At 41.9% G+C, this 130,475-nt stretch overlaps 6 protein-coding genes across 19 annotated transcripts; 5 read left to right on the plus strand and 1 right to left on the minus strand.

Annotated features, from left to right (window-relative positions):
- Positions 1–2,623: 2,623 nt before the first annotated feature.
- On the plus strand, positions 2,624–9,734 carry ncaph2 (non-SMC condensin II complex, subunit H2). 2 transcript variants are annotated; one of them, XM_063460352.1, is made up of 20 exons: positions 2,624–2,706; positions 3,472–3,584; positions 4,026–4,127; positions 4,203–4,264; positions 4,342–4,420; positions 5,361–5,417; positions 5,499–5,578; positions 5,666–5,817; positions 5,954–6,087; positions 6,185–6,268; positions 6,500–6,563; positions 6,638–6,739; positions 6,831–6,875; positions 6,981–7,051; positions 7,196–7,307; positions 7,394–7,486; positions 7,588–7,637; positions 7,838–7,939; positions 8,029–8,178; positions 9,609–9,734. In XM_063460352.1, exons 2-20 carry the CDS (start codon positions 3,477–3,479, stop codon positions 9,729–9,731), a joined length of 1,770 nt encoding a protein of 589 aa, XP_063316422.1. In that variant the 5' UTR covers positions 2,624–2,706; positions 3,472–3,476; the 3' UTR covers positions 9,732–9,734. The 2 variants fall into 2 exon arrangements, with proteins under 2 accessions (XP_063316422.1, XP_063316423.1); XM_063460353.1 differs by having other exon boundaries at positions 7,591–7,637.
- An 838-nt stretch (positions 9,735–10,572) lies between these two features.
- On the minus strand, positions 10,573–12,058 carry LOC134615739 (protein SCO2 homolog, mitochondrial). Of its 4 annotated transcripts, none has more exons than XM_063460355.1 (2): positions 11,975–12,058; positions 10,573–11,394 (listed from the first exon to the last, which is right to left on the minus strand). In XM_063460355.1, the coding sequence occupies exon 2, from the start codon at positions 11,380–11,382 to the stop codon at positions 10,573–10,575; it is 810 nt and encodes a 269-aa protein (XP_063316425.1). In that variant the 5' UTR covers positions 11,383–11,394; positions 11,975–12,058. The 4 variants fall into 4 exon arrangements, with proteins under 4 accessions (XP_063316425.1, XP_063316424.1, XP_063316427.1 ...); XM_063460354.1 differs by having other exon boundaries at positions 11,967–12,054; XM_063460357.1 differs by having other exon boundaries at positions 10,573–11,391; positions 11,975–12,044.
- Positions 12,059–16,030: 3,972 nt separating this feature from the next.
- Positions 16,031–37,702, plus strand: LOC134647104 (coiled-coil domain-containing protein 136-like). 2 transcript variants are annotated; one of them, XM_063501260.1, is made up of 10 exons: positions 16,031–16,153; positions 18,164–18,363; positions 19,210–19,506; positions 19,905–19,979; positions 21,088–21,381; positions 21,651–21,768; positions 27,557–27,758; positions 28,187–28,321; positions 30,935–31,049; positions 32,603–32,703. In XM_063501260.1, exons 2-9 carry the CDS (start codon positions 18,312–18,314, stop codon positions 31,037–31,039), a joined length of 1,278 nt encoding a protein of 425 aa, XP_063357330.1. In that variant the 5' UTR covers positions 16,031–16,153; positions 18,164–18,311; the 3' UTR covers positions 31,040–31,049; positions 32,603–32,703. The 2 variants fall into 2 exon arrangements, with proteins under 2 accessions (XP_063357330.1, XP_063357331.1); XM_063501261.1 differs by lacking the exon at positions 30,935–31,049 and having other exon boundaries at positions 32,603–37,702.
- Positions 37,703–41,085: 3,383 nt separating this feature from the next.
- Positions 41,086–96,893, plus strand: LOC134616050 (filamin-C-like). Of its 5 annotated transcripts, XM_063460821.1 has the most exons (49): positions 41,086–41,989; positions 56,305–56,553; positions 58,571–58,668; positions 60,234–60,384; positions 60,919–61,037; positions 61,124–61,201; positions 61,862–62,024; positions 62,329–62,529; positions 63,780–63,902; positions 65,682–65,819; positions 66,122–66,248; positions 66,505–66,641; positions 67,130–67,323; positions 67,404–67,517; positions 67,610–67,753; positions 67,934–68,057; positions 68,359–68,519; positions 68,616–68,706; positions 69,610–69,779; positions 69,865–69,982; positions 70,929–71,191; positions 72,922–73,519; positions 74,983–75,156; positions 76,107–76,269; positions 76,370–76,530; positions 76,642–76,809; positions 77,046–77,169; positions 77,249–77,405; positions 79,376–79,565; positions 79,663–79,686; positions 80,806–81,053; positions 82,078–82,170; positions 83,081–83,180; positions 83,609–83,749; positions 83,909–84,037; positions 84,230–84,403; positions 86,539–86,700; positions 87,470–87,673; positions 87,760–87,912; positions 88,185–88,307; positions 88,443–88,700; positions 91,171–91,440; positions 91,780–91,917; positions 92,765–92,880; positions 93,503–93,635; positions 94,042–94,218; positions 94,299–94,517; positions 94,826–95,032; positions 95,122–96,893. In XM_063460821.1, the coding sequence occupies exons 1-49, from the start codon at positions 41,608–41,610 to the stop codon at positions 95,307–95,309; spliced, it is 8,337 nt and encodes a 2,778-aa protein (XP_063316891.1). In that variant the 5' UTR covers positions 41,086–41,607; the 3' UTR covers positions 95,310–96,893. The 5 variants fall into 5 exon arrangements, with proteins under 5 accessions (XP_063316891.1, XP_063316895.1, XP_063316892.1 ...); XM_063460825.1 differs by lacking the exon at positions 88,443–88,700; XM_063460822.1 differs by lacking the exon at positions 82,078–82,170.
- Positions 96,894–102,327: 5,434 nt separating this feature from the next.
- On the plus strand, positions 102,328–111,577 carry socs2 (suppressor of cytokine signaling 2). Of its 5 annotated transcripts, none has more exons than XM_063500651.1 (4): positions 102,328–102,773; positions 104,096–104,280; positions 105,508–105,718; positions 106,461–111,577. In XM_063500651.1, exons 3-4 carry the CDS (start codon positions 105,592–105,594, stop codon positions 106,940–106,942), a joined length of 609 nt encoding a protein of 202 aa, XP_063356721.1. In that variant the 5' UTR covers positions 102,328–102,773; positions 104,096–104,280; positions 105,508–105,591; the 3' UTR covers positions 106,943–111,577. The 5 variants fall into 5 exon arrangements, with proteins under 5 accessions (XP_063356721.1, XP_063356720.1, XP_063356719.1 ...); XM_063500650.1 differs by having other exon boundaries at positions 104,231–104,280; XM_063500649.1 differs by lacking the exon at positions 104,096–104,280 and having other exon boundaries at positions 102,328–102,822.
- Positions 111,578–112,727: 1,150 nt separating this feature from the next.
- Positions 112,728–118,635, plus strand: cradd (CASP2 and RIPK1 domain containing adaptor with death domain). Its single transcript, XM_063501298.1, has 2 exons — positions 112,728–113,145; positions 117,536–118,635. Exons 1-2 carry the CDS (start codon positions 112,848–112,850, stop codon positions 117,838–117,840), a joined length of 603 nt encoding a protein of 200 aa, XP_063357368.1. The 5' UTR covers positions 112,728–112,847; the 3' UTR covers positions 117,841–118,635.
- Positions 118,636–130,475: the final 11,840 nt, after the last annotated feature.

Genomic DNA, 130,475 nt, shown 5'->3' on the forward strand with positions numbered 1-130,475 from the left:
TGGCATGCAGCTGCTGGCATCTCAGTAATCTGTTGGTGCTCCAGTGGAAGAGATAAATGATGAAGAGAAGCGCAGTGCGATGGGGATGGGGTGTTGCTGGGAAACCGCTGCGTGCATTGTTTTCTCTGAGTTTATCGGAGGATTATTCTTCATAATCACATGTGGCCAGATGTTTTCCAGAAGTGTTCTTCCTGGGCCGTGACGACGTTTCTCCGCCAGTCTGCATCCTTTGTCGTCTCGTCTCTGTTGGGAAAGTAAAACAGTGGGACTCCCGAGCAGCATGTACACCTCTGAGGAGGAAAGACAAGGAGGAGGAGGAGGGCGTCGTCTCCTGGATTAGAAATCCGGCTGCTTGAATTAGGAGTGTTAAATTTAGCTCCTGCTGCCCCGTCATCCTCCTCTCAGAGGCATTAATTACAGCTGTCCTCTCAGACTAATAATACTCACTAATGCTGCTGCAGGACGAAGAGGAGGCTTCCTGAGGCCCATCATCATCATCATCATCATTATTGCTTCTTAATGACATCACCTGCTGTTTTTGTAAATAAAGTTTTATTAAATCACAACAAAAAACTGGTTTCATGTGTGGAGGAAAAGTTACAAACACATGCATACACACACACACACACACACACACACACACACATACTAAGGACGCCCTGAAATCAGATCTGTGTGCAGAGGAAATCTCATCATGTTTCCATCTGCAGATATGATTTGTGATGGTCAGAGTTCAGACAGCGGTGTGCTTCCGATGATGTCACGGCACACAGCAGCATGGCTCCGCTCACTGCTTGTTTTGTTTCATGCCCAGGTAACCAACATTTGAACTCAGGTGGAACCAAGAAAACCACATTTTTATGTGTCCTTCACATGGCTTTGATTGTCTGCATGAGGGCTTTTATTCTGAAAGTTGGCCAGATGCTCGATACTCTTCCTGCCCTCCTCACCTGTTGGTGGATTGCGAGTGTGGTCTGGAGCAGGAATTTCAGGCTCAGAGGAGAGCAGAGACCTCCCTCAGTGCACTTCCTGCTCCACAGGGGGCGTTCTCAAGGGGCAGACTTGTTCATGGGTCGTGTCCAAATTCATGGGCTGCATCCTCCTGAGGACCCGGCCTTCGCGGTCTACGTGGGCCGGGTCCTCAGAAGGTCGGGTAGGCTGGAAGTAAACGGCTGTGGAATTGGACGGTCTAGCCTTCAGATTTGCTTCACCGCTGTCTCTGTGGAGTTTAATAAACTCGGCCGTCTGCTCCTTGCTATCTAAAATATAACAGGACACTGGTGTCAATTCTCGACCATCTCACACTTCTGTTTAATCAGTTTTCTGTTTGACGTTTATTCAGCTGTGTGAAAAACACCCGGAGGATTAATAAAGTTTTATTTTATCTAATCTAATCTAATAACTTTAATCTCAGCCAAACTGATTTACTCACGAACAAATAAAACACTGAAAAAGCCAAACAATAACATTTTTACATTATCTAAGTGACTTATATATTACATTTAACCTGAGTAGCGAAAGTCCGCGGTGATCTGAAAATGATGTGCCGGGAGTTTGCCGTTCTCGGCGGCTCCAGTGACCCTCGAGCTCCCGGCTAGCTATCGAGTGGGTGGGTAACAGACGTCTCTGAAAACGTCAGAGCACTTTTGCAAATATGTGATATCTTGATTAACCGAGCAGATATTTGAAGTTTACACAGCCTGAAAATATGTTAAAAGTTTATTTTGTGACCCAGAAAGAGTAATAAGAGTAATATGAAAAAATTAGTAGTGGCCGCCATTGTTTAAAACTGGAATTGGCTGGGGCGCACTATGAATTCTGGGATATGGTGGGCCACAAAGGATACACCCGACCCATCCTTCAAATTCGGGGAAAAGGAGGACGCATTTGTCGGCTGCATTCAGAGGAGTCTGAATGCAGACAGCCTTCGTGGCGTCGCTGTGACGTAATCGGCCTACAAATGCGTCCTCAGGAGGATGCAGTCCAGGAATTTGGACACGACCATGGTGTTCGCACTGAGCACCAGAAGAGTGAGATGAGGAAGAGTGCACACATTCACGACAGTATTATGACTTCTCACTTCATGGTTTTATTTTTTCTAAAAGATTATCCAAACAGCTTGTGATCATTTTTTACTGATTACTTCATTCATTAACTATTTTGGTTTTTGTTGTTGTTTTGTTGCTTAGGATTCTTTAACCTTTACCCCTACACCAGTCGTGTAGCACAGGGTTTTATTTAACTTGTTATCGTGTATAAACAAAAATAAAACAGGGGCTTTAAATATTCTGTGATATTACAAAATAAGTCCAATGAATGAATATGGCTTTAGCCTGATATTTGCAGATATAAATATGAAATATGGAGTCCAAATTCTCACTATTTGACTTGGCTTTGATCTTGCGCTGTTTTGCGCATGTCAAATCATCTGTATTTGTTATAAACGGATCCCAAGGTGCAGGCAGCAGGGCGCCCAGTTTCTTTAAACCAATGACTGTAGAAGTTTTCTACAGTCATTGCTTTAAACTGCAACGCTGCCATCTAGCGGCCGGCAGCCTGTATCACACCATGGCAGCGCCAGGGGGCAGCACGCGGAGCTGCTACACAGACCAGAGCAGCGAAGAAGAAATTTAACGCGGGTACTTTGAGTGTTGTGCTAACGGCTACAAACAGTTAGCCCCGGTGTAGCTGGGCTCAGGTTTTTCGGTAAGTTTCTCTCTGATTTTACTCCTTAAACACCGTCGCTGCTTCATGTTAGCGACACCTGCTTATTCTCAGGTATTTCTCTTATTAAAAAATGACCAAGCTGAGCAGTTAAATGAGCCAAGTGTTCAAGCTTTGACAGCTGCAGTCGCTTAGACGCTCCGCCACATTGCGTTGATAAATCTGACATTTCTGAGTTTCATTCGGATTGATGTAAACATCGACCTCACAGAGGATTAATTAACACGGTTTACTAAACAGTGGAATGTCCCGGTATATTCGGCGTTAGATTGAGAATAAGTTAATTTGTTAAGTTTATCTTTTAATCACAGGTTTAGCTACAGCGATTAAAATAATCACATTTTTGAAGGTACTTTGGTTTGATTTCGTTCTCGCTGATCTTAGTATTTGCCGCTTTAGCTCGTAGCAATTATCACGCTATTTAATATAATTCACAGCAGCGATAACGCAGTTTTGTTTGATTTTGAGGACAGGTGAATGCAAAGAGTTCACCATGAAAACTGATAATCGATACTTAAATCGATACAGTCCAGCTGTAGCTGTGCGCTCTGATCAACATTACAGGCTTTTATGAATCTACTATTATATCAAATTTGGGCTGAATGAAAGTAATCTTTGCTTGAGTTTTAAATGAGAAAGCGTTCCATCTGCAACTCAGAGCATTGCAGAGAAACGAGCTGCTTAAAGACGGAGTGATGTTTGAGACCCCGCAGGATTCACAGCCTGTTCTGGTTCTACCTGTTTCAGGTGAGATGGAGTCCGCAGAGAGCCGATATGCTCACCTGCTCCAGCCGATCCGAGAGCTCACAAAGAACTGGGAGATCGACCTGGCGTCAGAGCTAAACGACTACTTAGATGAGGTAATTTATTTATACCACAGAGGCTCTTACTTTGATAGCTTTCGTTCTCCATACAAACTGACACGAGACAGCAATATTCTTCTGCATCAAACATGTGGTCCGTGCCCCAGAACAGGCTCACCTACAGGGTCAGTCTGGCTCCCTGGGTGTCTTTGTAAAGAGTAAAAGCAGCACGGAGAGGGTGTCAGTTTTAGCAGTAAGCTCTGCAGTACTTCTAATGCAGACAGAAGAAGACAGAGCTGTAATTAGAAGGTAACAACCGCCTTTCAGACAAATTGCTCTGGGTCAGTTTATTGTTGAGATCATTCACAAAGGGCTGGTCCGGCAGCTTCAGGTGATCCACAGAGACACAAACGAGGATCCAGGTGGTATTTCAGTCAGTCACAGCCTAATGGAGTGAAGCTGAGCTCCGCCCAGTAACATCTGTCTGTGTGTCTGCAGCTGGATGACATGTGTATCACCTTCGATGGTGGGAAAACCAGGCTGAACTTCGCAGAGGCTGCGCTGCTCATCCAGGGCTCCGCCTGCATCTACAGCAAGAAGGTGAGCCACACACAAGTCACATGACCTCGCCCAGTCTGTGATGGAGTCATGTGACGGCATCTGCGTCTGTTTCAGGTGGAGCTGCTGCACAGCCTGGTGTTCCAGACTCTGGAGTACATCAACGACAAGAACAAGAAGTAGGCGTGACTCCGCCCACATGCTGGTTTGATTTCCTGCTGCAGGTTCACACATTATCTTTGTGCTCTCCCGACAGACGCAACAAGCAGGCAACAGAGTCTCAGGAGGGTGACGGCAGAGCAGTGAGCAGTCATGATGCTGACAACTTGGAGGAGGTAAAAAAAAAAAAAGACCAGGCAGCTTTTATTAAAGGTGGTTCTTTACCTGAGAGCAAACTTCCAGAGTCACATTTTGTCCCTGATTCGATTTTCAGCTTTCATGATGCTTCATTCATTTAAACACACTGGCGATAAAGTGCTTTGAGAGCTGGATGTTAGACTCAAAAATAAACCGCACCAAGGAAAAGAAGTATAAAATGTTTCTGTTCTAAAAATTCAAAACTGATACCTGACATTTTTATAGACTTCAAAGAAAGTCTATGAAACATGTTTTCAGAGGGGATTTAAAGGAAGCACCTGACTCTGTGAGCCTGATGTCATTAGCCAGCTTGCTCCAGAGCCAAGGCCTTCTTTAACCCTCAGAGACTGCAGAGTGAGCCGAGCTGTAGAAACAGTCCGGTCCTGGAGCAGACAGGAAGTCAGGGTCAGCTGGAACTGAAGCGTCTGAGGTCACTGAGTGTGAAGCTGTTTGGGTGAAAATGTGGCGTCTGTGCTCAAGAATATAAACGGCAAGTTACAGGGGACCTGGAGCCAAGCCCTGAGGAGTTTCAGAATGAAAGCAGGCACAGGGTCAAGGTTTTACTGTTACAGCCATTCTCTAACGACGCTCACAGGGCATTCTGGGGAACGTAGCCACTTCATTCAGTCACTGACCATATCATATTAAAAAAATTAGAACCTTAAATTTAAAACATTCTTTATCGTGATCATTAATTATTTTTTAATTATTTATTATTAATGATCTAGATTTTTCAGTTTCAACCTTTAAACATAAAAAATAAAATAAACTTTGACCTCAGATGTTCACAGAAATTCTTTTTAAATCTGTATCGTGTCATTTTTGCCTTTTTATTTTTCCTCCTTTTTTGTAACTCTTTATCCTGTCAAAGTCAGGTGTGCTCGGGTGTAAATGAGTAACATCGTTTGTGTCCTTCAGTTTTCTGCGTTGGACCTGGAAGTGTCGGACCGATCTGAGAGGTCTGACTCCAACACGGTGAGTTTGATTCTCTGAGGTCAGTTTACCTGCAGCTCGTTCTGGCCTCTGACCTCTGCCTGTGACCTCTGACCTATGCAGACTGTGGACGTGCCGCCTCTTCCTCCGGAGTCTCTGATTGCACCTGAAACCCAAGAGAAAAAGAAACTGCCCCTCATCAGGTCAGTGATCTCGCACAGCAACTAATTGAGAGCTAAGCCCCGCTCCCCGATGATGAGGTCTCACCTGGTTCTGTGCCTGTGTGTCAGTGTGAAAGGTGAGATCCTGTGCAGTCAGAGGGACTTCAGGATCAACCTGTTCGTCCCAGGTGAGGGCGACATGATCCTGCTCACATTCAGATCAGTTGCTTCCACTTCCCTGCCTCACAGTGACTCCGCTCAACTAGAGACCCAGCCCCCAGGTACACCTCACCTCACCTGTTCAGTCCTTCATGACACATTTCCTCCTGCTTTTCTCCCTTTTTTTTTTTTTTTTTTTCTTCTTGACTTTCACTACTTTGGTTTCTGATTTTTTTACTTTTGACCTTCATGGCTCAGATGCTGTGGTTCCAGTGGATGTTGAAATGGGCAGAGCTGATGCTGTGGAGGGTGGAGGCGATGCAGCAGACGATTTCCTCCCCTTAGAGTTGGACAACATGGAGCAGGAGGAGGAGCATGTGGACCGATTGCAGGTGGAGGAGATTTCACCTGTTAGAATCACAGAACAGTTTCAGCCACCACCTCTTCTTCTTCTCCTTGTGTAACTTCGGTGTCGTTGGTGTGTTTCAGGCTCCGAGTGATGGTCGAATGATCCGAGAGAGGCAACAGCTGGAAGCCAACAAACCGAGGAGAGAGGAGCCGATTCCTCCTGCTGTATGTTAATCTGCTTTAATCCCCCAGATTGCAGATCAGTGTTCGCCACAGGAGCGTTTATTTTCCTCTAGTCAAAAATCTCACACACTTAAAGCACAACAGTACTTTTATTTTGAAAAAATGAGTTTTCATAAAGCTCTGTTCCTCATTTTGTTTTTTAACTAGATTCATTAAATTTTACCTTTTTACTACAACTTCATTATGAAACGTCTTTTTTTTTTTTTCCTTCAGGTGAATGTTTGGGCGTTCCATGACCCATATGCCATGCTTGAGGAGGACAAACCGCTGAAACCAGGTAACCATGGGGACTGCGTGGCGTGTTTCAGTATTCAGTCTGCTGGCGCTTACAGAGTTTTGTGTCTTCTGCAGGGAAGTGCTACAGAGTTCCCGACGGGCTGGACGACTGCGGGAAGAGGAAAAGGAAACGAGCCGCTTTCCTTCGGGACTTCAGGAGCTGGTTCAGAGGAACCTGTAAGAACAAACTGCTTGGAGCACTCATGTTCTTCCTGTGGACCCATTATCTGTGAACATGTCACTTCCTTTTTGTGTTTGTTTGTTTCAGTTGACCCTCCAGAGCACAAGTTGAAAAATGGACCCACATTTACAGGTAACAATAGGCTGAAAACTTTTCTGTGTCCAGAAAAAGACTTTTAATCCAAAGAGTTGAATTTATACTTCCTGTTAAATGATCCTGAGACTTCCTGTTTTTCAGACTTCAACTACATCTACCTGAGCACGATCAAAGACAAACTCAAAAATCAGAAGAGGATCAACAGAAGAGCCGTAAGACGCACACATCATCATCCATGCTGACATCACAGTGATGTCAGCAGTGACATCAGCTGCGGTTCAGGTCGTTTTACCAGGGTCAAACTGTGTTATCGTCAGATTATGACTCATTACTATCACATTTGTTATGTCACTCAGGGCGTGATGATGTCTGACGAGGAGCTGAAGAGGACCTTCCTACAGCCAGAGGGGGTGGGGCCTGGTCAACTGGGGGAGGAGCCTGTGGAAGACTTGAGACAGGACCTGCTGGGTAACAGTCTTAGTGCTGGTCTGAGTTCAGGGTCATAAAAGCTGTTTGAGTGTGTTTGCGTTAAAGCCTGACATGTCTGTCTGAAGGTGGGGATGATGACGCCTCGGACAACGAGCACGACGCCTTTCCCGATGACGTCCCAGCCGAGTTTCTGGGTGGACCGGAGCACATTTTACCTGGTAAAATGCTTCAGATTCAGACTGAAGCTGATCGATCAGTTCAGTATCGACACAGGCACAGTGCAACGTGTGTAATGATCTGATGCTGTTTGTGTCCGCAGAAGCTCACCGAGATGAACTGAGTTACGAGGATCTGGTGAAGCTGCGAGTGGTCAGTGATCAATATTATTATCTTCAGTAATGTTCAGTACATTCTGATCAATCATACTTGGAGCCTGTAAGGTTTGTTCCTACTGCTAGAAGCTACCCATGATCAGAAAAATCAAACTACTTATAAATCCGTCATGAAGAAGGTGAAGCTTTTATTTTGAATAGCAGGAAGTTGATTAACCCTTTGTGTGTGGGATTTAGGAGCAGCTAGTGGTAAACAGTCGTGGTTACACTCAGGAGACAGCGCTGTCTCGGAGGGTCAAAGACTGGGAGGAGAAGATCCGTCCTGAGTTGGCACTGCAGGTAAAACCTGCTGAGCCCTGTCCAGTAAATTAACCCAACTTCTGACTCAAACCCCTTCTGACTCTAAACCTAGCCTCTCCATTTTCCAGGAGCAACGCCCAGCATTTGACATCCATGATTACGGAGACCGCATCGTGAGAGCGCTGAGCGGCGTTGGATGCCGCAGAACGTTTGCAGCCCTCGTTCATGGTCTAGACAACTTTGAAGCCTCAAAGTACCTGCTGGCCTCCCTGCAGCTGGTAAAACATCTGCACAGACATCAACGATCAACCAATAACAGCACAGAGATCACACACATCAGACCACACTTACTTTAATGATCTGAGCACGCTGAAATCCAAAGGAGGCATTTTGCGCGTTTTGTGACTAGTTTTGCCCAAACAATAAGCGTCACCTGCTTCAGTCAGGGATGTCATCAAATGATGATGAATTCTCTAAAAAGCATAAACAGTAAACTGCAGCATTGATACGTTAATCTGGTGTCGTAGTTACGGCTCTGCACTCACACAGTTCGGTACAAGGATGAGCGCAGCGCTGCAGATGTTTAACATTCTGTTGCTGAATGTTTCCTGATGAGGTCATCCCATCGAACTGAATAAAACAACATGTTTGGTCCAATTAGTGTCAGGAGCTTTTACCATGGGACCACACAAAATGGCCAGGCTTTATACAGAAGTAGATGATGTCACCATGTCCATCTTTTATATACAGTCTGTGTTTAGACCCACTATAGCATTAGCACTGGGTATCGTCACTGATTTCTATAACTGATTGGATTCAATTTAGACTCAGAAATATTTTAATTCTGATATTTTATCAGTACATATACATATTTATGCATATTTATATCTATGTATAAAAACAAAGCTAAGACTTGTGAGAATTCATCAGAGGTGGTCTCTGAATACACAGAGAGGCAGCTGTGCAGGAAGTGTGATTTTTATTGTCCTGGGCGCAAAAGAGGGAATTCATGACAATGTTTTACAAACAGAGCATAGTTTGGATCTTCTTTTGCTGCTGGTTTAATGAATTTTGGTCAGAGAGTGATGAAACCTGCAGCTTCAGAACTTGTGAGATGTCAGCTTTCAGCAACGACAGCATGTCCGCATATGTGCCTTTTACCTGCTCTCATTTGCTGTTTTAACTGTTTGGCAGTGGTTGAAATAGTTTCGTGAGCTTTAACCTGAGATTCTGGTGTTTCTGGCAAAATACATTTATATTTAAAAATCGATTCAGAAATTAATGGATTGATACACTATTCAAATTGAAATCAATTTAAATAGGATAATTGATTTTTTTTTTTAAACCCACCCCTGTCGAGCATAGCTGTGTTCATTCCAGTGAACAGCAAGGTGTGTGTTTAGGGGTTTTACTGTGAAAAAGGTAAGGACAGGAAACTGGATCAGTCTGATGGTTTTATTCTGAAGTTTTATTTTGAAAATCCTCCATGACAGAAGTGGTGCTTTTATTTCTTTAAATCCTCTGAGCTGGTTAAAGACAGATGAGAGTCTGATGAGCTCGCTGATCAATAACAGAACAGCTGTCTTATCACTTTATTGATCAGTGACACCGTCAGAAGGTTTAAAGTCTGTTCTGATGAGTCTTCACTTCCTGTCGATGGATGGCTGCAGCTGATTGGTTGCTGATCGTGACTCTCTACTTCCTGCAGGCAAACGACTACACTGTGGAGATCGACAGTTGTGCCGGTTTGGAGGGAAGTTTGGACACAATGGCTCTGACTCTACTGAGCATGCACAGAGCAACGGACAGATTTGACACGCTGAAGGCCTGAATGCAGCACAAGCCGCTCTGACATCATCATGTAACGTTTAATCGATGATCAATGTTATTGAGTTTTTGTAATAAAATGTTTGTCACTCTGTCTGCACTCTCTGTGTCTGTGGGGAAAATCTGATGGTAACAAGAAGCCAAAAAACAAAAACGCACGCCCTTCTGACGAGAACCTGTCTGTCACTCACGCTTCATTAAAGTCCGCCATAATATAACTTGTTTCCACAGCAACATCACAGCTGATCACAGCTTCCATGTGACCAGCATCATTACAAGATCTGCCCTATCGCTGACCTGTTCACAGGAATCGGCGAGGTCCTCACACCCTGAGGCCAATCTGACCTTTAACTCTGAAAACTGACACTTTCTCAGAGAGCATGTCCCACTGCCATTTATGTGACAGACTGGAGGAAATGCCCGAGCATGCACTTCTTCCAGCTGTAAACACACTTCATCCACACTGAGCAAGAGAGAAGTAAACTTAACCCGATAAACATCTCAGCTCCACATGGAAGCAGTCAGATTGTTTCACTTGTCTGGGGAACAGGAAGTCTGTCCAGGTGTCACCAGAGGAACACCTTAAACAGGAAATCTGTGTGTGTTCCTCTCCTGACACCTGGCCACACACACACACTGAAACCATCAGGCTGAGATAGGAAGTGAGAGCATGCTCTCGGGATTTTCACATTGTTATTATGGACAAACTTTCACTTCAAACATGTTTACAGTTCTGTGTTACCATGGAGAAGTGTCCCGTTTTAGGACAGGAAGCAGTTTATCCTCCAGCTGTGAGTGGGGTCATTATGAAAACAGTCTGTAATTGGTTGCTATATAGCCGGCGCTCACAGCGTGGCATAGTTTTTGATGTGTTTGCGGACGCTGTCGGCAATCTGCTCAGCGCTCTTCATCCTGTTGTAGTAGTCGAGAAAGAGGCCGTCAGGGCTGACAAGGTAGATGAGGATGGTGTGGTCCACGATGTAGTCGCCGTCCTCGTCTTTGGGCCCGGCGCTGGCGTACACTCTGTAGTCCCGCCCTGCGTGCTTCACCTCCTCGACCGTCCCCGTCAGCCCGATCAGCCGGGGATGGAAGTCTTTAACGTACCGGGCAAGCGCCGCCTCGTTGTCCCGCTCTGGGTCTACAGTGATAAAAAGGGGCTGCACCGGCGGCAGTGAGGCGTCGCGGTCCAGAGTCGCCACGACGGTGCTTAGCTTTTCCAGCTCTTCGGGGCAGATGTCAGGGCAGTGCGTGAAGCCAAAGTACAGCAGCACCCAGTTGCCCAGGAAGTCCCTCTTCGTCCGGCGGCACCCCGTGTGGTCCATGAGGTTGAAGGTGCCCTGCCCCAGCGCCACCTGCCGCAGCTGCTCCACCCGCTGCTGCCGCAGCTTCTGCTGCTTCTCTGAGTGCACAAACCACCACACACCCAGCAACCCGCCGCCAAACAACAGCGTAACCAGCAGCCGAGTCCGCAGCTTCATTTTAGCCGCTACTGACGGCGACGAGTCCCGATCACCAGAGAGGAAGCGAGCCTGAGGGAGCCTGTCCTGCGGTGCTAGCCGCCACCTCGAACTCAGCACCGCCGAAGACACAAACGTCCTCCGGAGGAGTGCCGCTCCTCCTCGCAGGTCACCCATGATGCACCACAGCCCCAACATCTCCAACACCTGCTATAAGACAGGAAGACCAGATTATTTTATCATATTATTTATTCTGATCATTAATCTGTCAAATTATTGATTATAAAACATGTTTCACTTGTGTCTCTTAAACTTTAGATCCGCTTATTTTATTTGAAGTCTGACTTCAGAAACACACTGAAACGTTAAGCTCAAAACATTATTTTAGTTTTAAAAACTTACAAAAAATAAAATCCAAATATTCGATACAACTTCGATATTTGTGAAGTTAAACCCACGTGACACCGCCTTACCTAGACCCCAGACCTTCAGTAACTCTCAGGTGAGTTTATGTCCTCAACTGTTACTGACCATGTCACGACGCCGTTACGTCACAGGAGAAATGACGATAAACACACTCAACCCCCCCCCCCCCACACACACACACACACACACACAGCTGATGTCAGGACAGTGTTACAGGGTTTCCTGGTGACTGAAGGTTAAGGAGCACGCGGTTAGCCAAAAGTTAACTGAGTGTCGGCTCGGGATAATGCTAATGCACGAGCTGCTTTAGCCTCTTGAATTCAGCGAGTTCCGGTAAAAACGAGGCGCGGACTCACCTGTTTACCTTTTAGACCCCACACTAATGTGACCGGCTCCTGCCACACGTTCACCGGACACTCCTCCTGCTGCTGCTGCTGCTTCTTCTTCTTCTTCTATGGTGGTTTACCGCAAACATCGAGATGCAGTGCCGCCACCTGCTGGAGTGACGAAGCAGGACTCCTAAAGCTACACCTTCTTCTTCTTCTATATAGGGTTTACTGGCGGTTGGCAAACAGCAAAATGGTGCATTACCGCCACCAACTGGTGTGGAGTGTGGACCGAAATGACAAAAAAAATAAAAATATTCAAAGCCTCTCGAACAAATGGGTCTGCCTTAAAAACCAAAATACAACCTGATAACTTTCACTTATAGAGTTCGTGCGAAACAAATCAATCAAGTCCAACTTCACTTCCATATCGTCCAGCTTTTTGATCAGTTGTCTCCTTTCAATGTCATACTTCTGACAATTCAATAAAACATGTTCTATTGTTTCCTGTTCCCTACTGCAGTCACACTCCCCTGTACAGTGTTTACCTATTAAAAACAATGTGCTATTTAAACCAGCGTGTCCGAATCTCAGTCGAGATATAATCGTCTCCTCTCTCCTGTTTCGGCCTGTACTTCTCATTTCCCCCACCTTCCTTTGGATTTTATAAAACCATCGCCCTTTCCTCTCTTCCTCCCATTGCTTTTGCCACCTTTCCTTCATTTTGTATCGTATTCTACTCTTGAGCTCCGTCCTACTCACACTAATAACCACATCTACCATCGGTCTCCTTGTTGCTTCTTTTGCCGTCCTATCTGCCATTTCATTTCCTTTAACTCCATGATGCGCTGGTACCCATAAGAATGTGACCATAAGCCCCATCATAACAATTCTGAATAATGTTTGCTGGATCTCTATCAGAATGTCAGGTCTGCATGCTGAGTGGCTGTCTTGCAGACTGGCCAGTGAAGAGCTCGAGTCTGAACATATCACAGATCTTAGTGGTTTTGTTTCTTCAATCCACTGGACTGCTAACAATATTGAAACCATTTCACCTGTGTACACTGATAAACCATCACTGATCCTTTTCCCTACCTTGATATTAAATTCAGGAACTATAAATGCTATCCCACTTTGGTTGGCTGTATTCTTTGATGCATCTGTGTAGATTTTGACATAACTATAATACTGAGTAATATATTCCTGTGCTGTATGTGAATTTAAAATAAAACCCCTCTCCTTGTTCTTTTTGTTTAACAATGTGAAATCTACTACTGCATCAGGGAGCATCCATGGTGGTATTGTAGGCAGTGGTACTGTTTGGCTTATGTTGATCTTGTCCAGATTAAGGTCAGCTGCTTTCTGTCCCACTGTCCACCCAAAGCTCTTCAATTCCGTTTTCTCTTTTTCCCAGCATGGTTTAAAGCTACACCTGCACTTGTCTCCACCTTTAATGAATCAGCTCTGACAACACACCTGAGGTTTTATTCGCGTAACAGCAAAACAGGAGCCAATCAGTGACGAGGAAAGGAAAGGACAGGAACTCCACATGATAGAGATGTAAAAGACACACCTGGTGACAGGTAATCTCCACAACAGCCTCTCTTCATTCCTTCATCATGTTTGTGTAAAATGTCTTTCATGTCATTATCAGCTGTAAGACTGACTTCTTCCTCTGGATGGCGCCGTCCTACAACTGCAGGTGCGCTCCACTTTAATCAAACAAACACCTGCACGTTCATGTTATCAGGAAATCATACAAATTCACAACTAACATAATTTATTACAGCTCCTGCAGTCAGAGCAGCTTTCGGGTAACCTGAGCTCAGAGTTCAGAACTTCACCTGAACGATGAGAACGGGGGAAAAAAAAATCAAGAATTGAAACTCATCAGGTAAAAATACTCATGTTTCCGTGATTTCACCTCTAAATTAAATCAGAACGAGCGCTCAGAGGGGATTCTGACTGATCATTCAGGTTTTAACTCGTTTTTTAGGATTTAATCTAAGAAGCTGAAAATCATGGTTCACGTGCGTCCTCTAACCGTCCGTCTCGCGCAGCTCAGCTTCTTCTCTGCTGCGTCGCTCCATGTTTCTTTAATGAGCTCTAAGGGCAGCACAAACCGGCTGAAGCACCACTGAAGAAGGAACCAGGTCACATCGCAGCGCAAACACACAGCATGCACAGTGCACAGCTGATTTTCCTGTTGTTATTATTATTATTATTATTATTATTATTATTATTATTATTATTATTATTATTTCCAGGTGCTGCAGTGGTTAGCACCGTTTCCTCACAGGACAAAGCCTCCAGTTTGGGGCCTCCTGATTGGCCGGTTCTTCCTGTGCCTGCCTGTGTTCCTTCCTTTGTCCAATGACGTGAGTTTCAGGTCACCTGTGATTCTGACAGTGACGTGAGGGCTGAAAGCCAGTTTAAAGAGTCCAACTGAGTGATTTAGAGCCTTTACATAACTCTGCAGTGCTGAGCACACACATCATCTCTCACTGTGTTCACGTCCTGTTTGCACGTCCACACTAACACAGCCCGTCTACAAACGTCTTTGAGCTTCAGACAGAAGCAGAGACTCAGACAGCAGAGACGGTTTAATCTTTTGCTCCCCACCAAGTTTCAGAGTCTTCAGAGCCATCGTTTAAATGTAGAGTTTCAGATCTACAGTCACAAACTTTCATGCAGTTTCTAATAATAATGTGCTCAGTTCGAGCCAAAACATCAGGCTGCAGATGCCGTTTTTTCTACTCTGGGATATCTGTGATGTCACACAGAGGGGGCGTCTTTGTCAGACCCATTAGCTTGTCTCTATTCCGCTCTCGAGGTTCTAACTCCTCATCAGGACTTATTTATTTTCAGATTTACAGTTTGTTTTCTCAACCTTCACAGCTGCGAGAGGAAGCCAGGCAAGGGGCAGCCAATCAGAGAAAAGCTGCTTTCATGCAGTGGTTCTTCTGAAGGTGGTCCTGCAGTGGTCACATCCTACACCTTTTACCCTTCATCACCATAACAGTTTTTTTTTTAAAAAAATACTAATTTGTTTATTTCTATTTATTTCACTTAGTTTGACTCCACCCACCACCTGCAGAGGCCACCAGGGGGCTCAAGAACTGCTGGTTTTAAGGCAGGAGGTCCCAAACACACTATTATTATTATTATTATTATTATTATTATTATTATTATTATTATTATTATCATCATCATCAAGAGTTGCTGTTGTGTCGTTATGAAGTGAAAGCTCATCTGTGCTGTATCCCGTTTGCTGGATGCGGGTTCAGCGAGGCTGTCAGTCACAGAGCTGCTCTCAGAGGCTCTGGGAAAACTCTGAAACTGGGAATGAGCGGACTGGAAACCTCTTCACTGTAGATGTCAGTGATTCTGGTCTCTGTCTCTGTGGGGATTTTGAGCCTTCAGGTGGAGTTTTGGTTTTAACCCTGCAGCTTCCTGGACCTTTGGGAGGTCGGTGCTCAGCTTTCATTTCCCTCCTCTCTCATCTTTGTGGCCTTTAATGTTATCCAGCCTGGATTTGTGTTGCCTAGCAACAGAAGTGAGCGAGTTTGCAGCGTTTCCGTTTTTACCGGCGGTCGACTGAGAGCCAACGAGTCCTGCAGAGCGTCTGTGTCACCTTGTGTTAAATCTCTCCTGCAGGTGTGACCCAGAGACTTTCAGCTGAGACTAAAACCACAGTGAAGCTTTCACATGGTGCAGATGTCTCGCCTCTGTCTCCATTTCTGACTATTTGTGTCTCTTTTTCCATGTGATTCTATTCTTAGTTTTAATGGGGAATTTTTTTTTTCTGTATCAAGACTGAAATAAAATCAGTGTTTGTCATTATTGTGTCGTTTTGCTTCACATGGCTTTGTTAGAGTTGAACACTGTTTCTGTCTGACCACTTGGTGAATCATAACCTGGGCCACTGAAATGTGATCCTTGTTATGTCTGCAACTGCAGCCACTCACACGTCTTCAGTTTCACTGACTGCAGATCAGAGGCAGGAATGGGTTAATAAATGACGTCATGCAGGCTGATTGTGCATTCACATCATGGCCTCTGTCCGTCTGTAGCATGTAGTGACGTCACTCTGCATCACGCTGAGCGAGCAGCTGAGGAGGAAATATAGGACAACAGGAGGAGGAAGAGGAGGAGGAGGTCTGCAGCAAAGCCTGAAACCACAGAGAGTGGTTCAGAGACGAGCAGATCTGCATCAGGTACGTCTTCATCCTGCATGTGTGTGTTGTGTTTGAGCAGCAGAAAAAGGTCGTGCCACAGCCTGTTAGCTGATTCTAAAGGAAGAGTTCAGCATTTTAAAACTGCAATGAGGCAGGGAGAGGATGTTCCAGCAGAAAATCCAAGGAATTACATTTAAACTTTTCCTTTATGAAGGCACAATGACAGGGAAACAGGAGGATTTCAGGCTTTATGGTCACAGTGCAAGCTCAACGAAATGACACAGACGAATGAATGAGGACTTTAATATCAGCAGCAGGACAGCACATACAGAGCACATATAGAGGGTGATGACATGGTGGTATTAATGTGTAATAGTGAGGATAAGATTGTAATTCAGCTCATGTCAGAGCTGCTCTCAGTGTAAAACCTTCAACATGAGGAGTCTCCGCAGATATATCAGATTAACATTGCTGAAGCTGCTCCCGTTTGTGCCTCAGTGTTCATGTTTGAGTTTCCCTGTCAGCTGGGAACTCTGAGGTGTTAAAGCTAATCGATGCTTCTGTATCATCACCGTGTTCTCATCAGTCTTTTTGTTCTTCTTGATCGTGCTGTGTCTGTTTTTCTTGTCTTTTGTGTGTTTTGTAGAAACCTGGCATCAGACAGAAATGTGTGCTGGTCCCTTTAAACTATCCCTGAACGGCTGCACTTACATGCAGAATGCATGAGTACTTGCAGTGTGACTGAAGGTTTCAAGTTAGCTTTACATCCTTTCAATCGGGAAATGTGATGTGTGTTCTCGTCAGCGCTTCGTCCCTGAAAATATTTACAGTCAGAGTGTTTTAAAATCTCAGCAGAGGAGCAGTTTGACATTCAGGTTTAAGTCATGAAATCAGGTGGATTGTTTCCTCTGAAGGGTTTAAACTTTAAATAAATATAATCTGAATACCAAGCTCCAGGTAAACACAGCCACAGCCTTAAATCTGACAGCCTTTCCCAACCAACCAGTCTCTGGAGACCAACAAACCTCTCTAAACGATCATCAAAGGCCACACTGATGAAGAACAAGCACTGCACAGAACAGTAAAACACATTCCAAGATTAATAAATGAAGCTAGCGCTGAAGCTCCAAACTAGCAGTTCTTCTAGTTTCCACTAGAGGCTCCAGGAGTGAGCCAGGCCCAATAGACTTCCTTGTTAAAATAAACATGTTTACAGTCTGAGATGGGATAGAAACTGGTTTGTGCGCTGTACATAATTTCCCACTTCCTGAAACTTGTATTAAACTTCTGTTACATCATAAAGATAAGTAAAATGAAGTAAAAGACAGGAATGGGAAGAATAAGAGTGTCTCTACATGCAGATGACATAGATTTATAAGCTGGAAAAGAAGGAGACTGCAAAAGTTTATCTGGGGTTCATATCAAATATAACGACTGTATGGGGGAAAAATGTTTTTATAAGTCATATGTTTAATTTTACTAACAGGCCATCCAAGAAGTCTGAGCTCCAGTTTTGGTAACCAGTGAAATTCTAGGATTTTGATTGGATGTTACTGCACAGGTATTTGTTCTGAAAACAAAACACAGCACCTCAGAGGTCAAAATGCTAAAACTGATGGCACAAAGCAAACAGCCGATAGCCCTCTTTTATTTACAGTCTGCTAAAGGTTAGCACTTTATTCGTAGGTAACATACCAGCAAACTGAGAGTTAAGGGATTCAGTGGTCTAGGTGATCTCTGTGGTCAATTCTTATTTCAGTCATTTGTCATGAAGAGCGGTCCCAATTTATAACTGTATAGATGACACCAGCCGCCCATGGTTGCTGTTGATTGGTTCTTGTGGCAGTGGTGTCCGCAGAGTGATGCTGTGTTTGCTCCCCTCTCACTGAGGCTATGCGGGTTGGTGGTTAAAAGGCAGCAGAGCTGCAGAGTGAGACATGTGGAGATAGAGTGTGTGTTTGAGGCCCGCACGCTGCCCGCCTCCTCGTGATGCAGTATCTGTCGCAGCTCTCACCGCCTCTCCCTCCTCCCCCTGTGTTTCCCTCCCAGCTCCAGAAGGATGAAAGGGCTGCAGCGGCTCTCTCTACCCGGAGCGTGAGGACCCTTCCTGGGCTCCATCTGCCTCATTCTCTCCCCTCCTCACCCTTCTGGAGCTCTGGGCCCCCATCTCTATAGCTTCCCGTCAATCAGAGGAAACATGGATGCCTTCCGGCTGCCGCCTGTCATCGAGGAGGTCCTCGACCCATCCGGTCAGTCACTGTGTGTGCGTGTGTCTGTGTGAAGGGATAAGCATCAGAGTCCTCATTTTTAGTCCCATTTATTTGACCTTACATTTATTTTATCTTCACCTTGTTAATTATGTTCAGCACTTCCTGTTTCACATAAAAAGCATCATAGAGGCTAGAACAAGGTGTAGACATTTCAGATGTGTCAGAGGTGCAGACTGAGGGGCACGCTGGAATTCAAATTATTACTTTTGATTTAAGAGAAACACATTCTCCGTTATATGAAATATTATTTGGTAGAATTATCTTATTTTATGGGATTTTAACTCTTTTGTTGTTTTTATGCTGATGGTACACACATTTAAAGGTGTTTTGCTGCCAGGTGAAGTCAGGTATATTCAGTTGTTTGCCTTTTCCCTGCCCCTCACTTTAAATGATTTGCTGTTAATGATGCACCAGGTTAAATAAAGGTTAAATCCAGCAGATGTCTCTGCAGCACAGCACACACAAAAAATTGGACATTGAGTAAATTTAGAGGATTTTAAAGTATTTAAAACAAGGATATTTGATAAAACTGTTTAACCTGCTTGAAAAGAATAATTTACATTAAAGCCACCAAACCTCAGACAGTTTCAGTATTTATCTCCCACTAAAATAAAGGATATGACTTTCAGTGACAAACAAGAAGAAACCTGGTTTATTAAGAAGAGCCCTGGTGGTCAAGTAAAGAAGTGCATCATGGTTTTATAATCTTTTAAAATAAATATTGTTTTATTTGGAAACTCCTACAAAATAAGAGAAGTGTATTTTCATCTCTCTTTGTTAAAAATCCTCCTCTGCCTCTTCATTGTCTCCTTCCTCTCTGAGCAGATGAGCTCTGTGAGCTGAAGGAGGAGAAGCCCATCATGCTGGCAGATACCCTCACAGCCAAAGAGAGGGAGTCCCTTGAGGAGAAGGAGGAGACAGGGGGTGAAGGAGAGAAGGGGCAGGAGGAGGAGGAGAAAGAGGTGAAGGAAGAGAAGTCTGAGGATGAGGAGGAAGGCAGCGATAAAGGTAAAGAAGAGGAGCTGGAGGAGCTGAAGGCTCAGGTGTTGCAGCTGCTGCTGGAGCTGGAGGAGACACGGGAGGTGTCTCAGAGACATGAGGAGAGCTTCATGGAGCTGCAGGGTGAGGAGACGTCACTTTGCTTCATATTCATGGTTGTTACTGCTCCTGCATCTCCTGATATGCAGGAGGACAATCAAAACTGCTCCCAACAAACATAGAGGTTTACATTAGCTCTGTAACTTGCACTATTTTATCAACCGATTCACACTATAACCAGGGTTTGCCTCTTATCTGTATTTACTTTTATTCAATTTAATAACGGTACAGTACTCTGTTTTTGGTAACCATTGTCCTTGATGTAAATATGTAAAAATTGTGTATGTTTCTGTTCTGTGTCTTGTGTACTGTTTGTTTGTATATGTGTCTTTCTTGCTGCTGTTACACCCAAATTTCCCCATGTGGGACAATTAAAGGATTATTCTATTCTATTCTATTCTATATCATTTCTCCTTTCAAAGGTCTGTTAGAGGAGGAGCGGCTGGCCAGCGCCCACCAGGCCGAGAGCTTCACCCGGCAGATCCAAAGGCTGCAAGGTGCGCTCCTTCACCTCACTGATTCTGACACTCTGACAGTATGACACTCTGATTCTCTGATTCTCTGATTCTCTGATTCTCTGATTCTCTGACACTGACTCACAGACTCTGACTCTCCGAGACTCTGACACTCTGAGACTGTGAGTCTGACTCACTGTCTCTGACTCAATGGCTCTCTCTGACTCACTGACACTGACTCACTGACTGACTCTCTCTGGCTCTTTGACACTTTGACTCTCTGACTCTCTGACACTGACTCTCTGATCTCTGAGAACTCTCTGAGACACTGACACTCTGAGACTCTGACTCACTGACTCTCTGATCTCTGAGACACTGACACTCTGAGACACTGACACTCTGAGACTCTGACTCACTGACTCTCTCTGGCTTTCTGACTCGCTGTGACTTTCTGATCTCTCTGACTGTCTCTGACTATGACCCTCCGACTCTTTCTGACTCTGATTTTCTGATGCTCCCTGACTCTCTCTTGCTCTCTGACACTTTGACTCTCTGACACTCTGACTCAGACTGACTTTCTGAGACACTGACTCTCTGAGACACTGACTCTCTCTGGCTCTCTGATTCACTGTGACTTTCTTGATCTCTGACTCTCTCTGCTACTAACTCTCTGACTGTCTATGAATCTGACTCTCTGACACTCTGAAACAGATTCTCTGACTCTCTGAGACTGTGACTCTGACTCCCTGACTCAGACTGACTCTCTGAGACACTGACTCTCTGACACACAGACTCTGACCTCTGACTCTCTTATTCACTGATACTTACATACTGACTCTCTGACTCTGACTCTCTGAGACTGTGACTCTGACTCACTGACTCTGACTCTCTGTCTCTCTCTCTGAGACTCTGACTCACTGACTCTGATTCTCTCGGACTCTGACTCTTGGACTCACTGACACTGACTCTCTGACTTTGACTCTCTCTGACTCTCTGAGGCTATGACTCTGACTCTCTGTCTCAGACTGACTCTCTGATTCTGACTCTCTGAGACTCTGACTCACTGACTCTGACTCGCTAACTCTCTGAGACTCTGAAACTTTGATTTTGACTCTTACTCTAATTCTCTCACTCTGTCTGACTCATTCAGCCCAGCTGCGTTCAGTCCAGGAGGAGATGGACAGTCTGGAGGAGGAGAAGGAAAGCGAGCTGGAGGAGGTGCAGCAGGAGCTACGCTCAGCTCAAGAGGAGGTGCTAATGCTGCAGCAGGCAGCCGAGGAGGCAGCAGCAGAGAGAGAGAATGACATTGCCTCCCTTCAGGAAGAGCTATGCCGTCTGAGGGCGGAGCTACAGCGTCTGCACGCCACAACAGCCGAGTACGAACTTGAGGTGACAACACTGAGAGCCGAGCTGAGCATGAAGAGCCACAGTACACTGACACAGGGTAACTGCAACTAAACACAGTAACTATAACTCTAAGTAATATTAACCTGCATTATCTAAGGTTTAGTACCAGTAACTGTAACTAAGTAGGAGAACTGTAAATAACAGATGGGACCTTTATCACCTGAGATGAAGGAAACAAAGTGAACAAACATCTGATGCACCAATAATGCAGAGATGTAATAACATGTTTGTTTCTTCATTAGAATCAATAAGACAATTATTAGTCAGTTGATCAATACTGATATCAGTCTTTGTCTATTGATACAGGTGAGGTCACTCAGCTGCAGGACGAGTTCAACTCTCTGACAGACCAACGTCAGAATCTGACTAGTGACAACAAACAGCTGAACAACAAGGTGGAGGAACTGCAGCAACAACAAGACGCGTGAGTGACCTGAGCAGCTTCAGTCAAAACATCCACCTACACCTGACACACAAAATTCTTCAAGCTTGGGTTTTCTACCAGAGGCTTTTCTTGTGTGGTAGACCCCACCCTCTGTGGATCTTGTGCTCAGAGCTTGTCTGATCATTTCCTAATAATATTTAAATTTACAATAATGAATTACACGGCAGTGGGGAATAGATTTCATCACACCAGATGTCTTTCTGAAAGCACTGTAACTAAGTTCAAGGTCTTGTTAATAATTTTACTTCTTCACTGTGTACGACTGCACAATGTGGCTCCTCTGAACAAGAAAGCCTCAGATCAGAAGAACTTGACTCCCTGGTATAACTCTTAAACACAAACCTTAAAGATAAATTGTAAGCTGGAGAGGAAATGGCATATCACAAATTTAGAAGTTAATTATTTAGCCTGGAAAAATAGGCTAATAGGCTTTATTGTTGTTTATTGTTTTGAAAATGTCCCCCGTAAAGCTAGAACGTCTCACTATTCATCATTGTTTTAAGAAAATAAGAATAACCCCAGGTTTCTCTAAAGCACTATAGCCAGGCTGACAAAAGGTTACAAATTATGTTGTTATGGCCTCTGACGGTGGACTTAACTCTGTGCTGGTCCTGCTAGACCACAGTGCAGCGTTCGATAGTGTTGACCATAATATTTTATTATAGCGATTAGAACTTGATGTAAGTGTTACAAGTACTGCACTGCAGTGGTTTTAATCATATCTATCTAATGGACTCCAATTTGTTCATGTAAATGGAGAGTCCTCTTTACACACTAAGGTTGATTATGGAGTTCCACAGGGTTCTGTGCTAGGACCAATTCTATTTACATTATACATACTTCCTTTTGGCAGTATCACCAGAAGGTATAGCATACATTTTCACAGCTATGCAGATGACACCCAACTTTATCTATCCATGAAGCCAGATAACACACCAATTAGTTAAACTGCAGCAATGTCCTAAAGACACAAAAGCCTGGATAACCACTAATTTAACGCTTGTAAATTTAGATAAAACTGAGGTTATTGTACTCTGCCCTGAAAATCTTATAAATATGGTATATAACCAGATTCTTACTCTGGATGGCATTATCTTGGCCTCCAGTGACACTGTGAATCTTGGAGTCATTTTTGACCAGGATATGTCCTTCAGTGCGTATATTAAATAGATACAGATGTGGACAAAATTCTTGGTATCCTTCAGTCAATAAAAGAAAATCTCACAATGGTCACAGAAATAACTTTAATCTGACAAAAGTAATAATAAATAAAAATTCTATAAATGTTAGCCGATGAAAGTCAGACATTGCTTTTCAACCATGCTTCAATAGAATTATTTAAAAAATAAATGCATGAAACAGGCCTGGACAAAAATGATGGTACCCCTAGAAAAGAATGGAGATAATGTGACCAAAGGGACATGTTAATCCAAGGTGTGTCCACTAATTAGCATCAGGGGTGTCTACACTCTTGTAATCAGTCAGTGGGCCTATATATAGGGCTCCAGGTAATCACTGTGTTGTTTGGTGACATGGTGTGTACCACACTAAACATGGATCAGAGGAAGTGAAGGAAAGAGTTGTCTCAGGAGATTAGAAAGAAAATCATAGACAAGCATGTTAAAGGTAAAGGCTATAAGACCCTCTCCAAGCAGCTAGATTTTCCTGTGACAACAGTTGCACATATTATTCTGAAATTTAAGATCCATGGGACAGTAGCCAACCTCCCTGTACGTAGCCGCAGGAGGAAAATTGATGACAAATCAAAGAGACGGACAATTCGAATGGTAACAAAAGAGCCCAGAAAGTCTTCTAAAGAGATCCAAGGGTGAACTTCATGCTCAAGGAACATCAGTGTCAGATCGCACCATCCGTCATTGTTTGAGCCAAAGTGGACTACATGAGAGACAACCAAGGAGGACACCACTATTGAAAACAAATCATAAAAAAGCCAGACTGGAATACGCCAAACTACATGTTGACAAGCCACAAAGCTTCTGGGAGAATGTCCTATGAACAGATGAGACAAAAATTGAACTTTTTGCCAAGGCACATCAGCTCTATGTTCAAAGACAGAAAAATTAAGCATATCTAGAAAAGAACACTGTCCCTACTGTGAAACATGGAGGAGGCTTTGTTATGTTCTGGGGCTCCTTTGCTGCATCTGGCACACAGTGTATTATATCTGTGCAGGGTACAATGGAATCTCGAGATTGTCAGAAAGCTTGTTCTCAGTCGCAGTCATGGGTCTTGCAACAGGACAATGACCCAAAACACACAGCTAAAAACACCCAAGAATGGCTAAGAGGAAAACATTGGACTATTTTAAAGTGGCCTTCTATGAGCTCTGACCTCAATCCTATAGAGCATCTTGGGAAGGAGCTGAAACAGGCTGTCTGGAAAAGGCGCCCTTGAAAAAGGAAACAACTGAGGCAGTTTGCTAATGAGGAGTGGGCCATAATACCTGCTGAGAGGTGCCGAAGTCTCATTGACAGTTACAGGAATGTTTTGATTGCAGTGATTGCCTCAAAAGGTTGTGCAACAAAATATTAAGTTGTGGGTACCATCATTTTTGTCCAGGCCTGTTCCATGCATTTATTTTTTAAATAATTCTATTGAAGCATAGCTGAAAAGCAATGTCTGACTTTCATCGGTTAACATTTATAGAATTTTTATTTATTATTACTTTTGTCAGATTAAAGTAATTTCTGTGACCATTATGAGGTTTTCTTTCATTGACTGAAGGGTACCAACAATTTTGTCCACGTCTTTTCCATTTCCGCAATATCTCTAAAGTTAGAAATATCCTGTCTCAGAGTGATGCTAAAAAACTAGCTTTGCGTTTATTACTTCTAGGCTGGACTACTATAATTTGTTATTATTAGGTTGTTCTAAACACTCCCTGAAAAGCCTTTAGTTAATCCAAAATGCTGCAGCAAGAGTACTGACAGGGACTGAATTGGATTCAATTCATTTCAATTCAATTCAATTCAAGTACGGTGGTTAGCCTCACAGCAAGAAGGTCCTGAATTCAATTCCACCATCAGGCCAGGGTCTTTCTGTGTGGAGTGTGCATGTTCTCCCCGTGTGTTCGCTCCGGGTACTCCAGCTTCCTCCCACAGTCCAAAGACATGCAGAGAAGAAGCTGAAGGAGCGCCTGGCAGCACAAACGAACCAGCTGCTAGTTGACGAGAGACACCCAAAATGGCTAACCGAAGGCTGGACAGTCCTGATCCTCAAGGACCCCCAGAAGGGACCGGTCCCATCCAACTACCGACCAATAACCTGCCTCAGTACCAGGCATCATAGCAGCTAAGATGAACAGGCACATGGCTCCATACATGAGCGGGGCACAGAAAGGGATGGGCAAGAATACCAGAGGTGCAAAACACCAGCTACTGGTAGACCGAGCAAACAGCAAAGACTGCAAGACTAGACTCACCAACCTGTGCATTGACTGGATTGCTTACAAGAAGGCCTATGACTCAATGCCCCACACCTGGATCTTGGAATGCCTAGAACTATACAAGATCAGCAGGACCCTAAGAGCATTCATCAGGAACTCAGTGGGGATGTGGCGGACAACAGTAGAGGCCAACCTCAAGCTCATAGCACAAGTCACCATCAAGTGCAGGATCTACCAAGGAGATGCTCTGTCCCCACTGCTGTTCTGCATAGGCCTTAACCCCCTCAGTGAGATCATTGACAAGACTGGTGTTGCAGGCATGGCCCTTTAAGGGCGAAGCCTGATGGGAAATGTATTCCGGGCGGTGAAGGGATGTGTGGGACTGCCCTCTTGTTGTGGTTGTGTGTGTGGAGCGAGAGAGAGAAGAAAAGGGGGGGAAATAATGAGTAGCCACAGAAGAAACGGAAAGAAAAGTATTAAAAGGAATATAATAACTCCCACGGCAGCCAGAGGTGTGTCGGCGATGCTCATTGTGAGTAAACTGTTACAGCCCACTGTACACGGTGTTCGCGCCTTGGAGGAAAATAAAGTTCCGGTGAAGCAGTTTTCCTACCCCTCCTTCTGTCTTTTTACTAGCGGAGTTGACCTGTACAGTAAGCTAGTTACCGGCTACGAGCCAGTCACAGAACCTGAAGTAACAGCCAGAGGTCTCCTTATTACGGTTCGGGGCCGCGGACCTGGCGAGGTAACACTGGCTACGGATACCAACTACGGAATGGAGCAGTTGTCAGCCACCTTCTGTACATGGATGACATCAAACTGTATGCCAAGAGTGAATGAGACATAGATTCACTGATCCACACCACCAGGATATACAGCAATGACATCGGAATGTCATTTGGACTAGAGAAATGTAGTTGGATGATAACAAAGAGAGGGAAGGTAGTCAGAACTGAGGAGATCAAACTACCAAAAGGCAACATTGCAGACATAGAGGGCAGCTACAAGTACCTGGGGATCCCACGGGCAAATGGGACCAATGAAGAGGCCGCTAGAAAAGCTGCAACCACCAAGTACCTGCAGAGGGTCAGGCAAGTCCTGAGTAGTGAGCTGAACGGTAAGAACAAGATCCGGGCTATCAGCACCTACGCCCTGTCCGTGATCAGGTACCCTGCTAGCATAATAACCTGGCCAAAGGAGGTGATAGAAGCCACTGACATCAGAACAAGGAAGCTCCTGACCATGCATGGAGGGTTTCACCCCAAATCCAGCACCCTGAGGCTGTACACTAAGCGGAAGGAAGGAGGCTGGGGACTGGTGAGTGTCAGCACCACAGTCCAGGATGAGACAAGAAACATCCACGAATACATCACGAAGATGGCCCCAACTGACCGAGTGCTCAGTGAAAACCTCAGGCAGCAGAAACCCAAGAATGAGGAGGAAGAGGAGGAACCATCACGGAAGGACAGGACCCTACACAGTATGTACCACTGGCAGATAGCAGAGGTGGCTGATATCCAGAAATCCTACCAGTGGCTGGACAAAGCTGGACTGAAAGACAGCACAGAGGCACTAATCATGGCAGCACAGGATCAAGATCTGAGCACAAGACCCACAGAGGCTAGGGTCTATCACACCAGGCAAGACCCCAGGTGCAGGCTATGTAAAGATGCCACTGAGACAATCCAGCACATAACAGCAGGGTGTAAAATGCTAGCAGGCAGGGCATACATGGAACGCCATAACCACGTGGCTGGCATAGTATACAGAAACATCTGTGCCGAATACGGCCTGGAAGTCCCAAGGTCAAAATGGGAGACGCCCCTTAGTGTGGTGGAGAATGACCGAGCTAAGATCCTGAGGAACTTCCAGATACAGACTGACAAAATGGTGGTGGCTAACCAACCGGACATAGTGGTGGTAGACAAACAGAAGAAGACGGCCGTAGTGATAGACGTAGCGGTTCCGAATGGCAGCAACATCAGGAAGGAACACGAGAAGCTCTAGAAATACCAAGGGCTCAGAGAAGAGTTTGAGAAAATGTGAAGGGTGAAGGTAACGGTGGTCCCAGTGGTAATCGGAGCACTAGGTGCGGTGACTCCCAAACTAGGTGTGTAGCTCCAGCAGATCCCAGGAACAACATCGGAGATCTCTGTCCAGAAGAGCGCAGTCCTAGGAAGAGCTAAGATACTGCGCAGGACCCTCAAACTCCCAGGCCTCTGGTAGAGGACCTGAGCTTGAAGGACAGACCGCTCGCCCCTGCGAGCGGAAATTTTTTTTTTTTTTTAGGGTGTTTGTATATATCTCACTTTGTCTCCTGAAGCTGCTGTTCCAACAGATCTTCTGTCTGATGGCAAATAGGTGTGATGACGTGTATCTGGCAGTCAGAGTGGAGGGCAGTACTGAACATGAAAAGGACAACCAGGTGAAGGCGGACTCTTACATCACGGTGTTCCAGTCCAGACCTGAGCAGAAAGACTCATCTGATATACAGGAGGAGATCAGCATCCTGAAGGTCAAACTGAGACAAGCTGAGGAGACAGCGCAGAAGGTCCAGAGAGAGGTGAGAGGTGACTGCTGTTTATGAGCTAAAACATCTGGATGTTTACTATAGATGGACATCATATTTGGTCAGTTTAATCCAAAGACTGTTGATATCTTGAATTGCAAAGCTTTTGATTTTACCTTTAATAGTCATCTGTAGCAGCATGGCAAATTTAGCATTTCAACATTAAAAAACAGGTAGTTGTAACTCGAATAGAATAGAATAGAATAGAATAGAATAGAATAGAATAGAATAGAAACATGCTTTACTGTCATGGTACATGTTTAATGAAATTGTGGGAAATTGTTGCCAGTATGGAATCAGCATCTTCCAATAGTCTTCAGGTTTACAGACCAAAAAGGTCCTGACCTGCCCATAGTATCTTTGTCTCTTATATAAATATCTGTTATTGATTTGTTGTTGTGTTTCAACTGTCCTTCCTTCAGTGTGAAGGTTTGAAAGGTGAGCTGGCCGAGCTTCAGCAGCTGTATGACTGCAGCCAGCGGGAGCGAGCGGCACTTGAACAGGAGCTGCAGCGCTGCAAGGCTGAGCTGCAAAAACTGGTGGGCAGGAAGTCACAGGTGAGAGGTCACAGGTAAAAGCCTCAGGTGCTTAGTGAAGTTGGGTATGTTACACTGTTAAAATGTTTCAGTACTGATAGATTATTTGGTCTCAGGTAACCATGCCTGACAGAGATTAGGGTTAAAACTCCCTCCCTCTGGAGAGGAAAGGGTGAGGTTTAGATTAACATAGCAGAACATTTTCAGGTAAGTGTTTAGAGAAAAAAAATCTGGTCCGTGCTCTGTCACATGACGCCTCTCTGTCTGTACTGTGTGCATGTTGGCCGGTAACAGCTAAGCCCAAACGCTCTCTGGATCATTTTGCTTTCAGCTCTGCTCCTGTGGCCGGTTTCTGACAGTTTTTCTGTGAGCTTCTAAATGTCTGTCGCTTCAGGGCACGTTGTCTTTTGTCTGGTCTTTCGCCTATATCGCACAGCCCTTGAAAATGAATTTCATACAAAAACAAAGAACACTGACATTTACAGCTCATCTGATATGGAACATCTCCTGCAAGACAGACCAGTGCAAACAGTTTGGGACTCTTTACTTTAACATCAGTAAATCAATTCTTCCCGGAGACTCCAAAACTTGAACAAATAAATTCCCCAGTTAGGTGACTCAGTATTGATCAACTGTCAGTTTTTCACACCTTATGACTCAAATTGACTTGAGGTTTCACTAGGTAGGATGTGAAATTCAACTGATTTTCATTTTTCATAATGTCAAATGGATTAAAGAGACTAGAAACTCTAACAACCAAATGCTGCTCCCCCCCAAGGAGCAGCATTTGGTGACAGTGAGGAGCAAAACTCCCTTCTAACAGGAAAAAACCTCCAGCATAACCAGGATCAGAGAGGGGCAAGCCATCTAGTCTGATGTAGTTCCACAAAAGAGGGGCCTTAAAGATGAAGGCTCTGCCTCCCATTCTACTTTTAAATACTCTACGAACCACAAGTAAGCCTGCAGTCTGAGAGCAAAGTGCTCTAACGGGGTGATATGGTACTATGAGGTTATTAAAATAAGATGGGGCCTGATTATTTAAGAGCTTAAATGTGAAGAGCAGGATTTTAAATTCTGGATTCTTAACAGGGAGTCATTGAAGAGAAGCCAAAATAGAGATGTATGCTCTCTTTCCTGTCAGTACTGTTGCTGCAGAATTTGGGTTCAACTGAAAGATTTTCAGGAAGTTCTTAGGGCATACAAATAACAAATTGCAGCAGTTCAACCTAGAAGTAATAAATACAATAACTAGTTTTTAGCATCACTCTGAGACAGGATATTTCTAATTTTAGAGATATTGCGGAAATGGAAGACAGCAGTCCCACATATCTATTTAATATGCACATTGAAGGACATATCCTGGTCAAAAATGACTCCAAGATTTCTCACAGTGTTACTGGAGGCCAAGGTAATGCCAACTAGAGTAAGAATCTGGTTATATACCATATTTCTAAGGTTTTCAGGGCAGAGTACACTAACCTCAGTTTTATCTAAATTTATAACCATTAAATTAGTGGTTATCCAGGCTTTTATATTTTTAAGACATTAATGTAGTTTTACTAATTGTTCTGTCTTATCTAGTTTCATGGACAGTTAAACTGGTATGGATTTTTGCATACCAGTGAAAATCATAATCCTTTGTCCGTGACAGCACTCAAGACCTGCTGTTTGACTTCACCCTTATCTGGATCTCCAGCCATGCTTTCAACACTCCTACTTGTAATTTGAACTGTAAACTGTAAAATTAAAAACTAAGTTTGGTTTTCTAAGACTTGCTGAGGAACTTTCCTGACTTGAGCATTTGCATTCACTAGTGCTGACATGAGGTTTGACTCAGAACTTGTTGTGGCACTTGCCTTTCTTTTCTTTGGAGTTGACTTTGTAAACAGTGACCTGGTCCCCAATCCACTCCTCTTCATCAGATTATTCATTCAATTTCTTATCCACCATGCAGCACTGCAGGGGTGTCATTATTTTGATAGTAGCAGCCTTTAGTACCTCCTTCCCTTGGCAAAAATTAAATGGGATTTTTTCATGGGCCTCCAGAAAATATCACTTTGTGAAATATAAACATTTTAGGATGAATTTAGGATCTTTCCACCTAGTGAGATATAAACTCACTCGTGAGAATACTAACGCTAGGCTAACAAACTTGTTAGGAAACACATCAACTTTTAAGATGGCTCTCTACAGCCAAAGCTGACCTGGTAGTTAAACTCTTACCCAAAAGCCCCTGCAGGGCTGCTGATGCTTCAGATTTGATCTCCAAAAGTCTTGAAATGACAAGATGCTGATGTTTTAATGTTAAAGACTTAAAACAAAACAAAACAAAAAAACCTCACCATCTTGTCTTTAATTTTTCAGTTTCCTCACTTCATTTCCATTTTTTTTGTCTGATTGCCGTCTCTTCTGTTTCACATGAAATTTACACGAGAAACTGAAAAATTCTCTGAAAATTTGATGAGTTTTGATGATCGACCTGCCTGCCTATCAGTCATTTCACATCAGATCACTCGTTTTCATTTGCTCCCTGCTTGCCGTTCGCCCTCACGCCCTCTGACTTTATTATTCTGATTATTTCATTTTCTCCTCTCTCCATACTCCCCACACTCCTACCTTCTGTCTTCTTCCCAGAACTGCACTCGCCAGTCTGAGCCCCCTGTTCTCTCCATCCCCTTCATAGGAATGATTGTAATAGTGGCCTTGATTTGGTGCTGGTGGGAGGAGCTGGCGTCTTAGATGGGACCAGGTATGGCCATGACCTTCTTTCTCTACCAGGCGCTTTGAAGAAAAACTGCCTCTGCATTTGTTTCCACAAATGAAGAAACAATTGCTTCAGATGAACCCCTCTGTCATTTAAAGAGTTTAAAAGTGGAAACCTCTGCCACCATGACTTCCCGATCTCTGTTCAAATCCAGGTTTTACTTGTTTGTTTGAACTGTAGTAGTACATCAGCCGTGCCGGGTGTTCCATCCTCCATCATCCATGATTTTACATGCTCATGTCCCGACTGATTTAATGCTGGGCTCAGTTTGTTTTGTCAGGTTGCTTGAGTTTCTGTGAAGCAAATCAAATATGAAGGAAGGTTGGTGGTTCAATCCGCGTCTGCTTTCTGTATGCCAAATATCTTTGGGCAAGATACTAACCCCAAGTTGCTCTCCGATGCGTCCATCAAATTATGAATCCGTGTTAATGTTAGATAGAAAACACTTGCATAGAAAGAAGTGCTTGTGCGAATGGGTGTGAATGTGTGAATGAGCTAAGTTGTGCAAAGTTGCACTTTGAGTGCTCAGAGTAGAAAAGCACTGTATAAGAACCGGTCCATTTACCATCTGTCCATCAAAGAGTCCATAATAATGTAATCTTTACACTTTAATTCTTAGATTAATGTCAGAATTCTGAGAAAAAAGTCAGAATTCTGACTTTAATCTCAGAATTCTGACTTTTTTCTCAGAATTCTGGAAAACAAGAAAGAAAAAGATGTTCCCACTCTTTTTTTTCCCCAGTGGCCCTAATCCTCTTCCGTACTTTTATCTTTTATATCTTTTTAAAGAAAATCTATTTCTTTATTTATCTTTTTTGTATTTTCTTTATCACCGAGAGCACCACTGTAATTTTTGTTATGTTCTAGCAGCATAAAGCCAGTAAAGAAAATCTTGAATCAGAAGAGTCTTTGCTTGTGACACAGCACGGACTTTTTCTGTAAGATTAAATATTTTCAGTTTATGTATTTTTGCATCTTAGCATTGACTCTGTTTGTAATTGTGAGGCACAAAAAATGTCCTTCACCTTTCGCCTAAACACAGCCATACAGAGGTAGTTAGAAAAATACTGAATGACCTGCCACTTACTCTTCATTTGTGACCAGTACGAATGGATTCGCAGAACATCTAAAAGTTCCCAAACATCTTAGAGGTTCCACACTAAAACTTTGCTTATGGTCATATTCAGTATTTTTTGTTGTCAATTTGTGTGGGTTCTTTGCATATGTGTTTAGAATATGCAGAGGTTGAAGAGGCTCTGCTTCAGGGGCCACCTGATTTCTTCAGCCCTCTGGACCAGATCCTACAAGCACATTCAGAATGTGGTGGGTGGTCAGAATGTAGTCCTCTTTTATAAAAAGCATTGTCCCCTTTTTTATAGACGTTTCCATTATTTGGTACATCCAAATGGAAAAGAACTGCAAAGTCAAAATAAAGTATCAAACTCCATTTAAAGTTTCCAAAATATCCAGCATGTGGCTAAAACCTAATGTGCTTATAAATAAATTTTATTCTAACCTGTCTTGTCGTCTCCCGGCAGCGCGACTGTGAAGGCTGGAACCTGGCAGTGGTGGCAGTCGCCGTGGCAGCCATTGCTGTTCTGGTTGTCCCTAGTTTCACCAGGGCTTGAGGAGTACACAGGAAGCGACCTCACGGTGAACTGTAGGATTGTGGGATTGCCGTCATCCATCCAGTGCTGCCCTCATACATGTGACCATCCTGATGTCTGCTTGTTGCATCTCCACGACACTTTGACCCAAACGCCACAGACGTCAGTGAGTGCTGGAGGGGAAAGCAATAGGAATTCCCGACATCGTCTACTATGATTCTTTACTCTTCCTGCAGGTCAGCTCTGCGCAGATGGTCAAGCGGTTGATTTATTGATTACTCACCATCACAGTTCAAGAGTTGAACAGAATATCTCATTTTGTTGTATCTTCCAGAAGTACCAGAAGTAGCTTGTCATGAGGTTCGTGAAGACAGTGGACTAAGTTTCACTTTCGTGTTAGTGGATGCTACATATATTTAAAAAAAAAATGTCTCTACATTCAGTGTTAAAATGGAAAATATAAACTCATGGGGTGAAATGATCTAATTAACTTACTGATAAAACATGCTTACTTACTTGAATAGTTTTGGTGATTATTCATTAAAATTAGATTTGATCAAACAGCAGTCCAAAACAAAAGGGTCATTAATTTAAAGACAACACTCTGAAAAAGTAGCACATTTTTACTTTAAAAATGACTTGAGTTATTATATTTTCCTTCAGCTTTAAAATGATTTGCCTTATTTCTGTCCTGGTGACTTTAACGAGTACTTTGCACTTACTGATAAAGGAGAAAACAGTAGCAGATAAAACTTGATTGTTAAGTGTTTCAAATACTTCCTTCCTTCTTAATGTTGTACATCATCTGATCATGTATTTGTCAGAAACTTAACGCTGATTAACTTTAATCAGCGTTAAGTTTCAGCAGGTCTGGTTTGTAGCATGAAACATCGGGATTAGCTTTATTTTACCTTCCTCACTTCTTATAAATCCGTTTACATGTCTGGATTTCTGTTTTTCAAATGTGTAGTATGACTATCTATAAAAGTAAAATAGCACTTTAAAAAAATATATTTCCTAAAGCTCATTTCTAAAGAGAGATAATTTCTGTGGACTGATTACACTGTGTTTAAATTCAGATTGTGCCAGAGTTGTTTTCATTTTGCACAGTTAGGTGTAGCAGATGGTTTTCATTGATTTATTTATTGATTTATTTTTGAACAGACACTTTCCTCCTTCTCTGAAATAATGCTAGGGGGATTTTTTGTTGTTAATTTGTAGAAAATTTGATTAAAATCAAAACACAGCAAATGCTGGTGTTACTTAACATGCAAATTTCAGATTTGTGTATGCAGATGACACTTTTCTTTATTTTTAAGAAGAGCAGAGTTTGATCAAAACGTAATGAACTGAAAACTATAATGATTAAACAGCAAATTAAGTTTTTACTAAAAAAGTCCAAATTTTATGTATGCAGATGATACATTATTTTACATCTAACGGTTGAGCACAATGCAGCAAAATGAATTTCATGAAAATTTGATTAATTGAAAAATGATAGAAGTTAAGCTCATATACAGTCCTAATCAAATAAGGGCACTGGGCGATATCTATTTACAAATAATAATGGAGGAGGACCAGAAATGATGTCATGTAGTGGAACACCTTTCACTAAATTCAAAATGACAGTGATAAGGACACAAAGTTTTATTTAGATTCCAACAGTGAATATTTCAGGGTATGTGGAACACCACAAGACGTTGTTTTGTTTTGTTTATTTTTTTCTTCTGTAGAAAATAAAAACTGGGATGGATCTTGTCTGAAAGGGGCGGCAAAAATTTAGCATTTAATATAAAACCCCAAAGAGAAGTCTACATCTGCATTTTGGTTGATCAAACTTCTCAGATGCCTCAGATCATCCTTCTGAATAAACACTTTTTTCTGTAAGCTTTTGAATCTTTTTACTACCCAAATACATCTCTTTTTTGCTTTTGCACATAGACACATTTCAAACTTTATGGTTCCTAAGTTATGTTTACATTTAAATGGAGACCAAATAATCCTAGAAAATAAGAATAAGCTGTTCAGATGACTGTGATCCCTTTCAGGGTGGAACCAGGTACTTCTGTCAAACTTGTTTCAGTAAGATAACAACTAGCTCAGACATTCCAGTTTATTTACAACATATGGCACTGCAAATGAAGATTGAACTATGACACGTGTACTTGACTGAAGATATTAAAAGCATTAATTTGATAAAGCAGGGCTTTAACAAACTGTGGGAATTTAAAATGAATAAAGGCTTATTAATTAATTTAAGATTATTTAAATTAATTAATAATTAAATCCGAAGTTTGATCAGGCTATTATACTGTATTGTTTAAAACAACTAGTAGCATGTGCTGTTAGGAGCTCCTATAAACATTTTGCATGACAAACACGTGTAGCCTACTTTAAAGACACTTGCTGAAGGAAAAACATATTTTACACATTTAACTGATGTTGTGAAGTTTTCTTAGTAATATGTGTAGGTCAGCTCCCAGCAGAAAAAAAAAACCAATAATATATATGAAAAGTTAGTCACGATAAAGACTTAATTGCCACACAACTTTCACGTGGTAACTTTTTTTAATGTACTTATTTATTCAAATTAAAGGTATGAAAGCCCATTACTGCCAGAAAAGGGAAACCAGTTAGGAACAAAACATTATTATCTCATTAATGTCACTAGCTAAGTCAACATTAATTAGATAATAAGACAGATGTTGAGTTGCACATTATTTAATCATTTTGATCAGTGAGTTTCAACTAATTTTATAGTGATATTTTAGAACATAAAATACTAATAGTTATAACCTATATTTGACCTGCTAGTGTTTTTGGTATTTCCTGGGCTTGAATCTGGTTTTGTGTTGTATCAGGGCTCTCACTGTCTTTAGTGTTGTCTTTGTTGGTCTTGTGTTAAAAATGTGTCTGAAAATATGTAATTTATTTGAGACTTCCACAACCTTACCTGGCACTGAATCAATTCCTCCAGAATGTTTTTAAATCTGTGTTTTACTGTGAATACAAACTCGATACTATTTTTTTATCATTATGTCAGTAAAATTACAAAAATCTTCCTAAAAGCTGCATGCCGGTGTTCCTCTGTACCGTTTTGGTATCTTTGCTTTGATCAGTGCTTTGTTCTGATTTTTCTTCCACTTAGTTTCTTCTTTGTTCTGTTTTAAAGTGCATAATTTTCCTACAGCTTCTGTGATAATAAGTATGTGATAGTTCGTCAGATGTTTGCAAATCTAGCATTAAGAAGAGTCTGGGGGTGGACTGATTATTGGTTTCCTGATACATTAATATACAGCAGCACAACTCAGACTGTTTGTCCATTATGCAGAAATCACATCTGAATTTATAGAACAATTTAAAAAACTTTCTTTCATCTATTGTGTGAATATGGATTTACTTTGAAAACTTCTCAAACATCTGAGTTTCCTGTTAGGCCACCAAATCTCCTCTGATGGTTCTCGTATGTCTGTGTTGGAGTTATCTTGACAAAAGTCACAATAATATAATCAAAATACGAAATGTGTCAGTTTATCTGCTGGGTTTCTGCCACAGTAACTTGCACTTGATATCAATTTCTGGAGGTCTGTGATAGTTTTTATGTACTTCTGAAAACAGAACAAGTACTTATCTGATCCTTTTGTTGTTCTCTTTTCACAAAATGAAAATGTAAAAGTGAAAAGGCGTGTTTTGTTTTATCAGTGATATCCTGAATCCGTCCATCCTTAGCACAGTCCTGACAAACGTTAGCTCCCAGTAGGTATCTCCATCCTGCATGTTAGGTTTAGAGGAATAGTGACTTTGCATGAAATTAGAAGAGTAGATGTAGCCGCTGTAGCAGCTTCAGCCAAGCTGTAGCATGAGCGCTAAAATCCAATTCTTCCATTAGCCGATGCAGACTGTGTTATTAGCCAATTGTTTTTATGGTGGATTTTAGTTTCATCTGGGTTTAACCAAGCTGAGCATGAACACTGGAACCATGGGAGCACCTGAACATCTACATGATGGTTTACATTAAGTTTATGTGGCACACAGCTAAAGACATCGTTATCATTGAACTAGTTTAACTTATAGAACTACAAACAGTTTAACCCAACATGTTTTCCTGCTGGTTTCTAACTGGTGCTGTGTCGCGCAGCTGTGTCTAATAGAAATAGCAGTTTATTATAGTTATCTATCAGTAGCAGCTAGTTCAGCCTAATTTAGCACAAGTCCGTGTAGCTGCTGAAATACTGGCATGTTTTATTAGCTAAGTGATATTTTTGTTGTTATTAACCACTGCAGGCATTACGCTAGTTTCTTCTAGTACTGACAGGTATTGTTGTAGTTTTTTGTAACTGGTGTTTATAAAATTAGCTTAGCCTAGCTTAACATATGTTAGCCAGCATAACTAAAGATAGCATGCTAAATGTTTTTCCATATTTTGGGATTTATTTGGTAGTTAGCAATAGATGTATTCAACATCATGCTAGTTGGTATAAAAATGAATGTTATGGTTTGTTGTTTTGTTTTGTTTTGTTTTGTTTTGTTTTGGGGGTGGGACAAGTGTTCATATGTTTAAACGTGATTAGCCAAGCTCAGCGTTGATTAGGATGACACATAGGGGGAAACTGCCAATGAGATTAAAAAAAAATACAGAAGAAACTGATAGCTATCAGTTTGCCCCTGAGTTCCAGCCTTTTTGCAAAGCTAGGTTCATCCTGGATGTGTACTTAGACAACGGTGAAAATGAACCATCAGAAAAGATTTTAAAATGTCTGACTGTTTAAACTCCTCAGATTTCACTGCTGATTGTGCGTCAGGTGTTACTGTCAAGTATCAGGTGTGCTGTATGAACTCTGCTTCTACTTTGGCGTCCTGAATCTCAGCCGCAAAAAAGCGGAACGTCACTGTCATCTGGCTGCTGTTTCTCTTCTTTGTTTTTGATCTCTGTTCTTGATGTTTTTGCACTATGCTAACATCTGTCTGGGACTGTATTTTATGTTTGGTTTGGTAAATGATCTAATACAAATAAACATAGTTTTCCTTGTCTTTCATGTGTTCAGCATTATGGTATATTTTCAGAATTACTGGTAAAAACAACCTTGAGACATTACATGCACCTGTTTCAACCATGCAATTATCTATTCAACCAATCACATGGCAGCAACTTATTGCTTTTAGGTATGTAGACATCATGACAATGACCTGCTGAAGTGCTTGGTTGTTGGTGCTAGAGAGGCTGGTCTAAACTTGAAGCGACTGGACTCCAGCAGCAGAAGACCTCACATGTACCACTTTTGTTCACTAATAACAGGAGGCTACAGAGAGGCTACAGTTTACACAGACTCACAAAAACTGGACAACAGAAGACAAAAAAACGTTTCCTGGTCTGATGATGATTCCTGCTAGTACAATCAGATGGTAAGTTTAGAGTTTGGTGAAAACAGCCATTATGAAGTCATTTATCCAGTAGCGGTTTTAGATACGGGCGACCCGGGCGGTTGCCCGGGGCGGCATCGTGGTGGGGGGCGGCATCACGGGCATGGGCAAAAAAAAAATTGCTCGTACTCATGCTGCCCCGACATCATGCCAGCGCATATTGGGAATGGCATAGGCACTGATCGGTTTTCTATCGCCCATTTGCTGGGAGTAAGGGCGCCCTCCGTTTGCGAGGTGCGCCTGCTGCTTGCGGCACAGGGAGGAGAGGGCGGCGACGGGGGATTCTCTGGCTGGCTGGAGCAGCATCTAATAACCAACTCGCAAAATAAAACAAAATAAAAACAAACCAACAACACGAAAACAGCAGACATCATGATACAGACTTATAATTTGCACCGATGTTTTTTCAAACGTCTATACGCGAAAAGTGAGCGCGAGAGCCCTCGGTGCGCCTGCTCGCTGCTGAAGTCAAAGTAAACTTTATTGTCATCTCCGCTACATACAGTCCAGTATATAGAGAGACGAGACGACGAGGCTCCAGTTACAGCAGTGCAAGTAAACAAACAATAAATATAAGAAGAGTAAGAAAATAAATATACACTTTAGGACCAGGGGTAAAGGGATCAATAACAATTTAAAATGTATATTTTATATTTTGTTGATTTAAAGTCTCACACACAACCCGTTTTTAAAGTTTAAAAAAAAGAGAAAAGAAGAGGAGGAGTGTAGCGACTTCCACAGTTGCTAGAGGCCGGGGATTGAGCCTGCCTATTTGCCTGACGCGCTGTCAACTGTACGCAATAATGCGAGAGGTGGAATTGCTTGCTTGTTTATTAAAGTGCTTGAAAAGTTTACAGAGCAATGTGATCGGCTCGCGATTCAAACTCTTAAAACATCACAGCTCTGCGGTCAACAAAAACTACAGCTACCCAGCCCTCCTCTCTGTCAAAATCAAACCAGTGAAAGACAGACTGACAACGCCCTCTTAATGTCACCGCTAGCACCCACGTGACTCCCGTTACACATCACCATAGCAACCAAACAAATGAAAACCCAGTGATCATTAAAATTCAATACATTTAATTCTGGCTCCTACAAGGAGAAACGAGCAAAAGATACAGATAAGCAAATGTGTCACTGGATAATGGCAGGTCATGTATCCTAAAACATTAAGAATCAGAATACTTTCTTAATCCCTAAGGAAATTATGTTGGTTACAGTTCCTCCAAGAAGAAATGGTAAAAATAGTAACAGTAAGAGACTAAACTCCAAACAATATATACAATAATATAATATTAATTAGTCAGTGTCAATTGTTGATTTGTCCTGTTCCCATTGTATGACGAATTATGATGTCTGTTTGGTAGCCGTTTGCATACTATGCATACTCTCTCTCTCTTCATATATAGGGTCATATATGTGTGTGTGCGTCCGTGTGTGTGTGGGGGGGGGGGAGGGGGGGGGGGGGGGGCGGCAGAGGGCGTGTTCGCCCGGGGCGCCAAACAGGCTAGGACCGCCACTGCATTTATCAATCCTGCCTTGTACCAGTATTTCAGGCTGCTGGTGGTGTGATGGTGTGAAGGATTTTATTGACCCACTTTTGTCACCTGAGCAACACAGTTTACAGTTTAAATACAGCATCGTAGCTGAGTATTGTTGCTGACCATGTCCATCCCTTTATGGCCATAGTATACCATGTTCTAATGCTCTATCTACTCTGTCATCTGATGCTGTGTCAGTTTCTGCTGTGAAGCCTTGTGTCACCATCATAGTTGTGGCAGCTGTGTGGTGGATCAAACCAAACCAAACCAAACCAAAAGGTCCCATTAGAGCCAGAAAAGATCACAAAACCAGGAATGATTTAGGGCGGGGCTACCTAGTGGTCAAAAAGTTGCTTCATGGTGACATCATGATGGCTACTTCCATCTTCTTTATTCAGTTCATGGTGAAGAAAAAAAAGAGTAGGAATCAGGAGTGAAGTCATGACCGTAATAAGTGGTGATAACTCTGGTAAACTGTCTGCTCTGAGAGGATGATGAGTGTATCACGGCGGCACTCGCTGTTAAATTTAGTTTGGCTCCATATTTACACTTTAGATGTGAGCTGCTGTTTTCCTCTCGTGATATCTGAGCTGGACGCAGATATTTTCAGACTCACGGTGAGTCTGTATTCCTGTCTTGTGTTTTTATAGTAAGTCTCTGAATGTGACACACAGGAAATACGCCTGATGCCACACATTTTAACTCAAAACACTACTTTCATGTTTTCACACACATGTTCAACGAGCCCACGATTCCACAGCATGAATGCAATGAGCCACTGTGCCACTTCTCACCTTTTTAATCCACTCAACCCACTAGAATCATCACTGTGGACATTTTTTGTGTATAAAGACTATAGACTATGCACAGCCACAGCGAGCACATTTTAGGCTGATGTTCAACACAGTTGGAATAAAACCAGCAGCTCTTATAAAGCTGTAACTGCACACATCTGTATGTGATTATTGCAGAACTGATCTTGGGTTTCACTCTGGGTCAAGTTCAGCTTGTTTCACGTAGAAGCAGACTGTGCTCAGCAGGGGGCGCTGCTGTTTACGTCAATAAATCTCTTCAGTTTGTTTTATTCTTCAGAAAACCTCAATTAAACGTAGCATGAAATTTTTCTTCCTCTCTCGCTTGCTTCAGTTTGCCGCGCCTCCATTTGGCAGCCAATGGAATTGCAAGAAGCAGCAGCACCTCATTCAATTAACTGTAAACACCTAACTTCCATTGTAGTTACCATTAATTGTCATTAATCATTATCACAGAGTCTATTGTATTTTTAGATATGATATATATTTCCAAACTGAAGTAAACTTTGATGTTGTTTATTTCTGCTTTGTTGTTTAAATGTCATGCAGTGATTTGATTGGCTGCCTGATGGTGATGTCATGTCCCTCCTCAGGGTGTCTCTCCAGGTTTGAGGACTCTAAAAATACCCGGAGGTGTCAGAGCGGCTGTGGAGCCCCGGGTCCGGCTGTCGGTGTGGGGTAGATGGGGGTGTCCTGGTTGGGGGTGTCCAGCGTGTCTCCACCCCCCTGCTCCGCGCCCGACCAATGATCTGCGGTCTCGGTGTCCTGCGGCTCGGAGGATGCCCTGGCCGCAGTAGTATATGGTCATGGCAGGGGCATTCCTGGGAGTCCTGCGCAGTGACGCCGAGCCTTTAAACCTCGCTTCACGCTCCCGCAGCTGCACAGCCCCACTCTGTCCACGACGCCACCCGCGCGTGACCACAGCCAAGCCAGCCAGAGGACAAAAGCAGACTATTCTTCACTCTTCCTCCTGAGCCTCCTCTTTCTCTGAGAGTGTGAGCCCGCAGGAGTGACCTCGGGTCTGCATGCGCGCCTCTTTACGCACAGCTCCGTGAAGCTCCCTCCCCGCGCGCTGGGCACTGCCCCTCCGCTTCCACTGCCCCGTTTCTCTTTTTTTTCTGCCTTTCCTTCTCTTCCCACTGCGCTCGGTGCTATAAAAGGCATGTCCATGATGAGCAACAACAGCTACTTGGAGCCCCAGCAGTTCTACCAGAGCACCGCGGACATCGGCGAGGAGGAGGAGGAGGAGGAGATGCCGGCCACCGAGAAGGACCTGGCCGAAGACGCCCCGTGGAAGAAGATCCAGCAGAACACCTTCACCAGGTGGTGCAACGAGCACCTGAAGGTGATCAACAAACGCATCAACGACCTGCAGAAGGACCTGAGCGATGGGCTAAAGTTAATAGGGCTGCTGGAGGTGCTGAGCCAGAAAAAGATGTACCGGAAGTACCACAGCAGACCCAACTTCAGGCAGATGAAGCTGGAGAATGTGTCCGTGGCGCTGGAGTTCCTGGAAAGGGAGCACATCAAGTTGGTCTCCATCGGTGAGTGCGTAAAACCGAGACAGAGGCGCGTTTGGAGGGTTTTTACGCAAAGTTTACGCACGGTGTGTGTGTGTGTGTGTGTGTGTGTGTGTGTGTGTGTGTGTGTGTGTGTGTGTGTGTGTGTGCGAGACCTGGAAACACAGTCAGCCCAACTGCTGGTTTCTTTCATAAAAGGGTTTTTTACAAAGGAAATCACGTGTGTCATCGGTTTGTGACTGACAGGTGACAGGTGTGGCTCACAGGTGTGTGGAGATCCAGGTGTTCACAGCTGTTCAGTGCGTACAGTTTCATCAGTGGATTCATTCAAAGAGTTTCTTATTTTTAAGTATAAAAAGTCAGAATTATTAAAGCCTGCTTTTAAATTTCACCCAGGTACAGAGTGTGTGATTTTTGCAAAGGTCTCGGGAGGGCTCAGAGAAACTTGAACCCTTCAAGAAATCCAAAAGTGTTTGGAACCCTCCAGAAGGACGTAAATCGGACTGCAGATGTCTTGGAGTGGATGTGAATGATGAGTGGCCAAAGTGTTGCAGGGTTTTATAAATCCTGAAGAAGTACAACTTTAACGCTCAGTCTGCAGACATGAAGTCTTAGTACAGCATTAGAGCATTACTTAGTACAACATTAAAAAACTAGTATAGATGAAGTTAAATGCACTAATATGACTAAAGGACAGTATTTGCAGACACAGTGTGTTTGTGTTGCTGAATCCATTGTGCAGTGGTGTGTTGGAGTCTGTGTGCCATGGTTTTCAGTGTTTATGTGAAGGTTTAGTTGTTAACAGACTCCTGTTGAGAGCAATTGTTCCCACTTCAGTCTGTCTGTAACTGTGCAGGACACAAAGACTAAGCAGGCTTACCTTCATTAAATAAAACATAGGTAGTAACAGTAATAATAACTTTGTTCATATAGCATGATTTTTAAAAAAAAAACAAAGACAGATGATCAAAAACATAAATAGCAAAATCAAAGAGAGAGCCTGAAATAAAAGAAGATAAACGAGAGGGAGGAAAAATCCACACACTGAAGAAAAACTCACAGGCATCAATTCTTCTTACTTTCATGAGCAGATGTGCAAAACTAAATAGCATCTACTACAACGGAGACCAGTCGTCCTGTAACTGTGCGTTGTACGGGAGACAAATGAGATGTCTGCCTCAGCCCATGAGGCGCTGCACACTCAGAGTAAACGAGTCACTGTAACTCTCTTTAATTGAGTCTAATTACGGTTTTTTTAAGGCAATAAGTTTGTCACATGTGTGACATGACTTCACTCAGGTCACCAGGTTCACACTTTTATACTGGATTTAAATATCAGGATTAAACTGGGTTTAGACTGAGCTTGTCACAGTAACCGTCAGCTGGAAATCAATGCTTTAATTAAAGAAAATCACTTTTTGTAATTATGTCACATTTATTATAATAACTTCAGGAAAAACATGTTTCATTTTCATTCATTGAGCAGTTTTAAGTTTCGGGCTTTTGAATGTTTCTTGTATCGGATTAACAGAAAATACCCAGCTGTGTATTTAACTTGTGGACATCTGTCATATATTCATGGAAATAATATTAAAATATTTAAAGAAAAATACTGACATCACTAACGAGACATGGTGGTTAAGGCTAAAGGTGAAAGTTTTCCTCTGTCCAGCTGTGCGCTCAGCTCTGGAGATAAGTTTGTTTTCATGTGTTGTAGTTTTACTTTTGTTGAGGGTCTAACAGGACAAATTGAAGCTTGAGCTGCTGTTGTGAGTCTGCAGCTGATGGGGGGGCTGTTAGGGGGCTGCGAGGCCTGGAGGGTGCAGTTACTTGTTGGGGTTTAGGGGGTGGAGGGGGTGGAGGAGCGGTGTGAGTAGGAGTTGATTGATAGCAGCACAGCTGAGCTCTGCTGTCCCTCAGCCAACAGCTGCTGAAAATAGACCCAGAGAATGCAGGGCCTCGCTAACCTGCTGAGGGGCCCGGGGGCAGAGACATGCTGAGGGCTCCTCAGGACCCCCTTATACAGGGCAACATTTAATTAAACTTTATTAATAAAATGCATATGCTTTTCTATTATTTTATAATAATTATATATTTATATATAATTATATATAAAACGTCATTATAACCAACCACAGCTGACAGGCTTCATAAGAGGCCTGGCCTGGAGACAGCCACTTAATAATGTTTTAGCACTACTAGTGAGGCCAACAGGAACTCATCATCGGTTAGCTAATATATGTGAGTTGCTTGTTGTGTCTGATACACAGACATTTGATGTGTGACAGGATGTGATCTGTAACCTGATTGGCTTGTTTCCAAACCTGAGGGGTGGGTGTATAAATGGTTAATGTGGTGTTTGTGTAGCTGAGGCTGCTGAGCTGAACTGCGCGTGTTCTCTAACCTGGATTCTTTCAGCCAAACTTCATTCAAATATCGGCTAATTTTACCTCCATGCCTCTCTGGCTGTGTCTCTGTAATGGTTGCCATGTGTTGCAGCAGTCAGCACACAGGAATGTTAAACTGAGGCCAGGATACCCCGCCCCTCCCTCCCCTCATAGTAACTCACTACACGCTGCTGATTTCTGAGCCATGTTTCACATTAACTTCCTGTTACAGCTGAGGATATCCTACCTGACTGTGAGGTCACAGGTTAGACTGTACCTGTGCAGCGTTTATGTGAAAACTGTGATACCGAGTCTGTGTGTTGGCAGCAATTCAGAGGTCAAAGGTCAGGGTGGAATAGGAGACGAAGAGAGGTTCAATGTGGGGATGGTCGTCTGTGGGAGAGGAAGTGTGAGTGTGGTATTGCCTCTCTTTTTAGGAAGTACTGGGAGCTTCACTTTCTCACACTGTCGGCTTCATTAGGACCAAAATAACGAAGTCGAGTTTGAGCCTTTCTTTAAAACCTCATTCATACCCATCTGCGGGTGTGGGGGTGACCTCCTGCTGTCCCGAACCTTCAACCAGGATATAATAGTGAGAGTAAAAAGTCATACTAAAGAAAAACTCAAAGCTCCCAGCGGGACTCGAACCATGACCTCCAAACAAGGGCTCCTTCCAAGCTCCTGATGAGGACGTCACAGGCTGTTATATAGGACAGCGGTCCCCAACCTTTTTTGCGCCACGGACCGGTTTATGCCTGACAATATTTTCACAGACCGGCCTTTAAGGTGTCGCAGATAAATACAACAAAATAAAACTAGTACCGGTACCGAAAAAAGAAGATTTATTCATAACACACGTGAAAAGACCCAGGAAAACCGAGTTAACGATAAAAATGATAACAAAATAACGCTGAAAACCGATAAAAACCCTGAAAACCATACATTTCACACCTGAGTCTCAACTCTCGCGGCCCGGTACCAAACGACTCATGGACCGGTACCGGTCCGAGGCCCGGGGGTTGGGGACCGCTGATATAGGACACCCTCGTACTGTCCTGATCCTCCCTGCTGAACACTTCCTGTCAGGCACCGGCAAACACGAAACTAATGAGGAGGCTGTGATCATGCCCCGTTTGGACTTTTATGTTTGCACTTTTTTCTTTTGTTATGAGCTTGTTGGGTTTAGATGGTTTAAACTGCACCAGTAACCCACCTCTTTGAAGCTATGGTGTGTTTGCACCTTCCTTCTCTCAGAGCTCCTGGAAACCTTGGAATCACTCTGTTATGAGTCAGCGGGACAGCTTTCATTAACGATGGCTCAGCATCTCTAAGTATCACTGAGGCAGCGTGACAACAGCTGAATGCTGGAAACTACATCAAGGGTCCAGCTTAACCAGATTAAAGTGAGCGTGTTTGGTCATTTCCAGATGTGTGAGCTCATTTAAGCCACTGTTGGAGACAGATGTTTCAGTGCTGGGCGTCTACATGCTAGTTGGTCTTTGTTCCCTCTGAGCCTCACTGGGTATTTGTGAAGTTTGAGAGGAACAGCTGCACAAACAGCAGAAATCACCTCAAAACAGTTTAAACTAACTGAGGGTGATATGGGGGAGTAGGAGCCCATTACCAGATGAGCTAATGAGCAAAACTGGCGATGGTGGGGAGGAAGAACACCCTTTAAACTGGAAAACAGGAGGAGGATCAAGGAGGAGTACCTAACACTAAGATCAGCATTTCAAATGGACTGCAGGGAAAGAATGAGATTTTTCAAAGCCTCGGACTTCCCCTGTGTGTGTGTGTGTGTGTGTGTGTGTGTGTGTGTGTGTGTGTGTGTGTGTGTGTGTGTGTGTGTTTGAGAGAGAAAGAGAAGAGAGAGATCTGGTGTGATCTGCTGACTGTCACACTGTAGCCTCTGCAGTAACGTCCAGTTTGAGTCTGAACAACAAAGATTCACTTTAGTTACTGCCCCCCCACCCAGACAGAGACCAACCACATGACAAGAGGGTGAGAGTGTGTGTGTGTTTGTGTGTGTGTGTGTGTGTGTGTCAGCTGTCGCCACAGCTGTTGTGAAGCATTTGAATCAGCAGCCGGAGCCTGAGCACATCGAGGGGAATGATGTGTTCAGGCTCTGGCTGACAGAGTTATTATAAGTTATTGATTAGTGTGTGGTGTGTTGTGTGTGTGTGTGTGTGTGTGTGTGTGTGTGTGTGTGTGTGTGTGTGTGTGTGTGTGTGTGTGTGTGTGTGTGTGTGTGTGTGTGTGTGTACGGGTTCGTACTATCCTGGTGGGGACCAAAATCTGACTTTTACTATCCTGGTGGGGACTTTCTGCACCGTGGGAACCAAAATCCAGGTCCCCTCGGGGTTGAAAGCAATTTTCACACTCAAAATGCGGTTTTACTGTCAGGGTTACAATTAGGTTATGGTTAGGTTTAGGGTAAGGGTTAGGGTTAGGCATTCATTTTTAATGGTTAGGGTTAGGGTAAGGGGCTAGGGAAAGCATTATGTCAATGGGATGTCCCCACGAGGATAGCAAACCAGACATGTGTGTGTGTGTGTGTGTGTGTGTGTGTGCAAGATCTGGGGTATCTAACAATATCTAACAGTGGTACATTGGCTTTGCAGAGCTACATCCCTAAAAAATCAGACAGACTGAGAAAAGTTCCACGCTGGAGAGATTTGATCTCTCGGCTGGTTTGTGAACGCCTCCATGCTCATTGTCGTTGGAGGAGGAGGCTGGGCTTCTCTGCTTAGACTGCTGCCACTAGGATAAGAGAATAAGATGGAGATATATATATATATGTGTGTGTGTGTGTGTGTGTACATATACATACATATGTATATGTACATATATGTAGTAATGTGAAAAAATGCTTTAAACAAAAAATGATTTCAGAAATATGAATGATTGTTTATTGGCCCCAAATGTAGCCAAGCCAAAGTCATTAAGAATTATCTTAAGTGTAAAGAAGAACAAGAAGTACTGGAAGTAATGGCATGGCCCCCACAGAGCCCTGATCTCAACGTCATCGAGTGTGTCTGGGATTACATGAAGAGACAGAAGGATGTGAGGAAGCCAACATCCACAGAAGATCTGTGGTCAGTTCTCCAAGATGTTTGGAACAACCTACTAGCCAGGTTCCTTTAAAAACTGTTTGCAAGTGTACCTAGAAGAATTGATGCTGTTATGAAGCCAAAGCGTGGTCACACCAAATACTGATTTGATTTAGATTTCTCTTTTGTTCATTCACTGCGTTTTGTTGATTGGTGAAAATAAATGATTAACACTTCCTTTTCTGAAAGCATTTTTTCTCACCTGCCTAAAACATTTGCATAGTACTGTATCTATATCTATATGTGGAGATAGATTTTTTTTTTATGGGGGGGGCGTTAAAGGCCGCAGTGATGGCCGCTGTGAACTAGCTGCATTTTTAAATGCTTGTTCATATAAAAACTGAAGTGAACATATTTAAATATCTGACACGGCAGCAGTGTGTGGATCATGTGATGAGAATACTTCCTGGTCTCTATGTTCTTGTTTCTTTTCCCATCACAGTCTCTGTGAAACTCTCATCTCCGTTCTTCCTCCTGATCACCTCTCAGATCAGCACATCTCTCTTTGACCCACCTGTTTCTTTTGACCCTCACCTGCGCTGTAATCCAGTGGGGGGGGGGGGTAAAGTTGTGGAATCTCACATGAAATCACAGCTTTATTCATATCAGCTTGAAACAGCCTCTGAGCGTCTCACATGTCAGGTTTCTCTGGGTGGTGTTGTCAGACGGCAGGCGCCTTGATGAGGATGACACCGGAGCGTCACTGCTACACGAGGATATACCTCACATCTATCACGCCATCTGACAAACGGATCCCGGCTCCTGCCAAGTGTCCCTGCTGAGGGACACCTCCCTGTGGAGCCAGGGACACTTGGCAGGATTTCGGGTGCCTGAAGTTTGTCTGTCAGGGTGAGATGTTAAGCTGTGTTATTGGAACTCTGATATATATCTGTTTTTTGTCTTCATACTCCTCTCAGTCTGTTCAACTGTTTGTTTCCTGTTTTACTTCGATAGTTTTGTCTGGTGTCTTATATTAATTTTGACTTCCTGTCTATCCCTCCTCGCCTCGTTTAACCAGAACTCTGAGGTACATTTAGTCCTTTGTTTGCTGCTCATATGTGGGTGTTTTCGGTATCTAAGCTCCTCGTGCCTGGCGCTGGCTGCACTTGTTTCACGGCTCATCCAAAAGTCTTCTTCAGTCGTGACAGATGAGGGGGAGTCAGTGGTATTTAACTTGGAGGCGGATGACACCAGCCATCAACCAGCGGTTGATGGCTGGTGTCATATGCCACTACCTTTGTACAGTGATGGTGCTTCAGGTCTTCAGCAGCTCAGAGAACCAAGCAGGACCCTGAGATGTAAATGTTACTGTTCCTGGATCAAGCTCTCCTCACTGAGGAGGACGGAGGCCTGAACATCATGCGCGACGTGTACAGCCTGGAAATCCAGTAGATCTTTGCTCTAGGTCTGGTGGGTGATCAGCTCCCTCCTGACTGACCTGCTTGTTTCTAGCAGAGCATTTGAAGTGTCCAGGTAACTGCTTTGACCTCCTTTATTCAAGGAAGCGTTCAGAGGAAGTGAATGTGTTAAACTACTGATAGATTACATGTTTGTGCGCTGAATACTGCAGTAATAACACATATTTCTCACACCTGGGCATGCTTTGAGGTACAAAGCTGATGGAGGGATAAAAGTTCATTGTACACCTGCTGTCACTGTGTGGACTCTGAGGGGGTAACACCAGATCAGCACACTCAGAAATCCTAACCAGCTGCTGGCCCGATCAGCAGACTTTGGTCTTTTATAGCTCACAGGTGTGTGTGTGTGTGTGTGTGTGTGTGTGTGTGTGTGTGTGTGTGTGTGTGTGTGTGTGTGTGTGTGTGTGTGTGTGTGTGTGCGTGTGTGTGTGTGTGTGTGTCTTTAAATAGTTGTGGTCTTTGTGAAGTCTCCCAGGATAAACAACAACATCTCATTTACTCAGCTGCCGTCCATCTGCTCAGACAGAAATCAGGTTTGAGCTTCCAGCGAAGTTCAGGAGCAGCTGATCAGTGACTGAATGAGCTCTATCTTCGCTCCATCCAGCAGGTGCTCGGGGTGGATGTTTGTGTGACAGCAGGCTGTTGTTCTGTTTCTTCTTGTAAACTTCAGCTTCAGGAAGAGCTTTTACAAAAGTGACCCACTCAAAGGCAGTCCAAAAATATTTTTTCAGGCTTTTATTTTGGAAAAACACTCCTTCCTGTAGTGTTTAAAATGCTTCACGAGTAAAATCAGACTGCGAATTGCTTAAATGCACTAAAAAGTGTAAAATCTACTTTATGTTATGTTAAATTCAGCTTCCTGCAGTCAGAGTTCACCTCATGTTCATTTCTTTCCCCGACACTAAACGACCTACATATACTTTCCTGCTCTGCTCACATCCAGCTGCCTGTTTTCGTACTGTGCCAGGGCAGCTTTGCATGATTCACAGTTCAAAATGTTATAATAGTGCTTCTTTATCTGATCCTGCGCGTCGGTGCAGCCCGTCAGTTCATACTCTGTCTGAAACAAACTTTTTTAGCTCTTGTCACTTTAAAGCTAACCTTCTTCTGATTGGCCAGTTTCTGGAAGCGTGCTGAGGGACACTACCCAGTAACTGTGAACAGCACTGCCTGATTTTGTTTTTCTTTTTTTGGTATCAGCCTGAGTCAAGATGACGTGGTGATGGTCGTGAAAAGCAATTTGTAATCTGAGAGTGTTTGAAGCTTTGTTGATATTCACTGTGAAAAATACACAGAGCCTTTAAAAGTCCCTTTTCTCAGTTTGAATGTTGAAGATTGAGGTTTTCTTTGTTTCGTCTGCCTTCGTATTGCAGGCATGACCTCGCTTTGACCTCTGTGTGACTGCAGCTCAGCAGATAGTAGAAATCCTCCCACACAGACGTGAACATCAGCGTACCAGCCTGCGCCTTGGACGGGTGCTCACACAAACTATCTGCACTCCATCAGTCTGTCACGACCTCATTTGTCCTTTTAAAGCACCTTCAGTTTACTGAGGTCACACTGTGAGGGCTCAGAGGAAGCCTGGCCTCAGACTGTCTGACACCAGTCTGATTCCAGTTAAACCAGTGATGGAGACATTCAGACTTTCTCCTGATCTTGGATTGTTGAACTCTCCTTTTTCAAATTCAGCTTGACAGGAATCAGATGAAGGGATCAGTAACTTTCACTCTTCAGAGAGGAAGAGGACGCGGTGATGTCAGGCTGGTGGTTAAACCACCTGTAAAAGCAGACTGTGGACATAGGTGAGTCCAAGCGTAGGTGATCTTCCTCTCATAGTCACAGAGCGGAGTTTACAGCAGTGACTCTATTCTCAGGGCTGCGTTTTAAAAACGTGCTGATAAAGAGCGACAGCAGACTGGACGCCATGTCAGCAGGTAGCCGGAGGATTGGCTGGCAACTTGTTTTAACTTCCTGTTGTTGGACTCCTGCAGAGCTCAGACCCTCCTCTTTAATTCTTTCCCTACATCGTCATCCTCGTTCTTTGCTTTTTCCACCCTCCCTCCATGTCTTCCTCTCTCCGCTCTGCAGCTCATAAAGCCTTTCTTTCTAAATGTCACATTACACAGCTTCTCCGTCACCCTCGGGCCTGTTCTGGAGGAGGAGGAGGTGATGGAGGAGGTGACGGGGGGGCTGTTTTCCTCTCACGCTGCAGGCTTTCTATCAGGACTCCATTGTTTCTCTGTGGCCTGTTTGTTTGGTAACCAATGACGACCGGCAAGCGTGGCTGTCGGACATTAACGAACAGATGAGTTGTTGTGCGGCTGGCAGAGTCCTGATTTTAGAGCCTTTAGGGGTTTTTACAGAAAACTCATCTCAACTCAGCTTCTGTTTACAGGACGCGGCGCTCAGAGCACGTGTAGCTCAAACCCACCTTCTCCAAATTATAAATCACTTTTTTTGAACACACGTTCACATTTTCCAGAAAGCCTTCCAGCCACAGGAAATAAGAATCAGTGGTGACGATCATGTCTGAATATGAGCCGATATTCATTTCTGTGCTTCACCATAAACTATTTAAATGATCGCAGAATAAACTGTGTTTATCAGGCAGGGAAGTCCAGGCCAGCTGCTGCAGCAGCTCCTGTTTCCTGGGGAAAGATTACAGCGACACTCCAAACACATTTCCTCTGTGGGCACCGGACCGGGCTAATCTCTGGGCTCCGAGTTTCCTGAGGGGTGAAGAAAGGTCATCTGAGCTCAGAGAAGGAAAATATGATTTAATGACTGGGAACACATGCAGTGGTGTTTCCATCACCTCAGAGAACATCACACTGAGATTTATTTCCTTCAGGCTTAACCTTAAACTAACCTTAATCTCACTTTAAAATAACATTAATCCCAGGAGACACAGAACAATTTATCTGCCTTACAGAGGCTGCTGTGGTTTCAGACATGCAGAGTTGTGTTTCAGTCATTTCCAGCAGGAAGATATTAAAGAAAATTTATTTTCATTAGACTTGACTTAATGTCAGTTTAAACCTTAATATAAGTTAATATAAAATATCTTTATTTGTGTTATCTATTTATTTGTGCAGAGTCAGGACCTTATATTGAGTTTTTTTCTGAATACTTTTTACTTTTACTCCTCACATTTTTAAACAAATATCTGTACTTTCTACTCCTTAAATTTCCGAAGCAACCACAACCACAACCACTGCAGGTGTCCATAAGCTGTGTGTTTGTGGTACTTCAGCATCTAGCTACAGAAGAGGAGCAAGCATGAAGGGAGTAACGTTTTTTTAGTCTCAGGTAATTTGAAATGCAGCATTTCTATCACCTCAACAAACATCTGCGAACACACCAACTCTTTGTGTGCAGTTTGTCTCACAGTGTGTTGCTAGCTAAAGGTCCAGCTGCTGTATTTCACAGGGAGAGAAAAGAAAAAGAGCTAACTACACTCAGAGATGGAGAAAGATAAGAAAGAGGACAGGAAAGGAAGAAGTGAGCTTAGATTTAAAAGGACGGCTCATTTAAAGTTTACATGTAAGTCTTCTTTTTTTAAATCAGATATTAGGTCTGTACATGTGAAATTATGTTTTTTCATATTGTGAAACATGCTGCTAAACAAACTGAGGCAGACAAACTGTGTTATTTAAAGTCTGCATGAAAATCCTCTGCAGGTTAGTGCAGGATAAACAGGTTAGTTTTCTGCACTGTGATGGATTTAAAGTAGGGGTGGGAATTTAACACGTTAATTACTATTCTTTTCTTCTTTTTTTTTTGAACAAATAACACATTCAAAAAAATAATGCATATACTATATACTGAATACATTGACGCACACATCAGAGCGACTGTGCTTGACCCATGCTTTAAGTGTCTTGCAAGGGGAGAGCGAAAAGAGGTTTGGACCAGCCTTGAGGCCCTGCTGCAGGAACAGTGTAAAGATGCCACCACAAAGGAGCCAGCAAAGACAAAGAGCCTCCTCCTCTCTTCATTGTCTTCAGATTCTGATTCAGATGAGGAAGCCCTGTGTAACAAGGCCCTGAGTTTGTACAGAGCAGAATCCACCATCAGCAAGACAGACTGCCCGCTGCAGTGGTGGTCCAGTCGAGCAGGGACCCACCCACAGCTGTCTGTCCTGGCCTGCAAGTATTTGATTAGTCCTGCCACTTCTGTCAGATGTGAGAGACTGTTCTCAGTTGGAGGTCACACAGTAACAAAAAAGAGAGCTGCCTTGAGCTCGGAAAATGTGAACAGACTAGTTTGTCTAAGTAACTGGCTGAAAGAGACGGACAGTAAATAACCATGGAGGTATTGTGAGTCCAATGGGTTTGTTATTTTTTGCACTAAAATGTTCAATGATCACACTGTTTTACCCTAATGTACAAAATAATTTTGGCTAAGGTTACTCAGAGTTTAAAGGTGAAGCTGTTGAAATAACCTTTTATGTTTCTGCCTTATCTTTTTTAAGAAGAAAACCTGCACTTTATGTTGAAATTTTTATTATTATTATTTGAAGACAATACAATTTTGAAAATGTACTTAAAATGGCACTTTATCTTTAAGTCTGCCCAATTTTGAGCAGCGATGTTAGGTTTCTCTGTTGTGGATTGAGTTTTAAATGCTTTTTTTTCTTCCAGAAATTAAAAGAGGTTGAGTTTACAATACATGTCCATGTCTATTATTTGATTCTGTCACTCACTAAAACCCTTTTCAATTAAAAAAAAAAAAAAAAAAAGCACTCTTGGACAAATTTTCTTGTGTAATTAAATGCGATTATTCGAGATTAATTAGTTATAAAGTCGCTAATTAATTAGATAATTTTTTTATTTGAGTCCCACCTGTAATTTAAGGTAATGACAGTGTGTGACTGGTGCACAGTGGCTGTGGTTTCATGGTCAGAGTAACTTTACATCAAGTGTAGCAGAGAATCATTCACTGAATTCCACCTTCATACCAACTTTTGCACTCAGTAGAAATCGTCATATCGTCGTCACTCCCCCCCCCCCCCCCCCCCCCCCCCAAACACACACACACACACACACCTGAATCCACTTGAACCCCTGACTGTACACATTTCCTTTTTAGCCTTTTTAGAGGTAAGTTCACCCTCTACAATGCAGGCAACAGAAATATAGATATTTTTTATTTTCTTTCTTTTTCTTCAGGTTCAAGCTGAAAATAATTAGGATTAAAAAAAGTTAGATTAAAGTTTGTATTCCCATCTACTGATATTATTTTATCATTATGTTAATATAGCACAAGGGTCAGTTATCATTGCGCAAGACATAGAGATGTCTTCCAAAGATCTGCTTATACTTTCTTACTTTTTTACTTTTAATTGAGTATAGAAGTAAAGTTAAATCAGTACTTCACCTTTTTGTGGAGTGTTTCTAACAGTAGTACCCGTACTTCTGCTTAAGTGCAGAATGTCTTTACTTTTGCCAACTCTGGTCAGAGGCCTTAAAAAGATCACTTGTGACCTTTACTAAAGCTGTTTCTGTGCTGCTATGAGCTCTGAAACCTGACTGAAACTCTTTGAATAAGCCATTCCTCTCCAGATGATCTGTTAGCTGTTTGACAACTACTCTTTCAAGAATTTTTGAGATAAAAGGAAGGTTGGAGGCCTGTAATTAGCTAATACAGCTGATCCAAGTGATGGCTTTTTAAGTAAAGGTTTAAACACTGCCAGCTTGAAGGCCTGTGGTACACAGCCGATTATTAGAGATAGGTCGATCATATTTAAGATTGAAGCATTAATTAATGGCAGGACTTCTTTGAGCAGTCTTGTAGGAATGGGGTCTAAAAGACACGTTGATGGTTTGGAGAAGTAATTGAAGTTACCTCAGAAAGATTGATTGGCGTAAAAGACTCTAAATAAATAGTGTTACATCTGTGCGAGGATTACGAATATTTCTTTCTCTAATAGTTAAAATTTTATTTGTGAAGAAGTTCATGAAGTCATTACTAGTTGGTCTTTAGTTTGGTTTTGTCTGTTTGGGAGCTGACACAGGCGATGGGGCTTTGGGGGGATAACAGGAGAGAAGCTGCAGAGAGGCGTGCAAGACTGCAACTCTGCTTCCTGGTCGAAACTCTGGATAGTCACGTTTTGGGGGTTTTAATAAATTTGGCCAGATTTCTAGAAATGAAAGCTGCTCCATCCAATGTGGGACGGATACCATCTCTCCTAACAAGACCAGGTTTCCCTCAGAAAGTTACCCAATTATCTACAAAGCCCACATCATCAAAATAAGCTGGCAGGCAGTGTTCGTGTTGCTTGTATGTGCGTGGTAATGTGAAGTTAAAGGCGCTGAAAGCAGCCAAAGCGTGAGTGAAACTCCAGCTGTGTGTTTAGAAGTTGGTTTCCTCGCCTCCTGATTGGGTAGGCCTTCAGAAATTTTAACAACACTCAGGGGGAAACACAAGGTTTTCTGCTGTTTTAAAGATGACACGTTCACATGCCAAGCTGACCTCAATATAGAAAGAAAGCAAATTCACCTGAGAATTCAGGTGTGTGACAGAAAACAACAGCAGTGTTCAGCACAGCAGGAGAAATGTGTCTGAGGGTGTCCTCCATCAGATTCCTGTTAATGTGTGTGTGTGTGTGTGTGCGCGCATGTGTTTCCTATTTAAACTGACCTCATTCCTCAGAGCGGGGGCTGCATGACATCATGCTGCTCGCTGCTGTCGATGGATGAAACTTTTCTGCACGATGACAGAAAAAAATACGTCTCCTGATGTCTGAAAGATAAACAGAGAGCAGACGTGAACTTTTATTTTGGCACTCTTTGGCAGAACAGGAAACTGGGTCACGAAATGTTGGAAATCAAATTCAGCTGAACGTGACTTTAAATTAATCAAAACCAGCTGTTAACATCTGTTCACTGATGCTCCACACGTCACAGAATCAAAATACCACAACAGCACACGTAAAAGTATAAAAATATAATCATCTATAGTCATGATACAAAGAAAGTTATAAACAACCTCATATGAAAACTACCATGACACATTACACCGTGTCTTTATTTAATTAATGAAACTAAGTCCATCTCATATTTCAGCAGCAGTAAGTTGCACTGATGGTTCCTGTGTGACTTCATCAGTCCGTCTCATCTCTGCGGGGGATTTTTAGTCCACTCTTCTTCACAGCCATGCTTTAGTTCATTGAGGTTTGCAGCATTCATTCATGCACAGCTCTCTGAGCTCTGCAGCCCTTCTAAACAGCCATGCCTGTTAGTCTTTTTCTAATTGTGCTGTCATGAACTTTGACTTTTAACCTGCTAACTGATGCTTGTAGAGTCTGAGATGTAGTTCTTGGTTTTGTTGCTCAGTCTGACCTCAGGGTGGATTTGCTAGGCCGCTCGCTCCTGGAAAGACTGTCACATTAAAACACCTGAATGACTCTGTATTTATTTCAGACTCCAAAGCCATCGTGGATGGGAATCTGAAGCTGATCCTGGGTCTGATCTGGACCCTGATTCTCCACTACTCCATCTCCATGCCCATGTGGGAGGACGAGGATGACGAAGACGCCAAGAAACTGACTCCTAAACAGCGTCTGCTGGGCTGGATCCAGAACAAGGTGCCCCAGCTCCCCATCACCAACTTCCACCGAGACTGGAGGGATGGCAAGGCGCTGGGAGCTCTGGTGGACAACTGCGCCCCCGGTAGGGTCCCGCCAACACTGCACACAGTGTGCAGAGACACTGATGTTTAAGTTAAAAATGATCAGTAAAAGTAGTTAAAATGTCTCTTTAAGACAGGAAGCTGACTGAGTTTGGTTTTCTTTAAAGCGTTCCTGTGATTTAAAGAAAAGCGCCTGCTGTTTTCCTGGAAGCTGAGGAAAGCTTCCAGGAAAATATAGACGTTTTCAAATAAAAACTTTCCCTGAAGCCGTCAAACTGTCAGTTAAAGTGAACATGTGCTTAAATAATCTGTGAGCTGATGTGAAGCAGCTGCTAAATCTAAACTATCGATTTGTTCCTGTGTCAAAGTTTTCTCCAGAAAACCTGATATTTAACTTCCTGTATCGATGTCTGGAGGGTTTCGTCATCGGCTGAGTGCTTCGCTCTGGCTTCATTCAGCTGCTCTTAAAGCTGCTCTTTGACATTTTACCAAGCAGGCCCACCAGACTCAAAGACAGGAGACGAAGAACCAAAAGAAAGTATAGTCCTGGAACTGATCCAGCCCCGCTAACCTGGAGTCAGGCTGTAAAAATGTCCTGACTTTGCAGGAAAAGTTGAGATCTTCACATGGAAGTTAGTACAGCACACTTGGGGGAGGAGGAGTTAATCCTCTTATCAGCTTCAGGCTCAGAGTGTTTCTGTGTTTCTGCTTCATGTCAGCAGCTTCAGGAAACCAGCAGCAGCTGAAATCTGCAGTTTCTGCTCTGATCCTCATCAGAGAGCAGCGAAGGACAAATATGTATAACTCATCAGCTTTAACGTTCAGCTAATTTTGAGTTTTTCAGTCCAGGGTGAGGTGTGCCGGATATTTTCTGATCTCATTTTTGAGTTTGTGAAGCTTATTATGCAGCCAGAGGCTCGTTACCTTTGTGGAAATATGTTCAAGTAATTTATGAGGACAAAGTGTGCGTGCTCAGGGCTGATTACAAGAAACTGGCTGAACATATTGTTCCATATTTTTTGTTTTCATCATCATTTCTCTCTGATTAAGGCCTAACAAAAGAATCCTCCTGTTTTATGTTTAATAACAGTCACATATTTTATTCATGTTTTCTGCTCCAGTTTCATAAATGCTTTTTCTTTTTTCTCTTTCATCATTGGAAACTTTTATCTTTAATATTTCCGTATAACAGACCTGCATTAACTAACTGCAACACCTCCTCCATTTCCAGTTTATAGTCAGCACTAAACTGTGAAAATACTTACAAATAATTCTAAGTGCATTAAAATAGAAATGTTGAGAAGATCTTGTTACTTTGACTCTGTAAGTCTGACCCTCGACGAGGTTTGATGATGTGCGTCTGCTGCCTCTGTTTGTATGTAAAACCAAAAAGAACTGAAACGAGCAAACCGGCTCAATCAAAATAAAACCTAAAACCTGTAATAACTAAACCTACAGTTTAATTATAAAGCTGGTTTCTCCTAGATTACAAAGTAAACCCGTTCATCCATTTATAAATCTGTAAAACATAATTACAACAAATTTTAGACATTTGTTTGTTTTCTCAAGAATATTCTGTAATTTCGCAGTGAAGCATATGCGAGTTGGAGAAAATTGTGCACATGAAACAGAAGTAGTCAAAGTGTCTTTTAATTATAAAGTACTCTGTAACTTGGAAGTATGTTTGAAGTAGTCAAAGTCCTTAAAGAGCCCATATCACATATTTTTATGTTCATAATTTAATATGTGGCATAAATCAAATATGTAAAGTTTTTTTTCATGTTTGTTTGATATTAACTCCCAAACTTTGTCTGTTATGGAAATGAACTCATGTCAGACATGTTCTGAGTTTCTAAAGCTTGAACAAAAAGGAACTCGCTACACAAATCTGGGAAAAATAAATCTTATTTTGAAATATTTTCTCTGCAAACTGTTAAGCAGGAGCTCATCAGATGTTTTGCAGCAGAGGCGACTCAGACTGCTCAGACTGAACGCCGTCCTGCAGGACAGACTAGTCTCCTGTATATAATGAAACCTCTCTGTCTGTGCTGCCTTCAGGTCTGTGTCCCGACTGGGAAACATGGGATCCCAGTCAGCCAGTGGAGAACGCCCGGGAAGCCATGCAACAGGCTGACGATTGGCTGGGAGTGCCACAGGTAACACCTACCTGCGCACGGACTGCAACACATTCAGTGTCTGTTCTCTGAGCATCTTCTTACTGATTAATAAGAAAATCAGAGCCAAAATCTAGGAAACAGCTACAAAATAAAAGCCTCTGCTTCACTGAACATGGAAGAATCAGGGATAAGTTGACCTGTATGCTGTTTTTATCTGCCGGTGAGCTTTGTGGTTCCTTTGAATTCACTCTCAGAGGATATATTTGTTACGATTAAATTGAACTTCAGAAATAGCAGTCGTGGTTGAGCCATGATCCATGTGGATGATTCACACGCTCGACTCTATTTTCAGCCTGCAGAGATGTGATCAGGCTGTAGTTTAAATTAGCAGCAGAGCAGATGAGTCAAAGCGATTGTTCACTCAGTAGTCTGAGGCACGAAGTCAGAGTCTGTGTCTGAGTTCAGCTGCTGCCTAATTTCTGCAGGTCGGAGGTGAATTTAAGCCTCTCTAATTTCCCAGAAAGTCTAATCCTAAAATTCAACTGCCAGAGTCGTTTAAATGAGAAGCGCAGAAATTTTTTAGCCAGAACTTGTAAAGACAGGAATAATGTATAAACCTTTTCACAAGAAATTAGAGGGAAATCATTTGATAAGGAGAGCTTAAGTGGAAAAAACACATAACGATGACAATAATGATAAAACTCTCCTCCAGCTTTTTGCACTGTTCTCAGGTTGATTCAGGCTGTTTTCCTCTGAGATTTCAGACGTCTTCTCACTCTCCTTTGCTGAGCAAGCAGCTGTTTACCATTTCACCGACCCCTCATGTGTTCTGTTCCTTTGTTATTTGTGTCATTAGAAAAACAGATTTTCTGATCAGATGAAACCATTCATTTTGATTTCCCTCCATTTTCCCCTCCATGGAGGATTTTGGACTTGACTCACTTGATCGCTTATGAACTCACTTCGGCTGTTAGAGTTTAGAGACGTCTTTATCAAGGCCATCTGATGTGTTTCTGGCAAAATGAAATAGTTTTTAAGTTTCCAGCTGTTATTTTTTTAAATAAGTATTTGCAGCTGGAAATGTATTGATTGTAACAGGTTTACTGACATGTTCACAAGCTCATCAGCTAATTTATGTCCTACCACTCTGAGGTTCACGAGAAAGAGCAGGGCATCCCCTAATCAGAAGGTCGGTGGTTCGATCCTCAGTGCCTCTATTGTGTGTGTATGTGTGTTTCTGGGTTAGTTAAAAAATGCTTAAAGAAGGAAATTATTATAACTTGTTGTGAAAAGTGCTTTGAATGCTGAGTTAGAGTAGAACACTGCTATAAAAGGACCAGTCCATTTAACATAGTTCCAACTTAAAAGCAAATCAAAGAAATAAAACTGCAACTAAATCGGGAGATGTTAAGCATAATATGAGAAAACAAAGTTCCTTGAAGGTTTTAAACTTTTGAAGAAATCGTCAGTAAATGGAAAACTTACCTTACCAGTCATACAGGAGAACAGTTAGCAAGGACATGTAGTTCCAGTTCAATAAAGCTTGAGTGTGTTGCTGCTATATGTTGAGCTGATGCGTTTTTCGTCTTGTCCTTCCTCTCCAGGTGATTGCTCCTGAGGAGATCGTCGATCCTAACGTGGATGAGCACTCTGTGATGACCTACCTGTCTCAGTTCCCTAAAGCCAAACTGAAGCCCGGTGCCCCCTTGAGGGCCAAATCACTACACCCCAAGAGGGCTAAGGCCTACGGACCAGGTGAGTGGAAAATGCACAGGAACAAAGTTCATTAATCAAACTTCAAGTTTTATCAAGGTTTTAGAAAAATTTCTGGTAGAATCAACTCATTCGGATTGTACAAAAAATGTATTGTAATACCTCAAAATTCCATCAATCATCATTTAGATATTTGTCTCATTACTCAAAACAAAGTAGCAATCTGAGGATGTCTTTGGGCTTATTTAACTACTTTTTATGTTTCATAGATGAAACACTGAAGTGGAAAAAGATCATTGCTAAATTTCCAGAAGATTAAAACTGAAATCATGCTCAAATAGCAATTTTATTTGTACTGTTAGCTGAGTTTTCTAAATATTTTATCGACATCAGCACATTACGGCCCTAAATCCAGAAACAGTCAACTTTATTGTAGCTTCTGTTATTAACACGGGAATACCACATCTGAAAAACTATGTCACCATTTATGTAGTTCGATGCTATCGGAGGACTTTCACAAACATTTCCATTCATTACTTCAAACAATAAAGTTACGTGTGATCGCTGTGTTTGCAGGTATCGAGGCTCGAGGTAACATGGTTCTGAAACCAGCAGAGTTCCTGGTGGAGACGGTGGAGGCTGGACTGGGAGAAGTTCTAGTTTATGTGGAGGATCCAGAGGGACACACAGAAGAGGTGCAAACACACCCTCACATTAATTTAAAAGGACGCAAAAGTTAAATATAACTGAAATTATGCTGCATCATTTCTGTCTCCATCAGGCCCGAGTCATCCCCAACAACGACAAGAACCGAACCTACTCTGTGGTCTACCTGCCCAAAGTGGAGGGGCTTCATAAAGTAAGAAGCTCTCACTGTACAGCTGAAAGAAGTACAGTGGTTCTTATGTTATTGATCAGAAATACAGGGCCATGGTTCCCAACGTTCTTCATCTGATGGACCTGCACAGCCTATAACATGGATCCAGAACCCTTCATGTTTGAAGGGGAACCCATTTAAATTGGACAAGGATGACTTTACCATTTAAGATAAGATAAGATAAGATAAGATAAATACAAATACAAATACAAATAAATGTCATCATCCACAATCATTAGCATAACAGTTCAATGACTCATCAATAACTGCATACTCTTTCACCATTAATTATCACTTTTAATCATGTATGCATATCTGTTTGCTACCATTTATCAGTTCCTTTTATTAACTGGTGATGTCTGCTCAATTTTGGTCTCTGTAATTTTTTTGATGTTTATGTTTGAGCTAATCTTTCTGCAGAAGAACTCCCTGAGATGCTTATACCCTGATTGGGGAATACTGAACCAATGATATGTATAACTCACATGGATTATGTGTGGATAAAGGAGCTGTTTCTTGTGTTGCCCTTTTGACAGGGTCTGAATGTTTCCTGGTTCCTTAGTCTTAGCTCTTGTTTAGTTCATGGACACACAAATTTATGTTTGTGAACCTAACAGGCCTTTGCGGTCCTCTTCCTCTCAGGTAAAGGTGTTGTTTGCTGGTCAGGACATCGACAGAAGTCCCTTCATTGTAAATGTTTCAAAAGCCATGGGCGACCCAACCAGAGTTCAGGCCCGCGGGCTGGGACTGCAGCCAATGGGAAATGTGGCCAACAAACCTACATACTTTGATATTTACACTGCAGGTAAGTCTCATTGTATTGTTAGTTTGTCTGAGCTACATTCCCTTAATAAAAGAAAATTTAAAAAAAAGTTTTTCTTCCATCATTACTCTTGAAAGAACAAATGAAAGCCAAAATTATGCACAAAAGCATTTTGCGTGATCAGTGGCAGTCTCTCGGAGGGACTCTGACTCTATATTTCCATTAGCTCTGGGTATCCACAGCTATATTTCCTGCAGATGACCTTCATTGTCTGATACTGTTCCAGTGACTGTCACATTCCTCCTCCATTGTTTAAAGGTCTTGTTATTCTCTGTCTGTACACCAGGAGCGGGTGCTGGAGATGTGGGTGTCATCATTGTGGACTCAAATGGCCGCAGGGATACAGTGGAGATTGTCCTGGAGAACAGAGGCGACAGTGTATTTCGGTGCACCTATGTCCCTGTCCTGGAGGGACCTCACGTCGTCTGTGTGACTTTTGCTGGGCAGCAGATTCCCAGAAGTCCTTTCACTGTCCACATCTCCGAAGGTGGGCTTCTAACATTTACTTTATGCCTACAACACTACAAACTGACCTTTCTAACTCTTTCCTGCATTCTAGGTACTAGGCAGTTCCTTCAGTGATTTAAAATTAAAACCAGAATTTTTCCTAAAGCATGTCCTATCTTATATGTAATTCTTTATATCTGCAGATATATTTTTATTTCATTCATTTAATATAGTCAACTTAAATATTTACAATATTTATTTTAAACATTTAACTGACCCTGCCTCTTATTGTAATACATTCACCAGCAGAGATCTCTGATCAGCATGCGTGTAACATTAAACTTTTTTAAACGATTTTGTAACAGGAACCTATGGTATCGTCTAAGTCCAGGTCTTCTGAGATTGTCTGTACTTCCTTTATGGTTCACTCTATGGACTTTCATGTTTTTAGGCTGTGGTGTTAGATCACCTCCAGTTTGCTGGAACAGGATATGGATATTTATATGGACTGTATTATGTCTGACTTGGCTGTTCTTGATCTGGGATTTGGCTACTTTTGGTTAGGACTTGTAAGTCATGTTTGGAGTGTTCCTAATTTGTCTTAACTTAGAGCCTAAATTTAGGGTATTATTGGCAACTTGGTCTTGTCTTGTAATTTGTTGCAGAAGTAGCCTTGGGATGTCATGTTGGATTAAACTAATTTGGAATTAGATGAGGGTTTTTTTTCAATATTGAACTTAAGAATCGCCTGTGATTTCCAAGGATTTAAGACATAAATCAGGACCGTGTTGATCCGGGACACTGGGTTTGGGAATAGCTTGCCTTAATTTGAAGTCTAACTTGACTTATCTTTGAAAATGGGACTAGCCTGATTCAACTGACTTGAGAAAATTCCAGTGACTTGAGACTAACTTTGCAGAATTAATGCAGAATTAAACTTTATCCCAGCTATCTAAGGGTTTGATTTATGTTGGTTAGGTGGTTAGGTCTGGGCTAGTTTGTTTTGGGTTGACTGGATTTCCTATGTTTTATTTAGCATTGGTTTGTTGGTTGTGTTTGGTTTGTTTTAGTTTTGTTTGGATTGATTTGGTTGGTTTGCTTTATTTTAGTTCATTTGGGTTGGGTTATTTTGGGTTTGCTTAGTTTTAGTTTGGTTTGGTTTGGGTTGGGTTGATTTGGTTGAATTTGGAGAGTTCGTCTTGCTTCGGTGACGCTGCCCTTTTTCCAATCTGGGTTCTGTCCTCCTTGTGCCGATGTACAAATGCATCATACTGTTATTCCCTCCTTCAGTTTCACAGAGTGTCCCTCCTCCTGGGTCTCCAGTGCAGATTGTACCTCAGTCCATACGCACCCCACCTGCTGACAAGACCAGGAGAGCTCCTCCTCCAACACCACCCAAACCCAGGCGACCAAGTTAGTACAGGCCATTGACAGGATGCGACTGGAGCCTGCCTGCGCTAGCCTGGTTTTTTCGACTCAAACTGTCTTCACTTTGGCCCCATATGGATGGGGGTTCCCTGCCTTACAGCATGTCCTGGCACTGCTTCATCCTGAGCAGCTTGTTCTTTTTCTGCGCCTCAGAAACTGAATGTGGTAGTCTAAAGCCCTCTCTGAATGGCATCAGAAATAATTAGGAATTATTTAAGTTCATCCTTATTTTGTCATTATTATTTTATTACACTTTATTTCTGTCGAAGTTCAAGCTTAAATAGTTTACATGTGGGTTGGTTGTGGTGCTCTGGGATGCATTTTGTCAAAACTATCCTGAGAACGTGTTGTTAGGTCAGTAGGTTGATAAAAGCAGCAAAGAAAGCAATTCCAAGTAACTCAAAGTGCCTCATGCAATGAGAATTTTGGAGCTAAGCTATTTACTGCTCAGTTTTTTCGTTATTGTTTTTGTTTTTGTTTTTAGCTCCATTGCCCACAGATTCAACTGCGTCAGCAAAAATCCAGAATATTCTCCTGAGTGGGTTAGTATGTGTGGTGGGTCACTTCTTGTAAACATTTGGAGACTTTTGTTTGGTTTAGATGGTTAACAAAAAACTCTACAAGAACCGTTGAAGGCTGGAAAACGACACTGACAAAGTAGCCCAGCTCAGATTTTCTTGGTATCACTTTTAATTTTAAGAAATTTTGTAGAGTTGAACAGGGTTCAACTGTATAAGGAAGTATTAAGAAAAAGTGTGTTATGAAAAAGATCAAAATCTGGGTTGTTTTATTGGTTTGAATCTGTAATTTGAATAACAACTAAACAGAATAAGAAGTGTTAATAACATCTTAGCAAAACAACAAAATTAACCACTTTAAAATAAAGTGGTTAGCAAGTGACGTCACATAATTATATATAATCAGAGAAGAGGCTTAAATGTCCGAGTGATCTTCTACTCATTCCTCCCCAACATCATCATCAACCCTGCCTGTTCTTCCTCACGTCGCCTTCAGTAACTCTTCCTTCTGCAGCTAACTGACGCTCTATCCTCTTGAGTGCATCGTGTTCTCAAATCTGATGCTTCAAACTTAAGTTTAAGTTTAAAGAACATGTCGGTCTGTAGCAAGTTTTTCCTTCTGTTTGCTATTAAGTTTGTGTGTATTTGGTATTTTTCTTGAATCTGCAGCTCTGAATTCTGATTTCATCACGTCTTCCTCTTTGCTGCTTTTCCCTTTCAGTCTCAGCAAACTGCTTTTTATGGTGCTGATCAGCTGACTAATGAGAAACTCGTGCTGCTCTGTGTGTGTGTGTGTGTGTGTGTGTGTGTGTGTGTGTGTGTGTGTGTGTGTGTGTGTGTGTGTGTGTGTGTGTGTGTGTGTGTTGTTAGTATATTTTAGTTAGAATCACTGTGTACTGTTGTACACACAGTAATCATTTGAGTTTAATCAGCTGTGCACTGATCAGTTTGAGAGAGTAAATGAGTAACCTGTGAGGTTAACTATTAATTTCTGAGACCAAATTAACTCCAACTCAACCTCCTGATCTTAGAATCCTCCTTCATAGCTCCTCCATGACAGCAGCAGACTTTATGGCTTCAGCTGGAGGAGGCAGTTGGACAGATAAGACAGATCCTGATGATTCTCCAGGAGGTTCAGTGTAGGATTACATAGGAAGTATGAAACAGGCTCTGTGTGTTTGTGTGAGTTTCATTATCATTTGAACGTCGTTTCCCAGTCTAACCTCCATCTGACTGGTCCTTGCAGCCTGTAACCCAAACGCCTGCAGAGCGTCTGGCAGAGGTCTGCAGCCGAAGGGTCTGAGAGTGAAAGAAGTGGCAGATTTCAGAGTTTACACCAAAGGAGCCGGCAGCGGGGAGATCAAAGTCACCGTTAAAGGACCAAGTAAGACACCAAGACTCACCAACCCACGAGATTCACCGACTGGAGCTAATTTTTGGTCAGATTACATCAAACACATTTTAATACAGAACACTGACTATATCTGATATTTGTGAGATTTTTAATGATGGATTCAGCACAGTCAAACCTTTCCAGAATATCCAAAAAGAGGTTTCTCCTGTGTATGTACATTTGTGAGTGTGTTTTACAAAAAAAATTTATTTTTGGTAATTAGCTTTATTTTCATTTGAAATTTAGCTCAGTAAAGGTGGACTGATTGTGGATTATGGTTTTTTTTAATCCAGAGGGCCTGGAGGAGCCTGTGAAGGTGCTTGAGATGGAAAATGGCCTGTATGAGTGTAATTATTACCCCGTCATGGCAGGAAAGTACATCGTAACTGTCACTTGGGGCGGACACAGCATCCCTCGCAGGTGAGGTTGATGGAGTGATTATACATAATATTACATTTTGGGGAGTTAACAGTGTTCTTACAGCTGTGCATTATGTCACATATAGTAACAAATGCATGCATTGTAATCATTTGGCCATGTGATGCCATATAAAACTAAAGATATTGAGGATCCAAGATTGAACCCTGGGGTACTCCAGTGACTTGTGTGCATGTATGTAAAAAAAAATTTATCTTAAGTAAAGATAAAAACTAATCAATTTGTTCTGTTTTTCCAGCCCATTTGAAGTTTATGTCAGTGAGGAGGCAGGGCTTCAGAAAGTGAGAGCCTGGGGTCCAGGTCTGGAGACCGGTATGGTGGGGAAGAGTGCTGACTTTGTGGTGGAGGCCATTGGAACTGAAGTGGGAACTCTCGGTTAGTTACAATAATATAAAGATGGGACTCAGGAAAACGTTAAGGTGCTGACTTATGGTCAAAAGTAATCCACAGTACTTCAACATCTTGTTGAAAAAATATTGTTAAATTTAATGAGGATGTAACATTTCTGCTGCATCTATCAAACGAAACGAGACCAATCGTATTACAGGAAATCTAACACCTCATATGTTTCAGTAAACAGCTACCAAACAGAACTCCACATCTTTTATTTGCTTAAATGGTCATGGAATAACAACCTGCAGACCTACTCCTTATCAACAGTCTGGTTACTTTTGAGCATCTAAAACAGGGCATTGTGTGTAAGATGTTTGCCACTGTCCAAAAGCCTCTGGATCTGATGGTATATACTGCTATTTCTGTGAATATTTGTGTGTCATGTAAAGTATTGAACTCCATGGGCAGATCCCATTGTTTTCACATTCATCACTGATAGGCAGTGTTTAAATAACAGCGTCTATGTGTAGGTTTCTCTATCGAGGGGCCCTCCCAGGCTAAGATTGAGTGTGATGATAAAGGCGATGGATCATGTGATGTTCGATACTGGCCGACTGAACCAGGCGACTATGCCGTCCATGTTATTTGTGATGACGAGGACATCAAGGACAGTCCCTTCATGGCCCACATCCTCCCTGGTGCCAGTGTCATCTTCCCTGAGAAGGTCAGATCACAGCCTTGTTGAGTTTCAAACATTTTCCTGCATGTTTAATTTTTAAACATGTGATGTGTTTACTTCCTCAGGTGAAATGTTATGGTCCAGGTCTGGAGCCTTTGGGCTGCATTGTTAACAAACCTGCTGATTTCACCATTGATACCCATGGAGCTGGCAGAGGAGAGCTGAAGCTCTATGCTCAGGTGAGGATTCAGAGGCAGCCTCTCCGTAATGTTTTAATAACACATTAACATCTTTTCAAAATCACACCAGTGTAAATCTGTTTGTGTTGTAGGATTCAGATGGTTTCCCCATTGACGTCCAGATCACAGATAATGGAGACAGCACCTACTTCTGTGTTTACATTCCCACAAAACCCATCAAACACACCATTATCATCACCTGGGGTGAAGTCAACGTCCCCAACAGCCCGTTCAGGGTATAAAACCAACACCAAATATACTCTCACATTAAAGTCAAAAGTTAAAATTTTCCTTAAAAGCATGGATGTTTATATTCCATGATTTATTCCATATTTCAGCTTTTGCATTTATTTGTTAGAGTCTAGATAGAAGCCCAGTTTATTGTTGCTAACAATGATGGTGATGTTGTGAATAAGGTGACTATCGGAGAGGGCAGCCATCCAGAGAATGTGAAAGTTTACGGTCCAGGTGTGGAGAAGACAGGACTGAAGGCCAACGAGCCGACTTACTTCACTGTGGACTGCAGTGAAGCCGGACAGGGTGAGACCTGTTTCATGTCTTATGTCCTCTTTTCATGTCCCGCCACCACAATGCACGACACATAGGAGATTATTTTGTCTTTCTGATCGTTGAGCTTGATCTCCAATGAATGACTTTAACTCAGATTCAGACCAGCTGTGCAGCACGCAAAGGCGAACATGCTGTAATGCCAAGTTTTGTTTTTATGAGTGTAATTAGAAAGAAATTAAATAGTACAGGAATACTGCTACATGATGTTTGCATATTACTGCAGAAATGACCTCGAATCTCTGTAATAGAGTTAATTATTATTTCCTTCCAGGTGATGTCAGCATTGGCATCAAGTGCGCTCCAGGTGTAGTCGGACCTGCCGAGGCCGACATCGACTTTGACATCATCAAGAACGACAACGACACATTCACAGTGAAGTACATGCCTCCGGGTCCCGGACAGTACACCATCATGGTGCTGTTCGCTGATCAGGTAAATGAGGGGTCAACAGTTGGATCAAATCTTAAATACACATCTATGTTAAAACTGAATTTAAGAAAAACATCTCACACTTATTGTGTAAAACAGGAAATCCCTATTAGCCCCTTCAGAATAAAGGTGGATCCTTCCCATGATGCAGCCAAAGTCAGGGCAGAGGGACCTGGACTCAACAGGACAGGTGAGCTGAGTTTTATCACATTTGCGACCAATACAACACAAAAATCAGATACAAAACTGTGGAAGAGTTACTAATCACGTCCACATACAGGGGTCCATGAAGAGACCTGGTAATTAGTAAACCAGAGCTCAGACTTCTTGGACGGTCTCTTAGTACAGTAATCACACAGCAGCCATTTTATTGGTTGGATGATGTCATATAACCCAGACCAGAAGCTGCTGCTGGCCTTCTACTGCTCCTCAGTGGAGAGCGTGCTCTCTTCCTCCCTGGTACGCAGGGGCCACAACTGAGTACAGGAAGGCTGAGTACAAAAAGTCACTGGCTGCCCCCACCCCTGTCCACCCATCCACCAATCTGAGCAATGGTCTGAGTAACCCTCATCACTCAGGCCACTCACACACAGAAACTGTTCAGACCAAGTCTTTTTGCACTACTTCCAAGCACTTTGTTCTCTAATTTGTGCCTTTCTCTTATTTTATATATTACCCTCTTGATTGTATATATTTTTCTGTTTTCTATTGATTCCAGCTGCCTACTATTTATAATTTATTCTGGCACAACTAGGGTGGAGCACCCACAGTTTTGATTTATATGTACAATGACAATAAAGGGCTATTCTATTCTATTCTTCTAATAGTACAAACTTTAAATAATCTAAAGAGACTGTATCAGACTGTAAACATCTATAGCTGTTGTAAAGTTTTAATCTTTAATAAGTCTGTTAGGACTGGCTCACTGCTGGAGCCCCTGTTCCCATCAGGGGAACAGCAGGTTTTAGCTTGTTATCTGTATTAAATTAGGTAAAGTAAAATTTTATTTATATAGCACCTTTCTAGACAGAGAATCACAAAGTGTTGCACATAGAAGAACCTTATTAATAAAGTTTCTGTCTGAACTTTGCAGGGGTGGAGGTGGGTAAGCCCACCCACTTCACCATTTATACAAAGGGAGCTGGTAAAGCCAAACCTGAGGTCCACTTCACCGGAGCAGCTAAAGGTGATGCCGTTCGAGACTTTGAGATCATCGACAACCATGACTACTCTTACACTGTCCGCTACACAGCGGTGCAGCAGGTAACACACCAACTTCACACGTGTGATGGATTACCTGTGAGGTGACTGATGGACATAAGTTAAGCACTGCTTGTGTTTCTCTCAGGGGAGCATGTCCATCATTGTGTGTCATGGAGGAGACCCCATCCCAAAAAGTCCATTCACCATCATTGTGGCCCCCCCACTGGACCTCAACAAGGTCAAAGTTCAGGGACTGAACAACAGTAAGTCTGTGAGGAAAAAAATGGAACATTTATCATACAGAAGCAAAGTGCTTCCATACGGAGCCCTGATCAGGTTTCATGACGCAGCAGATGAAGCACAGAATGCGTGTTTCCAGCTAAATTCCTGGAATCATTCATCACAAATTCCTAAATACAAGCTGCTGTTTAGCTTTAGATTACAGGATATTTCCATAGAGCATCCTGCACAGTTTGGTACTAATTATAATAAGTGAGGTGGAGAGTAAATGATGGATTAGATGAGTAAACAAAAGAATCCAAGAGTTCCTCTGAAAGACAATCACAACCCCTTCATGGGGATCCTTAATGACTCTGAGCTGCTGGTCATTCAAGCTCTGTTTCATTAAATTTAATCTAACTGATGTGTAATTCTGCTCTGCAGTGGAAATTTCTCTTCTTTCTGAATCATTTAACATAAAACAAGCTTGAACTGCTTAGACCGCTTTTCCATTTCATTTATAATCGGTATCAAAGGATTCCAACAGAAATATCCCTTAATGTGCAGCTGAACACATGCCAGCATTTCCCAAAAGTTAGCTTTTCATCTTTACGTCTAAAGCTGCATCCACACAGGAAGCAATTCACATGGTGACAGGAAAATCAATGACATTCAATGATCTCACACTTGACATGGGTGGGTCCTAACATAAACGTTTCTCAACTTTAAGGAGAGCAATTAAAGTGATTGCTAATTAGCTCAGGATACTGGTGAATGACATATGACTGGCTAGTAAATACATTAGAATGTTACCTAGGTAACTGGAGCCTGGTAGTGGCCAACCGTCAGGTTGAAAGCAATGCACGGTGAGTGAATTGTCCTCTGTGCGGGTACAGCTTAAAAAGATGTTCAGACTTCACTGTTATCAACATCCTAAACCCCAAACCCCTGTTCCTGCTGACCATCCTGCTGTTTCTGTGCACTAATCAGAAGTAGACGTTGGGAAGGATCAGGAGTTCTCCATCTGTACTCGAGGTGCTGGAGGTCAGGGCAAACTGGACGTGAAGATCACCTCCCCTTCGCGTCGACCAATCCCCTGCAAGGTGGAGTCGGGCACAGCCAATGAGGTTCATATAGTGAAATACATTCCTCCTGAGGAAGGACCATACAGAGTGGACATCAGCTACGATGGGAACCCTGTCCCGGGAAGTCCATTCACTGTGGAGGGCATCATGCCCCCTGACCCTTCAAAGGTGAGTTAAGATCACAACAACCCACACTGATAGAATTTTAATATTTGTCAGAATAAGTAAAGACATGTGGTTATCCTAATTGGGCTTTCATCAAGTCGGCAAAGATGCACAGAAAAAAGTATCAGACACCAACTAGGAAGGATCAGAAAGACAAACGCAACAATATTGTCATTCCCTATGTAGCCGTTTTTTGGAAAAACTCAGGAGAGTTTTCTCCAAGGATGACATCCCAATGTACTTCAGACCCACTCACTTAGACAAAAACTGGTTCATCCCAAAGACAAAACTCCTAAACACAAACTTAACAACGCAGTGCATGCTGTACAGTGTAGCGAGGAATGCCCAGACCTCTACACAGCCACTTCATAAATGCATGGCACAACATAGAAGAGCCACCTCGACGGGAAAAGACTCGGCTGTCCATCTGCATCTAAAGGACAAAGATGCCAATGTTCACATTTTGGAAGAGGAAGACAGATGGTTTGAAAGATGAGTGAAAGAAGCCATCTATGTCCATTGTGAACAACCATCTTTGAACAGAGGCGGTGGCTTACGACACCAACTGTCTGCCATCTATAATCCAGTTTTGAGATCCCTTCCCAGATGTCTTAACGCCCACTCACATCCTGGGCAATTTGACCTCAGTAAATCACATGATAGGGTGGGGCTAGGTTTCACAATGGCTTGGCTGATTGTGACCCACACCCATTTTCACACCTTGGCTCATGTGATTAGGTAGAGGATCATTAAGGGGGTCCATGACCCTCATGGGGACAAACACATAGGGCTTAAAATCTGGGACTCTCCACCAGTTGCTCTTAGAACTGATGAAGCTTCTCGGATGAGAGGTGAGATGTCTTCAAGGAAACTTAAAGAAATCCAGATGCTTTTCTTTCCAAGCTCCTTAGACTACAATGACCTGGATGACTGAGAACCTTCACAGATTTGTATTCAAAGATTTTCAAGCAATTTATCTTTAATCACTCACTAAGTTCCTGCATGTCATTGGATAAAATAATTATTTGATCCCCAAGCAAACATGACTTAGTACTTGGTTGAGAAATCCTTGGCAGCTCTTACGACAAGGGAGGGATTTTGGCCCACTTTGGCTGTTACTTTGTTTACCTTGGCAGTATGTTTTGGGTCAATGTCATGACGGAAGACCCATCCAAGACTCACATTCAGTGTTCTGGCTGAGTTAAAGTGGTTCTCGTTGAAAGATTTTACGGTACATTGCCCCATCCATGGTGACCTTTGGGTCATACTCAGTTTTAATCTTCCTCCAATTATGGTGGGTTGAGTTGATACCAGAAAACTCGAGTTTGGTTCCACCTGTCCACAGTGCTTTCTCCCATGCCTTCTCTGAATTATTTAGATGTTCACTGGCAAACCTAAGACAGGCCTGAACATGTGTCTTCTAAGACTTTCTTGATCCCAGTAACATACAAATAATGTTCTTTCCTTGTCCTGGTAAGCCTTTTTTTTTTATTCCAGTAGTCTTTTCTTAACCTGAGTAAACTTTTTTCAAACTAAGCAAAATGAGTATACTTGTGTAAATCTTTACTTGTGTGAATGTTTTTCAGGCCTACCAGTTTAGTAATCCATGGATGTTCAGTCGATCATCTGTGCTGATTCTGCTGCAAACCTCAGACTTAAAGCTAATGTCTTCTGCTAACCAGCATTAATAAGTATTCCTTGTGTCTCCTTTGGTTTTGCCATTTACTTTCCAGGTGCGAGCCTACGGTCCAGGCCTTCAGGGTGGTGTGGTAGGCAAACCAGCCCCCTTTGCCATTGACACAAAGGGTGCTGGTACTGGTGGTCTGGGTCTGACGGTGGAGGGGCCGTGTGAGGCCAAGATTGAATGCCAGGACAATGGTGATGGATCCTGCTCTGTGTCCTACCTGCCGACTGAGCCTGGTGAATACGCCATCAACATCCTGTTTGCAGACCAGCACATCCCCGGTTCCCCCTTCAAGGCTGTGGTCCAGTCAGTGTTTGACCCCAGCAAGGTGACAGCCAGCGGCCCCGGGCTGGAGCAAGGCAAGGTCAACGAGGCTGGAACCTTCACGGTGGACTGCTCCAAAGCCGGAGAGGATGAGCTCACCATCGAGATCATCTCTGACTCTGGGGCCAAAGCTGAAGTTCACATTCAGAACAACAGTGATGGGACCTACTCCATCACATATATACCCCAGTGCCACGGCATGTACACCATCACCATTAAATATGGAGGACACATGGTGCCAAAGTTCCCCATTCGCTTGCAGGTGGACCCAGTTGTTGACACCAGCGGGGTGAAGGTCTATGGACCAGGAGTGGAACCCAGAGGTGAGCACTTAAAGATGTTTTAATGCCCAGTTAAAAGAAGGATGTCTGAGGTTTGTATACTTTAATCAAACACAAATGTAAAACAATATCTGGTCATCAAATTTGCTCATCGATTTTGTGCTCTAAACACGACAGAAAACTCAGTAGATTTTGCACACATGTGAGAAGCTGTGAAAATGTACTGATTTTATTAGCTGTGAACATGCAGGGGTGCAAAATGCTTCCACAGAACCCCCTGCAAAATTTTAGTGACGTAATTCCACTGCCATGTTTCATGTATGTGTATAAAATATGATACACGCACCTGATATAAAAACATGTCCAGAAACGCCCCTGACCCTAACAGGAAGTCTGCCACTAAAGATGCAGGGGTTTTGGCTCCTCTATGTTATGGGGTACACATTACCTTCTATTTTCCTTAATAAACCATAGGAGAGCCTTTAACTTGTTCTCAGCCCTAATTAGCCTATCCGTCTCAGTGATTAGAGTTTCCAAACTCTCTGCTGTTCTGAGGTCTGTTTTTACGACGACAGGACTGTTTCCAGTGTGATCTGGTTTAGGCTCGGCTCTCTGTGGTTGGTTCATTGGCCTCCTGGACGCCACCAGACTCCATTATCACAGTTAATAAACTCCCAACAGCACATTTAATTTGTATGTTGTTCTTTTTTTAATTATTACGTTTTTCTTTCCGTATTTCGATTGCAGTCTTTATTAAATTGAGATTAAAATAAAACCAATAAAAGAGCACTGAAGTCATAAAGTCTTATAATGAGAACAAATGGGAGAAGTTGCTGAATGCTCACATTACTAATTTAATCAATAAACAAGAGCAAAGAAGAAATGAGTGCTTGTTGCATTACTCTGATGGATTTATCCTGAAACAACCTTTGGTCCTGATCTAAGTCATGCTGTGAAAGTTTAAATATGAGGCTGGAAAGTGATAGAACGTCATACCTCTAACAGAGCCACGGCATCCAAAATGAACTTGTTGTTCTATTCAATCAGACCTGAAAGCAGCGACTGAGAAAGTTTGCTGAGCTCAGACTTTTATCCAATCAGACTTCACTGGAGTCGCCCCCTGCTGGAAATGACAGAAAATGCAGCACCAGAAGCTAAAGTCCATCTTTTGTAATAACGATGATCTGTGTTAATGATACACGTTTTCTATCATGTTTTTTTTTTTTTTTTTAATTTATGTGACTGGAACCACAAAAATATAAATTAAGTGATTATTATGGCTGATTGTTTTTAGACTGAACATGAATTCTGTAGCACTTTAAATAATCTGTTCAATATGACTGTATTCAGTGAAATATTTCAAATATTATACTTTCTTTGGATATGATTATAAGTGATGAGTCGTTGTCTGCATCTTGATAAAAAATGGGATGTTATATTTCATGGAGACGTTGACTAACTTTCTTCTCTACTTTTGTGTCTTCGTGCTGCTTTCCTCTCTGCAGGCGTCCTGAGGGAAGTAACCACTCATTTCATCGTGGACGCTCGAGCTCACTACAAGAGCGGTGGCAGCCATATCAAAACCTCGATCTCAAATCCGTCAGGTGCCAACACAGACGCCTACGTCACCGACAAGGGAGATGGGACATACAAAGTCGAGTACACACCGTACGAGGACGGTAAGCCTCAGACCTTCCTCCTGGCGCTGTGTGTTGTTTGTGAGCCTGGCTGCAGATCGTCAGCAGAGACAGAGGACGGGCAGGACGACGGTCTGCTGCTGGTTTGTGGGTGTTTTTCCACTGCAACACCTCCTAATTGTGAAATAAAATTCCATTTGGCTTTCATAAGGCTTGTTTTCCCTCGCCAGCCATGAAGGACTGTTGGCTGAACTGCAGTCAGTCTGTGTACAGAGGGGTTAGCAGCAATCAACATCCAGGGCATAATTACCATTCCAGAGCAAATATATCTGATTTAATATTTAAGTGCCTGAAGCTCAGACAAATATCTGCTGCTCAAAGCTTAACCCTGCATGTGCTACTGTTATAGTCAGTTATGGTAATGTACTGAACATCAGTTACAATGATTGGATTCTGGTCCTTTAACCTCTCAGTGAGGAGCGGGTTTGGACCAAGGGTATTTATAGCTGCAGTCTGTCGGCGCTCAGCAGATGGTTTTCCACTGATAGTGAAGTGTGACATGTTAGAGTCCATTGCATTGTGGGAAAGAAATACTCAGTCAGACTGGAATTTTAATGGAAAGTGATTCTTTGTCTGGTTTACTCCTACTCTGCCTGAGAGGTTGCTGGTTAAAAACTGAACTGTGGGGTAAAAAAATGAGTGACCATTAAATGTTCGGGTTCCTTTGAAACAACACACTCAACAGCTGAAGACGGATAAATAAATAAATGTGTAAAAAGCATTTAATTTGTATTTCTTCGTATACAAGTTTAAGAGAACAAACAAATTACAGAGCAATGAGGAGGTTACTATTCAGTGAAAAAACTATGATATCAACTTATTGTAGATACTGACATCTACACAACAGATCACTGCAGAATGGTTTCACCCACATTATCTTGACTCTATCCATTAAAATACTCAGTTTTATAATGGACTATTGTTTGCTGAAGGTTTGCATCTGATTGAAGTTCTTTTGGATGACGTCTCGGTGCCAAAGAGTCCGTTCAGGGTGTCCGTGAGCGAGGGTTGTGATCCCAGTCGAGTCCGAGCCTACGGTCCAGGTTTGGAGGAAGGGCTGGTGAACAAACCAAACCGATTCACTGTTGAGACCAGGTATCGTCATTCTGTTTTTAAATCCAGAATAGATTTTGTAGCATCCATAGATCTCTGTTTAAACATCCTAAACTTCGTTTTTGTTTCATTGGTGCCTCAGAGGTGCTGGCACTGGGGGACTTGGCCTGGCCATTGAGGGTCCATCAGAGGCAAAAATGTCATGTAAGGACAACAAAGATGGCAGCTGCAGTGTGGAGTATATCCCCTTCACGCCTGGAGAATATGATGTCAATATCACCTTTGGAGGCTTACCGATCCCAGGTGAAGGTCACTTAACCGTGTAGAGTATGGTTTGGATATAACTGACTCTGCGCTTTTCTAAGGTAAAGATATCTGCAATCAAGAGCGTCTATTACGTCACTTGTCTTTCAGGGAGTCCATTCCGGGTCCCAGTGCGAGAGCTGGTTGATCCCAGTATGGTGAGGTGTTCAGGTCCTGGCCTTGGAAGTGGAGTCCGGGCTCATGTTCCTCAGACTTTTACTGTAGACAGCAGCAAGGCAGGGGTGGCTCCCCTGTCAGTTCAGCTATATGGACCAACAGGTAAGATTACAAAGACTTATTAACCTCATAACATTGCCCAGGCCATTGGTAACCAGAAAAGCTGTTCCAGAAAAGCTGTACCACCTTATACCCGTGGGACTTCCAGTCAGACCAACTCATTATCAAGCTGGAGTTAAATCTTTCTCTAGTAGTATTGTCATGAAACTCTCCCATTAGCTTTAATCAACTGATATCACCTCATTGTGGCCTTGTCCTGTGCTCTGTTTTGTCTTCAGGTGTAGCTGAGCCACTCAACATCACAGATAATGGTGATGGTACTCACACGGTCAACTATACTCCTGCCAACGATGGCCCATATACGGTGTGCGTAAAGTATGCCGACCAGGAAGTGCCCCGGAGGTTGGTATTGAAGAGAAGCGTGTACAAGAAAGTTCTGGTCATTCAGGTTCAGATTTAACCTTTCTAACTGTCTCTTCAGTCCTTTTAAAATCAAGACGTTACCGGCTCATGATGCTAGCAAAGTTCGAGCCAGCGGTCCCGGTCTGAATGCATCTGGGGTTCCAGCCAGCCTGCCAGTGGAGTTCACCATTGATGCCAGAGATGCTGGAGAAGGACTGCTCACCGTCCAGATTCTGGTGAGTCTCCTGTCCTGAAATCATCATTGTGCTGCCCGGTCAGTGTTTGGCAGGGAGGTGTCTGTCGTGTCTTGTTGCTCTTCTGTGAACTGTTTCTGACTCACCCCGATTCAAACGCAGACCGGCGGGCTTGTTGCTGTCACTGCAGGGTCCAGACGGCTGCAGTCGCGAGGCTTCATTGTTTGTGGAAGACTGGGGCAGGAGGGTGTGGGAGACTCACATAGTAAAGAAAACCATCCCCTTCAGTATTCTTAGGAGAGGCTCTGTAAGCCCTGCACTCTCTCCCTTCACCTCCCTCCCCCTTTACCTGTCTCATGTCCACCCCCAACCCACCTGTTCTCCCCCGCTGACTGCCTCCTCATTGTGTAGCCTTTGGCTGTTTTCACCGCTCTTATATTCTGCATAAGATCTAAAGTGTGAACATTCCCTGTGTAGATCCTGTGACGCTAATAACATCCATGAAACTGATTATCAGTTTCATGGATGTTATTAAAAACTGAGACTCAAAGAAAGAAAGCTACACATGGTTAAGCTCTTATAATCAACTCCTTAATATGGAATCTTATCTGTTACACTTAAATGGAAATCTTATAATGGAAGAACTGTAAGGATAAAATAAGAGTGAGAGAACCAATTTCAGCCCTTTCCCTTAGCAGTTCACATCTGACCTGGCAGATGGTAGGATGTTAGGTAAATGTTCTTAGTTAAAGCCTTTTAAACAAAGCTCATAGTTTCCTGTGTTAGAGTCCAAGTACTTGAAATATCGCTTTGAATGTATCTTAAATCAACAACAGATTCAAAAAGATTATCTGCTGGAATGTTAGAAGCAAATTTTCATTGGCAGCACTTTGCTTGGCTTCCACCCCTCTGTGGTCTGCACGTGCACTGACTCCATTCAGTTTGTTTAACGAGTTAACAGACATATTTGATTTTGAGTTGTTAACTAACCAGAGTTTTTGGTAAACCTGCTTCCATTCAATGATCCATCCATCCACTTGTCTGACCTGTCATTGCTGCAGTGAATAGTTAGATCCTGTGAGAACACTTGTGGACGTGACAAGCCCACTGCTCTCAAACCATCAGCGGCCATCAGGTCTACGATAGTGTTCATAATGCTGTAACCGTTAATCTTTCTGATACACACTTTAGTTTTTCACATGGATATAAGCTGCAGATGCCTGCTTCCACACACCAGGGGGCGCTGCTGCACAGGGAGGTTAAATCAGATTTTTTTTTATTTTTTTTTTTGCGCCTGTTTTTACATTAAACTGCTCATCGCTGACACAGTGAAAAGTTTTAGATCCAGAAGTCTGAATTTCGTGTTGGTTGTTTGATCTCTAACATATTTATTTATCCAGAAAATCTATTTGTCTTCTTCTTCTGTGCAAGATACAGAAACCGGGTATTACCATTACTGCAATGAGAAGTATATTCTACTTTGTACAAGAGCAAGGGGAGGATGAGCAGTGCCAGAGCCCTACAGAATGACCTGCAGCAGGCTACTGGTGTGAATGTCTCCGACCAAACAATCCATTGATTGCATTTATGCATCACAATGATTTCTAAAAATCATCAAAAGAAGCTGGAAATTATCAATAGAGACCAAAACAGTTTCTGCATCAGGTTGTAAAGATGTTTATTTCTAATGTAAGGTTTTAACTTGTGAGTCTGTGGGGACTGATGCACTGCTGGAGCCTCTGCTGGACATCAGAGGAACTGCAGGTTTGGAGCTTCAGTGTTGCTTACACCCTGCAGTTCAGTTTGTTTGTGTCCACACATGAAGAAATGAGCCTCAGTCTGGTGACCAAGAAGATCTCTGCTCTCCGAAAAATAAAATTAATTTGACTTCATATTACTTTTCCCTTTTCTTACTATCGATGGCAGATGGTAGGAGACCAGTGATGGGCAGTGGGACCTATTTATGTTTTCTGTACCCCAAACATGACTAACTTCTTGTCTGTACGCTCCAGGATCCAGAGGGAAAACCCAAGAAGGCAACCATTCGAGACAACAGAGACGGGACGTACACAGTGTCCTACGTGCCGGACATGGCGGGTCGCTACACCATCACCATCAAATACGGAGGAGATGAGATCCCGTACTCACCTTACCGGATCCACGCCCTGCCCACCGGAGATGCCAGCAAGTGTCTGGTCACAGGTTAGGCTCCACCCATCAGCGCTGAAACTTAAACTTAAACTTAAACTTTATCACTGGAAGCTTAGCAGCATCACTGATTGTAGTTGTTTTCCTACAGTGTCGATCGGAGGACACGGACTCGGTGAGTGGCCTCAACTTTCTTAGACTCACTGAACGCCAACAGATAAACAGCGTTTCAGTTTTGCATAAAAAAGCAGCTGCTTATCTAACCAACCAGCAACTACACATATATACTGAATGGTGGATATTTAAAATGAACACTGATTCATTGAGTTTAATGTTTTCTCAAAATTTGGTTCTGCATTGTGACTGGAAACCAGCTCATTTTTTGGGGGGGTAGTTTCCTTTAAAAGGTATAAAGATACCATTCCTAGTAGTAAAGGTCACCTCAGAAGTTATTATTTTTAATAATAACAATATAAAATTAGCTGGAAGCTGTTATATATGGAAGGAATAATAAAATAAGAAGCTAAATATGCAGTGATTTCTGTTCTCAGAGGCCAGAAGATGGGCTGGGAGTTTCTCTGAGCTTTCAGAATGAGTGATGGGAAATGTCATTCGCTAAGCAATGGCAAAAATAAATCCCAGTACGCGCTGGGAACTGGACATCTGTCAGTGCAGCTTGAAGCTACTTAAAGATGTTTTGGTGGGTAGGGTGGAGAATTAAAAATGCTTGGAGGTCACTGGATAAACTCTGTGGCCTCCAGATGAGACCAAAACTATCTGTGGCATTTCTGCACTCATATTTCCTGTCATCTATATTTGACATATGTGTAACTACCCACAATTACTGTCACTGTATTTGTCCAGTCAGTCTGTCTGGAAAACAGAAGGAAATCCAAGATTTATTATAAGTATGTTTTGCACTTTAAACCCACCCAAACAAAATAAAACACACTCAGTGCAAACTGAAATAAATGACAAAAACTTTAATTTATTGTTTTATTTAAGGGTTTCTATTGTGCAATAAACACATTGATAATAAACACAATAGAGATTAACAACCCACACTCTAACAGCTCATTGAGCAGCACTCACTCTGAGGCTGGGTACACCACAGTTATCAGAACCTTTTTCATATAATCAGTGCTCACGATCACTCTTAGAGCTTCCCCTAAACAACTCAGCATCATTCTAAACATTTAACCTGTCTGGTATTAGTGTATGCTTTCTTTCATTAACATTAATAACTTCTGAAATCACTGCTTTGACTCTGTTGGTTCCACAAACGTCTTGTCAGGTTCAGGAATTGGACCAACCATCCAGATCGGAGAGGAAACAGTCATCACCGTGGATGCAAAGGCTGCAGGGAAAGGTAAAGTCACCTGTAAGGTGTCAACACCGGACGGAGCGGAGCTGGATGTGGACGTAGTGGAGAACGCAGATGGGACGTTCGATATTTATTACACGGCTCCAGAGCCAGGGAAGTACGTCATCACCATCCGCTTTGGAGGGGAACACATTCCCAACAGCCCCTTCCATGTCGTGGTGAGTCACCACCCTGAAAACACCATAATTTGGGCTTGGCTGATTTCAGTTTGGGACTGAGTTGGGGTCAGGTGGTTAGGTTAGCTTTGTTTTGCTTTGAGTGGTTCTGGCCTGTTATAGTTGGTTTTATGGGGTTGGATTTGGGGTAGTTTAGTTGGGGTTTAGTTTAGGTTGGGTTAGGATTTTTTTTTTTTGGTTCAGAGTGGTTTTGTTTGAAATTTGTTGGCATGAGTTTGGTTTGGTTTTGGTCTGGTTTTTGTTTAGGGTTACATAGTTAGGTTTGATTTGGGATGGTTTGAACTGGTTTGGGGCAGTTTGGTGTTTGTTGGGGTTGGTTTGGGGATAGTTTAAGTTGGGGTTTTTGGATTGGGTTTTGTTTGGTTTGAAGGTCAGTCCTTCCAAGTCTTCTTCATGTAAATACCAAAGTAGTTTTACGCCTCCAACTATCTCAACCCATCTGAATCTATCAGATTTGGAGCCACTGGAGATCGATTAGCTAATGGCTCATTTATTTAACACTCTGTATAACTGTTTGTCTTTCACAACTGATCTTGGGATTTTTTTCATGAATATTAGTTGTCACTATGAAAAAACAAATATTTAAATTATTTAGTTGACCCCCAAACAAAACAAACTCCTTGAATAAAACTGTGAAACTGTGAATTCTTTATAGCATTGACACAATGGAGAAATCTCCAGTTTAAGGAAAATAAATGTATTATTATTTATTATTTTGTTCATCTTTTTTGTTTTTTTTATTTTTGCGGCTGTTTTTGTATTTTTTTGTATCTTATGTATGTATTTGTTTTATGTCTCCTTTTTGATTTAATTTTAAGTTGCAGTCTATTTTATCCTTAATTTTTCTGTGACTGTTTGTTTTATTTTTGTTTATTTGTTGTATTGTTCCATATTTTAATTATGTTTCAGATTTATTTCCTGAAACTGTGGAAAATTGTTGCGTTTTTCGGTGTGTTTGTTTCTGGTTTGCTTGTGTTTGTAATGCCTGCACCTTGTTCCTCGTCAGGCAAGTGATACCATCCCAATAATAGAGGAACCATGTGACAAGCTTCAGTTACAGCAGCCCTACTCTCCCTATGCGGCCTTCTCCCCTCAATGGGTATCAGCATTACCTCCACACCTGCTGTTTATCTGCCGCTGCGTCTCCTCTTCATAAAAACCGTCATCTGTTCCTCGCTTTGCCCTCCATCACTGCAGCGTTTCCTGTCCCACAGTCGATACCGACCCACATTCACTTATTGATTGATCTCTGGCTCAGCATGAGGCTGCATGTTTAATCTGCATGATCATCATCTCCTGCTGGGAGGGCAGCTGGGGGCTACTCTTATTAACACTACCCTCTGATTTTTACCCTCTGACTGGCTGATATCAGAGACAATTCAGCGTGTCAACTTTTCTTCAACATCTGGAGAGCAGCTGATCCAGATGTTCTGACAATGTGATGATTTTAGAGAAATAGTTTCAAGACAGATTTGATTTTTTTTGTATTTTTTCAGAGAATTGTGTATTTTCTTAAAATTATAATTTATTTTATTTTTATACTTTTATAATTTTTTCATATTATTTTTTAGTATGACATTATTTTAATTTTTAAATTTTGTTTTATTGCTTTATTCTATTTTTCATTAAATGTATTTAATTATCATTTTTTGAGCGGCTTTATGGTTTCGTTATAGCTTTCAGAGCTGTTGTCTCTATTTCATTTTGCTTCTTTATATCAAAATGCTTAGATAGGTTAATATTTCTTATATTAACCTATATAATATTATTTTCTTATTATCTCAGAGACTGTGCAGCAGTCATTTGTTCCAGTTCAGTTCTGATCGTTAGAAGCTCCCTTCCTTTCCCTGCTCTTAAACCAGTGTTACCTAAACTGGACCAGTCAGATGTCTCTGTCAGCCTCTCTGCAGCCCTGCTGTGCTTCCTCTGCCTCTCCCCTCTCTCTGGATGAAATCCCAGAGTTCCTAGTATGGTGCCACTAACGCCCCTCCCCTCTTGCTCTGGTTCAGGCCACCGATGATCCCATCAGCCCTGTGGACGGGCTGGAGCCGATGCTCCGTCCCTTCAGTCTGGTCATTCCCTTTACGGTGCAGAAAGGAGAGATCACAGGTAGGGCGTCTTTATTTCTAATGGTAGTGTTTATGCAGAAGCTGCGTTCATGTTAATTTTGTTTTGTTTTGTTTTTTGGGGCATTTTAGCCATTATTGGACAGAGACAGTGTAGACAGACAGGAAAGCGGGTCAGACTCCAATCTGCTCTCTTCTGTGTGGCCATGCCGCACATGGTCGCCTGCTCATGTTCAGTTGGCACCCCAGTAAATGCTGTTTCTTAGCTTTGACATATCATTTCTAACCAGGTGACTTTGCATCAAAGGATGCACTTGAAGCATTACTAGAGGCTGATAACTTACATAGTATTTTAATCTAATTTAAAAAATCTAATGAATTTTAACCTTTTGGTTATTGTGATTAGAATGGTTTCAGTCTAAACATGAAATTAGTCAGAATAACTGAACTTGTGTGTGTTTTATCCTCCAGGTGAAGTCCACATGCCTTCTGGCCGAACGGCCCGACCTCACATCACCGACAACAAGGACGGGACAGTTACTGTGAAGTACTCGCCGACTGAACGAGGCCTCCATGAGATGGACATCAAATACGATGGCAACCACATCCCAGGTGATCCCTCCTCAGTGAATATGTGTTCTGTTTCTGAGGCTCACATTCTTTCGTCTTCAGCAGTGTTATCAGCAAACAGACTGACTTTCAACCTTTAATGTGAAAATCATTAAACATCACATTAACACACAGGTTCTCTGTGTGCTCTCTCTGTTACAGGAAGTCCACTCCAGTTCTATGTTGATGCTATTAACAGTGGTCATGTGACAGCATACGGTCCCGGCCTGAGCCACGGCACCATGAACCGACCAGCCACTTTCACTATAGTTACAAAAGATGCTGGAGAAGGTATCCCTCATATGTACACTAGTAGATATAAGAGCTGTTTAAAGTGTGAGCCCAGTTCTTCTCGGGCACATAGACTGTGTTTATGACTGTATCTTTTATCTGAAATATGAAATGTGCATTTAATCAGAAGAAGAAGACACCATGTGAAACTGAAGATAAGAAAGGCAGTAAGTGTTCCCACTCTTTCTACAGGAGGTTTGTCTCTGGCGGTTGAAGGTCCATCCAAAGCAGAGATCAGCTGTAAAGACAACAAGGACGGGACGTGCACAGTGTCCTACCTGCCCACCGCACCTGGAGACTACAACATCATTGTCAAGTTTGATGACAAACACATCCCTGGCAGCCCCTTCACCGCCAAGATTACTGGTAAAAAATTCTCTCTCCTCGGGAAAGTCGGGCTTTTATCCAGACAGTTCCGTTTTAAGCAACACTTTTTAAATGATTGTTCATCAAAAAGCAGCTATGAGGTTGTGCATTTTTCAGATGATTTTAACAAAAGATGTAATTTGAATTTAATGTGTAATTTTTCAGAACTACCTCCAAAAATGTAGAAAATCTTCTTTTAGGAAAACTAACATGCGTAGCTTGAATATCTTCACAATAAACACCTTTCAGTACCTTCAAAACACATTAATTATGAAGCACGTGCAGAAAAAGATAGATATTAACTGTGTACTTGGTCACATGTGGATTGCCTTTAGTTGATTTCTAACTCTGTACGCAGACAACACTCTGCTCTATCTTCCTGTGGGACACCAAATATACAAAACCCTTTCCAATCAAAGCAGATATAAATGATCAGATTTTTCTTCAGCTAAATTCAGAAAATAAATTATCCAACATTTTTATCTTCAGTATTCATCAGTCATTTACTCCTGTATAAAGTTTCACTTTAACACCTTTAAAATGTTCTGGAAAGTTTCTCTTTGTTTTGTCAAACCATGACGTGGCATGTGTTCTTCTTTTGGTTGTCTAACTTCTTGTAATCATCCTTCCTTGTCATTATAATATTTCCTAATTACATTATTTAACCTCTTGACCTTCACTGACTCATTGTTAACCTGTCTGTGTCACGATCTGGGAGGCAGATCATCAGGAGATGCAGGATGTGGACCCAAACGCAAGCACTGACAATGGCGTAGCTGTGAGAAAGTTTATTAATAACGAAAGGGGAAAATACAAACCAAAGCAGGGTATCGCAGGGAACTACACTAACAAAACCTGAACTGGGAAGAGCTACGAAATAATAATACAAGAAATAAAAACCTGTGACTAGAAACCTGAAAACATGGAGAGACACCTGGAGAAATACAGGGGAAGACACGCAGACAAACCAGCAACTAACAGAGGGAAACACAAGGCTTAAATAGACAGACAGATAACGAGGGAATGAGACACAGAAGGAGAACACAGCTGGGAGTAATCAGACATGACAAGACCAAGGGGAAGCAAAACTCAATACATTGACATAGGACGCAGACTTTCAAAGTAAAACAGGAAACATAACAGACACGGACTTAACAAGGTGAGGCAGCAACCATGGAACACAGAAACCAAAAGACTAGAAAAGATAAACAATGACAAAATCAAAGTTCAATAGTAATACAGAAAACACTGGGTCACAGACCCAGGACAGTGACAGTCTAGGTTTTTATTTAATTGTTCCTCCAAGTCTTGGCCATCAAGGAACAGAAAAAGTATCTATATATGAATTATATCTATCATTATATCTATATTTACACATAGATTATTCCTGTCTTTTTTCTTTTTTCTGTGGTACGTGTATACAAGTGCTGAGGCAGAGTGGGGGTAATGATGAATATCATGAATCAGTAGAGTGCTGAGCATATGGGGTAGGGATTAATCAGCGTGTACATACTTTTTCCTGCTCCATTTTGGACTTGATGATTAAGTGGTTTATTTCATCTCACTGAGATTTTCTTTATTTATTGTATTTTTTTGTGTACATATGTGTATGTATGTATATGGTTTTTGTTTTATATGTCAGACATAAAAGCTTATCATCACCATCATAATCAAAAGATTCAAAAGATTCAAAGATTTTCTGCTTAGGTGGTCCAAACTCTGGCCTCATGTGGGCTGGCACTGAGCTGTAAATGTTGATTTAGTCTGCATTTGGAGAGCACATTCCCCTGCCAAGACACCCCCTCACCTTTTAAATTTCCCGAGCTCCTTCTCATCATGCTTTCAGTGTAATTTTTTAAAATTAGTCACGATAGTTGTTCAGTAAGCAGCACCTGTTACCCACGGTACGTCCATCACATGCCCAATCATTAGCTTTATTTCTGTTTTCAAATTGATGCCAGTTTAGTTTGTTGTTTTAGTTTATTTATGTCATTGCACGTTGTTTCATTTGTGTCGGTGCTGGCTTGTCTGTGGGTGCTCTAACCTGCATGAAAAGCTGCAGTATGAGTAAAGTTTGGCTGATTGAACTAAGCTGGTTTTCACTATTACTTTGTCTTCTCACATTTGATCTCCAGGTGACGACTCTATGAGAACATCCCAGCTTAACGTTGGCACAGCAACAGATGTTTCCTTAAAGATTATGGAGACGGACCTGAGCAGCCTGACCGCGACGATCAGATCTCCGTCAGGAAACGAGGAGCCCTGCCTGCTGAAGAGGCTGCCCAACAGACATATCGGTCCGTTTCTATTCTTCACTGCTTCTCAGTCACCCTTTGGCAAAAAGTGGACCAAAACCAAACAACACAGAATCTTTATTATTATCCAGATTTCATCAAATATTTGGTTTTCTAAATATTACATTCTTCAAATTATTACCCAGTCAACAAAGCTAGCTGTCCATCACTAATTGATCGGTGATAAAATTACCTTATTGTCCCTAAATAATAATAATGTCTTTATTAGGACTTGAAAGGGAAAACCTTCAGGTCCTGAAGGTCTGAAGCAGGCCAGCTCTGAGACTTTGGTTCATGTTTTTGGAGGTGACACAGGTGTGGGGATCAGAATATCGCCACAGTCAGCAAACACTCAGTTTTTACATCTTTCTGGGTTGAATACTAGCTTAGTGTTGGCATGCTGTCTGTGCAGATGTTAGCAAAGAGGTGAATTTGTGTTATCAGCATATAATGCAGTTGTGTCTATCCTGGATGCAGTTTGCACTTTACCATTGCGTTCTCGTCCTTTTGTGCAATAAAAATAAAAGTCCACATCCACACTGGAAACTGCCCAACTATTTTCCTCCTCTGACACACAAACTGAAATCAGCAGATTGTAGCGTGCAAAAACCGATAAGCGGGATAGATAGGTAGGCAGACGATTCAAAGGAACTGAACTACTCGGATCTCAATTCCCATTCCTACACGGGCGTGTGATTTTTCTACAGTAAAAAAAATTCGCACAGCTGTACAAGAGACTCCACGTTTCTGATGACATGTCTCTTTCCTGCAGGAATATCCTTCACACCAAAGGAAGTTGGTGAACACGTGGTCAGTGTGAAGAAGAACGGGAAGCATGTGACCAATAGTCCGTTTAAGATCATGGTGGGTCAGTCGGAGATCGGAGATGCCAGCAAGGTGAAGGTTTACGGTCAGGGGCTGGTGGAGGGACACGTGTTCGAGGTGGCCGAGTTCATTGTGGACACAAGGAATGCAGGCGAGGATTCAACCTTCATCCACACAATCAGAGCGCTGAAGCTCAGGAGTTCAGATTCTAACCCTCGATGTCTGTGTTTGTGGCAGGTTATGGAGGTCTGGGTCTGTCCATCGAGGGTCCCAGTAAGGTGGACATCAACTGTGAGGACGTGGAGGACGGGACGTGTAAAGTCACCTACTGTCCCACAGAACCAGGAAACTACATCATCAACATCAAGTTCGCCGACCAGCATGTGCCAGGTACGAAAAATTATTCCAAGTTTGAGTTGAGGCAAATTAGTTTGTAGAAAGAGAACGTACCACTGCAGATGGTATAAAAGATGAATGCAGATGCCTGAAGTAGTTCTTGGTTGAATCACAAGTACAAAACATTTTCTGTAACTACCATAAAGAATTAGATAGGTCATCAGTTCAGATCCGATGATCTAGGTGTTGATCTGATGCTCTGGACAAAGCATGAGGGTCTCAGAGTTTCGGCTTTCAGTTGTGTGTTGTGATGTTTGTGTGAACAGGAAGTCCGTTCACGGTGAAGGTGTTTGGTGAAGGTCGGATGAAAGAGAGCATCACCCGGAAACGTCAGGCACCCTCCATTGCCACCGTGGGCAGCACGTGTGACCTCAACCTCAAAATACCAGGTGAGCTGTGATATCTGCCTCCTCCTCATCCTCCTCCTGTCGGCTCCTGTCCTCCCTGCTTCCTTCTCTTCACCTCCTCGTCTTTGTCCACTATTTTCTCCTCCTCCTCCTTCCTGCTTCTCCTCTGGGTCGCAGGAAACTGGTTTCAGATGGTTTCGGCTCAGGAGCGTTTGACCCGGACGTTCACCCGCAGCAGCCACACCTACACCCGGACCGAGCGGACGGAGATCAGCAAAACCCGAGCTGGAGAGACCAAGAGGGAGGTGCGGGTGGAGGAGAGCACGCAGGTCGGAGGAGATCCCTTTAGAGACGTATTTGGAGATTTTCTAGGGCGAGAGAGTCTTAGTGGCTTCGGCGGGATGCCGACCGGCAGCCGACCGCCGCTGCAGAACGGTGTGTGTGTGTGTGTGTTTCCAGTAAGTGAGAGTGGCTGATTTAACAGAGTGTTGTGCTGTAATGGCCTCCCATGCTAACCCTCTAACCTGCTCTGATTCTTCCAGCTCTCTCACTTCCCTTTGTCTGCACTCTGCTGTCAAAATGTCTGGATTAAGGTAGTATTGTTATTCACAGTCTGGCCTGATGTGGGCACTGTGCCTAATCTCAGATACACCAATAAAGAAATGTGTTGGGTTTATAGTTGCAGGAAGGAGCTGCTTACAGGTTCAGCAGTCATATCATTGGTCAGATAAAATAACGTAAAAAGGCTCCAACAGTACAAATACAGCCCAGAAGTCCAGTTCAGAGACTTCTGTGCAATGTTCCCTCTAATTTTTCATGTGTCTGAGTGAACACACAAACTCCCTGAGCCGTCCCTTGGACCACTGTGAGCAACAGCAGACGTGTGCACTGTGGTCACGCCAGCATCGAATCCATCCAAGTTACATGGTTTATTAAAATAATCAAATTACAGCATTTACATTTATGTTAGACTACTTTTAATTAACTGCTTTAGCCCACTTACAATGAAAATGTAAAAAAAATCTTGTTCATGACCTGTGTAGGATGTTAACACTATTGGAAGTAAAAATAACTTGAACTCCAATTTTGAAAACACAACTTTCTTTCTTTTTTTTATAAAGCTCTGACTTGTATTATGAGTATGAGTCTGTGGTCTGGGAGAGAGTCCTGTAACTCTCTGTCTGCAAAATACAGTATATAATGACCAATGTTGGGCAATTAATTATATAGTTATTTCTTCAAAAAAAGTAACCGAGTTATGCAAACAAAGTTTTTTGCAGCTGTTTACCTAAAAATGCAGCCAAGGCGTTTTTTTTAAATAAACATTTCAAACTATTTACACAACAATCAGGTGTTCTGCATCAAATTTGATGCCACACAAATTATTTGTGCCACTCCAAAAAATAATTTCTGTCCACCATGAGATAAAGGAGAACAACAGCCTGATACCTGCAGGCCTGACAACAGGAGATGTATCACTCCTGTAACACCTGTAACATTCAACAGTCGCCTCATTGTTCTGACACACACAACAAAACTATTGACTACACTACACACTAACTACACAAGATTTGCGCTAAACGTAGCAAATCTCTCACATCTCAAAACACCGCCGTCACTCCTAAAACTTCCCCCCTTCCTAAACAACTAAATGCCATGTTGCCATATCATTTTTTGATTGGTCGACATGGTACATTTTTCCACCAATAGGAAAGGGTGGGGGGTTTTTTGGTTTTGTTTTTCCTCACAGGGGGAGAGTGCTTTTGAGCGTTTTCCTTATAAAATGCCATTTTTACCGTTTTATAAACAACGATAGTATTTAGGAAGAAAACCAAACATTGCATATATTTTGTATCACAACTCTGGTTTTACGTGGCCTATCAACACAATTTAAAAACTGGTATAAAGTCCACACTTTTTCCGTCAATTGTTCCGTCTGTCCTGCTCACATCACCAATGGTTGTACACGTCATTAACGTGGCTTCACTCCACATCAGCCACGCCGCTTTGCTCGCTAAAACACCGGTGTCGGCACATAAGGACACTGTCATAGCCTGTCAACGACGTTGATTAGCTGCGTATATACGTGAATGTGAATCGCATTATTGGCTGGACTATCGGATAAGGTGGCATCGTTCTAATCCCATATGGGAGCAGCCAGTCACTTACTGACCAACACTGCAAATCAGAATTGTTAAAGTATTAATTTTAATTTCAATTCAGGTTAGATTTTTTTTCTGTGCGCAACGCAGATTTTCTGTGCGCAGAGACCGTCCCAGCAGTGCGCATTTGCGCACACGCGCAGTTTAGAGGGAACATTGCTTCTGGGCCATATTTGTACTGTTGGAGCCTCTAGTGGACTTTTGAGGAAAAGCAGGTTTTCTTATAGGTTAATGGTTGCTCTTGTTTTTGTTGACTGAGACGTGGAAGAACTGATTTCTGTTCATCTTTAAGACTATTTTAAAGCAGAAAGACAAAGACAAACATCCATTAAGCATATTAGTAGAAATACACACTCTCAAGGAAACATTTTAAACTTGTAAAATTATTAAAAGATTGCAGTTCAAGTATTTATCATCACTATTTCTTATCAAATTCTTCATAAAAATGTATTTTCACTTAAATGTTACTATTGAATGAGATGATTTGTTCAAACTGAACTAACAATTGAAAAAAGAAAAGAGGACCTGGGATTGATTCCTGAGGAGCTCCACACCTAATTTTAGCTACTAAAAATTACAAAATAAACATGCTATAGACCAAAAACCTACAAAATCTAAATCAGTGACATATTAACCAGTGCATGATGTGAGATTTTTTTGGTGCATGCTATGTAAAAACTGACTATGAAACATCTGCTGGATGAATCATCTGATCCTCAGTAACATCCTCCTAATCCTGTCAGGTGAGGCAGCTAACCAGGAAATGACGGCTCAGGTGACGAGTCCTGGAGGAAAGACAGAGGACGCAGAGATCATTAAAGGAGAGGAGAGCACCTACAGCGTCCGCTTCATCCCTCAGGAGATGGGACCTCACACTGTCAACGTCAAATACCGGGGCCAGCACGTCCCTGGGAGCCCCTTCCAGTTCACTGTGGGGCCCCTGGGAGAGGGAGGGGCCCACAAGGTCAGAGCAGGAGGCACTGGACTGGACCGCGGAGTGGCAGGAATCCCAGGTGGGCTATAGAATTTACATTTGTTCCTTATCTCTTTTTCTGTCCTTATGAACCAGTTTCTTTTTGCTTCTTCTGTAAGAACTTTGATTTCATTTGAATCTTTGGATGAAGAAGCATGCTGACATGCTCCTACATATTAGCAAGGTTTGGTAACAGGAAACACTAAAACATCCATCTGTGATGTGTCAAATCAACTCTTGAAACACCCATGCTCCTAATTTTGTTTCACGATATGTCTGCTATTTCAGTTCAATTTTCAAAATTTTCTTAAAAAAGAAAAAAGGCCCTCTAGTGGCCACCATAGGAACTGCAGCTCTCACAGTTTGTGTTGTTTTGCAGCGGAGTTCAGTATCTGGACCAGAGAGGCTGGTGCTGGAGGTCTCTCTATTGCTGTAGAAGGACCCAGCAAGGCTGAGATAACATTTGAAGACAGGAAAGACGGATCCTGTGGAGTTACTTACGTAGTGCAGGAACCTGGTAAGTCTCAAGAGATATTTGGCTTAAGCCTCTGAGATTTATTTCAGCCAATGAAAGAAGAACATATTTCTGTGTGATGTTATCATTTTAATTTTAATACTTTTAATACTCTCTGACAGATTATTGTGCTGTTTATTTATTTGTTTTTTGTTTTGTTTTTATTCCTCTGATTAATTGTATCACTCTTTTCACCATAACAGCAAGACAAATTCCTTATTTGTGTGAAAATTTGACAATAAACATCATTCGGATTCTATATCTGATGGTAAAGGGTTTTATCTGCATACAAAGGCTAAACTTATATTCCACGAGGTTTCTACCTACATAGCGACAAAAGGCACAAGCCTGGAATCACCACTTGAATTTTATCATTCCAGATATTTTCCCAGGACACGTTTAGTTCAAATCCATCCATGTCACAGTATAATTATTGTAATTGTAAAAGTGTAAGCGTGCTCTGCCTCTGGAATGATATTTAAAAAAAAACAGAGATTAAAGTTAGAACTCATGGTAAATGGGCAACTTTTGAAAAAACAAACTTGCAGATTCACAGAAATAAAATTAGAACTTAAAATGTTTTTAAAGTTCCTTGTTATAATGTTATATTGTTTGTTTGTTTTTTTTATCATTGGATCTGCAAATTGTTGTGATTGTTAAAGTGTTAAAGGAGAAAGTGCATATCCCTCCATATTCTTAACTGCTTAATCACACCTCTTGACGTGAGGTGACAGTGCTAATGATGTAACAGTGGGATAGTGAGAACATGTATACTGAAAAAAAATGACGCTCCTAGAACGGATCCCTGATGAGGATTTCTGTTCAACAATAATATATTTCTTTTGTTCAGGTGATTATGAGGTCTCCATTAAATTCAATGATGAACATATCCCAGACTCCCCCTTTACCGTCCCCATCGCCTCACTGTCAGATGACGCTCGCCGCCTCACCATCACCAGCCTGCAGGTGAGGAAAGATCTAAATCTACCAGCTGAGCTCACAGAAATGAAACCCTCTGACAATTATATTTACTGTGAATAGATTTATTTTTAGAGTCTCAATAACTGTGCTGTGTTGAGGATTGTATTTCTGTGTTCATACAGTAGGTGTGTATATTTATCTCTGTATATTTAATCGCTGTCCTCTTTCTTTGTATGCAACACATTTACTCTTGAGATATAACAAACATGTGTACAAGTAGGAAAAAAAACAAAGTCACATGTGAAATAAAAAAAAAATTATGCTGGTAACATTAACAGAAAAAAGGCTATGGAGGATCTCACAAAAAAGAGACAGAAATAAAACTAAACTGACAAATTTCTATTTTAAAAATTAAAAAAAAAACTGTAAATAGTTTTGATTAAACAATTTATAGTTAAACCCAAATCTTTAAAACATAGGCATAAATATAAAAACAGGCACTACAAACTTTATTAATCAGACCGCCAAAGAAATCTTGTAAAAACACTTAAATGAGTATCTGCAGTACTGAGGAAGCATATTCCGTTTGTTTAAAATAACTGAGAACTGCTTGTTGAACACTTTTAATCTCCATGGTCCAAAGCACTGAATCCCTTTTCTTTACCAGGAGATGGGTCTGAAGGTGGGTCAGGAGGCCTCCTTTGCAGTGCAGCTCAATGGAGCAAGAGGGCTGATTGATGCCAAGATCCACACGCCATCAGGAGCCACCGAAGAGTGTTACATCACTGAGCTGGACAGCGGTAAGACCCCATTATAGCTGTTAGTGAAGTGATCTTTAGGACTTTTGAGTACAATATAAACCAAACATGGATCCACCACTATTTCCTAACCCAGTCAAAAGTCAAAATTACATATGGAGTTCCACAAGGTTCAAGTCTGGGCCCACAACCTTTTAGTTTTTCAGGTTCAGATCACTTATTTGCTATAAATACAAGACTGTTATTTACCGCTTAACTATTAATTTTAATTTTAATTTTAATTTGTAATTTTTCACAGAGTGTTTGGAAGTTTAAATCTTTCTTGTATTTAATCTTCATATTAAATACAGGATTATGGAGTCATTCGTATAAGAAACCTCTTTCTCAAAGTCTGTATTTACGGTGGTTATAGAACTGTTTGTAAATCAATGATTTCCTGTTTCTACAGATCAGCATGCTATCAGGTTCATCCCAAAGGAGAATGGAGTTCATTCTATAGACGTTCGTTTTAATGGCAGCCATGTCCCCGGCAGTCCCTTCAAGATCCGAGTAGGAGAACCGGGTCAGGTCGGAGATCCAGGAATGGTGTCTGCGTTTGGGTCAGGTCTGGAGGGAGGAACCACAGGTATAAGCGAAAAACAAAGTCTTTAACTTTGAAGTCATTTGATGAAGGAGGGTTTTAATGAGCATTCTCACTTTATTTAGGCATGGCATCAGAGTTTATTGTCAATACTTGTAACGCCGGCTCAGGAGCACTGTCCGTGACAATTGATGGCCCATCAAAGGTTAAGATGGATTGCCAGGAGTCTCCTGAGGGGTATAAGGTTTCCTACACACCTATGGCTCCTGGAAGCTACCTGATCTCCATCAAGTATGGAGGACCCCAGCACATTGTAGGCAGCCCCTTCAAGGCCAAAGTATCAGGTGGGTCAATGACCATTGACCTTTTACTGAGGTCAGTCCGTGAGTTTTCCTGATACTCACAGGTATAAAGTTTCCTGGGGTTTCCTTGGAAATGAGGATGAAAGTGATTCGGTCTTGTTGTATACACAGTCTGCATGCTGCCTTCAGGCGTAGTGATTCCTGGAAATAAAGCATGATTCATCACTTTCCACTGATTCCTCCACATAGCTGGTGATACTGACTATATGACTCCTTTTCCATGACCAGTAAACCTGAAGGGATGTCCACATACTGTTGGAGAAAGCTGACTCTAACTCTTCTTCTTCCAGGACCTCGTCTGTCAGGTGGCCACAGTTTGCATGAGACGTCGTCTGTTCTTGTGGAGACTGTCAGCAAGTCGGTAGCGATGGGCAGCCCCTTTGCCTCTTTGCCTAAATTTTCCTCAGATGCCAGTAAAGTCATCTCCAGAGGCGCCGGCCTTTCAAAGGCCTTCATTGGTCAGAAGAACACCTTCACAGTCGACTGCAGTAAAGCAGGTGACCATTTCGTCCCTCCTGTCTTTCGTGAAAGTCAAATCTGAGATTTTTCTTCACCACTCACGATATTTCCATTTTTTTCCTTCCAGGCACAAACATGTTGATGGTCGGTGTCCACGGGCCGAAGACACCCTGCGAGGAAGTGTACGTCAAACACATGGGCAACAGGATGTACAATGTCACGTATACCGTTAAAGAGCAGGGCAGCTACATCCTCATTGTGAAGTGGGGAGACGAGAACGTCCCCGGCAGTCCGTTTCATGTCACCGTCCCTTAAAACTGAACTCTTCACTGTCTCCAGCCTCTTCAACGTCTGCGATGCACTGAAGACTTTTCACTTTCTGTTTTCTGCTAAATACGAACATCAGAGCACAGCTTCGGTAACCACAGGTTGTTCCTCGAGGCTTTTCTTTTGTCAGTCGCTCTTTTAAACATCGTCCCATTTAACTTCAAGAAAAGAGAATTTAAAGAGTTCAAACTGACAGCAGCCCACACGGCTCAGAATTTGACCTGTTTCCATACATCATCCTTTCTTTGAGAAGATTTGTTTCTCGCCAACATGTGGATAACTATACAGGTATAAACATCTGGTTCATAGCAGCTAAAAACAAACTTGCAGGATGCAAACATTAAGACTGGATTAAAATGTGATCTGCATTATCTGGACTAGTTTATTTTCTTGATGACAGATTTTCTGTTAGTATTTCTGAAGATATGCAGCACTCAAAGAGGTCCAGAGGTGTCTGAGAAGGTCACCATGAAGGGGAGACTGCATACATTTCCATCTTTTTTGTGTGTGTCCACTTCTCTGAACTTTTTCATCACACCTCATATTGTGTACAGTATGTGCATTAATTCCCAAACACAATCTCATATTTAGTGAAAAATTCAAGCTGCAAGTTGCTCTTTTGCTCCCACAAACCAAACAATTCAGACAAGTTAGCTTAAACAGAAGAAACAGTTTTATCTTCAGTGAGGAAAAAAGTGCTTCAGAGTCCCTTATTTCTTATCTCCATCTGTAAAAACAGGAAACTATAAACTTTCTCTAAGAATCCTTATTTCTTACTGATGCTCATCCGATAAACGCGAACACTTCAGACCCTTGGGCTGTCTGCACTCCAGCTGTGGTGACTATCGTCCAAAAATCTGATTGGTCAGTAGATGGTGATCTCTTACCTGCAACATAACCGGGAGCAGCTTTGGTCTGTAGCATCAGTTACCATGGTGAGATACCACCTTCATAACCCTGAAAAGACAGAGTTAAACCCGAAGTTAGCTTGATAACTACAGATCCCTAAAAGCATTCATGTTTTCTCATGGATGAGTTTAATGTCTTTCAAAGATATTAGTGTCACATAGTTGGAATAACGCTCTGAGTGAAAGATGGTGTTTAGTTAGCCTCAGCAGGCAAAGTCTCCCCTTCCTCAGGATTCAGTTTCAGGTGAGCGAGAGACTATCTTCCCTCCATGTTGAATCAGATGCACTCAGCAGGTCTCTGTATGTCAGGGTTTGTGCCAGATCGGTCATGTGGCGTAGGCCCAGCTGTGGGATGTGGAATGATCAAGATGAGCTGGGCTGTGACGTTAACAAAGTCTTCTGTTTTTATTTATTCTGCAGCATTTTTCTCTCCTTTGATTTTCTTTGACAGAAAATGGTCTTACTGTTGAGAGAAGCAGGTGATGATGGATTTTTTTTTACCACAGGAAGGAAGTGAAGTGGAGTTTCCTTTGTGAATGTTGGAAAAACAGCAGCAGATATTAGAGTGACATTTTATAGTGATTTTATATGTATGAGTGAAGCAAAGTTTAAGTGTTTGATATGTTAACCTTCTGTATTGCGACACTGTGCAGGCATAATAAAAGTTTATCTGTGAAATCTCCTCATCTCATTTTCATGATGGAGAACGATCTGCTGTGCTTTTCCTCTGTCCTGTGTTGTACAATAGACTGCTCTCTGATCTCATTTTCATAAACTCTTGTTATATAATGTCATGCAGAGGGTGTATTCTATTATGATTGTGTCAGACAGAAGTCCGCCCACCTGCTGTTCAAACCTTCTGATTGTGAGGGGTAGCCAACCAGAACAAAAGTTGTCCTCCTGGGGGAGGAGTGAAACAGCTTTTTTCGGACAGAAAGACAGATACAGGCCCATTATCTGAGACTCGGGTTACAGCTCCTTCAAATGGAAACAGATAAAAAGAAATTCATTAAAAAAAACTAATTTGTTCCAATTTTATGAAACATCAAAGACAAAAATGGTAAGGAAGGGTCCAATACTCTGATTAAATAAACTGGGACAATGTATTTGAAGTTGTTTGGAGACGATTTCTAGTCATATTAGATATTGTTATTTAAATGGCTGGAGGATAAGCAGTGTGAATATCATGTTCAGGGTTTAAGCAGAGAAGCTGCTGAATGTGATCTGAGGGCGTCTGTGTGACTGTGGTGCTGCAAAGGACCAGCAGGTGGAAGCAGAAACCAGCAAAAACAGCAAATAGAACCCGAGAAACAGTCTTTGTTTTTAAACAAAGTCTTTATTATATTTTGTTGAGAGAGAAAAAAACACAATACAGACTATATGAACCAAAATAAATACAATACCAGATTATTAAGCATATAAAGATAGTTAGGACTCATCAACATGTTTTCTCAGTAATATTTAAAAATAAATGATAATTATGTCACATAGGTCAATAATAACATCACAGTATGTTTTAATAATGCTTTCAGCGAAAGATATGAATGTCATCAGGTAGCACGGGATTTTCCAATAGATCCTGTTATGGTGTAGCTGATATCTTCAAGATGAACATGACCCATGACTTCTCTTATCCAGTGGCCAAATCTTGGGGGGAAGAGTCCTATTTAAAAAGATCCGCCTGGCCAACAGAGAAGGGAAGGCAATCGTGTTCACATCACTCTCTGTGAAGTTTCCCACTTTGAAATTCCTCCTGGAAAGGCTGAACTTTTCTTAATCTGCTTAATGGATGTCTGTCTTCCTGTTTCTGCTTTAACAAGAAAAAAAAATACAAAAACAACAAGAACAGACAATAGTTCTTCCATTTCTTAATCGGGCTGCCCAGTTACTCAACTTCTGAAGGCTGATCACACAGGAAGTGGCGAGTGCTGGTTGAGCGAACAGCCCAGGGTTTGTGTTGAACTTGCTGCAGCGCACTGCTTGTACTACGACAAGTTTTGTACCTGTCAATCTGAGATATAGACGTCATACCTCACCGAGGTCAAAGTTCAACTGAACCTGCCAGGGGCTACAGTCAACTCAGCGGGAAACTGTGCGGCGAAGGTAATATGGGCTCAAAATGTGGTCATTAATATTTTGTACTTGTAAAGGATTTGTATGTGCAAAAAGAATTTGTGTGTGTGTAAAAAAGATTTGTATGTGTGAAAAAAGATTTGTGTGTGTGTAAAAAAGATTTGTATGTGTAAAAAGAATTTGTGTGTGTGTAAAAAAGATTTGTATGTGTAAAAAGATTTGTGTGTGTGTAAAAAAGATTTGTATGTGTAAAAAGAATTTGTGTGTGTGTAAAAAAGATTTGTATGTGTAAAAAGAATTTGTGTGTGTGTAAAAAAGATTTGTATGTGTAAAAAGAATTTGTGTGTGCGTAAAAAAGATTTGTGTGTGGACTTAGCCAAAAAAAAACACCCTGCAAGTTACAAGTACGAATTTTGACCCTATTTTTCTTCCTTTCATCTGATTGGTCACTGCATGGAAACAGTGTTACTTTAATTGAAAGGAAGGTTGTGTATGGGAAATGAATTACTGCTGTACCATGTGTGAAACAAAAAATAAATAAATAAATAAATAAATGTCAATCACAAATGTAACAATCCAATCAGAGAACAGATGGGTTTGGCTGTCGGAGGGGCACTTTTTTGAACTGCAGGTCCTTGAAGGGTAATACAGTTTGAAGCTGGAGGATCTCTATATAAATATCCGATAGCAGCTAGATCCCCTAACTTTCAGTAGCCGTTGAAAGGATAAAGTTGTGGTATATCAGTGGTTAGAAATACCATTATTACTTTAGGATTAGTTTAAAACAAAGTCAGGGCTGACCCGGGACCATTGCTGTGAGTCACAGTGCGCAGCATAAAAGTCCTTTCACATCGGACGCAGGATGTGCTGCTAATGCTAACTAAAAGCAAAGTGTTACGGCCCTAGCTGGGCCTTCTGAAACTGCCCTTGTGTGGGCGTGGTGTTTTTCTCCGCCTCCTCCTCTCTTGCTCCACCCTTCTGTCTCTCTCTCGCTTCTTCTCTCTCCCCAGGACACAGCTGCTGCTCATTGGCCTCATTTACCACCTGGGCCCAGTCAGCAATCACCTCTCTGAGGTTATATAAGCTGGGGATGGACTGAATGTGGAAGGGTGGTTTTCTCTGGTGTCTCTGCTTTGTTCTTGGTGTGTGGTTATCCTGCCTGAAGTGTGGAGTTGTGGAAGCAGTATAGCTGCTTTATATGAGTAGTGTGGGCTTGTGGGCCTCGGCAGCAGTACAGCTAGCTGCTGCTGGTGACAGGGTGAGCTTGTGGGCCCCTGGAAGTGCCTCCTCGTGGTGTGGAGTTTTTGTTTGATTGAGTGTTCTTTGTTGTTGTAACCTTTGTTTTCCTTTTTCCAAGGGTTATTGGTAAAACGGCGTTGCCGGCTCTTTATGTTAAGGTTTATTTATAATAAAGACTATTTTATTTACTAATAACACCTGTCTGTTCTCCTTTCATTCTGTTCTGGACTCATTTGTTACTGGTCCCCTCACTCGCATGCCTAGACCCCTTCGGGGGGAACGTAACACAAAGGATCCAGAATTTGTTGCGCTGGCTGCTGGGCTCTGTGGGTTTTTGCAGCAGCTCTACCTGTACTAGATGCACCTGCTCCTTGTCGTTTCTATCTCTGACTTTATGTCCTGTACAAGAGTTTCTGGGTTTTTTTGCTAGTTCTTCAAATATTCAAAAAAACCTATATGCTAATTCATAAGAAGAAAGCTTTGTTATGAAGACTGTCATTTCCAATGCACTGCCCCCCCCCGCGATCCGCAGCGCTGTTGAAAAGGCTGTGGAAGTCCCTGTATTAAGCACGTAGACCTGTGCCACAAAAATCACCAAACTCAGACGACCACAGACTGTTTTCCTTCGTGGTAATGAAGGAAAACGCTGGGTTGGCATGTAAAAGGGCATTTATTCCCTTCAAAGACCTGCAGTTCAAAAAAAGCGCCCCTCTGACAGCCAAACCCATCTGTTCTCTGATTGGATTGTTACATTTGTGATTGACATGACATTGACCAATCAGATGAAAGGAAGAAAAGACTGATTACCAAGTTAGTTAGCATTATGACATAGCACTTGTTTCGCTTCTGGAAATAAAAAAAGACTAGAGTAGTAGGTAAAGGGAGCTAAGCTTCAAAATGAGGATGTCGGGTTTGGTAACTCTATCATTTATTAACCCTTGTGTGGTGTTTGTATTTTTGTTACTCAGCCAGTGTTCATGGGTCTGGTGGACCCGCTAAAGTTTTGGCTTTCCAAATTAACACTATCAAACAATTTTATGTTAAATTACTCAACAGATGTTTACTTCATCCCAATTACAAGCCATATGAACAGCAAGCATGGTTAATTTTTTCCCTTTACCTTTGTTAGATCACATTTATGAATTAATGTGCTTCTCGGTTTTTTTTGTAAAATGTTATAAAAAAATTAAATCAGTTATAATCAAGTGGAGTGAGTGGAAAGACACAACACATTTACACGTGAAGCAATATGTTTCACAACTAAATGGGATCAGCTGCTTATAAATGGTGACATTAGGCCCAGGGTTGTAAAACGGGGAGGCGATGCACCCACTTATCCCACACTGTCCTGATGGCAGCTAGCTTGTCTCTCTGCCGTCGAGCTGGTCTGTCGTCTCGGTTATCAAAACGGATAATCCTGGAAATTTTGTGGAAGTTTTCCAGAGACATTGATGCACGGAAAGGTTCCTGCCGGTTTCTGCATCCCACAGGGATTCTGTGGATTCCCCTTTGGACCTGAAAACTTCTGCAAGGATAAGAACCCTAAAGTAGGCCTTTGGGGTTCTTAGATCAATTTGGTCCATCTTCTTCCAACTCTCTCGAAAAACACACCTTCCGTCTAGATTACTGCAATCCAGAATAATTTTCTGGATGGAATCTGGGATGAAAAGCTCAAATGAAGACTTGATGTCCTGCACATGAGTAACTGTCAGCCGTGCTGGCCCTGGCTTATCACAGTAGCAGCTCTGCAGGCTGGCTCATTTCTTGGGCAAGAAGACCATTCAATTTCACCATTTATTGACATCCATATTTCTTCACTTGCTGTCTGGTGGGCTTGTACTGGTCCTGGAGCTGGCTGCTGATGGGGTACTCGTCTTCGTTTTGTTACTAAATGGTGCTCAACCTCATCCTCTTCTTCAAAGTCACTGTCAGACTCTGAATTTTCAGAAATGTGAAATATTCTGAAACCTCTTCCTCAACATCATCATCCGAAGCTCCTCTCTCTTCCAAAATCAATTGGAAGGCCCTCGCAGCAGATAATCGTTTGCCATCTTGATCAGTTGTGATAAAGAACCCCACTGGCAAAGTCTTATTTATATTATTATGCGCCTAATCTGCAGGTGGTACAGGGTATGAGAAAATAAAATTTGGATCCCGCAAGAGAGCGGGTAAAATGTGCGGGAATGTAAGAGCAGACGGTGTTGATAGTTGAATTTTCAACAATGTTGCAACTTTGTGCGGGAGCAGGAGGGGAAGAAAACACTATCAGCAGCACCAGAAAGGAGGAAGACAGAGTGTGGGAACACAGGACCTACACTTTCAACACTTTTATTAGACCTGGGTCCAGTGGACCCGAACACCTTGTATGTAATGTAAATGCGTGGGGGGAGGTACAGTATGAGGTCGTTGAAAATTTGTTCGGATTTATGTTCTTCACAGAAAATAAGCCAAAGCCAATGAATTTCAGGTTAAAAAAAATAATTAATTGTCTAACTTTTCTTTTGAAAAAAACTGAAAACGGGTCTCACAGACCCGAACACCATACAAGGGTTAAACAGTGTTACTCTCAAAGTGACATGTAGGAGGCGCTAGTTGAGACTAAGGGATGCAGCACTGCAACATGGGTGATCTTTACTTTGTTTTCTGTGTGGGCATTAACACCTGGTTTGAGTTTAATGAGAGAGAAAGAGTGAGAGAGAGAGAGAGAGCGTGTGCGTGTGCGTGTGAGTGACTCCAGGTGGGTCCTTACAGAGACAGGAGGACCAACAGCCGCATGCGTCAGTCCACCTTAAATCGTGGCACCACGTGACCGTGTTCCTGGAAAGTTCCTGGAAATGCTGCCTTTGTGTTTATGGTGACATTGGTTCTTAGGCAGCTGCTGGACTCGGTTGTGTCCAACTCTCTGACGGACGTTCGGACGCTCGTTTAGGACCCGCTCGGTGCCTTTCGGTCTCTCCGGTAGCTGCCGGTGCGCGGTTGCTCCCCGGGTGGGACTGGGTGTCAGAGAGACGACAGGGACCTCCGTTTATCTGCGCTGTAACCCGCCATTTGTAAATCGGGAAAGACAAGAAAATAACGAAGAAGCTACAGCAGCGGAGCGTTTCCCGGGATTTGGACTAGAAGTGTTATTGGGGACATGTCGGGGGCCCCCGGAGGACACATCGGCGGCAGCGCTGCTGAGCCCGCCGTGACTTTTAGCTAGACAGCAACTAGCAGGACGTAAAGCAGTCAGGTGCGTGTGCTTGTTTTTGTCACCAACATGTCACCAAAACTCAAACCAGGTGGGTAAACACGCACCCAAATGGACAAGTAACACGCCGATAATACGCTCCAGACTGCACAGAGGCTTCTGCACTGACCTGTGCTCCCAAATTCGATTATTTCCCCCAGAATAATGGGAGCCCTTCCACTGCCTGTCGAATTGCGTTCACATTTAGAATAATTTTAAAGCTTCTCGGTGACCTTGGTGTTCGCATCTGATTAAAACGAAATAATCTAATTTTCCCGCTATTTTTACAGCCCATTCTTCAGTTCGGCACACAATAACGAACTCCCCGTCCAGGTTTTGCTTTAGGAAGGGCTCTCTTTTTTTTAATCATACTTGGAGAATTGTTCATGTTATACCAAATTCTACTCAAAATTCTTCCAAATTAATGTAACTCCGTGCCCACAGCTGTGTAGATTTGAATAAAAACAAGCGGATTTATGTGTCCTGCTTTACACAGCTCTCCTTTCTATTCCGTCCACAAAGTTACATCAGCGTTCAATTTTAATTGTAATAAAATAAATTAATTTTGCACTACTCACTGCTGTTTCGCCAAATACAATTTAAACTCGAAGCCACTGTAATATTTCTTTATGACCTCGGCGTAAAAAAACAACAAAACAGAATATTTGTTCTTTCCTGACAGCCTGTTCCTCGGTTACACCAAATATTACACTATTATTATTATTAGTATTTTTAGCTATACATGCAGAATTTTTTTTAACAAATTCTATTGTAAAATCGACTCATTTAATTTGTTTCCGAGGTCACTGAGTGCAAAGTCGCTTTTAAAAACAGTGATTTCTGCGTCCTTTGTCCTCTGCAGTCAGACATAAAACCTCACAGCAGGTTTTAAACTGTATGCTTAGTTTGCTTTTTCCAAATAGCCCAGTTTTTCCAAATTCAGTTAAAATTCTTGTAATTCTCATTCTTCACGGAAGCCACCGTTGTAAACAACAAGACATCAGAGTGCAGTACTGATTTGTGCACACAGGAACAAGCAGCCTGTATTTATTCCGTTTCTTCTTGTGTTTGCCCTGCTAGCCTGAATACTAAGCAGGTTATTCCACGGGGGAAATATGGAGATCTTTCACCAAGATCTCCATAAGAAATTCAGCTGCTTTAAGGCTGCCTGGAATGTAAACATGTGGCCTGTCCTCCAAAGTCCACTTTGAACAAGAACCACCTCACCTGACTGCTTTTAAAGGTGGAAAAATGAATTAATCTAACTTCAGTCTGCTGTTATGTGCTGAAACATTCACATATACTTTCTTTGTTTAAACACAAAGCAGTCAAACAGCATTTGTTTCAAGATGGACAGACGAGGAACTTTTTAAGGTGTCTCTTTACTCTATTAGTTTAGTTAATAAGATTTCACCTTCCACCTGAGTTAATTTAAAACTGCCACTTTATCTGCTGCACAGAATAAAGAAGCTGGTCTCTGAAAGACGTTTGGAGGTTTGTCTTTGCAGAGGTAAGTTACGTAAGTGCTCAGGAATGTGAGATAACACAGAGTTAACCTAACAGAGGACAGGAGTAACACACCGAACCCTTCAACAAATTTCTCATCTGAATGATTTCCACTATTTACTCAAATATAAAAGCATTAAAGGGACTTCGGCAGAGTGCCCGTCTAAAATGTTTTAACTTAGTTTTTATTATTGCTTTATTTCTCCCCAGTCTTTAAAACACTTTAATGATAGTTATGGTGAATATTGATTTTTTATTTTTATTTATTTATTTATTTTTTAAAGGCCACACAAATGCCACACCAAGCAGTTTTAACCAGTGGTCATAAATCTGGACTTTTTTTGACTGGAATTTGGTAAGAGAGAAAAAATACTGCTCAGTTGAAAACCTTCCAGTAGTGAAGAAATAAACAATACTCTTTGATAGACACTATGTACATTTTTTGTTTTACATCGTCAGTCTTTTGGCATTTTTGACTTTAAAGTTTCTTGTTTTTAGCTGATGTGTGTTTGTGATTATGGTTAAGGTTTAAAGTTGAAATTCCTTTCTTATTGTCTCATATGAACTTAAAATTTTTTAAATAATGACGAAGAGCCAGGAAAAGAATGTGATTTTTGGCTTTTTTGTTTTGTTTTGTTTTGTTTTGTTTTTTTTACTAATTTCTCTCAGTTTGGACAAAAAAAAAATACCTCTGCAGAGTTCAGATGTCAGGTTTTGTTCAAAAACATTCAGCCTCCTCCCCCAAAAAATCTACAAATCTGACACCCAACCATTTTAAACTATTTTAATCAGTTTGGTCTTAAATCTGCACTTTTTTTGACTGGAGTTTGGTATGAGAGAGACAGTATACCTGTTTGTTTTAGTCCTGAATTTATTTATTTACTTATTTATTTTGAGGTGATGAGTCAATCTCATGTTTTACAGTCAGCTGATTGATTATTTATTGAGACATAAATTTGCCTCTGTCTGATCTGTCTTTATGAGTAATATCATCTTAAAGATAAAGCTCCTTTATTTACCGGCTCACGTGAACTTAAAAAACGCTGAAATGTTGAGAAATACAACTTTCTCTTTTTGAGTTTCTGGTTAAAAATGTTTTCAGACTTCATTCAGGCTCTAAAGTATTTTTGGATTAACTTTGTCTTAAATCATAACTTTTTTGAGTGGAGTCTGGTGTGCAAGCCTCCTGTCAGAATTTTCTTCTTCACTGGTTTTTCTTCTGAACTTCCAGGACTTTGACACCGTGGTGTGAGCAGTTGCACCCTGTAGACCTTGTCCATGTCTCAGCTGTGGGCCTGAAGGTCGGATTTATCCAATGACCTGCCAGTCCTCCGAGTCCACGGAAACCATAGAGGGTGACAGACGAGCCGACAACAATACCGGAGCTGTGGAATCTGACGAGAGCCGCATTGCCGCTGCCATGAAGGAGCTCAGAAACACGGGTAGGAAAGATTTACGCCTCCACAGTCTCCATCCAGAGGAGAACAGCTGGAAACCAAAGCCCAGCAGGTGGAGTTTCCATCCTCTTGTGTTTTTTGGCAGAGTTAGGGGGGCACATCCGAAACTAAAAAGGCTCAACTTAGTGCATCAAATGGTCCCATTCAGGAGGCTGAAAAATCACAAACACAGCAGATTTTTCTTTAAAGCATGATGGTTAACAGCTCCAGAGACGTTGCAGCAAGTCATCAGGTATCCAGCCGCCACAAATCAGCTGATTGATTTCATTCTCAGCTCATAACATGAGCGGCACTGCCGTCTCTAAAGGTCTCCTTGGCTGGTTTGGGCCGTTTCGCACCACAGCTGCTGCATTCAGTGACAGACAGGGGAACAGTGAAAGGTGTCCAGTATAAAGGTGCGGTGAGCGACAGTGACGTCACCTGTTGGTTTCTGAAGTCCTGTTTCCAACCAAGACTTTGAGTAATTATTTATTGTTGGAACAGCATGGGAGACTGGGGGCGTGGTTTCAGATTAAGATATGGTCTAAGCAAGACAGTTGGTGATCTCCAAACACTGACACATACAGACAGCTCAGTCACTGGGTGCTGCCCCTCAGCAGGCTTCCAAAAGTTGGCTAATCAGAACAAACTGAGCTTTTAATGAGACAGGTTAAAACGGGTGGTTTCAGAGAGAGGATGAGCTGAGATAAAGGGTTATTCTGAAGTTCATTTTCTTGCTTACTGTCAGGTTGGTACTGGGGCAGTCTGACGGCTAATGAAGCCAAAGAGATCCTGCAGGACACCTCTGAAGGCACCTTCCTGCTGCGGGACAGCTCTCAGAGAGATTACCTGTTCACCATCTCCGCCATGACGTCAGCAGGTCCCACCAACCTGCGGATCGAGTTCAAACACGGCAAGTTCAAGCTGGACTCGGTGGTCCTGGTGAAGCCCAAGCTGAAGCAGTTCAAGAGTGTGGTCCACCTGGTCGAGTACTACGTCCAGCTGTCCAGGAGCAGCGACAAGGCGGCGGCAGCATCAAACTCTCGGGTCTCTCCGGTGCCGCCTAATGGCACAGTGCAGCTGCTACTCACCAAACCCGTGTACACCTCCACGCCAACCCTGCAGCACCTCTGTCGCATCACCATCAACCAAAGGACACGGCAGGTTCAGGATTTGCCGCTGCCCAACAGACTAAAGGACTACCTGACGGATTACGCCTACAATGTGTAAGGACTGATGTCATCTTACCACTGACCGATCCCATCGTGTGCTGCTCTACAGGGTCACGCAATAAGCTGCAGTGTCGATGTGCTCTGTGAGTCTGCAGCCAATCACGCCGGAGTCAGAGGGGAAAGGTCTGATGGAAACGCCGTGTCACATGACCCCTCCTGACCACAGCTACCTCTCTGCTCTGCGATGACTTGACACCTCGTCATCCCCTCACCTTTACCAGATCATCACTTTTCAGAACGTCCATTTTCACCTGAATCCGTATGCTGATTTTTAAAGTGGACCAGATAAATCTGAAGTAAGCCCCCCTCCTGGCATCTTAAGGTATTAATGTTTACAGTGGTTAAAGAGTCACTGATGTTACCATGGTTCTATGAAACGTCATATTACAAATACCATTATTTAAAAAAAAAAAAAAAGCTTTGTTATTAATTTTGCTTGTCGACACTTTGAGTGATGCAGAGGGGAAAATGTGGCACTATTGGGCTGCCCCAGAATTTATTTTTATAAATAAAAACAAGAATATTTTATTTACCTTCATGAAAACAATAAAAAATAAATTATTCTTTTAGTTTTCAGGTTTGCTCTGCAGATGAATCACAGATTTGCACAGGTTTGGAAAACATTCCCTTTAAATTACAGCTCCAACTAAAGATTGGTAGTTGACTAATCTGTCAATTTTTCTTCAATTAGTCAACGATTATTTCAGTAACTCTTGTCTCTGTGGGCAAACCTCCTGTTCTAGGCTCCAGGACCTCACCTTCTTAGGTCTGCCCACCTGTGACTGTCACCCTGTTGTCGTGTGAATTTGAAAATAATCAAATGTATCTTTAGCATTACTCAATAGCACGGTCAGAATAAAAGTGAAGTGAATAAAATATTAAGGAACATAAATTAAAGTGCTACTTTAAACAGAAAAAAGTGTCCATAAGCTCGAATAAAGCTTTGAATTAAATTAAAAAATGTAAAAAAGATTTTTATTTTTATTTTTTTTTTTGTTCAGGTTCAAAATAACAAGTTTCCAAAGTTTACAGATGACTCAGTTCATGAATTCACAACTGCAGTAGACATGCTCTGGAGTAAAGCTCACTCTTGTCTTTGAGATGATGTTCCCAGCTGCTGATAAACATGCTGAAGATGCTCTCTGTCATTATTTCAGCAATTTGAGAGGTGCATCAGCCTCTTTTCAGAAATGTACTGGTTTGCTATTGGATTTCACTCATTGGCTAGCAAAACTGAAATGCTTAGCAAGCGTCATCCTGAGAGGTTTCTGACAGGTAAGCTAAAATAAACATTACTGTACGAACATGAACAAGGTATCAATGTGACGCACTGACTTAACTCTCAATAACGGACTCATCAGAGCTGATGTAACAGCTCTAGGGTGGCAGCGTTTGAAATGCTCGTGCACTGCAGTCGTGGAAGGAAAGCTCCGTTTAGCACAGTCTGGTTTAACTGTGTTTAATTTCTGTAAAATACTTAAACTTTTTTTTTTTTTTTTAATTTAATCTCCCTTTCAGTTTACTTCTGTCATCTGCTTTTGCTGTTCGCACAATGTTCTTCTTCATTAGTAGTGAGTGCAGTCTTGCCAGGTCATAGAGGCGATGGTGCCCCCTTAGCTTCCTGTAGTGTATTGCTATTACAAAAACGCATTCATGTGGTTTTACTATAGGATGCATCTTAGTCAACATCATCAATTATAGCAACGAATTGTAGCAGGCCTACTTAAAATGACTTTTTTTGAATGGAGTCTGGTGTCAGAAGAACATAAACAGCAAATTGTGGGCTTCATGAGTTACTAGCTTTTCTCTTTATTTCAAATCTAAAGTAAACAGTGGGTGTCCAGAAGCTGGCCAATCAGAAGAAAGTATGCTTTTAAAAGACGAGGACTGAAATGACTTAACTAAACAAAATAAATAAAAACAAATATTAAAACTTTAAAATTATTTCTTTAATATGTTTTCTTTGCTTTTTTATTTGTATGACTTTACTTAAAGTAAATAAGCTTTGAAAATATGGAGGGAAATACAGAGGCAAAAAAGAACAGAAACAAAACTAAAATATAAATGTATATTTTTATTTAAAATATTTTTAAATAAATTCAAAAATTGAAAAAAGTGTAAATAAAACTAATGGCGGTGTTAATACAAAATGAGACAAATACTGAAATATGTCCCATCTTATAACTTCATTATTTTGTGTGTTTTTAATAATTTCATGCAGAGTTTTGGCCATGTTGGTCCTCCATATGTGACCTCTTTCAACCTGGTCACAGTAATTTAAGTGTTGAAAAATGACTATTAATCGATTATTGATTAACCTTTTTTTTTCACATTTTTAAACATTTGTTATTGATCAAGTTAGTAATTATTGTTCCCATTAAGTTATTGATTATTTGATCAGTGGAAAAAAAAAAAGGAAAAAAAAGAAAAAAATATTTTAGACCAATCAGCGGTTCCAGATTGATTTTCTAATTGATCTTTGGATTGATTATTCGGCCTCTTCATGTTGGAAAGTTTCTGTGGAAATAATTAACAGAAGGAAAACAAAAATCAGGAAATAGAATAATTTTCCATTTTTCTCCACCATTCAGAGCCTGCCAGTCCCACCTGTAAACACAAGTAAACAGAGCCTTCTGATTGGCCGACATACAGCCTGTGACAGTGAACGCTGGTGAGGCGGAGAGTCGAGGTGTCCTCGTGGACGTTCAGAATCAAAACAAGCTCCTCAGACTTTGTACCTGCATGTAGTAAATACTCAGTTTACAGCTCTGAGCCAATCACAGTGTAAGAAAAGGTGCAGGACCTGTTAATTCTGTAGCAAGGAGACGGAAAGGCACACTTTCAAAGCTCAGTTCATCAAATAACCTCGGTCTGCAGCAATGAACCAGCTTCAGGCTGTGTGAAGACCTTCCAACCAAACTCAATTTAAATATCCTATGTTTTTATTACCAGTATCATGGTCTCCTAAATTCAGCACAGACACTAAGACCTGGTTAAAAAATATGTTTATATCTTTACTTTATTTTACCAGGAAGTCTCACTGACACCATATCTCTAGCTTCGAGCCCTTACTCAGGAAGGAACCTTTAACTACAATTCAGCCAAACTCAATTCAAAAATCTAAATATATCCTGCTGGTGTTAGTAGTTAGTCCGGTAAATTCAGCACCATCTTTGTTGTTGTCGTCATCATAATCATCAGGGTTTTTCCTGCTTACAAAAAGTTCTTGTTTTACCCCCAGTGTAAAAGAAAAATCCCCAGAAATGTGGTGCAAGCGGGTGTGATTTGGATTAAACGGTCTTAGTCTCAAATATGTCTCCAAACAAAACAAAACCCGCTGAACCACCACATTTCACAAACATGTTCAGTCACACCGACCTTGACCAAACCTCAGAAATTCAAATTCATTTTACATCTTCATGACTGACTGGAGAATGTTTAACAAACCCTGACCAAGCCTCATTAAAAAGCTTTTGTTTTTAGGATTCATATTCACCCACCAGTGTTGATGGTTAATGCTGAGTCTCTGGAGCACATTTAACCAAACTTCATTCAAAAATTGCATTTTTTTTGGGGGGGCCTGTGGAGTCTTGTGGTTATCTCATTAATCCAACAGACATGCAAGCACTTAATTTAATGAAAAAAATCAGTTAGTCATGGATTCAACCTGTTTGTTACCGTAGAAACGAAGGTTACACAAGTGACCATGTTATGTTTTGATCAAGTTGTCCCTGATCGGGTACGGGGCGTCGACGCTGCATGCTCACGTTCTGTCACCTTTCTTTAGAATCATTTTCAAACATCCAATCACAGCTCAGCATCGGCCAAGGAGAAGGGGCAGAGCTGTTTGGTCATATAGCTGCTCAGGTAAACAGGGTGTGTCCTGTGTTGTGTGTATAAGGAGGGCCAATCAGGGTGTTTGTTTGTGCTTCAGCCTTGATATCTGACCAGTTCCATGATGAAGATGACAAAGAGCAGCTGAATTAAGCATGGATGCGCCAAGCAGGCAGGGCGTGTGCGCGTTCTTGTACATATCGCAGCCCCTGTGATTTGATAAAGTATTTATTGATCGTGTCTGTATTTCTGGTATGTTTCTGAAGCATGTAAACGATGAACTGATCAGCTCCCACCAGGAGATCAATAAATTTTATATGGTGCCTCATCAATAATGTCTCACTGCTGCTTATACTTCATGCTGTTATTGATTCACACCCACAGGACAAAACTATGGAAGCCCAGGTATGTGTGTAATAAATGTTTTTTTATCATTTATTGAAAGGAAAAAGCTGAATATCTTCATTAATAATCAGATTTTTTTTAAATAAAAACATAACACAAAGAAACAAATGATGCTAATAAAATCTCTCTGTTAAATTTTGTTTCTGTGGTTAGTTTATGAAGGCCCATTCTTTATGGAAGCCTGAGTGTGCCAGGAAACCTGAAACGTGTTTATAGACTGGTCATATTTGTTGTTGAAGTTCTTCTAGCAAGATCTGCTGCAAGTTATTCCATTCATTTTCTAGATTTGTAGAAATAACAAATGTTCATGATTAAACTTCCTGGTGCTTTAAATTAAAGATGTAAAAATTTAGATTCTTTTCCCCACATTTTTAAATGTGCAAATGAGAACATTGTGCAGTAGTCAGCTTTATGAATTTGTCTCAGTGTACTGTTTTTCATTTTAAATGATTTTTCTTTTTAGAAGTCTTTAAACACATGAAGCTGTGTTTTTTACATTTCATGTTTTGAAATGTATGTTTTGGAAGGACATTAAATCCAGAAACAGGATTAAGTTAAAAACATATTACATACATATTTGCAGATCTATCAGTAGAACCTCATATCTGACTGGAAATTAAATGAGTAAAAAAAAATAAAAAATCTCAGTGATGTCATTAAACACGTGAAAAATAGACACAAAATTTTGACGTGCGAAAAAGGTTTTTAATTTCAGTTAATTACAGTTTAAATCCCTGTCACTTTTAATTTTAAAAAAGAATAACATGTTTTTTCATGTTGGTTGCCTGTACGAAGATTGTCCTTCAGTCATAAAAACAGAAATGAAAGCACAAATAAACATATGAATCACATATTATCAATAACAATGTCAAAAACAGATTCAGTTAACTGTAAATTGGTCTTTGAAAATAAAAGCTCGTAATAAAGGACAGTGTGACACGAGGTTTTGTGAACTCCATGGAAAATCTTTCAGTTTGGTAATTTTATTTTGAATTCCTAAATGTAAGTATCTCATATATAACAAATATATTAACTTCTTTGGTCAGATTGTGGCTTTTTTAATGAATTCGGCAGAAATTTTATAAACGTTATTTTCTTTTTTTATTAATAAAAAATATCTTGTATCTATAAAATTACCCTTGGTTTTAGCTAATGCTGTGTGTTAGGTAACGTTGCTCGATGCTCTGGTACGCTGAACCTAATTCAATACTTTGTTTTTGAGGTTTCCTTGTGGATTTATTAATCAAGAATATTGATCAGTAAAGTGGAACGCTCTGCGAGGCTTCTCACCGAACTTCGGCGTACATTTACGTCACCAGAAATCATCTTATCAGAAGCAATCTGCATAAAATCTGTTTTCCCTCAAAGTTAATTTTATCCGGGGTATAAACGCATGCCGAATTTAAGATCGATGACTAACCAATCCTTCCACGCAAATAGATCCCATAATTAACCACCAATCTAAGCAAATTTTAGATTGTATTACCATAAAAAAAAATGTGAACGGAACGTGATTAGCAAAGACTTTGGTTCCGCCTGCTTGTTTCCACCCGAGCACAAAAACACAGAGCAGTTGAAAGGTAGTTGTACAGCTGACACAAAGGACTAGTTTAATGATGTGGAACTGCTTATTTTTATGAGCTAATTAGTCGGGTTTCGGTGAAATGGACCCGGCACACAGAGCCGTCCTCCGAAAACACCGACTGGAGCTGTCCGGCCAGCTACTGGTCAGCGAAACCATCGTTCCGTTTCTGTACCAGGAGGAGATTTTAACAGACGCGCAGGTGGAGGACATCGAGTCCCGGTCCACGGAGAGACAGAAGACCCTCAGGCTCCTGGACCTCCTGCCGAGCCGCGGGCCCCGGGCCTTCCAATCCTTCCTGCGGTCCCTAGAGGACTTCAGTTGGGTCCGGGACCGACTGCTGCAGGAGCTCCAGACCCCACATGAACCCGGACCCACAGGTAAGACCAATCAGGGTGCGGGGGAATCATACGTCACTACATAAACCCGGAAGTCTTGTCGGCAGAAACATGTGGCACAGGTATTTTAGCCTGTTTGCTGACATCAAACCAGATCCAGGACACAGATCAGCCTCTGGGGCCTGTTTTAGGATCAGACGAGGGTCAGAGGTCACTGATGTTTGTCCGAGGAGACTACATCCAGTGTGACCAGGTCCAGGTGTAAGACCACTTCTCTTGGACCTCTGTAACGTGGACTACATCAAAGACTCTGACCACTGTGAGTGGGTCACATTTAATTTAACCAAACCTCATGGAAATATTGTCTGATTTGAGGACTGAACCATGAAATAATTTCCAGAAAATAAAATTTTTTGAAAATCAACAGTTTATTGAACCATCTGACAAATTTATTTAAAACATTAATTACATTTCAATTTTCATATATGACTTTTAATTTGTATCACATTTGCTGCATTTGGCTTTTTTTAATTGCTTAAAAATGGATAGTGCCATTTATATTTAGGGGGGAAATCACACTGATGATTTAGAAGTCTAAAAAAAACCCACTAAAAATTATGTAGCAAATATGATACACTATTTAACATTTATCAAAATCAGAGGAGTCGAAGTGTTCAGCAGAACAAATTCCCCACTTAGAAAAATGGGAGGAGACTGATCTGCTCCAAGAAGGTTTGGGATTATGCAGAATCAGCATCATGTGAATGTGATCCCAAACATCCGGCTGGGAAGCTGCTGCCAGGTTCCTGGAAACCAAGAGGGAGGCAATAAAAAGAGGAGGTGGACGACGGAGGCCTGGGCAGGAAAACAAGCTCTTCCTCCTCCTCCTCTGAGTGGAGGGTTTTCAGCCTCTCAGAATCCCCTCGTTTTATTTTTATCTGAGTTTAGTTTCCCAGAATTTTCCTGCTGCAGCTGTTCTCGGGTTCCCTGATTTTAATTGTTTTTTCCAGGAAAGTCCCACGTCGTGCTGACAAAGTATTGATGCGGAATCCTGACCGTCTAATCCTGTCATCTCTGTCCTAATCTGAACTAAAATGTAAAGACTCAGACTTTTAGTGTTAAATGTAACTTTCTCTCTGTTGGCTCAATCCTCAAATGCAAATCTTAGATTTGTATAGTTCACACTAATCTCATAACTTGGATTCATAAAATTCACAACTTTGTCACTTTTAATCCAGAAATTGTAAACTTCAGACAAACAAGGTTAGAATTTTAAATTTGTTTTGACTTTAATTTGAAAATGTGGATTTTTATTTATAAAATGAATCCAAATGAATCGTGCAGGACTTCCTGTAGGTTGAAGTCATCCTGTGAGCTGGAAGTCTGAACGCGGAGCATTAGTCTTAACGAGCCTCCTGACTTTGATTAAAGCCCGAGAGGAAGACTGTCCTCTTCCTTCAGTCTAGCCCGAAGCACATCTTCATCACGGGACTGTGGATGCTTTCAGTTTAAAGTTAATGAAACAAATAATCTGCAGCTTCCATCAGAAGCTGAGTAAAAAGCAACAGCACTCATCTATTAATACAATAATGTGATCAACAGTTATCCACCTAACCCAAACTTTGTGGATTTGATACTCCATCATTGTCACAGCTGATGGTAAACTGTGTTTTGGGCAAAATGAAGCTCTTTCAGTGATTAATGAAGTGATCAGACGGACAGACAGATGCCAGCAGATGTTCTATTTTTGATCTGTAGGCGTCTGAGGCGTCTCACTACCCCTCAGACGGTCAGAGTTTAGCCATCACTAGTTACCTGGTGTGGGGTCGGTCTGATCAGCGGCAGCAGAGAGGCCCTCTCACACCTGCAGAGCACCTTCTTAACCTCCTAAGACCCGAACTCTTCCATGGCATGCATTTTTAATTTCTCTTTGATGCTTGGGCTGATTGGGACCCGATGAATGTAAAAACAAAGAATTACCAGATTTTTTTATTTTTTACCTGATTTTTGTTTCTGAGAAAAATTAGATCCACATATGAGGACATTTGTTTAAATTTTCGATAGAACAGTGGCACTATGTCCTCGTAAGTGGATATCAGGCCCTTGTAGAGCAAAATTTAGTATTTTGGTCTAGACAACCCAAAATGTGATGTCCACATATGTGGACGCCAGGTCCTAGGAGGTTACAGCAGCAGTTTGGATTTTAAAGGTCATTTGGTGAGAGGAGAGCCATGCCCACTTCAGTTGTCAGTTGGTCACAATGAATTACAAAGAATACCATCACCATGGTAACGTTAGCTCGTTACCTGACAGGTGGAAACAACTCGCGGTCAATAACGTGATTGGACACTTAAATTCCCCCTTCCTCTCTAAATGGCAGATACATAATCACAGATTTTAAAACCCAACCAGCAACATACAGAACAACAAACAATTTCCTGTTTACTGACCACGCCCGACAATCGCTGGCACTAACCAAAAGGTACTGCCTCATGCATAGACTTCAGCTTAACATGTTGCTCTGGTATATGTTCAGTATATCATCCATGTTCTTTAGCATACTGAACACAAAGCTGACATAGGTGTGATGCCATTTTGTAGGCCGCTCGTTGATGATCAGTAGACTCTGTTTCTTAGCAATATTAGTGAGCGTGGCTCCATGCTTAGCCGAAGAAGCGGCATGGAGGCCGTCAGAGCCTAAACATCACATCGTTTGATTTTAAAGGAAGATCTTTCACATCTAAAAGAGCTTTAAATGGAAACATTTACTTACAGCACATTTAGCTTTAACTTTATTTTCTTCATCTGGGAAATGTTTGTTTTTCAAATTCTGTATATCTTACATTTTATAATGTTAAAAATGTTTTAATGTTAATGCTGACAGCCACTTAAAAACTAAGTCCTAAAAGTTCAAACAGTGCCATGAGTTTCCATGAGGTCTCTTAAATTAGTTTTTTTAAAATAGGTTTTGGTGGGCTCACGCCTGCCGTGCATGGATTCAGTGATGTCAGCATTTGAAGCAGAAAAAGGCAAAAACATTCTACACTTGTTTGTGTTCTGGCCGTTTGAATAAACTTTATTTGTTCTGCTGTCACTGGTTTTTGCTGTAACTTCAGTTCTCAGTATTTTAACGTAGGCGGGCGGTGGTGGGAGGGCTGTGCCGTTTGGTCTTCATTCATTGGACGGCAGCATCAACAACAACAGAAAAAATACTATGAGCTGTTGGCATCATGTTTTCCTGTGAGGTCACAGTAACCACGCTTCAGTGTTTGTTCGACCCCCGGAAAGTTCGAATTGATCAACCAGCTGAGGTTACAAACAAACGGCACCCTGCAGAGCACCAACGGGCTCAGAGTTGCCCAATCCAATCCATTCACTTCTGTTTGTCCTTATGAGGGTGTTAAACTGAAAACGTCACAATCCTGACATTACAAACCAAACATTCAAACATTTGGAGATAACATTTAAAATAAGATGTTTACAAACCAAAGCAATGTTCAGATTTAAAACAGTTTAAACTGGAAATCTGTTAGATGAATTTGATATTATGAAATAAACCTGAAGAGGTCAAATATAAATCAGTCGATCAAAGTCTGCTTTTTTTTCTTCTTGAAATGTGAAAATTTAGTCCAGATTTTAAATAAGTCTGAATTTGTGATATTTCAGAATGACAAACTCCAAATTCAACAATTAGTTTAAAGAGAATTTCAGAATTTTAAAATTAAAATAAACATGTAATCTAAGAATAAATTTAAAAGTAATTATTAGAAATTCTATTTAAAAAATCTTCAGTTAAACCTGAATAAAGTCTTTGTCTAAGCAAATAAAAATAAGTCATATTTTATGTTATTTAAAAAATAAATTCATTTTATTAATTCAATTACAGTTTTGAGTTTTTGATACATCTGACTTTTCCCTATAAAACAGCAAAACTGAATATATATGTTGATGTGTACAAGAAATAATTATATCGAAAATAAGTCATTAAGTTCAAAATCAACGAATCAAGATTAACACTGAAAAGTGTTTTGTTTTGTGTTTTTTAAATGAAAGATTTTGACAAAAAAACATAAAAGTACATATTCTGAGGTTAAACATGATTTTTTTGTGACAGTTTTGGGTTTTGAGAGAAGTCTAAAAAAAAGTTTTAAACTGAATGTCGAAGAAACTTTTTTTAAAGAAGTGTTATTGTTCGTGTTATTGTTAGAAATTTGAACTCAAAGTCGATTAAAATTCACATTTTGAAATAAAAATGACAAAAACTGTGAAATAGAAATAAAAGTCAGGATTAAATCCAGAATCTGAAATTAGAACTGAGGTTCTAGTTCTGAGATGATAATGACATTATGATAATAAAAAAAGGTAAACAATGAATTTTTTTTATATAGGTGAAAGTTTACAGAATTATTTCCTTTGACCTTCCTGTCTGCAGACGCCTGTCGGCTCCCGGAATCGGTTCTACAGCGGGTTCCTTCAGATCGAGAGTTGTCCCAGCTGGCGTTGCGGCTCGGTGCCGAGTGGGAATCAGTGCTATTGGATCTGGGTCTGTCGACAGAGGCGCTGTTTCGATGCCGGTCCGATCACAGCCTCAGTTCTCAGGCGGCGGCGCTCGCTGGGCTGGTTCAGTGGAGGCGGGCTGACGGGAAGCGAGCAACAGTGGAGAGGCTACTGCAGAGTCTGCAGAGCGCTGGCATCCATTCAGCGGTCCTGGAAGACGTTCTGAATGTTTCTTCGTAATGCAGAGAGACGCATTTCAGATGAAGAAAAAGACTGAAATCTGAAATCTAAGATTAGGGAAAAATATACATTTTTACACTTATGTTAAAGTTTTGAAGAGTTTTCAGGATATAAATCAGAAAAATCAAATTTAGAACAAACTGAAGCAGCCAAAGACTAAAATGTGCCTTTATTGCTTGTGTCTGTGGGGTTTTAAACTTTTTACATAAAAACTGATGTGTGATACTAGAATCCTTTTATTAAACTTTATATCCAGAGAACACAAATTTAGATGAATACTTTGTAGAAAGTCTACAATATGAAACAAAAAGAGTAAATTTGTGGCATAAATATCAACTCATGACGGTAAATCCTGATCAAGCAACATAACCTGTTGAAGGTTTGGGATTAAAGTTCAGTCTGAGATTAGTTTATGTTTGAAGATAAAAAGTCTGGATTCTGAGAGACTTCATTTCAAATGTTGAAGCAGAAAGTCTGACGGAAAGAGCAGAAATTTAAAGACAGAACTTGAGATTTAAATCCTGAGTTTGTTCTGAAGTGTGTAAAGTGACAGGATGAAGTTTCTTCATGGAGCTGAATAATCAGCATACAGGAGCATGCTCACCTGCTCTGCTTCATACTTCACTCATTGTTGCAGAGGCCCAGGATCGGAGAAAGAAGGATTACTGTGAAATGTGAGTCATGCTGAGCTGGTCTGTCAGCTGGAAGTGAACAGAATAAGTTACTGTGATGAAGCAATGCACTATCCCTTTAAATCCTGATCAAATAAAGTTGGACTGAACTTTTTCCTGAGAAATTAAATCAAATGTTTCCTGTAAAACACTGTGTGTGCAGTGTTTGTGTTTCTTCCTCCACCACCTCCTCCTTCCTGGAAGACAACCCAGATTTGTTTCAAGAAAATCAAATATTTTAGTCCGAGGAAAACCTTCAGAGAGCCCTTTGTGCCTCCAAACACAGGCGCGCGCGCACACACACACAGTAACGCACTCTTTAATACACACATGTAATAAAACAGTGTGACTCAGCCACACACACTAACACAGTAATACACTCTAAAAGGCGTGTAATAAAACATTGTGACACACACAGGAAGCTGTTCATTAATTCCTCAACAGCCTGCAGAGGGATGGCTTTCTGAGTTTTTAAGGTGGACTGAAGAGTTGAACTTTGTTTCCACAGTGACCATCTGAACAAAGTGGTTGAAACCACGAAAAGTTCACATTTCTTCAGTTACTGAACTTTAGTGAATTTGCTTTTTCTAACAGTTTTTAAAAGACTTAAAACCAGCTCCCAGGTTAACCTTTAACCTTTGAACTGGTGGTTCTGAGGAATGTTTACAGGGTTTAAGCTCAGTATTTTCACCAAGCAGTGGAAATTTTCAGATTGAAAACTTTGATTAAAGTGAAAATGTTTCAAATGCGTGTGAGAGTTAATAGTTAAACATCTCACAACAAAATCATATATTTGTAGGATTTTCAGAAAAATACATAAGAAATCTGGGAAATAAAGTCAGAATTCTGGATGTCTGAATAGAATAGCCCTTTATTATCATTGTACATGTATAACGAAATTATGGGTGCTCCACACCAACTGTGCAGGAATAAAATATAAATAGCGGACAGGAGGAATATTTACAAAACAATAGAAAGGCACACATTAGAGAACAAAGTGCTTGAAAGTAGTGCAAAAAACTTTGTCTGAATAGAGTCTGTGTGTGAGTGGCCTGAGTGATGGGGGTTACTCAGACCATGGTTCATATTTGTGGGTGGGGAGTGGGGGGATAGTGTTTGCTAACCGTCCGAATGGCCAAGGGGAAGAAGCTGTTAGTGAACCTGATGGGGTGGGACCGGCAGGGTGCGAGGAGACACCTGTGACGGCCCTGGTTTACCTGAGACAGGAGGATCTGGCGATGGCCTGCAGGGGTGGCAGAGGGCAGCCAATGATTTTTTGAGCGGCGTTAATTACCCTCTGTGCAGCCTTCCTGTTCTCAGTCGTGGCTCCTGGGTACCGAACACCCAGGCAGGAGGAGGGCACACTCTCCACTGAGGAGCGGTAGAAGGCCAGCAGCAGCTTATGGTCCAGGTTATCTTCCTCAGAACACAGAAAGTGCAGCCACAGCTAGGGATGGGTACCGGTATCCGGTGCCATTATGGCACCGGTTCTGCCATAAACGGTAGTAACCAGACCGAAAAGCAGCGCACATTTCGGTGCTGTTTTTTTACTGAGATGTCATACACTTTGGATTCTAGCCAATAATTTTACCTTTGAAAGCGTAGTAGGCGGGCCCAGGTACGTACGTTCTTTTAGAGCAGAGCTACAGATTAAAAATGCCCGAAACGGTCAAAAGTCTGGCTGTACTTCACAGCAAAAGATGCAAACTCAGCAGCCTGCAACAAGTGCTTTAAGGTGATACTGTGCAAAAGAGGTAACTCCTCGAATCTGACGAAACACCTGGCGACGCATAGCGTTTTTTTAAAAGCCGAGAAATGCACCGTATTTGATAGCTTGCTGCGAGACCTCACACCGGCACCGGCACATCTACTGCGGGTGTGGTGCCTGTTATCGGACCCGGAGTTAGCAACATCCCCCAAAAACCCGAAGAGGAGAGTCCTGGCCGCTAGCCCTGCCAGTGTAGCAGAAATGATGACGGATGATGATGGCAGCAGCAGCCGTTCTTCTCTGGGTCAGTAGCTTAATGTTGTTCGTGTGTAATTTACGTTGAGTAGGCTAACCACGTTATTAAATTAATGCATGTAAGGTGAACTAGCAAACACCGTCGTAGTTACATGCGGCTGTCTTCTTGTTTGATGGCAGATACTCCCTTCACCCTGGCCAAAAAGGCTAAAATGACCAAAGAAAAAGTGGAAAACAGCTAAACATGAGAGGTTTTTGGACAAAGTTGGTGTTTTTTTCCATTGATTAAGCACTGCTTGCAGCCAAGAGTGATACCATATATGCCCTATAGCTGCAGAAAAGGCTAACGTTTTTATCTTTATACAAAAAAAAAACAGCTAAACATGAGAGGTTTTTGGACAAAGTGTGTGTTCTTCATTCTTTAAGCACCGGTTCGAGCACCGTTTAAGCACCGGCACCGTTTCAAAAGTACCGGTTTGGTACTGGTATCGGATAAAACCTAAACGATACCCATCCCTAGCCACAGCTGGGCCTTCTTTACCAGGGCAATGGTGTTGTGGGTCCAGGTGATGTGAGTGCCCAGAAACCTAAAGGTGGAGACAGAGTCCACCCTTCTCTATTTATGATGAGAAGGCACCTGTCTGTGCCTCCTGAAGTCCATTATGAGTTATTTTGTTTTAAAGATGTTCAGCTTCACTGTATTTATACTGTATGCTGTCTCATCTCCTTCAGAGATGAGCCCAACCATGGTGGTGTCATTGGCATACTTGACGGTGACATTGGTTGGGTGGGTTGTGTGTAGTCATAGGTGTACAGGGTGTACAGTAGGGGTGCGGTGCTGAGTTGGAGGGTGAGGTGGGGGCTGAGTCAGACTGATTAAGGCGGGTTTGGTAGGAAGTCTTTGATCCAGGAGCAGATGGCACAGGGGATCTGAAGGTGAGGATGTCTGGGATTATGGTATTGAACACTGAGCTGTGGTCCACCAAGAGCATCCTCACTAGCTCTTCCTGGTCTCCAGATGGCTCAGCGCTCTGTGAAGGGTGATGGTGATGGCTTCTGCTGTGGACCGATTTGCTCTTGATGCAAACTGGTGGGGGTCAATGGAGGAGGTAGGCAGTCTCTGATGTGCTGAGACACTATCTGCACGAAACACTGCATGACTACATATGTGAGGTCTGTAGTCATTGAGGCTGTGGTCATGTTTTCTGGATGTTTGCTGAATGTTTGTTGGATGTTTTCTAGATGTTTATCGGATGTGGTGACAGCAGATGAAGCAGCAGTCTGGTAATGTGTGGTTTCCACCAGCAGGGGGTAGAGCAGGCTCATGATGCATCTTCAGGTCGTGAAGGCAGATTTTCACCTGAAGCAGACAAAGCTTCCAGTTGCTTGGTTTATCAAGACATTGCATATTTGCAAAAGTGTGCCGACGTTTTCGGAGACGTCTGTTACCCACCCGCTCGATAGCAAGCCAGGGGGTTCAATGGTCACTCGAGCCGATGAGAGCAGCGGACTACCGGCTTCATCGTTTTCAGATTCCCGCTCTTTCGCTACTCAGGTTAAACATGATATATAAGTCACTTGGATAACTTAAAAATGTAATTGTTTGCCTTTTTTCGGTGTTTTGTTTGTTCCGGAGTAAATCGGTTTGGCTGAGATCAAAGTGATTAGATTAATAGATTAAATAAAACTTTATTAATCCATCGGGTGGGTTCCTCCGGGATTTTCACACAGCTGAATAAACGTCAAACAGAAAACTGATTAAACAGAAGTGTGAGACGGTCGAGAATTTACGCCAGTATCCTGTTATATTTTAGATAGCAAGGAGCAGACGGCCGAGTTTATTAAACTCCACCGACACAGCGGTGACGGAAATCTGAAGGCTAGACCGTCCCATTTCACAGCCTCGCACTTCCGGCCTTCTCGGTCTTCGAAGGACCCGGCCCACGTAGACCGCGAAGGCCAGTTCCTCCGAAGGATGCAGCCAACGTTTTGGGGAAGGATACTTAAAATGCCATATTTGGATCCAATGACATCACAGCGACGCGCCGAAGGCTGTCCAAATTCGTAGACTCCTCCGAATGCAGCCGACAAATGCGTCCTCCTTTTCCCCGAATTTGAAGGATGGCTCGGGTGTGTCCTTCGTGGCCCACCATATCCCAGAATTCATAGCGCGGCCCAGCCAAACTCCAGATTCCGGCAATGGTGGCCGCTACTAAGTTTTAAAATTACTCTTATTAATCTTTCTGGTTCACAAAATAAACTTTTAACATATTTTCAGGCAAGAATGTGGGTGTGTAAACTTCAAATATCTGCTCGGTTTATCAAGATATCGCATATTTGCAAAAGTGCTTCGACGTTTTCGGAGACGTCTGTTACCCACCAGCTCGATAGCTAGCCGAGAGCTCGAGGGTCACTGAAGCCGCCGAGAACGGCACAACTCCCGGCACATCATTTTCAGATCACCGCGGACTTTTGCTACTCAGGTTAAATGTAATATATAAGTCGCTTAGATAACCTAAAAATGTTATTGTTTGTCTTTTTTTCAGTGTTTTATTTGTTCGTGAGTAAATCGGTTTGGCTGAGATTAAAGTTATTAGATTAGATTAGATAAAATAAAACTTTATTAATCCCCCGGTTGGGTTCCTCCTTGCTTTTTACACAGCTGAATAAACGTCAAACAAAAACTGATTAAACAGAAGTGTGAGATGGTCAAGAATTTATGCCAGTGTCCTGTTATATTTTAGATAGCAAGGAGCAGAGGCCGAGTTTATTAAACTCCACCAAGACAGCGGTGACGCTAATCAGAAGGCTAGACGCTAATCAGAAGGCTTAAACACTTAGCTTACAGCTTTAAGTGTTTAAGGTATGTGCCAAGTAAAAATAAAGACAAGATGATAGTTTATTAAATTTTAATGAAATTTGCAGATTGTTTCGGTGAAGTATAATAAACTCAGCCGTCTGCTCCTTGCTGTCTAAAATATAACAGGACACCAGAGTATATTCTCGAGCATCTCACACTTCTGATAATCAGTTGTCTGCTTGACGTTTATTCAGCTGTGTAAAAACTATAACTTTAATCTCAGCCAAACGGATTTTACTCAGGAACAAATAAAATACTAAAAAAAGACAAACAATAACATTTTTAAGTTATCTAAGTGACTTATATATCATGTTTAACCTGAGTAGCGAAAGACAGCGGTGGGTTTGAAAACGATTTGGCCGGAGTCCGGTGTTCTCACCGGCTCTAGTGAGCCTTGAACCCCGGCTAGCTATCGAGCTGGTGGGTAACAGACGTCTCCGAAAACGTCGGAGCGCTTTTGAAAATATGTGGTGTCTTGGTAAACTGAGCAGATATTTGAGGTTTACACAGCTACATTCTCGCCTGAAAATATGTTAAACGTTTATTTTGTGACCCAGAAAGAATAATAAGAGTAATATTAAAATTAACTAGCTGCCGCCATTGTTGGAAACTGAGCTGGGCTGCGCTATGAATTCTGGGACAGAGCTACTTCTTCTTCTTTGGGGTTTAACGGCAGCTGGCATCCTTGTACATGCAGTGCTGCCATCTTCTGTTTCAGTCCGTTACTACACTCTTAAATCCTACTACTTATTCCTGCGTCTTTTGGGATCTTACAAAGCTTCAAACGACGCGTCGACTATTAAATTAGTCGTCGACGATTTTGATAGTCGATGTAATCGTGACTGGTCGACTAATCGTGGCAGCCCTAATTGCTACGAACCATACTTAAAAGCAGGTCAAAAGAAAAAGGACGGTATAGAGACAGACTGCGTCAAAGAAACGGTACTTGCAAAAAATAGCGTGCATTGGAAATGTGGACCCGTATGAAATAACGGCAGTGGAGTAGAAACCCTGAAGACCAACCGCTATTGACTTAGCCTGATATATTTTCGTACCTGTGGAGTCAGCGCATACATGGCGAACCAATTTTGCAATTATAAATGTCTGGAAGCGCACATCCAATTCACCAATGGTTGGGTACAAGATTTGGCTATTTTTAAGCCTCCACGTCGTGAACACGCCATCATTCAGCTTGAGTGCTGCGAGTAAAATGCGTTTGATTTCCCTCCAAACATTCAGATTAGTGCAAGCATAAATTCATTCATGAGGGGGAAATTACAGTGAGAACATGTGGAGGCTCTGTTAGATGGATAACATAGTGAGTTCAGTGCACTGATGTGACATTATCCTGAAGGATTTAATCATTCTCTATGGTTAAAGAAATTGCACTAATTAATTCATATTTATTATAAATAATCCTAATTACACATCTTGCTTCCGTGTTTGTGTGCTGTGTAACTAAAATACATTCTATTTTAGTTTTATACATTGATTAATGACCTGCAGAATCTCCTTATCATATTAGGTGATTCATAATTGTCACTTAAATTCGAACTTTATGCTTTCTCCCTCTTGAAAGTGATTACATCCTTGCATTACATACTTTAGGTTCATTTTTTGCTGGCAGATTTAAAAAAAACAAAAAAAACAGGCAGATTTAGAATATAACATGCAGGGTTCTTTAGATGGATACATAAAAAGATAAAAAAAAATGACATGTATGTGCCAACTTTCTAAACACTTTGTTACATTTATGATAAATGTAGATAAAACACATTTGTGTCGGCCTTGGCTCATTAAAGTTCTTGTCTTTAAATTAACTTTGTCTGTGTGTGTTTCAGGTACTGCACTCTCAAAGACTGAATGAACTAGCATTGCAGCCATGGGTCATTGTAAGCATCACAGGGAAGGTTGAACTGCACCTGTATGGCCAGAGTCGCGGAGACCTGCACCCATGTCACTGCTCTTCTGTTTAAAGTAGAAGCAACAGTGCGGATCCGTGGCACAGGGACTGTTACAGATGAACCTGCATACTGGGTTTTGCTGGGTAATATGACCAAGATATAGTCAGAGGTTGGCTGGTTGATAGACTTCTCCTCTTCAGCTGCCCCAAAAAAGGCTCTCAATCAAAACATAAACAGACCATCTGTAGTGACAGGTAAAAGAAGCCGTCCTCAGAAAAGAAATTCCACCTGCTACCGTGGAGGTGTTGTCTGAACTGATGGGAAAATATTTCTCCAAGCATAGTTCTGTTCTGAATAACCCATAATGTTGTATTTAGGGGGTCTACATTTATGCCTGAAGTGCATTGCCATGTAAATAATTTGCATTTACTGAACATGTACTTACTAAGTACCACTGTTCAACAGTTGAATAAAGAAACAAACTAATGTTTGCCTCTTTTATTTTTTAAATTAAAACCACTTTGTAGAACATCACATCAGTAACAATGTAGAATCAATGTCATTTATAGTTTACAAATGACAAAATGTTTACATAAAACCATGACAGCATTTAAATAATATCACCCACTACTAGCGTTCTGTAATTTACTGTCTCTTTTGAAAACGTATCACTACATAAACAGGACAAGACTTTTAAGACTATTTAACAAGAGCATTTTTCCCTGATTTTACTACCACACTGGGGCACATGTTCACCAAAACGCAGCAAACCTTCACCATCTTATCCAGAAGGGTCAGCTCTTCACCCTCACATGGAAGAAGTCATCTGATTGGCATGGTGGTATGTAGCATGTAGTTTGAAGCAGGGATTTCGTAGTGCCCCATGTGTAGCATTGGAACCCAGTCAGGATTTGTTTCATTCATTTCATAGGCTGGTTTGCCTGCAATAATGAAAAACAATTAGCAACAATAAATAGAACCTAAATCTACAAAATCCCTCATTAGGATGTTTGTTCTAATTTGCTATGACCTCAGAGCGCATTGAAAATAAAACTAATAGGCTATAAAGAGTAATATGAAATTATGTAGAACTTACCCGAATGAAAATGTCTGGAGCACACCAACAGATATCTGTGGATGGTAGAGAACTGGATATCAGCTCGTCTCACAGCTGCTATCCAGGCTAGACGCCTTCTTTTGGTAACATCCGATACATGAGCTCCCTCACGTTGCTTCCAGGTGGGGAAAGAATAAAAAGAGAGCCCATTTTCCAGCTTATTCCCTTCCCGATCGTGCGATCTAACATTACAACCGACAACACAGCAAGGACGAACCATTACTGATGCTTTCGCTCCTTTAGCCCTTTGTTTGGCCTACTAAAATGGTGCCTCGGCGGCCTCTATGACGTAACCGAGATCCCAAATGAGACAGTGTGTGATAAACACAGTGTTTGGCTTGGTCTGCACCTCCTCAGTAACAGGACATACACGTGATCAGCTGAACTTTCACCCACAGACGCTGTCAGAGGGATAACCTGGATTTCTCATCAGTCTTCGCTGTCTCTGGTTCTAAGGACGCTGCCCTTAAAGCATTTATCCAGCTTGGCTTTATTAGTGTAGACCACGGCTGGTTGTCACGTTGTTTGTTACTGCCACACGAGAGGGCGCTGTGGAGCTCCTCTGGTATCACACGTTTCACCTGACAGTGTGGTCAGTTTGTGGACATCCACAGAACTCTTAGGGGAGGAGGTATTTTATGATGGGTCTTTGGTAGGTAACAGTTATTTTTCATCATGATCTTGTGTTTATATTGGAAGCTCTCACAGTGTTGGTCGTTAACAATGTTCCCTCTAAGCTGCGCGCGTGCTCTCTGCGCACAGAAAATCTGTGTTGCGCACAGAAAAAAAAAAACTAACCTGAACTGAAATTAAAATTAATACTTTAACAATTCTGTTTTGCAGTGTTAGTCAGTAAGTGACTGGCTGCTCCCGTATGGGATTAGAACGATGCCACCTTATCCCATAGTCCAGCCAATAATGCGATTCACATTCCTATATACGCAGCTAATCAACGTCGTTGACAGGCTATGACAGCGTCCTTATGTGCCGACACCTGTGTTTTAGCTAGCAAAGCGGCGTGGCTGATGTGGAGTGAAGCCACGTTAATGACAACGTGTACAACCATTAGAGATGTGAGCAGGACAGACGGAACAATTGACGGAAAAAGTGTGGACTTTATAGGGCTTTGGAGTTGACGTCACGCCGCAGTGCATTGTGGGATCGCGGCGCCATGTCAGAAGGCCACAAATCAAAACAAAGGGCGTTTATCAATATGCGTACTTGTGCGTACTTGCATTCTCGTGTACTCGAGATACGTCATCAGTCGGAGACCAAGTACTGTTCCAATTCGAAGTACGCATCAAGCCGAGAACGCGAAAAAGTCCCGGATGTGTTCTCGCTCCGCCCGTTTTATCGAGCATGCATCGGTGGTGACTTGTGTGGACTTGGTACAGCTAAATATCCCAGAATGCATTTCGTCCAAAACTCAACAGCGGACTCCCGGCACATCGTTTTCAACCCCCCCCCCCCCCCCCGCATCGCGGTCTTCTCACTACTCAGGTTAAAGAAACCCCAGCAGCTGTCTATAGTATTGAGTGTCCACTAAAATAAAAATAGAAGCGTTCCAACATCTCACCTGCTTGTTTTTATTAAGGTATGTACACGTATGTACATGTACACTATTTTTATTATTAGAGGTTTCACTACTGAGGTTAGAAATGATATATAAGTCACTTAGATCACTTCTAAATGTTAATGTTTGGTTTATTTCAGTGTTTTATTTGTCCCTGAGTAAACCGGTTTGGCTGTGATTAAAGTTAAGCTGCATAACATGTTACTCACAGTTAAATTAAGAGGGGACGGCAGTAGAAACTCCGGACCTGTGACATCATCACGTACGCTGGTGTTCCAATTGTACAAATCGCGAGTCCGTGCTCGTGTTCTCGGCCAGTACGTACTCGCGTACTTGAGAATTGAGAAACGGCCACTGTGTTGATAGCAGGACTGCCAGAACCACGCTTAAAATCAGCGCAAAAGACAAAGGGCTGTATCGTGAACGATTGCGCCCAGACGCCAAGAGACGGTACATGGAAAAAAATATCGTGCATCGGTAATGTGGACCCGTATGAAAAAAGGCAGTGGAGTGGAAACCCAGACAGCCTACCGCCGTTGTCCTATCCTGATATCTTCGCGTACCTTGTCTGTGGAGTCAGCGCATACACGGCGAATCATTTTCGGAATTATAAATTCCTGGAGGCGCACATCTAATTCACAAATGGTTGGGTACAAGATTTGGCCGTTTTTAAGCCTCCAATTTGTGAGTACGTTGACCATATGACCAAGATACAGCCAGAGGTTGCCAGCTGTGCGTTGCCATGTAAATAGTTTGCATTTCATGTGTATGTACTTGCTAAGTACATGTGAACAGATCTTGAATAAAAAAAATAAACATACTTTTCTTTTCTGTTTCATATTTCATATGCTGGTTTGCCTGCAATAATGCCAAATAATACGCTACTCCGTCAACATGATCTGGTTCTGCAGCATCACACATTAGGATGTTTTATCTAATTATCTATGACCTCAGCGCATTCAAAATAACACTAAAAGCCTATTAAGAGAGATATGAATTTATTTAGAACTCACCGGAAAGAAAATGCCGCGAGCAAACCAACAAAAAATTGGGGATGGCAGAGAACTCGATATCCGCTGGACTGACAGCTGCAATCCAAGCCTGACGTCTTCGTTTAGTAATATCGGATACATGAGATCCCTCCCGTTGCCTCCAGGAGGGGAAACGATGAAAAGAGAGCCCATTTTCCAGCTTCTTGCCTTCCTTATTGTGTGATCTAACGTTGCAACACAGCACGTACGAACCATAGCTGACGCTTCCGTGTGCTTTCTTTGGCCTACTGTCATGGCGCAGGGGGCGTGACCCCGCTCCCGTGACATCATGCTCCAAAGCCCTATACCAGTTTTTAAATTGTGTTGACAGACCACGTAAAACCAGAGTTATGATAAAAATATTTGCAATGTTTGGTTTTCTTCCTGAATACTATCATTGTTTATATTTACTGCGGAAGAAACGGTAAAAACGGCGTTTTATAAGGAAAACGCTCGAAAGCACTCCCCGCCTGTGAGCAAAAACAAAACCAAAAAACCCCCCACCCTTTCCTATTGGTCGAAAAATGTACCATGTCGACCAATCAAAAAATGATATGGCAACATGGCATTTAGTTGTTTAGGAAGGGGGGAAGTTTTAGGAGTGACGGCGGTATTTTGAGATGTGAGAGATTTGCGACGTTTAGCGCAAATCTTGTGTAGTTAGTGTGTAGTGTAGTCAATAGTTTTGTTGTGTGTGTCAGAACAATGAGGCGACTGCTGAATGTTACAGGTGTTACAGAAGTGATACATCACCTGTTGTCAGGCCTGCGGGTATCAGGCTGTTGTTCTCCTTTATCTCATAGTGGACAGAAATTATTTTTTGGAGTGGCACAAATAATTTGTGTGGCATCAGATTTGATGCAGAACACCTGATTGTTGTGTAAATAGTTTGAAATGTTTATTTAAAAAAACGCCTTGGCTGCATTTTTAGGTAAACAGCTGCAAAAAACTTTGTTTGCATAACTCGGTTACTTTTTTTGAAGAAATAACTATATAATTAATTGCCCAACATTGGTCATTATATACTGTATTTTGCAGACAGAGAGTTACAGGACTCTCTCCCGGACCACAGACTCATACTCATAATACAAGTCAGAGCTTTATAAAAAAAAAGAAAAAAAGAAAGAAAGTTGTGTTTTCAAAATTGGAGTTCAAGTTATTTTTACTTCCAATAGTGTTAACATACTACACAGGTCATGAACAAGATTTTTTTTACATTTTCATTGTAAGTGGGCTAAAGCAGTTAATTAAAAGTAGTCTAACATAAATGTAAATGCTGTAATTTGATTATTTTAATAAACCATGTAACTTGGATGGATTCGATGCTGGCGTGACCACAGTGCACACGTCTGCTGTTGCTCACAGTGGTCCAAGGGACCGCTCAGGGAGTTTGTGTGTTCGCTCAGACACATGAAAAATTAGAGGGAACATTTGTTATTAAAAACGGGCATGGGGGCATGCGTGAGAGATGTTCTCCAGCTTCTAAAGGCAGACATGTTTTTGTCTCTGTGCTTGC

This window comes from Pelmatolapia mariae, linkage group LG17 (genome assembly GCF_036321145.2).
Source record: "Pelmatolapia mariae isolate MD_Pm_ZW linkage group LG17, Pm_UMD_F_2, whole genome shotgun sequence".
NCBI lineage: Eukaryota > Metazoa > Chordata > Actinopteri > Cichliformes > Cichlidae > Pelmatolapia > Pelmatolapia mariae.

Coding starts and splice junctions, on each gene's coding strand:
- cradd (XM_063501298.1), top strand. CDS start 112,848: ATGGACCCGGCACACAGAGCCGTCCTCCGAAAACACCGACTGGAGCTG. Junction 113,146..117,535: donor ACATGAACCCGGACCCACAG/GTAAGACCAATC, acceptor TCCTGTCTGCAG/ACGCCTGTCGGCTCCCGGAA.
- LOC134615739 (XM_063460355.1), bottom strand. CDS start 11,382: ATGTTGGGGCTGTGGTGCATCATGGGTGACCTGCGAGGAGGAGCGGCA.
- LOC134616050 (XM_063460821.1), top strand. CDS start 41,608: ATGTCCATGATGAGCAACAACAGCTACTTGGAGCCCCAGCAGTTCTAC. Junction 66,642..67,129: donor AACTGAAGTGGGAACTCTCG/GTTAGTTACAAT, acceptor GTCTATGTGTAG/GTTTCTCTATCGAGGGGCCC. Junction 68,707..69,609: donor ACCTGGACTCAACAGGACAG/GTGAGCTGAGTT, acceptor TGAACTTTGCAG/GGGTGGAGGTGGGTAAGCCC.
- ncaph2 (XM_063460352.1), top strand. CDS start 3,477: ATGGAGTCCGCAGAGAGCCGATATGCTCACCTGCTCCAGCCGATCCGA. Junction 5,579..5,665: donor AAGAAACTGCCCCTCATCAG/GTCAGTGATCTC, acceptor CCTGTGTGTCAG/TGTGAAAGGTGAGATCCTGT. Junction 6,564..6,637: donor GGACAAACCGCTGAAACCAG/GTAACCATGGGG, acceptor TGTCTTCTGCAG/GGAAGTGCTACAGAGTTCCC.
- socs2 (XM_063500649.1), top strand. CDS start 105,592: ATGACCTGCCAGTCCTCCGAGTCCACGGAAACCATAGAGGGTGACAGA. Junction 105,719..106,460: donor GAAGGAGCTCAGAAACACGG/GTAGGAAAGATT, acceptor GCTTACTGTCAG/GTTGGTACTGGGGCAGTCTG.
- LOC134647104 (XM_063501260.1), top strand. CDS start 18,312: ATGGATGCCTTCCGGCTGCCGCCTGTCATCGAGGAGGTCCTCGACCCA. Junction 18,364..19,209: donor GGAGGTCCTCGACCCATCCG/GTCAGTCACTGT, acceptor CTCTCTGAGCAG/ATGAGCTCTGTGAGCTGAAG. Junction 19,980..21,087: donor GCAGATCCAAAGGCTGCAAG/GTGCGCTCCTTC, acceptor TGACTCATTCAG/CCCAGCTGCGTTCAGTCCAG.